Here is a 144,179-nt window from a genome sequence, read left to right as displayed (position 1 = left end):
GGGGCGTCAAACTTATCATCGCCCATCCAAGGGGCTCATTAGCCCTAAGGGGCGTCAGACACATAATCACCCATCCAAGGGGCTCATTATTCCTAAGGTGCATCAGACACTACATAGCCCATCAAAGGGGCTCATTAGCCCTATGGTGCATCAGACACATCATCGCCCATCCAATGGGGTCATTAGACCAAAGGGGCATGAGAGACATCATTACCCATCCAAGGGGCTCATTAGCCTTAAGGGGCGTCATACACATCATCGCCAATCCAAGGGGCCCATTAGCCCTAACGGGCATGAAACACATCATCGCCCATCCAAGGGGCTAATTAGCCTTAAGGGGCGTCAGTCAAATCATTGCCCATCCAAGGGGCTCATTAGCCCTGAGGGGTATCAGACAAATCATCGCCCATCCAAGGGGCTCATTAGCCATAAGGGGCGTCAAACACATCATCGCCCATCCAAAGGGCTCATTAGCCCTAAGGGGCGTCAGACACATAATCGCCCATCCAAGGGGCTCATTATTCCTAAGGTGCATCAGACACAACATCGCCCATCCAAGGGGCTCATTAGCCCTAAGGTGCATCAGACACATCATCGCCCATCCAATGGGCTCATTAGCCCAAAGGGGCATGAGACACATCATTACCCATCCAAGGGGCTCATTAGCCCTAAGGGGCGTCATACACATCATCGCCAATACAAGGGGCCCATTAGTCCTAACGGGCGTGAAACACATCATCGCCCATCCTAGGGGCTCATTAGCCCTAAGGGTCGTCAAACACATTGTCGCCCGTCTAAGGGGCACATTAGCCCTAAGGGGCATCAGACACATCATCACCCATCCAAGGGGCTCATTAGCCATAAGGGTCGTCATACACATCATCGCCCATCCAAGGGGCCCATTAGCCCTAAGGGGTGTCAGACACATTATCGCCCATCCAAGGGGCTCATTATTCCTAAGGTGCATCAGACACATCATAGCCCATCTAAGGGGCTCAATTGCCCTAGGGGGTATTAGACACATAATCGCCCATCCAAAGGGCTTATTAGCCTTAAAGGGAATCAGACACATCATCACCTATCCAAGGGGCTCATTATCCCTAAGAATCCTGAGACACATCATCGCCCATCCAAGGGACTAATAAGCCTTAAGGGGCGTGAGTCAAATCATTGCCCATCCAAGGGGCTCATTAGCCCTGAGGGGTGTTAGACAAATCATCGCCCATCAAAGGGGCTCATTAGCCCTAAGGGGCGTCAAACACATCATCGCCCATCCAAGGGGCTCATTAAACCTAAGGAGCGTCAGACACATAATCGCCCATCCAAGGGGCTCATTATTCCTAAGGTGCATCAGGCACATCAACGCCCATCTAATGTGCTCATTAGCCCAGAGGGGCATGAGACACATCATTACCCATCCAAGGGGCTCATTAGCCCTAAGGGGCGTCATACATATCATCGCCAATCCAAGGGGCCCATTGGCCCTAACGGGCGTGAAACACATCATCGCCCATCCAAGGGGCCAATTAGCCTTAAGGGGCGTGAGTCAAATCATTGCCCATCCAAGGGGCTCATTTGCCCTGAGGGGTGTCAGACAAATCATCGCCCATCCAACGGAGTTATTAGCCCTAAGAGGCGTCAAACACATCATCGCCCATCCAAGGGGCTCATTAGCCCTAAGGAGCGTCAGACACATAATCGCCCATCCAAGGGGCTCATTATTCCTAAGGTGCATTAGACACATCATCGTCCATCCAAGGGGCTCATTAGCCCTAAGGTGCATCAGACACATTATCGCCCATCCAAGGGGCTCAATTGCCCTAAGAAGCGTTAGACACATAATCGCCCATCGAAAGTGCTCATTAGCCTAAAAGGGAATCAGATACATCATCACCCATCCAAGGGGCTCATTAGCCCTAAGAATCGTGAGACACATAATCGCCAATCCAAGGGGCTCATTATTCCTAAGGTGCATCAGACACATCATCGCCCATCCAAGGGGCTCATTAGCCTTAAGGGGCGTTATAAACATCATCGCCAATCCAAGGGGCCCATTAGCCCTAAGGGGCGTGAGAAACATCATCGTCCTTCCAAGGGGGTCATAAGCCCTAAGGGGCATAAGACACATCATCGCCCATCAAAGGGGCTCATTAGAACTAAGGGGAGGAGACAGATCATCGCCTATCCAACGGGCTCAATTGATCTAAGAAGCGTCAGTTACATCATCGCCCATCCAAGTGGCTAATTAGCCTTAAGGGGCGTGAGTCAAATCATTTCCCATCCAAGGGGTTCATTAGCCCTGAGGGGTGTCAAACAAATCATCGCCCATCCAAGGGGCTCTTTAGCCCAAAGGGGCGTCAAACACATCATCGCCCATCCAAGGGACTCATTAGCCCTAAGAGGCGTCAGACACATAATCGCCCATCCAAGGGGCTCATTATTCCTAAGGTGAATCAGACACAACATCGCCCATCCTAGGGGCTCATTAGCCCTAAGGTGCATCAGACACATCATCGCCCATCCAATGGGTTCATTAGCCCAAAGGGGCATGAGACACATCATTACCCATCCAAGGGGCTCATTAGCCTTAAGGGGCGTCATACACATCATCGCCAATCCAAGGGGCCCATTAGCCCTAAGGGGCGTGAAACACATCATCGCCCATCCAAGGGGCTCATTAGCCCTAAGGGTCGTCAGACACATCATCGCCCGTTTAAGGGGCACATTAGCCCTAAGGGGCATCAGACACATCATCACCCATCCAAGGGGCTAAATAGCCTTAAGGGGCGTGAGTCAAATCATTGCCCATCCAAGGGGCTCATTAGCCCTGAGGGGTGTCAGACAAATCATCGCTCATCCAAGGGGCTCATTAGCCCTAAGGGGCGTCAAACTTATCATCGCCCATCCAAGGGGCTCATTAGCCCTAAGGGGCGTCAGACACATAATCACCCATCCAAGGGGCTCATTATTCCTAAGGTGCATCAGACACTACATAGCCCATCAAAGGGGCTCATTAGCCCTATGGTGCATCAGACACATCATCGCCCATCCAATGGGGTCATTAGACCAAAGGGGCATGAGAGACATCATTACCCATCCAAGGGGCTCATTAGCCTTAAGGGGCGTCATACACATCATCGCCAATCCAAGGGGCCCATTAGCCCTAACGGGCATGAAACACATCATCGCCCATCCAAGGGGCTAATTAGCCTTAAGGGGCGTCAGTCAAATCATTGCCCATCCAAGGGGCTCATTAGCCCTGAGGGGTATCAGACAAATCATCGCCCATCCAAGGGGCTCATTAGCCATAAGGGGCGTCAAACACATCATCGCCCATCCAAAGGGCTCATTAGCCCTAAGGGGCGTCAGACACATAATCGCCCATCCAAGGGGCTCATTATTCCTAAGGTGCATCAGACACAACATCGCCCATCCAAGGGGCTCATTAGCCCTAAGGTGCATCAGACACATCATCGCCCATCCAATGGGCTCATTAGCCCAAAGGGGCATGAGACACATCATTACCCATCCAAGGGGCTCATTAGCCCTAAGGGGCGTCATACACATCATCGCCAATACAAGGGGCCCATTAGTCCTAACGGGCGTGAAACACATCATCGCCCATCCTAGGGGCTCATTAGCCCTAAGGGTCGTCAAACACATTGTCGCCCGTCTAAGGGGCACATTAGCCCTAAGGGGCATCAGACACATCATCACCCATCCAAGGGGCTCATTAGCCATAAGGGTCGTCATACACATCATCGCCCATCCAAGGGGCCCATTAGCCCTAAGGGGTGTCAGACACATTATCGCCCATCCAAGGGGCTCATTATTCCTAAGGTGCATCAGACACATCATAGCCCATCTAAGGGGCTCAATTGCCCTAGGGGGTATTAGACACATAATCGCCCATCCAAAGGGCTTATTAGCCTTAAAGGGAATCAGACACATCATCACCTATCCAAGGGGCTCATTATCCCTAAGAATCTTGAGACACATCATCGCCCATCCAAGGGACTAATTAGCCTTAAGGGGCGTGAGTCAAATCATTGCCCATCCAAGGGGCTCATTAGCCCTGAGGGGTGTTAGACAAATCATCGCCCATCAAAGGGGCTCATTAGCCCTAAGGGGCGTCAAACACATCATCGCCCATCCAAGGGGCTCATTAAACCTAAGGAGCGTCAGACACATAATCGCCCATCCAAGGGGCTCATTATTCCTAAGGTGCATCAGGCACATCAACGCCCATCTAATGTGCTCATTAGCCCAGAGGGGCATGAGACACATCATTACCCATCCAAGGGGCTCATTAGCCCTAAGGGGCGTCATACATATCATCGCCAATCCAAGGGGCCCATTGGCCCTAACAGGCGTGAAACACATCATCGCCCATCCAAGGGGCCAATTAGCCTTAAGGGGCGTGAGTCAAATCATTGCCCATCCAAGGGGCTCATTTGCCCTGAGGGGTGTCAGACAAATCATCGCCCATCCAACGGAGTTATTAGCCCTAAGAGGCGTCAAACACATCATCGCCCATCCAAGGGGCTCATTAGCCCTAAGGAGCGTCAGACACATAATCGCCCATCCAAGGGGCTCATTATTCCTAAGGTGCATTAGACACATCATCGTCCATCCAAGGGGCTCATTAGCCCTAAGGTGCATCAGACACATTATCGCCCATCCAAGGGGCTCAATTGCCCTAAGAAGCGTTAGACACATAATCGCCCATCGAAAGTGCTCATTAGCCTAAAAGGGAATCAGATACATCATCACCCATCCAAGGGGCTCATTAGCCCTAAGAATCGTGAGACACATAATCGCCAATCCAAGGGGCTCATTATTCCTAAGCTGCATCAGACACATCATCGCCCATCCAAGGGGCTCATTAGCCTGAAGGGGCGTTATAAACATCATCGCCAATCCAAGGGGCCCATTAGCCCTAAGGGGCGTGAGAAACATCATCGTCCTTCCAAGGGGGTCAAAAGCCCTAAGGGGCATAAGACACATCATCGCCCATCAAAGGGGCTCATTAGAACTAAGGGGAGGAGACAGATCATCGCCTATCCAACGGGCTCAATTGATCTAAGAAGCGTCAGTTACATCATCGCCCATCCAAGTGGCTAATTAGCCTTAAGGGGCGTGAGTCAAATCATTTCCCATCCAAGGGGTTCATTAGCCCTGAGGGGTGTCAAACAAATCATCGCCCATCCAAGGGGCTCTTTAGCCCAAAGGGGCGTCAAACACATCATCGCCCATCCAAGGGACTCATTAGCCCTAAGAGGCGTCAGACACATAATCGCCCATCCAAGGGGCTCATTATTCCTAAGGTGAATCAGACACAACATCGCCCATCCTAGGGGCTCATTAGCCTTAAGGTGCATCAGACACATCATCGCCCATCCAATGGGTTCATTAGCCCAAAGGGGCATGAGACACATCATTACCCATCCAAGGGGCTCATTAGCCTTAAGGGGCGTCATACACATCATCGCCAATCCAAGGGGCCCATTAGCCCTAAGGGGCGTGAAACACATCATCGCCCATCCAAGGGGCTCATTAGCCCTAAGGGTCGTCAGACACATCATCGCCCGTTTAAGGGGCACATTAGCCCTAAGGGGCATCAGACACATCATCACCCATCCAAGGGGCTAAATAGCCTTAAGGGGCGTGAGTCAAATCATTGCCCATCCAAGGGGCTCATTAGCCCTGAGGGGTGTCAGACAAATCATCGCTCATCCAAGGGGCTCATTAGCCCTAAGGGGCGTCAAACTTATCATCGCCCATCCAAGGGGCTCATTAGCCCTAAGGGGCGTCAGACACATAATCACCCATCCAAGGGGCTCATTATTCCTAAGGTGCATCAGACACTACATAGCCCATTAAAGGGGCTCATTAGCCCTATGGTGCATCAGACACATCATCGCCCATCCAATGGGGTCATTAGACCAAAGGGGCATGAGAGACATCATTACCCATCCAAGGGGCTCATTAGCCTTAAGGGGCGTCATACACATCATCGCCAATCCAAGGGGCCCATTAGCCCTAACGGGCATGAAACACATCATCGCCCATCCAAGGGGCTCATTAGCCATAAGGGTCGTCAAACACATTATCGCCCGTCTAAGGGGCACATTAGCCCTAAGGGGCATCAGACACATCATCACCCATCCAAGGGGTTCATTAGCCCTAAGGGTCGTCAAACACATCATCACCCATCCAAGGGGCTCATTAGCCCTAAGGGGCGTTAGACACATAATCGCCCATCCAAGGGGCTCATTATTCCTAAGGTGCATCAGACACAACATCGCCCATCCAAGGGGCTCATTAGCCCTAAGGTGCATCGGACATATCATCGCCCATCCAATGGGCTCATTAGCCCAAAGGGGCATGAGACACATCATTACCCTTCAAAGGGGCTCATTAGCCCTAAGGGGCGTCATACACATCATCGCCAATCCAAGAAGCCCGTTAGCCCTAACGGGCGTGAAACACGTCATCACCCATCCAAGGGGCTCATTAGCCCTAAGGGTCGTCAGACACATCATCACCCGTCTAAGGGGCACATAACCCTTAAGGGGCATTAGACACATCATCATCCATCCAAGGGGCTCATTAGCCCTAAGGGTCGTCAAAGACATCATCGCCCATCCAAGGGGCTCATTAGCCCTAAGGGGCGTCAGACACATAATCGCCCATCCAACGGGCTCATTATTCCTAAGGGGCATTAAACACATCATAGCCCATCAAAGGGGCTTATAAGAACTAAGGGGAGGAGACACATCATCGCCTATCCAAGGGTTTCAATTGATTTAAGGAGCGTCAGACACCTCATTGCCCATCCAAGGGCTAATTAGCCTTAAGGGGCGTGAGTCAAATCATTGCCCATCCAAGGGGCTCATTAGCTCTAAGGGGCATCAGACACATCATCGCCTATCACAGAGGCTCATTAGCCCAAAGGGGCGTCAGACACATAATCGCCCATCCAAGGGGCTCATTAGCCCTAAGGGGCGTCAAACACATCATCGCCCATCGATGGGGCTCATTAGCCATAAGGGGCGTGAGACACATCATCGCCAATCTAAGGGGCTCATTATTCCTAGGGTGCATCAGACACATCATCGCCCTTCCAAGGGCATCATAAGCCCTAAGGGGCATCAGACACATCATCGCCTATCCAAGGGCATCATTAAAACTAAGGGGAGGAGACACATTATCTCCTATCCAAGGGGCTCAATTGCTCTAAGGAGCGTCACACACATCATCGCCCATCCAAGGGGTTAATTAGCCTTAAGGGGCGTGAGTCAAATCATTACCCATCCAAGGGGCTCATTAGCCCTGAAGGTTGTCAGACAAATCATCGCCCATCCAATAGGCTCATTAGCCCTAAAGGGCGTGAGACACATCATTGCCCATCAAAGGGGCTCATTAGCCCTAAAGGGCGTCAAACACATTATCGCCCATCCAAGGGGCTCATTAGCCTAAGGGGCGTGAGACACATCATCGCCCATTAAAGGGGCTCATTATTCCTAAGGTGCATCAGACACATCATCGCCCATCTAAGGGGCTCATAAGCCTAGAGGGGCGTTAGACACGTCATTACCCATCCAAAGGGCTTATTAGCCCTAAGGGGAGTCTTACACATCATCGCCAATCCAAGGAGCCCATTAGCCCTAAGGGGCATGAGACACATCATCGCCCTTCCAAGGGGCTCATAAGCCCTAAGGGGCATCAGACACATCATCGCCCATCCAAGGGGCTCATTAGCCTGGAGGGGCATGAGACATATTATTACCCATCCAAGGGGCTCATTAGCCCTAAGGGGCGTCATACACATCATCGCCAATCAAAGGGGCCCATTAGCCCTAAGGGGCGTGAGAAACATCATCGCCATTCCAAGGGGCTCATAAGCCCTAAGGGGCATAAGACACATCATCGCCCATCAAAAAGATTCATTAGAACTAAGGGGAGGAGACACATCATCGCCTATCCAAGGGGCTCAATTGATCTAAGGAGCGTCAGACACTTCATCGGCCATCCAAGGGGGTAATTAGCCTTAAGGGGCGTGAGTTAAATCATTGCCCATCCAAGGAGCTCATTAGCATTGAGGGGTGTTAGACAAATCATCGCCCATCCAAGGGGCTCATTAGCCCTAAGGGGCGTCAGACACATCATCGCCCATCCAACAGGCTCATTAGCCCTAAGGGGCGTCAAACACATCATCGCCCATCCAAGGGGCTCATTAGCCAGAAGGGGCGTGAGACATATCATCGCCAATCCAAGGGGCTCATTATTCCTAAGGTGCATCAGACACATCATCGCCCATCCAAGGTGTTTAGGGTATTTTTACCCTAGACACGTGGACCAATGAGAGGTCGACACGTGTCGAGCTTAGGATGGCCCATGTGGCTCAACATCCTCTTGACACTTGGCTCCCTCAGATATGTTTCCAAAATGGCGGCCTTCAAAGGCCCAGATTCCTAAGCACGCCGTAAAACGGCGCAGCCCACTAAAATCTAGGTCAAGTGACCTAGATAGGGGCGCATTTTCCAACGACCCTATAAATAGGGAGATATTTCCCCACTTTGGGGGACACATTGAATCATTAATTACACCCTTATTCTCTTACATCAGAGAAAGACCTGAGCTTGGAATCCGAGCAGATACCCACCTAAATTTCCGTTCTCTCTATTCCGTTTCAAGTTACTAACTTGTGCGTCGGAGGCGGAGCACCACCCAACTGGTGTCTTCGTTTGTTTTGCAGATACAACTCACTGCGGATCAGTCTTTGTGTTGTAACTCTCCCATGGGACAAAAACACCCAAAACATTTGGCGCTGCCTATGGGGAGAGTACCTCGAAGATGGTTCAAGAGTCTGTACCACCCCCTAACCGTCTGGGTGAAGACCCAGAATTTTTTACAGACCATGAGGATGAAGATCCTCAGGTCGAAACTTTTACAGCCGGAGACGGCTCTCTCAGAACTAAACGCATCCGGCCCAGAGACACTCTGGAGCGGGGTGCTTCCCAGGCGGGTCCAAGCAGACCCCCTGGGCAGCCGGAAGGGGCAACCCAAACGGCAGCTGGATCAGCCCCTGTCACCCGAGACGAACTCATGAGGTTCATGACGAGTTTCAAGGGTGAAATTACAGAGCTGATCACCAAAAGCAGGGCTGGCCCAAGTAAAGGTCAGTCGGCGAAGAAGACTCCTCCAGAGAAGGTGATGTGGATCAAGAGGGAAATTCTTTTGAAGAGCCAATCATATTGGTTTTAAGGCCAATAGGGTTCGAGCTTGGAGTAAAGAATCAAGAATGGTTAACATGCGCAGCCATTGAAGAAGAAGTCAAGGACCAGTTGGGTTCCGACGACGGCAGCGGCGGCGACGCGCCGATCTGGGTGCCACGCGCCGGCTCCCTAGCTCCGGCCTGAGTCCAGCTACACGGCGGCGGGGCGCGTGTCGATGATGGCGGCGCGTGAGAAGGTGGTTCGGCGGCAGTACGAAAAGAAAGATTTTCCTAACTTAGTTTTTTCTAGAGTTTTTGCTTGCAAGTTTTTACCTTTCACTTGAAAGGGTTTTTCTTGGTTTAAGCAATTAGGAATCTTTTTAATTTCTGTTATTTTAGTTTAAAATAATTTCTAAGTCAATTAGGAATTGTTTTAAGAAGTTTTAGGTTAATTAGAACTAGTCTTATTACTAGTTTCCTAGTTCCATTAGAATTGGTTTTCCTATTCTATCTAGGATACTTTAGGATCAAGGCTAGGGTTTTTTCTAGTTTGAATTGACTTAGGAATAGTTAGTTTTAGTCTATAAATAATGTAATTTTCGTGATTTTTCAAGAACATTCGAAAATCATTAAAATTCAAGTTAATTGTTTGTTTTGCTTAATTGCTTACAAATTCTTTTGCTAGTTTTCAATTCAAGGAGCTGTTTTGATAATTAGAACGTTCAATTCTTAGTTCTAGGAGTAGTCTAAGTTTTGTTCATCAAAGTACTTAGTTCCAGGAGTGGTCTAGGTAATTTGAGAGGCGTTGAATTCGTTCCAGGAGTGGTCGTTTTCAAAGTCATATCCGGTTCGTTATTCTTAAGTTGTTCGATTTTCTTAGGAAATTCGAAGGGCTTGTGTTACTTGTGTGATTTTAGATTCTTTATTAAGTTAAGGGGTTTAAATCCACATCAAATTGGTATCAGATTTCGGGGGTTTTTGATCGTTCAACAATTCGTTCATCAAATCGCACTTGTTCTCGGATAACCAGTTTTTCTGTCAACTTCAGAAGGCTCGTTCTCCTTCGTTACAAGGTCTTTTCAGTTGATTATTTGTTTGATTTTGGGTGAAATTTTGTCTAATTTCTGCCTGTGAAATTTCGGAATTTTTCGAATTCGTTTGCTATTAAACTGGACTGTTTTCCGCAACTGTGTCAGTTTTGGTCCGATCTAATACTTACTGCTCGTTGTGTGCGATTTTGTTCCAAGTTGTGTTGCGATTTTTGTGGGATATACCTGTGTGGATAAGGGTTCTTTTATTTCTGTTTTTTTCACATAATTATGGAGGAAGGGATCCGAAAATCTATGGATGAATTTGCAAAGTTACTTCAAGGTCATAAAAAGAAGAAAAAACATGAAGATGATAACGTAGATTTTTGCTTTGGTAACAAACATATGCTTATGGAGCAACTGAATTTACATGAAGAAATTATTTTTCAAGGTCAACAAGATAGTTTGTTTCATACTCGATGCAAAGTTGATGATAGAACTTGTAGGGTGATCATTGATAGTGGTTCGTGTACCAATGTAGCGTCTACAGAGATGGTTACTAAACTCCAACTTCCTACAAGAGATCATGAAAAACCATATAAGTTGGGTTGGCTAGATAATTCTATGGGTTTTCATGTAGAACAACAAGCTTTGGTGAATTTCTCCATTGGCAATTACAAGGAAGAATTATGGTGCGATGTGATTCCTATGAGTGCTTGTCACGTTCTTTTAGGAAGACCATGGCAATTTGATCGACATGTTAAACATGATGGTGTGGCCAACACATATTCGGTCAAGGTGGGAAACAAGAGGTTCAAACTTATTCCTTTAACTATTATTCCATGCCGCGTTAAAGTTAAAGAGATGGAGGAAGATTGTCAAAAGGATAAGGAAGAGGAACATGTAGGTGCTAAAGAGCTCGAAGAAAAGGTGAGTGAAACAATTGATGTTCCAATTGTGTGTGACGTTGTTCAAGATCAGATTATTCATAATGATCTACCAATGGTGGTGTCGGAAAAGGTTTTTGATACTATTGAGGAGCCATTCGTGAATCAAGATAATAATTTAATGGTTTCTTTAGAAGTGGTGGATTCATTAGGCATGCATAAAGAGAAGAAATTGTTAGTCATACATGAGAAAAATATCATGAAGCCTAAAGTGTTCTTATAGTCAACTTCGAAGACCAAGGAACCAAATTGAGAATTGGTTGTTTCTAAAATATTGCCTTGCTCGTGGTGATGTTGTTACATTGCTTAAAATTGCTAGCGTTGAGGTAATAGTTCTTTTGGCTTGTATTCGTCGAATTTGGATGGTTTCATGGAATTGTTCTCCTTACATGGATGATGCGAATTTGAGGACAAATTCTTTTGAAGAGGGGGAGAATGATGTGGATCAAGAGGGAAATTCTTTTGAAGAGCCAATCATATTGGTTATGATATATTGTTGGAAAGTGTATTTCAAGGCCTATCAAAAAAATAATAATTGGATCAAAATTATAAGTCCAAAAAATCAGTTTCTCTCGGTTTTGCAATGCGGACACGAAAAGTGGGAAACAAGTTATGGCGTAGGGAAATGAGCTAGGAAATGGATTGGTTTATGAAATGTATTGAATGGAAACATGGATTTAAGCACTCCAAAGATTAAATACTCAACCCGACCAATAATGGCGGTGAAAGGTTGTTTATCATAAGGTTTGGTTTTGGGGAGACATTTTTAGGTGTCTACACTTCCCGTGTAGCCTCCTCAGTTTTTTTATTTGACCATAACACTTTCACAATACTCACATCCTTGTTCCTTGTGATTTTGACTTTAGAGTCAAGAATCTTTACTGGTCTTTCCTCGTAATTCAAATTCTCTTCCATCTCAATAGCTTCTGGTTGCAACACATGTGTCACATCCGGAATATACTTTCGAATTTGGCTCATATGGAACACATTGTGAACCCTTTCTAGCTCGTTAGGCCGATCCAACATATAAGCCACTTTTCCCAATTTTTGGATGATCACATAAGGCCTTATGTACTCCATGCTCAGTTTCCCTTTTTTTCCGAACCTCATCACACCTTTCATGGATGAAATCTTCAACAAAACCTTCTCTCCTACTTCACAATCTTCTTCCCTCCTTTTCAAATCAGTATGGCTTTTCTTTTGATCTTGGGTTGCTTTTATCTTTTTCTGAATCAACTTAACCTGTTTTACCATATCTTCAATCATCTCTGGTCTAAGAACCGCAGTCTCACTTATATCATTCCAACCAACTGGGCTTCTACACTTTCGACCATAAAATGCTTCAAACGGTGTCATTCTAATGCTTGCATGGTAACTGTTGTTGTAAGAGAACTCTATCAAATCCAGGTGGTCTTCTCAAGACCCTTGATACTCCATCACACAGGCTCTCAACATGTCCTCCAATGTCTGAATCGTTCTTTCCGTCTGACCATCTGTCGCTGGGCGAAATGATGTGCTCATTAACAACTTCGTTCCCATTTCTTTTTGAAAACTTTTCCAAAAGTTAGGCAAACATCTTGAATCTCTATCCAAAATGATATCCGTGGGTACCCCATGGTACTTCACCACAAGCTTCACATAAGCTCTTCCCAACTGATCCATAGTCCAAGTACTTCTCATGGGTATGAACGCTGGTGACTTTGTCAACCTGTCCACTATTACCCAAATAGTGTCATTCCCTGCCTTGGTCTTTGGCAAAGCTCCCACAAAATACATAGAAATCGAATCCCATTTCCACTTGGGCACCTCCCAGGATTGAACATTTCCTTGGGGCCTGCAATGCTCAATCTTCACCTTCTGACATGTCAAATACTTAGCCATAAATTTAGCCACTTCTCTCTTCATATTGGGCACCAAAAATCTTTTTCATGTCCTTATACAAATTATCCCCTACAGGATGAATTGAATAAGGAGAATTATGGGCTTCTTCCATTAATCTTTGTTTTAGATCTCCACAATTCTGCGGTACACACCATCTTCCCTTAAAACGAATACTTCCCTCATCACCAATGGTGAAATCCAACACTTTTCCTTCATTAATCTTCTTCTTAATTGCTTTTAACTTCTCATCTTCCAATTGACTTTCCCTTATCTCATCATAAATGGATGGTTGAATCACCAAGGCATTCAACATCCTAGTCACTTCACCATGCTCCATTACTTCCAAGTTCAACTTCTGAAATTTCATACATATTTGGTCTGGTACTACCATCACATTCACCGTATGTTCTGACTTTCTGCTCAAAGCATCTGCCACCACATTAGCCTTTCCCTCATGATACTGAATATCCAATATATAATCACTCATATACTCCAACCATCATCTCTGCCTCCCATTTAAATGTGTCTGAGTGAAAAGGTACTTCAAACTCTTATGATCCGTGAAAATCCTACAAGTCACCCCATACTAGTAATGTCTCCAAATCTTCAACGCAAACACTATTGCAGCTAACTCCAAATCTATGGGTTAGGTAATTCCCTTCGTGAAACTTCAACTAACTCGAGGCATACGCAATCACTCTTCAATTTTGCATCAACACACATCCCAATCCAAACCTCGATACCTCATATAGATCACTGACATCCAGCAAAGCCAGCAGAGGTGTTGTGGTTAACCTTTCTTTCAAGATCTTAAATGCCTCCTCACACTATGGAGTCCATAAGTACTTATGCTCCTTTTTCATCAACTTGCCATGGGCTTTGAAATCCTTGAAAAATCTTTCACAAACCATCTGTAATAACCTACCAATCCCAAGAAACACCTTACATCTAACACTCTCTTTTGGGTTGGCCAATCACTCACAGCTCAAATCTCGCTTGAGTCCACTACAACTTTGTCCATGGAAATCACATGGCCCAAAAATGCTACTTTCTCCAATCAAAATTCACACTTAGACAACTTGGCATACAACTGGTGCTCCCTTAAACATGATAACACTTGTCTAAAATGCTCCTTATGTTCTTCTGCATCCTTTGAATAAATCAAAATATCATCAATAAACACCACTACAAACTTATCCAAGTATGGCCTAAAAATCATATGCATCAAATCCATGAACACTGCAGGTCCTAAAAGTACTCTTTGCAATGTCTTGCTCCGCAATTTTCAACTGGTGATAAATTGATCTCAAATCTATGATTGAGAATACCCTTTCTCCTTTCAGCTGATAAAAAAAATCATCGATCCTTAGTAATGGATACTTATTCTTCACTGTTACCTTGTTCAACTCCCGATAATCAATACACAACCTCATACTTCCATCCTTCTTCTTCACAAACAATACTAGGGCTCCCTAGGGTGATGAACTAGGTTTAATGTAACCTTTCTCCAATAAATCACCCAACTGAGTCTTCAACTCCCTCAACTCGGCTGGAGCCATCTTATATGGAGCCTTAGAAATAGGTTCAGTTCCAGGTACTAGTTTGATAGTGAACTCGACATCCCTTACTGGTGGCATACCTAGAATCTCATCTGGAAACACATATGGAAATTCTTCTACCGCAGGAATACTCTCCTCGCCTTTCTTTTCCTCACTTTCAATCTCTTGAACACCACACAGAAACAAAGCACAACCCTTCTTAACTAGCTTCTGTAGTTGCATTGCAGACACAATTCACAACCCTAAGCTTTTCCCTTCCTTTTTATATACCACTTTGGTCTTACTTGGACTAGTCAAAGTGACCTTTTCAGCCGAACAATCAATCTTTGCCTCATACTTTCCCAACCAATCCATACCCAAAATCACATCGAAGTCATTCAAATTGAACTCGATTAAATCTGCCCGAAATTCTACCCTAGAGATGAAATTAGGCACACTCAAAAACAATCTCGAACAACTCCTCACTTCTCCAGATGGAATTGACACATCTAGAGAAAATGACTCGGGACTTTCTAAATCGAGACTCCTAACTACTTTCTTATAAACAAAAGAATGAGACTCCCCTTAATCAAACAAGACTCTCATAGGAGAAGAACTTATAAACAAAACACCAATTACCATATCATTAGCAGATTCAGCCTGACGGCTATTCATCACGAACACACGACCCTTTGGGGCACCTCCCACGGCTACTGGTTCCAATTTTGGGTGTAGGTCCACTAGACTGAGGTGGTTTACTAGGTGCACTAGACTCTTTCATTTTCCCAGACTTAACATCAGCTTCCTTCTTGAAACACTCGTACTCACGGTGTCCCAACTTCTCACAGTAACTACAAGTTACCGGATTCCCCTCACAATCCTTCCCTGGGTGGTTTTTCTCACACCTCTTGTAAAAATACTTCCTCTTGTAAAAATACTTTCTCTTAGGTCTCTCACCCCTTTGATTCCCATTCCCTTTAAGGTTGAACGACTGGCCTCCATTCCCTTTCCCAAAGTTCCCTTTATTGTCCCTCTTATCTCCAGAATTCCCATGGTAGCTCCTATTGGGCTTATGCCTCTTTTCACCCCCGTGAGAAGAGTCTGAGTTCTTCCTTTCCTCTCCAGCATGCTCCATTTCCCTTCCCTTGATTCGGTACAGGTGGGCTTCACGGCCATACATTTCATCTAGGGTCTCAAAGGTTACCCCCCCTAGCTTCCCTTGGAGGGTCAAGGTTAGGCCTTGCTCAAATCTCTGAGCTTTGATGGTTTCATTAGGGAATACTTCTGGGGCAAACCTCATCAGCTCAATGAACTTGTTGTAGTATTCACTGATTGACATGTTCCCCATTCTTAGGTTGGTAAACTCCATGCACTTTTGCTTTCTCAAGCAGGAAGGGTAAAACTTTTCTCTCAAGGCTTCCTTAAAATCATCCCACCCAAAGTTTGGCTTTTTCAACAACTCATTTTTTCTTTGGGCCCACCATAAATCAGCTTCATCCCTCATGTAGTAAACCCCATTATTGATAGCATCAAACAACTTATCAAACTCCCTAATCCGGTTTTCAAACCTGGCAGGGTCCTCCTTTCCCAAGTAAACAGGTGATTTGGCTGTAGCAACTCTCTAAAAAACCTCACTATAAGATTCAAGGTCAAAGCTTCAGTTTCCTTTGTTCACCAATTTTGTGATGTTTTCATTAATATGGGTTAGCTTTCTAAGGACCTTCCCAACCTTGGAACTAGCGCGCTTACTTTTCACTTAATCTCTCATTCTTGCAGACATACTTCCTGGGTTTAATTATCATACTTTGAAAATTAAAACAAGATCTATCATATAAGCATTTAATTCACTTAACAACATAGAGAAATTTCAAATAATTCATTTTATTTCATTAATAATTAATGAAAATACAGCTTTGTCATTTAGGACAATTATTGAAACATTAAACAAAACCATAGTTCAAAAATCATTCAATCAAATAACGTTATGAGCATAACCATCTTCGATAGGATCATAATCTGGATCATCATTTCAATTACTTGGTTCGGCCATGAGACTTGGGTTGTAACCACTACAGCTTGGAATAAGGTTGGATGAGCTTGACCCAGATTTACTTATATTTTTGTGCGGGCCATGAGTGTAACTTGGGCTTTTTGTTAGGTTTACATCACCACGAGGTTGGCTTGAAGAAGCTTTGGGGTTTTGGGCTCTTTCTTTTGCAGTTTGAGAACGAGTCCTAGGCCTTTTTGCACCATGGAAATGGACTTTTGGGCTAGGTCATTTTGAAGATTCATAGCTTGGAGTTTAGGTAAGGGAACGGTAATGCTTGCCTCTACTAAGAGGTTGTATGGACTCATCACTAGATTCCATATATTCATAACGCTTCCTTGGGTAAGAGAAAGGTATTTGGGCATTTAGGTAGTACATTCGGTCATTTTCTCCATAGGTGTAATCCTTTGGAGGCTTGGGAATTTTCACAGCTTTTCTCCTGGGTTCATACTTACGCTCCACATAGTGCAAGTCCCTCTTAAGGCTAGACATTGTTGTAATTAATGAAGTGCCTTCCTATTTAAAAAAAAAAAAAAGGTTTTGGGGTATTTTCTATATACTAATCCTTTCTAAATGAAGTACTTCGTATAATATTGTTTTTATTTTATTTTATTATATATACTACTTTCTTTTTCTTTTTTTCTTTTTTTTTTTTTTTTTTTTTTATAAATGTAAGAATTTGATTTAGGAATAGTCTTCATCCAATTTTATTCTTTCGGCTGCAAACTTTGCTATTTACTTTATTCATTCTATGCTTTGCCTATTATTCTTGTTCATTGTTCGGATAACTGAGATTGTATAAATATAATAAATACAATATTAATTAAAGTTAATAAAAAAAAATATGTAGCCTTTATTAATTATTTTGCAGGGTTTATGCTTTTACCAAGTTTTGAACCCCCAACCTCTTATTTGTAAGTTGGGTACTCGGGCTACCACGGCTTGCATTCCATAGTGATATTTTCTAATCTTTAAAACCTTATATATGAAATACAAAAATATTTGACTTCCTTTTTACAAATCTCTAAAAAATTTCGTGTAATCAGAAATCGCTCAAATTGCAAACCGAGACTTTGAAAATTTAGACATTTTCAGAGGAAGAAACCTGGAATGGCGAGTGGACGTAAAAGCCTACCGAAGGGCACAAAGCCCAGAACACGCTATCTCTAGAGAGGGAAACCTTGGCCTACTCCTTTAGAACTAGCTAAAGATTTGGTGTATATCAAACACCACATTCATAATGAATTAAAAACTGAGTATATTCTCATTGAGGATCCCAGAGAACTTTCGGTTTGCCTCCAAGACAGATTCGAACACTTATAGAGAATAGTTGGGCCAAGAGCTCAGCATGAATGGTCTACCTTGAGACTTCAAGATTTCAGCTCAGTACGTGAATATAACTCTTATGTACTCCGCATAACTTCACAATTGAGATTATGTGGAGAACTAATCTATAAAAGAGCCATGATCGAGAAAACTCTCACTACAATGCATGCAAATAATATGGTACAACAAGAATCGCATCAGGAAAGGCGTTGTGAAAGATTTTGTGACTTAATTTCCATACTGGTAGTCGTAGAACAAAACAGTTCTAGGGAATATTTCAAGCATTATCCCTAGCTTGAACCCCACTGTGATCATACACTTAAGCATGGTGGCGTCCAAAGGGAAAGAAGATAGAGCAAAAGAGTCGCCAACAAGTTTTAGAAACTTGTAAGCCGTTGACGAGGTGAAGGTTACACCCTTAACGGATCCAAGAGATCGTCAACTCTAATAGGTCTGGAACCATGACTGGTAGTTTGGGGATGAAGGTACAAATTCAACCTAAAAGAGATTGAACCTGCCCTAATAATAAGCCTCTACTTTATTCTGATCGTATTCATGTGCACTTTCTGACTAACATGCAATCAATAGGTTTACCCTAAACCTGTTTATCTATGTTGGTTGAATATTAATGCACAAATAAAACTATTATTGGTAATCACTTTAATTATAATAAAATTAACCTTAAACAAGATTATTATATATCTTATTAAGCATGATTACAAGTATCAATTCCCTTTAAACATGCATAAAAGGTGTGATCAAGCAATAACAATAAATATATATAATCAAGCAACTTAATAATCATCATAACAATCATCATTATAAAAATAATAATCATAATTATAATTATAATAATCATGTTAAAGCATAATATTAATATTTTAGGCATGATACTAACAAGATTAATAACAAACCCTAGCATGTCACTAAACATCAAAGATCAAATATATAGCCCTAACATGATACTAGCATGCTATTAGGAAAGACAATAAAAGGCATCATAAAATCATAATTGACATTATATTATTTACCCTAAACATGATACTAGGAAGATCAAAACGCCCTAGCATGACACTAGGAATCATAATAACAACCTAGACAAGATTTCTATATCATAATATTAATAAATCAATTAAAGCACTTACTTGGATGCCTCGTACCTCTTTCTATAACAAAATACACGCGTTAGTAACTTCAAGGAAAATAATAAACAAAGAATTAAATTAAATAATAATTGAAATATAGATTTGGGACCAAACCCTTAGAAATTAAAACCTTTCACGTCTAGGGCGAAGGCAACTTCGAACTTGGCTAGGTGTGTCTAGTGCTAATGTATGAGGAATTTAGTATGAGAAAAGCTAGGCTAAAAAGAGAGAGAGAATCAAAAAATTCTTGATGAGAGTTGGTGATTGAAAAAGGGGAAATATGACCTCTATTTATAGAGAAAAAACAGAGGGTCTAAGAACAAGAAAAGAATTCGAATTCGAATCGAAATAAAACTCGATGGACAGCAGTTTTTGCGGATTTTGTTTTTATCATATCTTTTGATCTAGAAGTCTAAATAAGGCATATAATGTGTCGTTGGAAATCTCTTGAAGTCTACTTTATAACCCAATAAGAATCAGATTAAAATATTTTGTAGATAAAAAGATATGGCCGAAATAGTGGAAGTGTGTAAGTTTTGGATAGAGTTACATATCTCATTCATATTTTTTTAGTTATAGCTCGGATTTAATATTATAATATATCATTGGAAAGATAATTTCAAGATATATCCAACCATATAAAATTTGGATAAATATTATGAGGCAAGAAAATAATATCTAAATGTCTTTGAACATCTTTAAATTCGAATAGAATTAGGATTTAAGAAAGAGGAAAGTTTTACAAAAAGAAAGTTTTTATTTAACTCAAATTCTTTAATCTTATCTTTTCAAAAAGGATAATTAAGATCTTTTAAAAACTTATAGAAGCTTCTAATTAATCCTAATCAGTTTAGGAATAGGATTAGACCTTTGGACCCTCCACATGATCATTAGGTCGTAGGTAAGATCCGGTTCGAGCCCAGTTTAGTATTTTGGCCATAACTTTCTCATTATTTATCGGAATTGGGCTTATAATATATCGTTGGAAAGGTCTTTTCAATCCCCATCCAACTTCACATTAATGGACCCTTATCATGGACCAAACTAAACTGGAATGTACGTTTTTCATAAATAAAGTAAGAAAAGAAATATTTTAAAAAACAGAAAGAAAAGATATTTTAATAAAAACATCCTCATCACTAGACTTTTCACACTTTTGCTTTGTTCGATAATCAAATGACATGAAAGGTATTCATCACTGGGTTTGGTTTTGGGGAGACATAAATGAGACGTCTACAACAGTCAAATCCTATTGTCTAATCATAATCAGAGACCAGCAGGTACCAGTGCAATACCAGAAACAAATGCCACAAAAATAGGCAGGCGTTGGAATAACAATATTGTACAAGGAGATTTTCAGGGCAGAGGTCCGTACCACAATAGGGGTAGAGGTAGGGGGAGAGTACGTCAAAACTGGCGTCAAAATACTTCCAATACTCCCACCCAAAGAGGTAGAGGTAAAGGTGGAGGTGGTAGAAGAAGGAGAAATTTTCAAAACCAAGGAAGGTTACAAGAAAAGTGTTTTAAATGTGGAATACAAAGCCATTAGGCCAAGGATTTTCGTACGGAAAAACACCTCGTGGACCTATATGTTGCCTCAAGAGGGGGCCAAGGGAACCAAATGGAAACTAATTTTGTCACACAAAGTTCCCCTAACCCACAACTCGATGTAGCCGATTATCTTGTTGACGACATAGAAAATGTCTAGGCTACATTGATCATGTGTTTGTCCTGTGGTGTTTGCTTCATCAACATGTCATATATTTTTGAGTTGTTTGTCCATTGTAATTGCTTTTTTCTTAACATTTAGAGTCCTAAGTTTTTCCTAAGCATGTTTTTCCTAGTATCAAGTGTGTTTTATTTAAAATCTTGTAAAATATGCTATAATAAAAATGTGTTTTTCTTTCTCATACTTGTTTTTGTTGATGACAGTTTTTCTAATCCTTTCTCTATTCATTTGAATACAATGGAAAATAACAACACAAATGCTGAAAAATGCCTGATTGATAACGCAACTACACACAACATTTTGAGCAACAAGTCATACTTTACTCATATCAAAGCTAATAAAACCCAATCTCAACACAATTGCCGCCATCGTCAATATAGTTGAGGGCTCAGGAAAAGCTTGCGTAATATTACCAAAAGGCACAAGAGTAACAATTAAAAACGCATTATATTCTAGTAAAACACGGCATAATTTATTGAGTTTCAAATATTTACGTCTAAATGGTTATCACATGGAAACCGTCAAAGAAAATAAGAAGGAGTATATGTATCTCGTCAAAAGATAATCTGGAAATAACGAGACTCTTGAAAAATTAGAAATATACTCCTCAGGATTGTACTTTACTTATATCAGTCCAATTGAAACATATTTGGTGTATAACCACAAGGTAGACAACCAGGAAATGTTTAATGTATGGCATGAACGCTTAGGTCATCCCGGATTCTCGGAACAAGCATGATGATAAAAATCATTAAAAGTTCAAATGGACACCCGTTAAATAATATACGGATCCCACAATCAAATGAAATTTATTGTAAAGCTTGTTCACTTGGAAACCTAATCATTAGACCTTCAAAAGGTAAACTTGAAGGTGAAAATCTTGCATTCCTAGAAAGAATACAACAAGACATTTGCGGGCCAATACAACTAGGAAATGTTTAATGTATGGCATGAACGCTTAGGTCATCCCGGATTCTCGGAACAAGCATGATGATAAAAATCATTAAAAGTTCAAATGGACACCCGTTAAATAATATACGGATCCCACAATCAAATGAAATTTATTGTAAAGCTTGTTCACTTGGAAACCTAATCATTAGACCTTCAAAAGGTAAACTTGAAGGTGAAAATCTTGCATTCCTAGAAAGAATACAACAAGACATTTGCGGGCCAATACACCCAACATGTGGACCATTTAAATATTTCCTGGTGTTAATTGATGCCTCAATACGTTGGTCACATGTTAGTCTTCTCTCCACCAGGAATGTTGCATTTGCAAAACTTCTTGTGCAAATTAGGCATTCGGCTATCAATGCTGTGTGTTAATTCCTCAATTCTCGGATTATATTATCAAGAGGATTTGGCTAGATAATGCTGAAGATTTACATCCCAAACATTTAATTACTATTGTATGTCAATTGGGATAGACATAGAACACCCAGTAGCCCATGTTCATACACAAAATGGCCTGCGGAATCATTAATAAAGCGATTACAATTAATCGCTAAGCTATTACTCATGAAATCAAGACTCCCATCTTTTGCATGGGGACATGCAATAATACATGTCGCTGCTTTGCTAAGACTAAGACCGAGCGTGACACATAAGTTATCTCCAATGCAACTAATAATTGGAAAGGAACCTATCATGTCACAGCTAAAAACATTCAGATGTGCAGTCTCTGTTCCCATAGCACCACCCCAACGTACTAAAATAGGCCCACAAAGAAGGTTGGGAATCTATGTTGGCTATGAATCACCTTCCATCTGATTGGTGATATTTTCACAGCTCGGTTCACAGATTGTCACTTTAATGAGATAGTCTTCCCAACCTTAAGGGGAGATATAGAGGGCCCATGCTAGAAAGAAATATCATGGAATGCCCAAAATCTATCATACCTTGATCCAAGGACCAATGCGTACGAACAAGAAGTATAAAAAATAATAAATTTGCAAAACATCGCAAATCAATTTCCAGACGCAATCACTGATACAAAAGGAGTGACAAAGTCACATATACCTTCAGTGAATGCTCCTGTTAGGGTTGAAATCCCAGCAAAGAAAATGGATAATCCACTTTCAGACAAATTCGCAGCACGTAAAAGACGTGTCAGACGCCTCGGAGCTAAAGATCTAAAGTCGAGAAAATCTAAAAGAGTGGAAATGAGGAATAAAAAGAGTGAAAACTCCTCAAATAAAGTGGATCAAATCCAAAATGATGAAAATATCATCAACCCCCAAGATGAATCTAAAGAGTCGGATGGTACATTTGAGGGGGGGAGCATGAAAAATAATCGTCGACAATCATGAAATTTCAATAAATTACGTCCACACTAGAAAAAAATGGGATAGAGTAAAAACATATGTCAATGACGTATTCACATACTTAATTGCCACATAAATCATCACTGATTTTGAGGACACCGAGCCTTCATCTGTAGATGAATGTCGACGAAGGAGTGATTGGCCAAAATGGAAAGAAGCCATTCAGGTTGAATTAAAATCTCTCGCAAAACGCGAAGTTTCAGTCCTGCAGTCCAAACTCCAAAGGAGTGAAACCCGTCGAGTATAGATGGGTGTTCATATGAAAAAGAAATGAAAAGGACGAAATTGTAAGATACAAGGCTAGACTTGTAGCCCAAAATCTCTCTCAAAGACCGGGAATCGACTATGAGGAAACATATTCACCAGTGGTAGATGCCACGACACTAAGGGTCCTCATAACTGTATCAGCATGCAAAGGACTACAAATGCGTTTGATGGATGTTGTGGCTGCATACCTTTATAGGTCACTTGATACTGACATCTATATGAGAGTCCCCAAAGGACTTGAACTACCTGAACCTTTGAGGTCACAACCTCAAAAGCTACATTCCATAAAATTGAAAAAAAATCAATCTATGGTTTAAAGCAATCTAGGAGGATGTGGTTTAACCCGTTTAAGTGAGTACCTACACCAAGGAGGATATAAAAACGACCAAATTAGTCCATGTGAATTTATCAAAAGGTCCGAAAATGGTTTTGCCATAATAGCGGTGTATGTTGATGATGTAAACATCATTGGAACACACACTGGAATGGAGTGAATCACCTACTTCGCTATATACGTGGAAAAATCGATTTAGGGCTCTTCTATCCAAGAAATGGAAATCCTACTCTCGTGGGATATGCTGATGCAGGTTACCTATCAGATCCAGTAAAATCAAATTCACAAACTGGTTATCTTTTCAGCTATGGCAATACAACGATCTCTTGGAAGTCAACCAAGCAGACACTAACAACAACTTCATCAAATCAAGCTAAATTGATGGCCCTTTATGAAGTAGGTAGGGAATGTATATGGTTGCAATATATCACCCAACATATACTAAAAGAAAGTGGCATCAAAACAATCGTAGAAGACCCAACTACAATTTTTGAAGACATCACTGCTTACATCTCACAAATTAAAGGAGGCTACATCAAAAGCTATAGAACAAAACACATCGACCCCAAGTTCTTTTCTACTCATGACTTGGAAAAAGAAGGCAAGATCGATGTCAAGTAGATACAGTCATGCAACAACTTAGCCGATTTATTCACGAAGGCATTACCACCTAGCAAATTTCAAGAACTCGTGAAAATTAATAATACCTATCATATTCAAATTCGTGAAAGTTATTTACTACAACTACACATGTGATTCTCAACACCACCAGATTACTTACATTGTAGAAATAACACAAATATATATAATACATTGAAGCAAGTGATGAGAAACAAACTTAATCACAAGTATTAGATTCTCACAAGGTACTAACCACACTCTTGTACCACTCCCTAGGTAATAATCTCAAGTTAACTCATACTTGAACTTTTAACTCACACTTGAACTTCCAACTCACATTTCTTATCTTCAACATGGAGCTCCCCAATCAACTCAGGCTTAACAAACTTCAACCACTAGAGGTAAACTTATCATTAATGACTAAAGATCCGAAATAAATAATTCATCTAAGTAAGACCTACATTTTTCCATTAAGACAAGAAAGACAAAGTCACCTTCATTCACAAATTTATCCTTGATCACTCCCAACAACACCTAGTAAATTGACATTGAAAAAATTTACAAGAAATATTAGGAAACACACTCCATAAAAAGATAGGATAACTCTAAGCATGTTAAAAATTATCTAACTCATCCTCAATGGTTCCTTCCAAGGTAAACAATCACTCATGTTATCAATTCATTAAGTTAAGGATACAAACACTCTTCAAACATAGAGATGTCAAAACAACAAATCAAGGCAAACAAATAATAATTTTTAGTATAACTAGTCACTTTCATGCTTTGCATCAAATAGAAGAGAAACTAAAATTGATGCATCTTATTCTCTTATAGTAAAACTTGTTCACTCAATAAACAAAATAAATACATAAAAGGTAAAAATAGCATTCAAGAGACATGAGAATTACAATATGCATAGCCAATCACTTGTCACTTATCATGACATAATGCATAAAATTGCTAAAACCAAATTATTATAGTAAAGGAAGCCAAATATTGTGGTACATGGAGATAGTACAATAATTCGGCTAACAATCACATACAACAATTCAACATTAAGGTGCATGGAGATAAACCAACATTCACATACAAAGTCATGGACCATAAAAAACAAGTTAAGATATTCCACAAACCAAGACTTTGAGTCCCACACTAATTCATCATATTACTCTTTCCCACAAATTTGACGACAAAGGTCTTTCACTAAGTATTGAAATTAGACATGAAAAACTATACACATTTCACATGGGGCTCATAAGAACTAACTTCATACAAGAAAATTCTATAAACTCATAGAATCATAACCCCACATGCCAAAATTAAGTCTAAAATCAAAACATAGTTAATAAAGGAGAAGAGAATATGTGAACATACCTCCATGGTGCTTCTAATAATTTACCTTAGTGTAGGGAATATTTCAAGCCATCCCACACTTGAGCCCCATTGTGATCATACACTTAATCATGGTCGCGTCCAAAGGGAAGGAAGCTAGAGCAAAAGAGTCTCCAACAAGTTTTAGGAACTTGTAAACCGTTCACAGGGTGAAGGTTACACCCCTTAACGATCCATGAGATCTTCAACTCCAATAGGTCTGGAACCATGACTAGTGTTCGAGGATGAGGGTACGAATCCAATCTAAAAGAGAAAGAACTCACCCTATTGTAGGGAATAATTTCAAGCGTTAATCCCACTAGCTTGAACCCTAGTGTGATCATACACTAAAGTATTGTGGCGTCCAAATGGGAAGAAGATAGAGCAAAAGAGTCGCCAACAAGTTTTAGGAAATTGTAAACCGTTCATAAGATTAAGGTTACACCCCTTAACGATCTAAGAGATCGTCAACTCCATAAGGTCTAGAACAAAATAAGGGTTCAGGGATGAAGGTACAAATCCAACCTAAAAGAGATTGAACCTGCCCTAATAATAGGCCTCTACTTTATTCTGATCGTATTCATGTGCGCTTTCCAATTAACATGCAATCAATAGGATTAAGCCTAAACCTGTTTATCTATGTTGGTTGAATTTAATGCACAAATAAATCTATTATTGGCGATCACTTGAAATCATAATCACAATTAACCTTAAACAAGATTATTAAATATCTTATTAAGCGTGATTACAAGTACTAATTCCCTCTAAACATGCATAAAAGGTGTGATCAAGTAATAACAATATATAATCAAGCAACATGATAATCAATAAAAAATAATAATTATAATCATGACAATAAAATTATAATAATAATAATCATAAAAATAATAATCATAATCACAATAATCATGAAAATCATAAATCATAATTAAAATAATAATCATCATAATAACAATAATAATATTCATAATCATGTTAAAGCATAATAAAAATAAGAAGATCCTAGGCATGATACTAACAAGATGAATAAAAAACCCTAGCATGTCACTAAGCAATAAAAATCAAATCTTTAACCCTAACATGATACTAACAATCATAAATATTAGGAAGAACATAGGAAGCATCATACCTTTAATCATACTTAATATTAAAATTACCCTAGACATGATACTAGGAATATCATAATAACAATGTAAACATGATTTCTACATCATAACATCAATTAAAATCATTAAAGCACTTACTTTGATGCCTCGTACCTCTTTCTAATAACAAAATACACACGTTAGTAACTTCAAGGAAAATAATAAATCAAACAATTAAATTAAATAAATGAAATAGAGATTTGGGACCAAACCCTCAGAAATTAAACCTTTCACGTCTAGGGCGAAGGCAACTTCGAATATGGCTAGGTGTTTCTAGATCTTGTGAATGCGGAATTTTGTATGTGAAAACAAAGTTTAAAGAAGAGAATTGAAAGAGAATTAATGATTGTAGATGAATGATGGATGTAGATGAGAATTGGTGAATGAAAACGGAGTTTTTAATACGATATTTATAGAGAAAATCAGCCAAAAAGATAAATTAAACAAAACAAGGTCTGACGCACAGAAAACAGAGCTAGCGCCACCCTTGGCTAGCTGGCGCCAGGCACCAACACTAGCGCTAGGCGCCAGGCCTGGTTCCAGGCGCCAAGGCCTGGGGTTAGGCGCCAAGCCTGTTTTTAACGCGTTTTCGAAAATCAGATAAGTTTACCGTACTAGAGGATAAAATCATATAATTTCCTCGAAAATGCTATTTGATTTTGATTAAAACTCTGAAAAGTCAACAAAAGTCAATTTATCAATGCTAATTGAATTAGGAATGAAAAGAACCTTCTAGAAGATTCTAGAAGACTAAAACCATTCCTAATTGTATTAGGAACGATAAATCATATTAGGCCCTCCCCTAGATCATTGGGCCGTATATAAAGCTCAAACCAGGCCCAGTTTAGTAAATTGGCCATAACTTCCTCAATATTCATCGGAATTGGGCTTATAATATATCGTTGGAAAGGTCTTTGCAAGCCCCATCCAACTACACTACTATTGGACCCATATCATGGACCAACCAAAATGGATTGGCTGTTTTCTTAAAATAAGTTTTCGAAAACAGAGAGAAGAGAAAAGAAAATAAAACTATCCGCAACACTAGACTTTCCACACTTTCACTTCATTCGATTATCATTTGACGCGAAAGGTACTCATCACTGGGTTTGGTTTTGGGGAGACACAAATGGGTGTCTACAGAATCCCCCACTTTGACTGAGTTTGGAGAAACGCAAGTTTCGAAAAACGAAAGCCAAAGTATCGATAGGGACGGAGAATGATTCAGAACGTTCGACGATCCTAAATCATTCTTGCAACGCCGATACCTGCAAAACTAGCGTTAGTTAAACAGATAAAAGAGTTAAGAAACGCGTATCTTGCACCGTCGAGCACACGTCTCTGAAAGTAACCGATGGTTTTGATGACCTCCTGCAAGCTAGAGAATGCCATCCCGCTTGAAAACCGCCACGCCTGTAACTGCTTCCAAATTTGGAAGATTGCTTCGCCTGAAACGATCCTCCTCCGCATTGATAATATTCCACGTCCAAGGGAATATCATCGAAGATTGCTTCTCTTGAAACAAATCCTCATCCGCATTGATAATATTCCACGTCCAAGGGAATATCATCGAAGATTGCTTCTCTTGAAACAAATCCTCATCTGTATTGATAATATTCCACGTCCAAGGGAATACTATCGAAGATAACTTTGCCTGAAATTACCTCCAGTTGTTTTTGACAACTCTCCGCAAGCTAGGGAATGTTGTCGAAGATATCTTCTCTTGAAGTCATCCTCATTTGATGCGATAATTCTCTTAAGGGAATCACCGAAGATCCACGTCTGTCGATCTTTAAAAGTTCACCTGAACTTTGCTTCCGCTATGCCTGTACGTCGGCGCTTCTATTGCTTTGAACCTGTATGTCGGTGCTCTTTGCTCTTGAACTTATATGTCGACACTTTTTGCTCTTGAACCTATATGTCGGTGCTTTTTGCTAATGAGCCAATGCTTAGGCGCTTTAAGCTAAGTGAGACGATCTTTCATTAGGTCGATCACTTCATGTAATCAAGCCGATTACTAAATTATGTCAAATTGCTTAAAGGGGCTAACTGGCGTACCAAGGAACCCAAAAATATGTTGCAGAAGGCTAGCACAACCTCATCAGGTGGTTAGGTGCTTTGGCGCCGCTGAAAAACCATCAGCACCACCTTATTAGCATTAGCGCCAGGCGCTGATATTGGCGCCAGGCGCCAAGCCAAATTTGTGACGCCAATGCACAGGGCTTGGCGCCAGCACGGGGATTTCCTTAAATACCCCTTTCCCTTTCATTTTGCTGCTGCTCGTCGCGATTTTGCTCGAAAGAAAGTCCAAAAACTTTAATTGCTCGGTGCTTGCTCATTTCTCAACGGAATTCGCTCAAATTTGTTGCAAATCAAAGCTCCTTTCATCTATTTTCCCGATGTATGTAAGTTTTCTTCAAACTCACATCAGTTTTCATGGATTTTTGGCATGTTTATTCACGAATTTCATTCGAAACTTATAATGCTTAATTTGCTTTGTTTATCAAGTTTATGCCATGAAATTGCTTGATTATGTTTATATATTGCCTTGGGAGTAATTTGAGACTTGTTTGACTAAATGTGGTGAAGAAATGAGCAATTTGCCATTATTGGACCTCTTAAGGTCATGAAGAACAATGTGACTCGTTCTTGATGTTTTTGCTAGAAATTCTTGTCCAATTTGTCACAATAATCACTATAGTGTTGCAAGAAATTGTTTGATTGCTTGAAAAATGCCGTTGTGCTCAATTTGAATTTGTGCTCTTTTTAGTACTACATACTCTGTTTTTGCGAACATAGTATCATGCGGCTAGGCGAACCTTAGATACTAGGACCTAAATTTATGATAATTTTGCACAATGTAGCATGGCTAGACAGCGAGGCTCGGGTTCACAGTCCCGAAACACTAGACGGGAGCATGAGCCCGCAGAGGATGACATCAAGCCTTCCACTTTGCTTGGTCGGCTTCCGGAGTGGGATGAGCGAACCTTGTTCTTTACCCCTGTCCACCACATTTCTGAGAGCGTGAGACAGGGTATTGCGCCCGGGAGGACACGGCATCATGGCTCTGGCTGTGATGGTTTAGGCGATTTGTACAGGATGTACATCGCCAGGGATCTTGAAACGAGGCTCCTATGGGAGTCTTGCGGGCTAGCTACGCTGTTCGAGACCTCCGAGGCTATGATTGCCTCCAGCGGGGGTCACCATGTAGTGCGCGCTTTGGTGGAGTTCTTCTGGGACACCACCAACACCTTCCATTTCCCTTGGGCGAGATGATGGTCACCCGTACAGACTTCAGTCTCATCACAAGACTGGAGTTTACTTCTGTGCCACTGCCGTTTGACAGTGGAATCGACGTCTTCTCTTCGGAGGTCGAGGAGCTGTTGGGGCCGATCGTTATTCGGGCCCGAGCTGAAGTCGAGACGACTCAGTTTAGTGCTAGAGGAATTCGCCGCCCTACGCTGGCAGCGGCTCTTGATGACGATACGACCACCCGAGAGCAGCGGGTGCGCATCTTTGTGTTGATGTTGTTGTCAGGGACATTCTCCCCTGACAAGGGTAGTAGGGCATTGCTTTACTACCTCCCTGTTGTCCGTGATCTCCATCGGATCGGGACTTATGACTGGGCCAGCTTGGCCTATGCTGACTTTGTTCGTGCGCTGAGGGACTCGTGTCGACACCAGTCCTTTGGGACGAATGTTGCTTTGTCTGCCTTTTGGAAGGTCGTAGAGGTAAACATTTACTCCCTATAAGGTTTAGCTCTACATATTAGTTTAGCATTTACTCACACTTTTAGCTCTTTGTAGATCTGGTTCTACAAGTACTTTCCTTCTGCTACGCCAGCGAGACCATCGCCGAGGGGATTTCCAGTGAGCGCCTCTTGGGGCGGCCATCATGTGGATATGTCTACTGCACATGTTCGGAACTGAATCATCTCGGTAGGACTTTTATTGTTTATTTTGCTTTTCCGCGGTGCTTTAAGTATACCTTCGCCTGATTGATGTTCGTTGTAGGGACCTGAGGTGGTGTAGCGGCCGTGGGGCGGTTGGACAGTCCCTGGATTAGCCGCACAGTATTCTGCTGAGCGTCGCTATTTCTTAGGGACATATGGAGCGGTCGCGTACTTAGGAGAGAGGGTTGCTAGACAGCATTCCTCTGATGTCTTCGTCGTTCCTACTGCTCCACCACGTCATATGTTCGACGAGGCGCGGTTGTCGAGCATGTCTGAGGGAGCTGGTACCCCCTGGTGGTCCTATGTGATCCTCGAGCGGTGCTATACTGGGGAGCTATTACCTTTGTTAGCTCCAGCCCCCGTACCGGCTGAGGATGTGAGGGTAAGATTTTTAGTTTTTTTACTTTCCACAAAGTAGCCCCCAAGTAATGTTTTACTAATCTTTTTGTCTTATCAGGACGGTGCTGCTGAGTTCGTGCCACCCCGTATGTCTATCCACTATCAGGGGATGTACGGGCCGATTGAGGAGATGATTTCTCCAGCTCCCGAGGGTGAGCGCTTCGTAGAGAAGTCAATTCCTCGCCACCAGACTCGAGTAAGCCTAGTTATTCACAATTTTTGTTTTTGTCCATATATCACGCATGTTTACTGACTTATTTTTCTGATAGTTTTCACGTGAGGTGTTTCGGCGATGGCAAGATGCATAGATGCCTTCCGGAGTCAGCTCGTCCGGATGAGGAACGCGGCCACTTGCCGTCGGGATGACGTCACCCGAGAGGTAGTTTTTTTTATATATATTTCCTTGCATTACTATTTCAATTTTGCCCTGTTTCTGATTTAATTCTTTTAGTAGGGTCAGCCTATCGCTTCTCACACCCGCGCGAGACCTTAGGGGCGGAGGGATCCGGCGAGGTCCAGCTCGAGATGTCGTCGTACTTCGTCAGGGGGTAGAGGTGGTCGCTCCGAGGCTGCCCGTGCTGACGTTGCTAAGGGCTCGGGATCTTCTTCTGAGGGTGCTCATGCTGCACCGGTAGGAGAGGCTACCTCGGCTTTCAGAGGTGGTGGGATGTACGAGGTAGGCTCGTCATCGCAGCAGCCTCCGCAGCCTCAGCCTCAGGTTGATCCTTGGTGGAGTGGTCCTATATTGAGTCTTCCTCCTCCTACGGAGACTGGAGCTGGAACTGGAGCTGGTGGAGAGGTGACTCCTTGTACGGCGCAATTTTATGACATGATGGCCTACGTCCTCCAGCGCCGTAGTTTGTTCCAGAGTACATTTTATTTGACTTTTTTATAGAACTTTGCCTTAGACTCATTATTTATAGACACATTTTGTATATTTATGCTATTATGAACTTATTTGATTGTTATTATTATGTGTATGTTAGTGTGTGCAAGAAAAGTGTGACGAACAATTTTGCGCAAAAATTCCATCATTTTTATTATTGATGGAGGGTATCCGACTCTCTCCCCCAAAAAGAAAAAAAAAGGAAAAAATCGAATAAAATGTCGGGTGTTTGGAATTTAAAATAAAGTCCAAAAAGAATAATATAAATTAAAGATAATAGCTATTTTTAATTAATTAAGAAAAAGGATAAAAAAAGATGTTTAGGAAAAATAAACAGAGCCATAAAGTCGTTAACCGACTCGAGTGTAATATTAAAAACGCAAGTTGAGCACGAGCGGCAGATCTGGCAACTTGGCGCCAGCTGGCGCCACACTATGGCGCGTGGCGCCAGGCGCTACACTTAGCGTGTGGCGCCAAGCGTTGGCGGTTGGCGCCAATCACGGGGTTTTGACGCCAATTGACACTGATTCCGTATTTCATTCTGATTAAAATTCTTCGCAATTTGTGTATAAATATCCCCCTGCCCACCCGATTCTTCTCATAATTCCAGCGAATAAAATAATTCTCTTCTTTAGAAAAACAATAATCATGTCTTTAGTCACCAAAACCTTCACCTAATACACTCATGAATGGTGTCGATCTTTTAATGCTAGGGAGAGAAAAGAATTAGATTTATTTCACTTGGGGGGAATTTATGGCATCAAAGGGGTAGATCTTGACTTAGATTTCATACATACCGCTCTAGAATTTTGGAATATTGACACTCATTGCTTCAGAATAGGGTATGATGAGATTATCCCTTTGCCAGAGGAATTTGGTGCTATTTTAGGCTTCCCTGCGATAGACCTTGTGGCAATCCCTAGAGTAATTGCATATTATTATAAGGATTTTGAGCGCTTCTTTAATTTGAAAGAAAGGGATTTATCAAAAATAGTAGATGGAAACATAGTTAATTTGAAAGAATTTGCACGCCATTATTTTGATAAACCTCTTTCTGAATCTTTTCATATATATAGAAGAAGGGCGTTCCTGTTTTGCATGCTTAATCAATTTTTTCTTAGTATTGGTAAAAATAATGAGGGCCAATCAATTATAACCACTGTTTTAGAACAAATTGAATCAGGGAGAAATCCAATGCCATTGATAGTTGGAGAGACTATGATTAGTCTGGATGAATTGAAAAGGGACCCAAAAGCGCCTTTTCGCGGCTCTCCAATTTTATTACAGGTAGAAAAATAATATTTTTAATTACAAAAATCGAAAAAATATATTTTTGTATTGTAATAATAATTTATTTGCATTGCAATTTTTTCACAGATGTGGCTAATGGAGAGGCTAGGATTAATTAGCCCTCCAGACGATATTGAAAAGTATACTCCCAATTTCTTCGTGAGAAGGAAGAAGCGCATCCCTAAAATTGGGCGTCATGGGTGGAAAAAAGTCTTCGAATCACGTGATTTTGCTATCAAGTGGGTCGTCCCATGGTGGAAAATAGAAAGGATGGTTGGTGTTAACAAGCAACCTTTCTGCCGTCTTCCAAGCTTGTCTCGTGTAACTTATTATTATCCCTGCAGGGTAAAAAGACAATACGGCTTGCTTCAAAATATTCCTTCCGGGGATCTTTGTCCTCCCTATGAGTACCATGTATCACAAGAAGTAGATAGATTTGATGCTTACTGGAGCGCTAGACCTTTATGGGAAGTGATTACCCAAAAGGTTCCTCCTTCTTTGCCCAATGATGTAAAGAAGTGGTTGCTGAAGAAATCTTCGATTGATCAGGGTAGAATCGATGTGAAGAATCGTCTAGGTGACAGGGTGATTCCTACCAAGGAACACCTAGGTGCAAGAATTGAGTTTAAAACACCTACAATGCCTAGGAAGAAGGGTGCTACCAAAGATAAAGGGAAAAGGAAAGCTAACACCACAGATAAAAAGGCTTGGGTGGAAAAGAAGCATGGAGTGTTAGCTGAAGGGGAGACCATCTACTCCAAAATTGAATGTAGGTCCTCTAAAGGATGCCTACTAGCTAAGGTTATGGATGAAGAGGAGGAAGCAGACAAGAATTGGAAAAGAGCTAGAAAGGAAAAGAAAGATTAAGAGCATTGCTTAGCCTTCAATTTATTAGACTTAGTTTGTTATTTTTTATTTAAAGTTAATTTATTTCAGCTTTATTTAAATTTCATCAATAATGTAATTTTATTTTATTAATGAAATTTGAGCTTTCAATTAAATTGTTTACTTTAAATTTATTTTATTAAAGCAATGAAAACCGAAAAATTAATTTTCCAGAAATTCTTCGAGTACGGAAGTCGAAAATTTTCCGAAAAAGCACCGAAATTCGCCCAGAGTTTTTCCAAATTGGCGCTAGTTATTGGCATTTGGCGCCTGCCATTGAAGTCTAGCGCCAGCCGCCAATTCCATCGGCTGGCGCTGGTGACTTCTGGTTGGCGCCAAGCTCTTCTTTGCGACGCCGATGATTCGCCGATTTTCTGTTGAATTTTTAATTAATTCTGGAACGCAGAGATGTCGAATAATAAAGTGGCCGCACCCGTAAAGGGTTGCCTACGTATCCTTTCTTAAGGAATCAGGCCGAACGTAGCTCTCTTGAGTATCCTACTCAAGTAATTATGGGTAGTATTTCTTAAGTTGGTCAAGATTTGTCATGTTTGAGAATTCATTTCCATCCATATCAGTTAGTTTTGTTGCACCTCCTGACAGGATTGTTTTGACAATGTAGGGTCCAGACCAATTAGGTCTAAATTTACCCCTTGGGTCTTGTAGGGAATAATTTCAAGCCTTTAAATCCCACTAGCTTGAACCCCACTGTGATCATACACTAAAGTACGGTGGCGTCCAAAAGGGAAGAAGATAGAGCAAAAGAGTCGCCAACAAGTTTTTAAGGAACTTGTAAACCGTTCACGAGGTGAAGGTTACACCCCTTAACGATCCAAGAGATCGTCAACTCCATAAGGTCTAGAACCAAATAAGGGTTTAGGGATGAAGGTACAAATACAACCTAAAAGAGATTGAACCTGCCCTAATAATAGGCCTCTACTTTATTCTGATCGTATTCATGTGCGCTTTATAATTAACATGCAATCAATAGGATTAACCCTAAACCTGGTTATCTATGTTGGTTGAATATTAATGCACAAATAAATCTATTATTGGCGATCACTTGAATTATAATCACATTAACCCTAAACAAGATTATTAAATATCTTAATAAGCGTGATTACAAGCACCAATTCCCTTTAAACATGCAATAAAAGGTGTGATCAAGCAATAACAATAAAGCAACATGATAAATAAATTATGATCATGAATAAAAATAATCATCATCAAAATAATAATAATCATAAAAATTATAACCATCATAATCATAATCATGTTCATGTTAATATTAAATCATAATAAAAATAGCAAGATCCTAGGCATGATACTAACGAGATTAATAACAAACCCTAGCATGTCACTAAGCAATAAAAATCGAATCTTTAGCCCTAACATGATACTAACAATCATAACTATTAGGAAAAACGTAGGAAGCATCGTAACAATCATATTTAATATTAAAGTTACCCTAGACATGATACTAGGAATATCATAATAACAATATAAACATGATTTCTACATCATAACATCAATAAATCAATTAAAACACTTACTTAGATGCCTCGTATCTCTTTTTAATAACAAAATACACACGTTAGTAACTTCAAGGAAAATAATAATCAAACAATTAAATTAAATAATTGAAAGAGATATTTGGGACTAAACCCTCAGAAATTAAACCTTTCACGTCTAGGGCGAAGGCAACTTCGAATATGGCTAGGTGTTTCTAGGTCTTGCGAATGCGGAATTTTGTATGAAAAAACAAAGTAAGAAGAACGATGAATGAAGAATGATAATTAAAACTAATTGTAGAACTTATGAATGATGAGAATTGGTGAATGATTAGAGAGAATAGGTGATGAATGAATGAATGTAGATGAGTATTGATGATAAATGGTGAATGAAACGGAGTTTTTAATACGATATTTATAAAAAAAATCAGCCAAAAAGATAAATTAAACAAAACAGAGTCTGACGCTCAGAAAACAGAGCTGGCGCCAACCCTGGCTAGCTGGCGCCAGGCACCAACACTAGCGCCATGCGCCAGGCCTGGTTCCAGGCGCCAAGGCCTGGGGTTAGGCGCCAAGCTTAAATTTAACGCGTTTTCGAAAATCAGATAAATTTACCGTACTGGAGGATAAAATCATATAATTTCCTCAAAAATGCTATTTGATTTTGATTAAAACTCTGAAAAGTCAACAAAAGTCAATTTATCAATGCTAATTGAATTAGGAATGAAAAGAACCTTCTAGAAGATTCTAGAAGACTAAAACCATTCCTAATTGCATTAGGAATGATAAATCATATTAGTCCCTCCCCTAGATCATTGGGCCGTATATAAAGCTCAAACCGGACCCAGTTTGGTAAATTGACCATAACTTCCTCAATATTCATCGGAATTGGGCTTATAATATATCGTTGGAAAGGTCTTTACAAGCCCCATCCAACTACACTACTATTGGACCCATATCATGGAACAACCAAACTGGATTGGCTGTTTTCTTAAAAATAAGTTTTCAAAAACAGAAAGAAGAGAAAAGAAAATAAAAACTTTCCGCAACACTAGACTTTCCACACTTTCGTTTCATTCGATTATGATTCGACGCGAAAGGTACTCATCACTGGGTTTGTTTTTAGGGAGACACAAATGGGTGTCTACAGGTCTAAAACATTTTTCCTTAGTGCTTTTAATACCAAGTCTCCTACTTTGATATTTCTTGTCTTGACCTTCTTATTAAAATGCCTAGCCATACGAGTTTGGTAACACTGAGTGTGATGTAGTGCCTCTAGGCGTTTCTCATCGAGTAGAATCAACTTCATCGAGTTTACTCTCTAGCGCAATGCGTAGAGATGGTATTTCTAGTTCGACAGGTTGTACGACATCCATTCCATATACCAAGGAAAATGGCGTATTTCCTGTTGATGTACGGATTGACGTGCGATAAACCCACAATGCGAAGTGAAGCTTGTCAGGCCAATCCTTATAATTTTCCGTCATTTTCTCGATGATAGTCTTTAAATTTTTATTAGCTGCCTCGACTGCTCCGTTTGCTTGAGGTCTATAAGGGGAAGAATGATGATGTTGAATGCCATATTTTTGTAGCAATTCTTCACATTCGGCTTGAAAGTGAGTTCCATTGTCACTTATCATTTCATGTGGGACTCCATATCGACAAATAATGTTTCTTTCGATAAAGAGTGCTACATGTTTTGCAGTGAGTTTAGCGTACGATTGCGCTTCGACCCACTTTGTAAAGTAATCGATTTCTACTAGGATAAATTCGTGGCCTCCTATTCCTGGGGGAGTGATTTTTCCAATGATGTCAATTCCCCATGTAGAGAATGGCCATGGCGATGTGTAGGTGTAGAGCAAAGATGGAGGGACATGTTGTAAATTGGCATAAATTTGGCACTTAGAGCATCTTTTTACGTATTGATGGCAATCCCTATTCATTGTGGTCCAATAATATCCTTCTCGCATTATTTTCTAGACTAACATTTTGCCATTTATATGTGTCCCACAAATTCCTTCGTGGACTATTCGCATTGCTCTTTGTGCATCCTTCTTTCCTACGCATAGGAGAGTTCGACCTTTAGGTACCCTTTTATGTAGCTCATTGTCTATGAGTACATATTGAGAAGCCAAAAGTCTTAATAATTTCTTTGCTCTTTTGTCAGCATGAGGAGGGTATTCTCCATTGGTGACATAATTGAGTATGTCCGTGTACCATGGTTCTTCTTCTTCTTCTTCTTCTTCTTCTTCTTCTTGGACTACTTCGTCGTCTTCTATGGCCTGGATGTATGCTGGTTTGTGCCTTCTTTCGATAGTTAGAGGCATTTGCTCGATTTCCGTAGGAATCCTAACCATTGAGGCTAATCTTGCCAAGGCATCATCAAATTGGTTTTCTTCTCTAGGTAGATATGTGTATTCTACCTTCTCTAACTGATTAGTAAGAGTTTCCAGATAGGTTTGGTAAGGGGCTAGACTTTCGCTCCTTACTTTCCACCTCTTAGATATCTGATTGATGATTAAATAAGAGTCTCCGAATATCCTTAGCTTCTTTACTCCCAATGCCAAAGTTGTTTCAAGGCCTACCACGCATGCTTCATATTCAGCAGCATTGTTGGTAACGTCGAAATCAAGCTTTATTGAAATTGGAACGTGCTCTTCTTTAGGTGATACTAATAGTACTCCAATGCCACATCCCTTTTGGTTTGAGGCTCCGTCGAAATACAAGGTCCAAGTATCATCTTATGTAACCATTAGGTCTTCATCTGGAAATTCATTGTCTTGTATTGGCGTCGAGTCTTCTATTGGAAAATCTGCTAGAAAGTCTGACACCACGGATCCTTTAATAGCTTTTTGTGGCATAAACTTTACATCGAACTGGGCTAGATTGACTATCCATCTTGATATGCGTCCATTGAGTGTAGATTTCTCGAACAGATACTTGAGTGGATCTAATCGGGAGACTACGAAAACAGTATGCACCAATATGTAATGTCTTAACTTAGTTGTGGCCGACACCAAGGCGAGGCACAATTTCTCAGGCGGTGTATAGCGCGTTTTGTATTCGAGCATCTTTTTACTTAGGTAATAGATTGCGTTCTCTTTGCCTTCTACTTCTTATGCTAGCATAGCTCCCATTGTCTCTTTGGTAACCGTCAAATATAACCTAAGAGGTATTCCGGGAAGTGCTGGTGCTAATACGGGAGGATTTGCGAGATAGGCTTTCATCTTTTCAAAGGCTTTTTGACACTCGTCATCCCATATTACTGGTATATTCTTTTTGAGATTTTTGAATATTGGTTCACATATTGTCGTCAGTTTTGATATGAACCTACTTATGTATTGCAACCGGCCAATAAATCCTTGAATTTGCTTCTCAGTCTTGGGCGGTGGCATGGACATGATTGCTTTGATCTTGGTTGGGTCTACCTCTATTCCTCTAGAGCTTATGACGAAACCCAAGAGCTTGCCTGAGGTGACTCCAAAAGCACATTTTGATGGATTCAACCCCATGTTATATTTTCTTAGCCTTTCGAAAAATTTCCTTAAGGCTACTTGATGGCCTGGACGGTCTTTTGATTTTACAATCATGTCGTCGACATATACCTCGACTTCTTTGTGCATCATGTCATGGAGTAAGGCAGTTGCTGCACGTTGGTAAGTAGCACCCGCATTTTTTAACCCGAATGGCATTACCGTGTAGCAGTAAGTGCCCCATGGTGTTATAAAGGTTGTTTTCTCCATGTCTTCTTCTGCCATGAGAATCAGGTTGTAACCCGCGTACCCATCCATGAACGAGAGAAGCGCGTGATTTTCCGTGTTATCTACCAGAATATCGATGTGTGGCAAAGGGAAGTCGTCCTTTGGACTTGCCTTATTTAGGTCTCGATAGTTGACACACATCCTTACCCTTCCGTCTTTCTTCGGAACTGGGACGACGTTGGCGACCCATTCGGGGTATTTGGATACCTTGATGAAACCTGCAATTATTTGTTTTTGAACTTCTTCTTTTATTTTAAGTGCTACGTCGGGTTTCATTCGACGTAACTTTTGTTTTACAGGTTTCATTCCTGGAATTAGTTGTATAGTGTGTTGAGCTATTTCTCTATTAATGCCTGGCATATCTTCATATGACCAAGCAAATACATCGATAAATTCTTTAAGTAAGTTAATTAAATCGATTCTTTCTTGTTTATTCAATGTTAATCCGATTTTAACTTCTCTTTTATGAGTTGAATCATTCAAGATGTCAATTATTTCAGTTTCTTCAATTACCGGTGTTTTCTTTTCGAGTGTTTCCATTGCTTTAATAATTTCTTTGTCTTTTCCATCGTTATCTAAGCAATGCTCGTCATCTTGGGTTAGAGAAGAACACGAGAAGTAAGGAGAATGAGAAATATTATTATACTCTGAGATCATTACATCAAAGAGTGATATGTCCTCAAGGACTGGATCACTAACTATCCTAGGGGAAGAAATTAAGAGGGGGAGGTGTTACTACTAAAGACTTAGAAGACTCTAAAGGGAAAGACTCCGACTCAGACTCTGACTCAGACGACTCCTCAAACATCGGTCCCTGTCCTGTCGTGATTGATATCTTCCTTCCGCTTGGAGTAGTCACTTTGATAGTCTTGCGCCACCCTTGTAGTGATCCTTCAGCTGGAGTAATTAGTTTCGAGGGATCGAAACTTTCATTTTGTAGGACTATTTGAATGAGCGAGGAGTTATCCTCTTCATAAGTTGGCTCATTCTTTTCTCGCCTAAACAATAATCCCATGACGTTAAAGTCAAAGCATGCGGGTGCTTTCTCCTTATGGATGGGAGTTGGGATTTCGTCAGTGAAGTAGCAATACAAGAAAATCTCGAATCCCGGTTGTCTTATGTCGTTTACAACAAATGGCTTGAGAAATTCATGACATGGATAGTCCTCTCCTTCCTTTATGAACTGACCGTTAAGCGTAAGGGGGTACTGATCCATTGGAATTGCTTTCTTTTGAATGTGAGCGTCCCTACGTGCTTTCGACTTTTCCTGGGCTCGCTTGAGATCTTTCCAAGTCGGTTCGAAACCAAGTCCGAAAGTATCTAACTTAGGGAGGCCAGGTGACTCCAGCGGTTTTTCCATTCTTTCTTCTTTCCTAAAGTCATCCCAGGAAAGTGTCCTTGTTTCTTCAGCATGGCGTTGACAATCATGTTTGAATGGGGGTCATGGCAAAGAGGGGTCCTTTCATCCTCCTGGATTAAGGAGACTTCTTCGTTAAAGCCCCATAGGTCTTCATCATCCTCGTCGTGTTCCACATTAATAATTGGATTTTCTATAGATTTGATTCTCATTGGCGAAGCATCTATAGTGATTGGAATTCCCCCAACTATAGCTTTTACTTGTTGGTGGAGAGATGAAGGGACGGCCTTTAGATCATGAAGCCAAGGGCGTCCCAACAATAAGTTGAATGAAGCTTTGATGTCTACTACTTGGAAAGTAGTAGCATGTTCTATCGCTCCTGCCGTTACATTTAGGATAATCTTGCCAAGAGCTTGACGACGAGTATTATCGTAGGCTCTTATTCCTTGTGTGGACGGAGTTAAGTCTTCATCCCTTATGCCGAGCATCCTCGCAATTCTAAGTGGACAGACATTGATAGCCGATCCATTGTCTACAAGAGTCATAGGAACATTCATCCTTTTGCAGACTACCGTGAGGTTTAGTACCTTGTAATGTTTGTCACCTTCTAGGGGTAAATCTTTGTCAGAAAAGGTGATCAAATTAATCGGACTAGGAAGATCACTTGTGAGGAAGTTAGCTAGTCCCTCAGGAGTAGTGTCAGAATCTATCCCGATTTTATCCAAGGCATTCATTACAGCCAACCTGTGCTCTCGAGATGTTGCTAGAAGTTTCCACACATTCATCTCAACTTTTGTCTTCTTAAACTGTTTAACAATGTCATTGTCTTCGATGATAGGTATGGGAACATGGTGTATGGTTGGCATAGGTTGTGTTGAAACGGGAGGTTGCATTCTCCCAGATCTTGTGAGGACGTCTATTGATGAATCTTCTTCAGCCCAAATGTCATCTGTTGTGTATGACACAGAAGGTAAAGGTCCTACTATGTCCTTTAGGTAGACATCTTCTTCATCACTGTCCCAAACTCCATTAATGGTTGTATCCTCTTCTTGTTGAACTTGGACTAGTTTCTTTTCATCAATCACTTTTTGTACCAAATCCTTGAATTTGAAACAGTTTTCTATAGTGTGACCCCCTGATTGATGATACTAACAGTAGTATCTATCTGTCCTTTTCAATGATTCGAATGGTCTCGGTTCGAGAGGTTTTAACTCGCCACTCTCGGAGAGCATTTTGAACATTTGTGCATATGGGATCCCGATTGGAGTGTAGATTCTATTGCTCTTCTTGGGTTTCTCAGTGACTTGTAAGGGAAAATATTTTGCCTCATAAGTCGTTCTCACTGGTGTGGATTCTCTTTTAGGTTCATCTTTCGGAAGTGGAAGCTCATCATATTTCTTATGGAGTTCGTTCATAACCTTGAGAGCTTCACGTAGTAGTTGTGATACCTCCTTCATGGACAGTGTGAGAAATTGTATATCTTCCTTATTTGCCAGTTCTGGAAGGCTATCCTTGACATCGAAAAAGATCTCCTCTTCTTTTTCTATGGCACTGATCTCTTTGACAGGTTTAATGAGAGAGGAGGGATCAACCTCGTTTTCCTCATCGGAGATAGCTAGGGTATGAGCTAGAGGTGCATTGTCAATACTTGGCTTCTTACTGGCAGGGGGCAACGGCAGTTTGTTATTGTCGATTAGGTCTTGGATAGCTTCCTTAAGCTTCCAACAGTTTTCAGTAAGATGGCCCCTACCTTGGTGATAATTTCAGTGTGCATTGGGGTTCCAGTTAACCGACCTCTTCTCAACTAGTGGGTCCCCAAATGGTCCAATAGGAGTTATAAGACCTTTTGCATTTAATCGATCAAATGCGGTGTCATAACTCATGCCAATAGGAGTGAAGTTCCTCCTAAATGGTTTCTTCTGTCCTTGGTTGTTCATGGAAAGAACTTCTCCTAAATTAAAGGTGCTAACATTATTTGAGTGGGCGGTTTTGGAAGAAGAAGGATTGTCGTTCTTCTTTCCTTTCCAGCCACTGTTGGAGTTATTGTTGGCAGCTTTTGACTTAGCTAAGTCATCTTCAACATTGATCCCAATGTCATAAACGGCCTTGAAGGTATGGAGATTATTTTGATACTTGAGATGCTTGGAATATTTTTTTTGAAGATTTTTGATGAACTGTCTCACAGACTCTTTTTCACTTGGCACCTCAATCATTTTAGCCGAGGTTTCTCTCCATTTGTTAAAGAAAGAGGTGAAGCCTTCATTCTCTTTCTGCTTGAGGATTTCAAGTTCTCTATGGTCAGTCTCGACTTGAATGTTTCACTTGTACCTATCTACGAAAGCGTTTGCTATAGACTCCCATGTAGAGGTCTTTTCTTTCTCGAGAGAAAAGAACCATTATTGGCAAACGGTCTCGAGAGATAGTGAGAACAGAGAAGGGAAGACCTTGTTATCGATACCCTTGATACTCATTATTGTTTCAAATGCTCTTAAATGAAAGTAAGGGTTGTCAATTGCTCTGAATTTTGGGATGTCGTTGGCGTTGAACCTCTGCGGAAGAAGCTCTTTGTCCACCGAGACCCCTTGTGATGTAAGCTCTTGAAACTTGTAGTCTCTAGACAACTTTCTTAGACTCTCTTGCATGAGGTCCATCTGTTGTTGCTTCACGGGATCATCAATCCTGAGTGCGAGAAGCTTCAGTGTCTCAGTCACAGTAGCCAGTTGGTTCTTAAGATCATTGACTTCTTCTTGTGTTGCCATTATAGTCTTAGCTTTTCTCTTGCGAGCTATGGGTTTGTCGAAAAGTTGGACTTGTACGAAGAGGTTGTCTTTGGTTAATCGTCCTTCCTTTCTTGACCACGCGCTGTAAATAAACCATTTTGCATTTTAATTACTTGACTCGAATCATTTTGACTTTACGGTTTATTTTAAGGAAAAAAGAAAAAGAAAAGGGGGCATATTTTTGGCAAAAATAATGTACATATTTTTAGGGAATTAAGTATTATTATTTTTTATTGGAGGATTAATATCCGACTTACCCCCCTAAAAAAATGACGGAAAAACGCGCACACAAGACTCTCTTAGTCATGGTCAAAGTATGTGTATTGGTGTGTGCGTTGAGTGTAAGTGACATGCTTGGACTCTTGTGTAAGACTATGGGACTTAGTGCCTAAAATCGATCATTGATTCAATTAAATATTATAGACAGCAAAATTAACCGAATTAAACAGAAGACTGATTAATTAGACCCTAGGTGATGACTCGACCAATAATCTGAACTGTCGGCCAAGCAACAGAACTGGCGTCGCACTGTGGAGCTTGGCGCCAGGCGACAGAACTGTCGTCAGGCGCTACACTCCATAATGTGGCGCTACAGTTCAGACCTTGGCGCCAATATTGGAGCTCGGTCTGGGACTGTTTTCGGTGTTATTAATCAACTGGGGTATGCCTAAAGTCGTACTAGGTCAATTCCGATTAAAATATTAGACTTTATTGACTCAAATTAATTAATTAATTAATTAGGCAAAGTTCTTTAAGTCATTAATTTATTTAGTCTCAACACAAGTCAACAAACAGTTAAGAGAAACATAGAATATATATGCACAACCAATAATGCACACTTAGTCAAGTAGGCACAATATGATGCAATGAGTTTGCAACCTAACCATGGCTCTAGTTCTCTAAAGTTCGGGATATGGTTTAGTCAAAGAAAGTCCATGGTTAATTGCCAGATGCACCGCGCGGAAGCCTAACCGTGAAGGGTTGGCGCGAGTGGATGGGACACTGCGAGTTTTAGGAAAAACTCGCTTCCATGGTTTGGTGAATTCAACATCTCGGATGTACCCTTTGTTGCACGGAGCGTTCAATCAGGTAGATGGAGCATGAATTCCCAGAGGGTTATGTCCATATGTAGAACACATATGGGTTTCAGAAAAGTGAGAAAAAATTCAATCAGGAAGTAGGATCGAGCAAACAATATGAAAAACCGGTCGAAATTAGAACGCATATTTCTGGCTCGGTATTGGGGGAAATTGGCGCCAGCAATCAGAGACTGGCGCTATCTTTTAACTGTAGCGCCTGGCGCCAATACTGGCGTCTGGCGCTACGGTTAAAATGCTGGCGCCAATGCTCTAGCCCCTGACGCTACTTCCCACATGCCTCAGTAGCTTTCTGTGCTCGATAAAATTTTAAAGTTTCGCGCGGTGTTATTTCAGTCCTAGTTGTGAAAGATATTTCTCAAATTTCCTACGTGTAAAATCCTATGTTTTTAACTCATTACGGATGGTCTTTCCAATGAGATCTTTTTTATGCATATGACAATAATGTCAATCAAAATTATGCACATGAAATACTTAGAACTTTTCGAGTCTCATCCACTCATTCTAGATCATTGCCGAAACAAATTCAGGAATTAAAATAGGATTCCTACCCAGTGGAGTCGCCAAAAACTATAGGGAATAATTTCAAGCTTTTAAATCCCACTATCTTGAACCCCACTGTGATCATACACTAAAGTACGGTGGCGTCCAAAAGGGAAGAAGATAGAGCAAAAGAGTTGCCAACAAGTTTTAGGAACTTGTAAACCGTTCATAGGATTAAGGTTACACCCCTTAACGATCCAAGAGATCGTCAACTCCATAAGGTCTAGAACCAAATAAGGGTTCGGGGATGAAGGTACAAATCCAACCTAAAAGAGATTGAACCTGCCCTAATAATAGGCCTCTACTTTATTCTAATTGTATTCATGTGCGCTTTCCAATTAACATGCAATCAATAGGATTAAGCCTAAACCTGTTTATCTATGTTGGTTGAATTTAATGCACAAATAAATCTTTTATTGGCGATCACTTGAAATCATAATCACAATTAACCCTAAACAAGTTATTAAATATCTTATTAAGCGTGATTACAAGTACTAATTCCCTTTAAACATGCATAAAAGGTGTGATCAAGCAATAACAATATATAATCAAGCAACATGATAATCAATAAAAAATAATAATTATAATCATGACAATAAAATTATAATAATAATAATCATAAAAATAATTTTCATAATCACAATAATCATGACAATCATAAATCATAATTAAAATAATAATCATCATAATAACAATAATAATATTCATAATCATGTTAAAGCATAATAAAAATAGCAAGATCCTAGGCATGATACTAACAAGATTAATAACAAACCCTAGCATGTCACTAAGCAATAAAAATCAAATCTTTAACCCTAACATGATACTAACAATCATAAATATTAGGAAGAACATGGGAAGCATCATACTTTTAATCATACTTAATATTAAAATTATCCTAGACATGATACTAGGAATATCATAATAACAATGTAAACATGATTTCTACATCATAACATCAATTAAAACCATTAAAGCACTTACTTTGATGCCTCGTACCTCTTTCTAATAACAAAATACACACGTTAGTAACTTCAAGGAAAATAATAAATCAAACAATTAAATTAAATAATTGAAATAGAGATTTGGGACCAAACCCTCAGAAATTAAACCTTTCACGTCTAGGGCAAAGGCAACTTCGAATATGGCTAGGTGTTTCTAGATCTTGTGAATGCGGAATTTTGTATGTGAAAACAAAGTTTAAAGAAGAGAATTGAAAGAGAATTAATGATTGTAGATGAATGATGGATGTAGATGAGAATTGGTGAATGAAAACGGAGTTTTTAATACGATATTTATAGAGAAAATCAGCCAAAAAGATAAATTAAACAAAACACAGTCTGACGCATAGAAAACAGAGCTGGCGCCACCCTTGGCTAGTTGGCGCCAGGCACCAACACTAGCGCCAGGCGCCAAGGCCCGGGGTTAGGCGCCAAGCCTGTTTTTAACGCGTTTTCGAAAATCAGATTAGTTTACCGTACTGGAGGATAAAATCATATAATTTCTTCGAAAATGCTATTTGATTTTGATTAAAACTCTGAAAAGTCAACAAAAGTCAATTTATCAATGCTAATTGAATTAGGAATGAAAAGAACCTTCTAGAAGATTCTAGAAGACTAAAACCATTCCTAATTGCATTAGGAATGATAAATCATATTAGGCCCTCCCCTAGATTATTGGGCCATATATAAAGCTCAAACTAGGCCTAGTTTAGTAAATTGGCCATAACTTCCTCAATATTCATCGGAATTGGGCTTATAATATATCGTTGGAAAGGTCTTTACAAGCCCCATCCAACTACACTACTATTGGACCCATATCATGGACCAACCAAACTGGATCGGCTGTTTTCTTAAAATAAGTTTTCAAAAACAGAGAGAAGAGAAAAGAAAATAAAACTATCCGCAACACTAGACTTTCCACACTTTCACTTCATTCGATTATGATTCGACGCGAAAGGTACTCATCACTAGGTTTGGTTTTGGGGAGACACAAATGGGTGTCTACACCTATAAAATAGGCATCTACTTTATTTTACTCGTATTCTTGTGTGCTTTCTGACTAACATGCAATCATTAGATTAACCCTAAACCTGTTTATCTATGTTGGTTGAATATTAATGCACAAACAAAACTATTATTGGCGATCACTTGAATTATAATCATATTAACCTAAACAAGATTGTTAATTATCTTATTAAGCGTGATAACAAGTACAAATTCCCTTTAAACATGCATAAAAGGCGTGATCAAGCAATAATATAAATATACATCATCAAGAAACATAATAATAATCATCATAACAACTATAATCATAATAACAATCATAATTACAACAATCATGTTAAGGCATAATAATATTAGCAAGATCCTGGCATAATACTAACAAGATTAATAACAAACCCTAGCATGTCACTAAGCATTAAATATCAAAGCTTTAGCCCTAACATGATACTAACATGATATTAGGAAAGAAATAGGAAGCATCAAAGAAATCATAATTGATATTAGAAACTTAATTATTACCCTAAACATGATACTAGGAAGTAATAAAACATCCTAACATGATACTAGGAATCAAAATAATAATCTAAGCATGATTTCTATATCAAAAGATCAATGAACAATTAAAGTACTTACTTCAATGCCTCGTATCTCTTTCTAATAACAAAATACACATGTTAGTAACTTCAAGGAAAATAATAAATCAAAACAATTAAATTAAATAATTGAAAGAGAGAGTTAAAAAGTTTAGACTGGATTTGGGACCAGACCCTCAGAGGGTATCAACCTTTCACGTGTAGGGTGAAAGGCAACTTCGAACTTGGATAGGTGTTTCTAGTGCTAATGAGTGCGAAATTGTGTTTGTAAAAGGGTTAGGCTAGAAAGAGGGAGAGAGAATAAGCTTTAGATTAGAGAGAGAGAAGAATTAGAGAATTCTGGTTGAGAATTGGTTATTGAAAACGGAGGTCCAAAGACCCTATTTATAAGAAAATAGTCCGGAATCCGATAGTAAAGAGTTAGAGTTTCAAACGGAGTAAAACAGCATCTTGTCGCCAACGACAGGGCTCGTCGCCAGGCGACAAGCTTGGCGCCTAGCGCCAGGCGACGAAACTGTCGTTAGGCGATGCAAGGGATTTCAACACGTTTTTCACACGGAATCCGATTCTCAATATAGTTAAGTCGTAAAATCCGTGTCATGGGTAAAATCGTATTTTCATATAAAACACTTATTTTATTCCAAGTAAAACTCGTAAACGATATTATCAATCCTAATCCTACTAGGATAAAAAAAAAAAAAAAAAAAAAAAAAAGAACCTTCTACATGATTCTAGAAGACTATAATCGATCCTACTAGCTTTAGGAATAATATTTGGCCCTCCTCTAAATCATTGGGCCGCATATAAGAACCAAATCGGGCCCAGTTTAGTATTTTGGCCATAACTTCCTCATTATTCATCGGAATTGGGCTTATAATATATCGTTGGAAAGCTCTTTTCGAGCCCCATCCAACTACACCATTATTGGACCCTTGTTAAGGACCAAATTGAACTGCACTGGCTATTTTCATAAAATAGAGCAGGTTTTCGAAAACAAAAAGAAAGATATTTTATAAAAACTAACCGCAACACTAGACTTTTCACACTTTCACTTCATTCGATTATGATTCGACGCAAAAGGTATTCATCACTGGGTTTGGTTTTGGGAGACACAAATGGGTGTCTACACTTAGCGATTAATGACAAAAAAAAACCCAATGACCACCACTTGTAGAGATCGTGCATCCATTAAGCATTTTTTAGTTTCTTGAAGCACATTTGGATCCATGTTCTTACTTGAAGCATATTGGCATCATGTGGAGATTTACTAGGTATAACATCAAAAGAAATAAAATTCTTAAGAATCACTTTCCACACATAACGAAATCGATAATGATACTTTAAACAAATGTCAATACTAAACCAACTCAAACCAAGTAAGAACAAGAATAAACAAAACATGGAATAAGAATTAATAACTCTTGAAAACTCTCTCTTAAGGTGGACAATCTATAAATAAACTAAAGTAGCAACCGCTGACGTTATCGTTCCCCCAAACCTGTACACGTGTCAACTTATTATGAAAAATTTTCTCGCCCAATTGTATGGCTTATTTTAGAAAAAAATAATAATAAATTATCATTTAAAGCTATAGCAGTAAACTATTATTTACTAAAATAATTGGATTTAAATTAGTATAGTTGTTTTTGTATTTATCCCAAGTTACTATACATTTTACATAAATCAATAATTTAAATTACAAGTAATTAAATAAATGGAGTACTATTTTCCTAAAAGGTAGGGATATTAACGGATATTTGTTTTTCTAACTCCGAATTCATATTAATGATTGGTTTGCTTTTATATAATGATTAATCATATTGTTGGGGTTGCTTCTTAATACTAGAATTTTTTTATTTTTTTTTCAAATCAGAATATTTTCTTAATACAAAAATTTTGTGTATGTGTGTGTGTGTGTGTTTTTAGAAATCATACACCTTAATATTTTGACATACTATTGAACGTGTTGTTGATGATACTTTTTTTTTCTTTCAAAGATTGATAAATTGAACTTTGTAATATTTCTCTGTATTTGATAATTTGGGTGTTGTTTCATATAATTTTAAGTTAGCCACTACAGGTAAATTATATTGAAAGAGTTTTATTTTTTTTTATTATTGAAATAGTTGATTGTATTTATTATTATTATTATTATTATTATTATTGAAATAGTACGTTGATTGTATCATTAGTAATATATCACTTAACAACATAGGCTTATGATTTTATCTAAGGCAAAAATGTGGAGATATTAAAGTAAAATTAACATTAATTATCCGATTGATGTGTGATTTTGTCATGCATTACAAACTTAATACGGAGTACTATTTTAAGTGCAATAATATATTAATTAGTTATATAATGCCTCACTTGAGAAGATTATTTGTAGAGTATATGTGAGTTCAGCACTACGTAGTACAAATTTATTTGTTAAAACCGTGCATTGCACGGGGCTAATCTAGTTAAAGAATAAAATAATCTACCCATTGAATTAAATAATAATTCAAACAGTATCATACTTCAAAAATTCATCACAAGGCTAACACAACTTAGTTAACACACTATATATAAAATAGCCACCAAAAGAATTTCAAAAGCAAAATTAATAGAAGTCGTACAATCATATATATATTATTCAACAAAAACTATAAATATATGTCACAACTAAGAGTCACAAAAACAACAGTTGATCTATTCACAAAGGCATTACCACCTAGCAATCCAAAGTGTCATACATGGTTCATGATTGGAAAGATTTTTGCGATGATATGATGTTAGTAGTTCATGTCATCACTTGAGTAGAATATGTGTTGTATTAGCATGAATTATGTGTACTTTCAAGATATCTTAAAGTATGTCTTGAGTGGATTATGCTAATACGCTTAGCAATGTAATAAATAGTGACATGCATTGCAATCTATTTTAACATAGCTTATGTTTGTGAAATGATATTTTACAAATTCTATTAGTGAACACTAGTAGAAAAATATAAATGGGCAGCCTAAATGGGAAGCGGTTATTGAATACCGCTTCCACAAACCCATAGAAACCCGTTAAAAAAAAACAAAACTGAAACATATTTAATGGCAAGTGGTTCAACCTAAAACCGCTTGCCATTCCAAAAAAATAAAAAATTAAAAAATTAAAAAAAAAACCCTAAAACTAATAATACGAGTAGCCGCCCACCCTTAGCCGATCTCCCTTCATTTTCCCATTATTCTCTCTCCTCTTTCTTGACTCTCATTTTCGCTGCTCTCTCTCTCTCTCTCTCTCTCTCCTCTTCCATCTCTCCCGTTCTCCCTCTCTCTCCTCTTCTTTTCCCTTTTCATCTTCGATCTCCTTCTCTCTTTTCTGTTCTTTTCTCCTCTCTTCGTTCACTTTCTCTTTTTCTTTGTTCTTTCTCATCTCCACAGATAGCCTTCGATTTCCTTCGAGCTCCAATACTTTAGCAGTAAGGTGGAATTCAACATGTATTTTTAGGGTTTTAATTTCAAAAACAAACTACAGGTTTTTCATGTCAAATTTGACCATGAAAACTCTAGATCTAGAGTTTTCATGGTCGAATTTGACCTATAAAACACAAATTCAAGCTAATTTCGGGGTTTTGGTGGAATTCAAGGTATGTTCCTTTTGTTCTTTCTTTAATTTTGTTTTTTGAGATTTTTTTAAAAAAATTTTTGGTAATGTGCGGTTGTTTCAGGCGAATCGTGATGGGTGAGGTGGTTTTGGTGGGGGTCGAGATGGGTGAGATGGTTTTGGTGGGGGTCGTGATGGGTGAATTGATGTTTCTTTAATTCTGTGATTGTTGTCATGTATTATTACTCCGTATTTGATTTGAATTTTATAATTTATAATTGAAAATGTACCCTTTGATTAATTTTTTCTCATTTTTTTGGAGTTATTTGTTTTTTTGTTTGGTGTTGATGAATCTGGTGATACGTAAAAGGGGGATGTCCTGGTGTCTTGTTGGTGGTGCGCGTGGCTAAGGGTGGGTGTTTGTTGGTGCGCGTGGCTTAGGGTCGGTGGCGGCAGTGTGGCTGAAGTCTGGTGGTTGCACAAGAGCAGCAACAATTTAAATTAGAATGTATTTTTTTTTATGAAGGTGTAATATTAAAACAAGTGATTAATGAAAATATTTATGTTTATACATATTCTAAGTGTTTGTATATCAATTTAAGTGAAAAAAAAAATTATTTTTTATAGACATGCATAATGGGTAGCGGTTTGGCGCCAAAAGAACTGCTTGCCATTTAAAAGGCTAATGGCAAGCATCTTTTACTAAGTATCTTTTTAGGTACAAAGGTTGTGAAATACACTAGTTTTCGGAAAAAGTTATTCAAAAAGTTTCTAGAAGACAAGTGTTGGAGATTGATGGTTGATGAAGTATGTTCACTAATGCGACGGTTATGTTATTGTCAAGGATTGAACTTGATTGAATAAGTGTTTGAAATTTCAAGTTTTGGGTTTTTGTTACTTTTTTCATCTAAATGGGGAATGTGACATATTGTTCTAACCATTTGCGCAAATTAAGTTGATGTTGGTGACATGCTAGTTTTCCTTATTGGAAAAGTATTCTAGCAAAAATAATTTTGCACTATGGTAAGGAAATTTGGAAATGTATCAATCCTTGATAACTTGTGGAAATGTCGAGGGGGATAGGTCTTAAGCCCATATGGAAAGATTAAAATCTTTGCTTTCCTATTCCTATGGCATGTATTGTAATGCTTGGATGAGGTTGAGCTCTTTTGAGTTCTTAATGGATCAATAAACCATTTAGGTTGATGTTGTACGAGACGTACTTGATTGATCCACCGTTTGAGGTTGAGTTCATTAACTCTTAATGAATCCAATTGTTTGAGTGGACACACTAAAACTTTGGATCACCTTTGTTTATGATAATTGTGAGGTTGATCAATAAGCTCTTAATGAATTTGTGGTCTTGTGGGGGTTAATGGCTACAATGTAGCATTCGTTGAGTTCTTATGAACATGTTTTAACCCCGTTGGCTAAATACTTTTGAGAAGCGCTTGTGATTCACCTATGTGGTTGTGAAGACTAGCCATCTTCTATGGAAAATTTGGGCAAATTTCCTGGAGCTTCCACTAGATCTAAGGTGAATATGCTTGGCTATAAAAGAGCATATCTCTTCGCGAAATTCAAGTAAATTTTTAGATAAAGGTATGTGATGTGGGGGTCTTAAATTAAATCTTGGAGTTTCAAGGATTAGTCCACTCCTTGATCAAGAGTCTAAGGGTTTCAAGGCTTGTCCACCCTTATACTTGTAATTCATTGTCTTATCTCATTAAGCACTAGATTTCAAATTACTTATGTTTTTTTTTTGATGCATTTTAAATTACTTATGTAATATCTAAGTGTTATATATTGATCTCCTCTTATGCCCAATATGTTGCTTCTAATCTTTTTGGTCTTTTTCTTTAGTGGGGGATTATTGTGTTAAAGGAAGGAAAAAACAAGTTTAAAGGAGTATTTTTCATTTTCTTGCTTGCCCTGGTTGTCAGGGCAATTCCACCCTGGTAGGGTGGAAGAAGGTAGAAACTATTTTTCAAGAAAAATGAGAAATCTCATTTGCCCGGGCAAGCTCACCCGGTCCGGCGCGAGAAGCCACGTTTGGCAGGGCTTGCTCGCCCGGTCGGGAGTGGTCTTGCCTGGTCCGGGCAAATGGGATACCGAATTCTTAAGCGTCTTTTAGTCTTCTTCTTGGATTCCTTTCTTGTTCTCTTTTGACTCCTTGTAACACCCTCACTTAAGAAGATGATTATGGTGATTAAATCTTCATCTTTATTCTGATTTATTCACCCCTCATTGATGCTTGAGATTTTTCTATGATCTTCCATGTTCTTCCATCCTTCTATATAAATGGAAGACTTATTTTCTGATTTTCAATATACTTGATAATAATCATCAAACACTGTAGCTTAAACATATACTCTATATTGGGCATAAGTTACTTGGCTCCAACCTTCCACCCAAAAGTGCCTTTGTGTGGAAGTGGTGTGTTAACCTTAGGGAACGTGCCGGTGAATACAATTGTGCACTCTGGTTGTGCCGGAATTTCGTTTTCAATTCAGTGATTTGCATCACGACACACCATACTCTTTCATTGTCATAAGATCATCTTTTCGATTTTCTTATTTTAATTTCTATATAGCCTTGAAAATACTTCTTATATTACAACAGGTTTTAATGAGACAAGTTAACATATAGGTACAATAGCGGTAATATTTACTTTTGCATAAATGTAAGTTTTAGATAGGAGTCATCCTATAGAAATCTGCTCAAGGAGGAGTGTTGTAATACGCATCGTATGTGTAATATGAACGGCTTAAGGATACCGTCAAATATCACCGTTTAGCTTCTCGTGCAAGAGTAAATATCGCCGCTCAAAACCTCATGATGGATTAGACATTTCACTGAATGTTTAATATATCGAGTAAACACTGTTCATGCAAGGGTACTATAAATTCCCGTATAATCTGAAGGAAAAATACACAACAATTATTGGAGTATCTAAAATCTTTCTTTTGATCTCTTTGAAATCCTTTGTTGTAAAACAAAATATCAATTTTTGGAATTGTACGCATAAGGTCAATGAACCAAATCCCCTCATAATTGGTTAAATACTTTTTTTTTAACGAATAAAATTGGTCAAATACTTTTTTTTTAAAGCAAAATTGGTCAAATACTTAAGAGATGAAGTAGCACTCAAAAACTGATATCAAATCCCGTCTAAATTATTTCCCCTCGTATCTTGTGGCTGAAACACAAGCCATCCCCAATTCCCTATCCCTAATCTATTAAGTACTACTAAAACAAAACATTGCTGACATCATCAACCTTTAAACTATCCTATGTGTTATCCACGCATTAAAAACTTTCCCTCCAATTCTATGTGTGATATCATCAATCACTAATATTTTTTTTTTATTATTATTTTTTATTTTTATCTACACTTATAAGTGTATATAGAATTTAATAAATCAAGTTTCTCTCCTAAATTATACTCATATTGCACATACATAATTTGTTTGATATTTAAACGTGGTTTCAATTTTTATTTCCTTCAAAGTAAATTATTTTTATATCTAATTATAATCTTCATATACAATGTGCAGTAATGCAACTGAACATAAATTAAAAAAAAAAAGATTAATTTTAATCGGGGATAACCTAAATTATACTCATATTGCACATACATAATTTGTTTGATATTTAAACGTGGTTTCAATTTTTATTTCCTTCAAAGTAAATTATTTTTATATCTAATTATAATCTTCATATACAAAATGTGCAGTAATGCAACTGAACATAAATTAAAAAAAAAAGATTAATTTTAATTGGGGATAACCTAGTTAGGAAATATTAGAGGCTATTGCATTTGCTTAGCTCCCCAAAACAAAAAGAAACACAAGTTTGAAATTTCAGTTATAAATACCCCAAAAAATCAGTTAATCAGATAAAATAATCAAAATTAAAGCAACAATGTCACTCCTCCAAAGCAACTGCTGCTTCAACTCACCTCTTCCTTTGAAACCCAGAAAACACAATAACAATAATCTCCTCTCATTCTCATCCTTCTTTCTCTCTCCTCCAACTTCTAGAATTTTCAGGAACCTTCCATTTACAGCCTCTTCGTTAGAGAATCCTCTGCAACCGGTTTCACTTGATCAAATTACTCCGCCTTTATCATCACCGTTGATTTCAGCTACTGATGTTGTCAGAAATTTCTATGGAGGAATCAACCGCCATGATCTTGCTACAGTCGAGCCCTTGATTTCTGAAAGTTGTGTTTATGAGGATCTTATCTTTCCTCAACCCTTTGTTGGTCGCAAGGTAATTTTTATTTGATTTAATTAATCAATTATTATTCAAATTCATCATTATTTGTTGTTTAATTATGGTTAAATTGTGAGTAAATGTGATTTTGTTGAGTGATATTATGTTTTTTGCATTGATAAGGCTTAATTGTTCTCATAAAAGTTACTCATTTTTATGTGAAAAATAATAACTGTGGAAACAGGAAGAGATTGTAGAGACGGAAGGTTTTTTGAATTTATACAAACAGGAAATTGTCTATGATGATGGTTTTTTTTTTTTTTTTTTTTTTCAAGTGTAGGACAAATAATTATGCGGACAAATGGAATAATCACTTTTGGTTCATCTAGCCAACCCCACTAGCTTTGATTGATTGAAGGACAACTAACTATAATTAGAGAAGGAATGTGTTAAGGGTATTTGAGATTTGACCTATACTGAATTTACAGCATTTACCGCGATAGGTTGGAAATGCCTACACCTCAGTGCATATAAGAATTTGTACTTAGAATCAAGTTTGATAGACAAATATTCTTAAACGGATTTTTAGTCCCATTTCAAGTGTATGTAAGGTTAGTTATTGTTGTTCTTTGGAAAATTTAGTGACCATTTTGGTGAGATAAATGAATGACTCTTAAGAATGAAAGACTCTTGAATAAGGAGTGAAAGAAAGAGAGAAGGGAGACGAGGGGAGAGCTGGGAGAGATGGGAAGAAATTGGCTTGCATTTTTCTTCCAAATGTTTCCAGTATCAAAGAATTTGATTTAGTTAAAGGGGAAGGGAAATTAGCTATTTTTTCTTTTTTCTTTCCTGGATATGGGTAAGATTTTTTCAGATTTTAGGCGAACACCACACATTTAGCTGGTAAAATGCGCTACCAAAGTTGTGTGCCACCTAGTTGTTCTATTCAAATACACGTCTAGTCCTTGTCTGTGATCAGTAGTGATTTATGTTTGTTATTTAAAAGTTAGTCCCTGAGATGGCTTCATGAGTTAAAATGAGACGTGCTAGGCATAATGATCGATAGATACTTTTCTGGGGTAATACAAGCCATTTATGCCTTTTCTGATTTGCTCATAGGCCCTTGGAATTATACTGATTAATACATACATTTGTGGGGGTAATTCAAGTCATTTATGCCTTTTGCGTTGCTCATGGACCCTTGGAATCATACAGATTAATATATACTTTTGTGGGGTAATTCAAGTCATTATTCCTTTTCTGCATTGCTTATAGATCCTTGGAATCATACTGAATAATACATACTTTTGTGGGGTAATTAAAGTCCTGCTTTTTCTGCGTTGCTCATAGACCCTTGGAATCATACTGATTAATAATACATACTTTTGGGGGGTTATTCAAGTCATTTATGCTTTTAATGTGTTGCTCATAGACCCTTGAAATCATACTGATTAATGCGTGCTATTCTTGAAGCGCAAAAATTAAAATATTATCGTGATTCGTGACAACTATCTACTTATACCCTACAAATTAACAATCCCTGTCTTAGACACCTTGAAGAGACGTATCAAAATCACAATTCGCAAAATGAATCTGAACTCCTTTCAGGCTCCATTTCTTGCTAGTTGATCTCCTACCTTATAATTACATGTTTTACACCAATTTCTTCAGCATCCATCTAAATGCTGAAACCATCTAATATCCATCGATCTTTCCCTTTGTACTTTTTAGCTATCTTGGGACTTTCATGATTTTATCGAGCAATTTCAAAATTCAGTTGATTTTGAGGTATGACAAACTCCCGGTGTGTATGGATTATGAATTGGCTTTAGAAAATGTCATTTACAATGAAGTTACCCTTATCCTAGTCCATAAGATTAATATGAATAATGAAGAAGGACCTCTGATAATTGGTAATCTCTTCTTGTCTTGTTTACGAAACCTTGCTCACCTGCTGGACATGTTTTCCTGAGTGAAGTACAGCCTTAATTACATAACTAAATTCCCTAGTAAAAACTTTGGCGCTTGTTTAAAACTGGTAGAATCCTGGGAACTGTGACTCTGAGTCTCTTCTAAAATGTAAGGCAATAGAATATATTGTGGGCTAATCTCATGTCTTACTGATTCTACTTTGTAGTCAAGGTGCATCTAACAATTGACTGCTGACATAGCTATTTAGCTGTTACTGACTTTAGTCAATGTGTGCTTGTTCACCTTGTTGGATAACAATGATGGTTCAAGGATGCTACATGAGTATCTTCTGATAAATTTTACGATCTATGGGTTAAGATGGTTCTAGAATGCTACAAAACAGATTTGCATGTTTAAATGGTATAAAAGACATTGTCCTTTAATTTATACTTCACAACTTTTATCTATGATCTTATCAATATTGTCAATCCCATCTATTTATTCATTCTTTAAGAAACTTCACTTTTTACTTTTTGGTTTCCACAGTCTATCCTGGAGTTCTTTGGGAAATTCATAGATTATGTCAGCACAGATTTGCAGTTTGTGATTGATGCTATTTCTGAGGAAGATTCATCGACTGTTGGTGTGACATGGCATCTGGGTATTTTGGAAATTATTTGAATTGCTGTTCTTTCCTATGTTATTTGATACAATTGGATGCAACTCACTGAAGAAATAATGACAGAATGGAATGGAAGACCTTTTCCATTTAGCAAAGGTTGCAGCTTTTATCAATTGAAGGTAATCAATGGCGTTCGACAAATAATGTAAGTATCTTTTTACTCTTTTCTTTATAACTGGCTGAACATATATTTCTTATTGTCTGTGTCAATCTAATCTATGCTACTTGGATTTGGGTTCCATGTCTGGTATGCATCCAAGTGTCCTACTCGACTATTTTCTTTTAAAAAAAATCCATAAAAAAAATCCATAAATCTGGTCTGTAATCAAGTGTCCACATGTCCTACCCATGTCTTAGTGGTGAGTGTCTGAAACGAGTAGAGGCGAAATGAAGAGTTCAAGTAACATGGGATCTAGTATTGTTTTGTTTCCATCAAGTAGAGGTGAAATGAAGAGCTCAGGCAAACATAATGACGAACATATTGTTATTGTGATAGTCTAATTTGCTTTGTTTAAATACGAACATATTGTCCTAAGCTCTTCGATGGGCTCTAGTTTAGGATTACCATCGAATAACCGTATACTCTGACTCAACAACACTGGTTTACTGAGGAAGAATAAGAGTACAATAGTCACCTTTTTTTGGCCCTTAAAGAGGAAAATGGGAGTTCTCTTCCAAAGTTATATCGTATGGAAGGTAGACAGTTTCAACAGGGAATATCAATTGGCAAATGGTTGTAGACTTAATTTATGAATTTTACTAGTGCGTAGTTTGTATTTCTAGCTGTCAAAATATAAAAAGTAAAACAAATAATGTTAAGAAGTTAAAGCCTGCTAATGATTGTTTAAAGCTTTAGGGTGATGATATTTACAATTTCGAATAGAATTATGTTAGGGAATAGGGAGTGAGTGTGTGTTTGGGGTAAATATGAAACAATGTGTACTAGGTATCCATTGCTTTTTTTTTGTAGAGAAAGTGACTTTTTCGCATGTTTACCACTTTACTATGAATGTTTTCTGTTTATAAAACAGCTATGCTCGAGACAGTGTGGAACCTGCAATTAAACCTGGAGAATCAGCTTTGGTAAGTTATAAGTTGATGGATCTTTTCAACTGATGTATTATTCTTAAGTTTCTCTTACATCATACCTCACCATATTGACCAAATTATCATTTTAACCTAACCAATCTGCTTTATTGAACCTTAACTAAGGCAATTATACCTCATACCTTCGTCATACTGTCATACCTGTTACTAGTCCCTCGAGAGTGTAACTCTCCTTAAGTGATCTTCCAAAATCCATGACCTTGTGGATTTAGTAAAATTGTTTGGCAGCCTAAAAGTGGGTTGGATGAGACTTGCTATCAAGATATTGCTCTTCTCTGCTACTTAATGATTGTCTACATAGTATTACAATAAAATTTACTCTGATAGTGATATGGTTCTAAACAGACTGCAATCAGAGGTGTTACGTGGCTGCTGCAGCGATTTCCAAACCTTGCAGAACGGTTTTGATAAATGACCATGGAATCACCATATGACTTTGGAGTGATTTTCCTGTTGCTTTTGCAACGTTTTTACAGAAACAGACTGCATAGGCTGATGCATGTTCTGAAAACAATTCCTTGTATATTGCCAATATTGATGAACAAAAACCCAAAAGGTTGGGCCGTCTCCTGTCCCCGTGCCGGTGGGGAATCCGCTCCCGATTCGTCGCTCTGCTACGTCTAGCCCGAGCTAATTAATATATTTTCTCTTATAGTGTTAAGAAATAATGGTAGTACCTTAATTAACTAGCTTTTGGACTCGTTTTACACACATATTGTGTATAAGTTATTATTTATACTTAGAACTTACAAATTACTTGAATTACCTTTTTTTAATCAGCTTTTGACATATTAGAAACATCGACTTAAAAAATTGTTTAATCAACTTCTATTATTGTAGGGTAGTTAATCAATAATTCGTATAAAAAAATAAATTAATTATCAAACCTTGTCATAATTTTATATTTTTAAATCAAATAAAAATCTCTTTACCAAATCAATTTCTCTTAGAGTGCACTTAGGCTCTATTCTTTAAAGCTACTCTGCTCTACCCTGCTCTGTTTAAAAATAATACTTAATATTGAATTATTATAATAATAATAATTATTATTATTTAAATATAATAATAAATAATTCATAGTTAATAATAATAATAATTAATATTTAATAATAATAATAAATAATTAATATTATTAATAATATTATTAAAAAATTAATATTTAATAATAATAATTAATATTAAATAATTAATATTTAATAATTATAATATTAAGAATATAATTAATTAATATTTAATAAAATAATAATAATAATAATAATAATAATAATAATAATAGTGAAAATAATAATAATAATAATATTTTCTCAAAAATAAAAATAATGACAATAATAGTAATAATAATACTTATTATTAATAATATTATTAATACTAATAATAATAATTGATTTTTTATAATAAAAATTAATATTTAAAGATTATAACTAATATTTAAATATAGTACTAATTTTTAATTTTTAATAATAATAATAATAATACTAATAATTTATAATGTTTAATAATTATTTATAATAATAATTAATATTTAATAATAATATTTAATAAATATAATAATAATGCAATAATAGTAATAATAGTAGTAGTAGCAGTAATAATAGTAATAGTAATAGTAATAGAGGCAGCAGGGTAAAGGGGGGATAGTTGTCCCCCCAATTCAAAAAAAAAAAAAAAGTCATAAATAATTGTAATATTATATCTTACCAAATGAGATGGTGTAGTGGTAAGAGCCTTGAGTTATTATTTGAAGGATCTAGTGTTCGATCCTTGCTAGAGGCTTTTTTTTTTTTTTTTTTTTTTTTTTTTTTTTTTTTTTTTGTATAGCATAGTATTCTTTCATTTATTTTCTAAACAATTACTCCATATATTATTTAAGTAATTATTATTACTATAATTTTGCATAAACAAAACCTCAATATTATGGTTGTGATTAAAAAAAAAAAAAAAAAATTCTCTAGTGGAAGAATTGGTATACAATGTTGGATTATTTGAGTTGTAATACATTACCTAGTTAGCTATCCGTGAGTAAAAGTATAGGTTTTTGTCAAAATTTTGTGATATTTATTTGTCCCTTCGATTTGCTTCTAGACAAATGTAAAGGGGGAGGAGGACATGTGACATTTTTTATTTGTGTTTTTAATACTAAGTATAGACTAAGTATAGATAGATAAGGCTTGCTTCTTTTAATTAATAGGGAGAGTGAGGAATGGCTCAAGTGGTTAGAGTTTTCCTTTTGATTTTAAGAGATCATGAGATCGATTCTTACCTTGCCTTTTGTGGCTTTCTTAAAAAAACAAACACAAAGTTTCATATACGGCTAGCCGTACGGTGTGGCCAGCCATATATATATTTTTTTTAAATTTTTCTTCTCTCTCCTGTTTTCAACATTTTCTACAAATTTATTTATCTCCCCTCTGTTCTTCTTCCATCTTCTACAACATTTTCCTTTTTCCTCCAATTTTATTCCTCTCTTATCTTTTTTCTTTAAACTTCATTAATGGTGTCATCTTTTTAGCCCAAATTTCTTCAAACTTCATTAATGGTTTGCTTTTGGAAATTTATGTTCTACGAATTTTATGTTGAATTCAAGCTTATTTGCGAAGATTTTGATTATATATCTTGTAAGTTGTTAAATTTTATTACTTAATTTTTTGTTTAATTGAAGAACGAATATAGTGGTGGTTTCGTGGGTGGGTAGTGGTGGTTTTGTGGATGGGTGGTGGTGGTTTCGTGGTTCTGGTTCTAGATCTGGTTTCGTTGGTGGTTTAGGTTGGTAGTGGTTTGTTGGTGGTGGTTGTTGGTGGTAGTTTTTTGTTGGTGGTGGGTAAGGGGTTACTAGATCCAGTCAGGGGTTACTAGGTCCAGTCAGGGGTTACTAGGTCGGCGGTCAGGGGTTACTAGGTTGGGGGTTACTAGGTCGGTTAGGGGTTACTTGGGGTTATAACTAGGTCAGGGGTTACTAGGTCGGGGGTTACTTGGGGTTACTAGGGGTTACTAGGTCGGGGGTTACTAGGTCAGTCAGGGGTTACTTGGTCAAGGGTTACTAGGTCAGTCAGGGGTTATTTTTGTCTTAGGGTTACTTTATCTGTGAGTTACTTTGTCATTTTTCTGATTTGGTACCCTGCCGCATGGTGCGGCCACAGAAACACACTGAAAAACAAAACAAATTAGAAACAAAATAATATCACCGTTTAATACTAGGGTTGTGGAGTATCTTCAATCATGGAGGAATTTCCCTTCCTTCGGTTTATAAAAAAATGCTAAAAAATATTTTTATAGGGCCCAACTGCCCAACCGGTGATCGGGTGATTTGGCACCATTAAATGTATATATTATATAGGGGAGTACTAAATGCAGGCATAATTTTACCTAAATGCAGAATAAATTATTTTTTTAAAAAAAAATTATATTCCATATCTGCCCTTGTTTTAATTTAATCCCTTACACTTTTTTTAAGGATTAAAATTAAATCCTTAACACTCCTAACTATATAAACATCCCTACCGTTTAATTTACAACCATATTCTAACGTATTCAACCTTTTATCCTATTAAATATTCAATGCTATACAAATTCATGGATAATAATAAAGTGCATTACGACGATTTTTTTGAGATATGAAAATTATGTGCTGTAAATTTTTTTTCTTCGCAAAATCTAAGTTATAGATGAACAATCAAACAAAATAAAATTTCCATCTTAAACGGAACTTTTTATTCATGGGCATGTATCACGGTGCCGGTTGTGTTGCCGGGGCTCAACAGTACCCCCCGGCTATGATTTCCGGGGGTCAACAATACCCCCGACTACGATTTCCGGGGGTCTCCAGCACCCCCTGACTACAATTTCCGAGGGTCTCCAGCACCCCCCCGGCTATGATTTCCGGGGGTCTTTAGTACCCCTTGGAAATCATAGTCGGGGTAAAATGTACCCCTTGGAAATCATAGCCGACTGTGAACGACTTCTTCGTCTCTACGGCTTAGATTGAAAAATTTTGAGGGAAATGATGAAATGAAATGAATAGCAAAAAAAAAAAAATGGCGACTGAAATGGTGAATGAAATGGAAAAAAATAGGGAATGAAATGAATCACAAAAGGGAAAATGTAAAAAATAAAAGTCTGGTGAAATGACAAATCAATTTTTTCATTTTGGAAAAGGGTATTTCAGTCTTTTATTATTTTCTTATCATTAATTAATTTCTACATTTAGGTTATTTTGTTCTGCATTTAGTACTTGCGATTATATAAAAGCATCGTGACCTCATTCATTCGCGTAAAGTCGTAATCATCGTCATTTTCTAATCTAATTTACGTAGTATTAAGAAACAATGTATCTTTATGATCTGATTTATACTTCGTCCTAATTAGAGCCACCTTGTTAGTACAATTTTAAAATTTTGAAGGAGTCCTATACTCTTATGTATCTATTAACACGATATTAAACATCAGAATATCTGATTTTATAAACATTTCAACCAACACCTTATAAAATCTAATTATTATTAATTATAAATTCCACCCAAATCATCCAAGATCATAAAGTATTCGGTTATATTCCATATTTTTGTAAATTCTAAAATTTTAAGATTTTGAGTACTTTCACAGGTTGATTCATGTATTGTATGTTACAAACGTATCATAATAATATACACCATTGTCATCATATCTACATATATTTGATACTAGAATTACAAGCATATACTGGAATTTAACTATAAATACAGGTAACATATATTGAACATAAAATTCAAGTTACAACTTAAAAAGAAAACCAATCATCTTATATGAACTAGTTTTGTTCAATTGAAAATAAAAAATCATCAAACAAAAAAATATTTCAAGTTCTTCGATTGTGGAAAATTTAATGGAGATAGGGTGGTCAGTTTGGATGGTGTTGACTTTTATTTTGGGAGGTTTATTGGCATTTTTTGGGCTCCTAAAAAATGCAAATGAGTGGTTTTATGTGAGGAGTTTAGGCAAAATGAAAGGACAACTTCCTCCTGGTGATATGGGATGGCCTTTCATTGGCAGTCAAATGTCTTTCCTTAAGGCCTTTAAGTCTGATAACCCGGATTCCTTCATCTCCACCCTTGCCGAAAGGTTTCCCTTTGTCACTCTTACTCGATTTTTCTATTGTTTGGTCACTCTTGTTGTTCTGTGCGTATTCCTGTTTCGGATATCCCTTAGTTAACATTTATGTTGTACAGAGATAATTTGAGGGTTAGCTCAAGTGGTTAAAGCTTCCCTCCCGGTTTTAGGTGATTCTTGGATCGATTCTTATCACCCACCCTTGTGGCTCTCTAAACACACACACACAAAAAGAGAGGAAAAACAATATATGTGCTGTACATGTAACTTTTATTATAAGATAAGTGGACTTATTCTAATCTGTCATCGACTATATAATTAACATATTACTTGGATAAAAATTTACAGATTTGGGCATACAGGAATATACAGAGCTGTAATGCTTGGAAAACCCTGTGTCATAGTAACAACGCCTGAATCATGCAAAAAAGTTTTATCAGATGATGCAACTTTTGGGCCTGGTTTCCCTGAATCAATCACCAAACTCATGGGGAAAAAGGCATTTCATGGTATCACACCGGAAGAACACAAGCGACTTCGAAGGCTTACCACGGCTGCCCTTAGTGGCCAAGAGGCATTGTCCATTTACCTCAAGCACATTGAAGAAATCACAATCACTTCACTTGAGGAATGGGCTGGCATGTCAAGACCAATCGAGTTCTTGACTGAGATGAGGAAGATTGCCTTCCAGGTGATCATGTATGTTATGGTGGGTGAGACGAGTACTGATCATTCCATCACGGAGGCCTTGGAAAAGGAGTACACTACTTTGAATCATGGACTGAAGTCTATGGCTATTGACCTACCGGGCTTTGCTTATCACAACGCCCTTAAGGTTATTAAACTCTGGATTTTTCAGTATCCTTGTCGAACTTCACTCTTTTTCGAGTTTTTTTTTTTTAAATCTGTAATTTTTGAATCAGGCCAGGAAGAACTTGCAGAAAATATTTCTGGGGGTCGTAGATACAAGAAGGCCTCAATCCCTCTAGTCATTTCAGAAAGCCACAGCATGAATGCATGATGGGTGATCTATATTCCTCCACAATAGAAGATGCTACTATGCTAGCGATGTAAACACCACTTCATATCAAATATCGATTGTGTCTTGGTTTTTAGTATTCAACTACATGAGTAAGTATAGACCACTACCAGGTATGGATAGTTGGAGTCCATACCACAATAAAAAAATATGTAAAAAAAATTGTAAAATTTAAAAAGCTAAAACAAAATGGAAAAGGAAGAAGGATTAGAGGGTGAAAAAAACAGGAACTCAAAAAACTACCACTCACGAGAAAAAGCTCCGATGGTCGGAAAATCAGTCCCACAAAAACCCCATCAAAGTTGCAGGAATCTTCCCTTCAAGGAGCGGTGCTCGATGTACTGAAGGTGAGAATTTTGTGGCTGATTCAAATTAAAGGAGTTATTCGAAGGTTGGTTGATGAAAGATGATACTCGAAGGTTGACGAAGAATGTTCAAGGTCTATACTTACAATTGCAACCATGAAAAACGGTGGGTTCAATTCCCAGAGATCAAAAGATTTTGGATATGAGGGGGTAGAGGTTGGTTGTCGGTGCTCCATTATTATTGACTTGTATACTGTTATTATTGAATTGTATACTGTTATGGTTAATTTTAATACAGTTGTCATAGAGTTGAATACTGTTATTGTAGAATTGTAAGAGGAGAGAGAATTTTTTTTACACCATAGTACAATATGATGACTTGCCATGGAAATATTGCGCAAAATTACATATTTGCCCCTGGTATGGACCCAATGAGTCCATACCTGGTAGTGGTCTATCACTACTCTCAACTACATAATAAAAATCCTCTTGGAGTTGATGATTCAAGAATGATCTGGTCTCGACTTATACATCCAACTATCCAAATACCCAATTAACCAGACTCATTTGAAAGTGCATCGAAAAAAATGTTTGAAAATTTTACGGAGTAAATTTCAAGCAAATAACTCAAATTCAAGTTGCATGTCAAATAAGTATTAATATAATAACAATTATAAAATACATGATGTCAAAAAAAAAAAAACAATTATAAAATAAAAAATTATGATCATCCTTTTTTACGGTGAGTTATGAGCTAGTGATCGAACCTCTGCAATTATTAAGTGGAAGATACAAAATAAATTGAGCAATGAATTTCCTGATACATGCTATTAAAATTTCCTATACGGCTTTATGCACAAAAGAATGCCTACTATAAACTAACATTACAAGATGGAGAAAATCATCTCCTTTAGCAGTAGAGATCCTCTACTCCATTATGCGCCTCATCTTGAGTCCCTCTGCTTTTTTTTTTTTTTTCAATATTAATGCCCCAAATCATCTACAATAACCTATGCATTAAAATTTTCTGGTTTTAAGTTGGTCATGTGTCAAAACCCGAATGAGGACACAATGAGAAACTATTTGAGACATTCAAAGTTGTGTTGTGAATCCTTCAAACGAAGAAGAAAGTATTTTGAAGAGTCCATCTGGGTTATCAGTATGTACCTATCAAAGTAACAGAAGATTAGCCAACATGAGATTAGAACACAAACAATGAACACACATACTAAATCATAAACAGGATGGTATTATATCAAAGATTAAAAATCTCATAACAAAAGATCAGTGATGCTGGTACAAAACATCGAAAAAGACACTGCAGAGCAAATAAATTGAGAAGAGATCGATCTACAAAGTTAGTCTTGTAGTAATGCTCATGCTATAGATATTGCCTATCATTATAGCTCGAGTAAACTGTTTCACCAAAAAAAAAAAATACTATTCTACAAGCACTTCAGAAAGACTACTACTGCAAGCTCTTCTGAGTAAAATGTACCACAGCTAGCTTTTTCATAGATTCATATGTGCCCAAATAAGGTTATAGTTTTGCAAACAAGCCATGTGTTCATCAAAAACATCATTCATTTTCCAATGAAAATCTTTGTTAAGTAGAGAAACATATGAATTTGAATTCTAATAAAATAAAGGCAATAATTCAAATTTTTACTTTTGTCTAATAATTGTTCAACTTCCCATTGTTATAACCAAACTTTGTGAAATTCCTAGGAATTTCATGAGGAAATAACTTTCCATGAAATTCAACTTCCTACGGGAATTATTTTCTGTGTCAACCAAACGAAGCCTCAATAATAGGATTATCAGCCGTGTAGAAAAATTCATCAAGCAACTAAGGTGCTTCTTTGTTGGCATAAGGAAAAAAAAAAAAACTCTACACCCCTGATTGGAAAAGAAATGAAAATTTTGAACATGTTGAATAAGTTTAAAAATTATGTTCTCTTCAATCAGTAGAGAGTTTCCTCAAAACCCTCTATTTTGATGCCCACCTCACACCTGAGACTTAAAAACACTCCTCGACACTGATAAATTTTTACGAACCTTGGCCACCACCCTTTAAATCATTCTTATCCTAGAATCCCTATCAGCTCCCACCATCCCAACCAACAAGAAAACAACCCCCAACAACCTAATCCCACCACAGCCCTTCCCCACCAGCCCAACTAAAGCCAATAAAATAAAATGGAGCCTTGACAGAAAAGCAGGTAACAACCATTATTTGTGTGACATACAACCTGCTCAAGTGCTCATATTCTTTGCACGTAACCAAGATGGTCAATATTTACATTAAACACTCACCCAGTGTCCTGCATCTTCAAGAACATGCATTTGCACACCACCTCCCTCATCAACAGCTACCTCCTCAGCAGCATGAATTCGTCGAATATCCTCAAGGGCCCATCTATGCAAGCTCCTCTCTGCTTTTAAAAAATTTACATGCACACCTCGAGGAACATCTTCAACAATTTTCCTGTGCAAAGATCATATCAATGAACAAACTAAGTTAAAACAACTGGAATCAAAACTCTCTAGTGTTCATCGTCAGCTAAAATGCAAATGTTTACTGAATAAATTGTACAGGTAGAGCGGAAAAGTTAAACAAGAAAATGATTTTTTTTCAAAAAGTTTCCATTACCACAAGTTTGTTTCTTCAAAAGAGTGATACATGTCAGCAATTCCAAAGATCAAATACCCATGAGAATGATGATCCTGAGTTGGGTGAGCGCCGTAGATTAGTTGCTACCCACTGTACACAAACACAACAATAGCAAAATTGCTCAGTTAGTTGTTTCTACTGAAGCCTGCTGTCTGATAAAAGTGAGTAAACTAACAGATCCCGCTGAAAAAAAGTAAACATCTTCACATTATGGCTGCATAAGCAATGGTCAATGATGCATCTCGCCCCCCCCCCCTCCCTTTTTTTTCACCCACAACTAGAGCATAGAAACAGATTGCATTGCATTCCACTTTACAATTGGCTACTTCAACAAATTATGAATGGGTTATTAGGGAATTCAAAAGGCAGATCTAATACTGAGAGAATATGCATGTGAAAACACAAGAAAAAACAATGTTCACTAGATTAAGCTTCTATTTGTTGTACACACTTACATAGCACATAAGTTTGGAAAGAGAAAATAAAATAGGTGTGGTTCCATTCCTAAATTAGATGTATGATATAGGGACAAGTCAGAAGTCACATTCATTTTAACTTTGCTAAAACAGCCACTGTTCAATTCCTTATTACATTCGAGTTCTTGGTAACACTGGTCCCACAGACGTTGACTTCCCAAACTGACTATTCAATAAAACCTAATATCAACAGTCAACACTTCATCAAAGCCTTTGATCATGGGCTTATTCAAAATTTTAATGGCTTTCATTGATATGTGTCTCCCCCTTATTTAAATTTCTTACAAGTACATTCATTACAGTAAAATTTATAAGGAAATCCTATAAATTTTTACTCGGTTATCAAACTGCTGAAACTTCCCTTTGCAAATTACAATGGACTGAATGATATGTATAACCTTTGTGCCATCAATTCTCATTTTTGGTTGAGTGTAGCGTTTGGAACATGAAAACCTAATGCTAAATAAATCAAATCCTCTCCTAACTTTACGCCAGTATAATTGTTGCTGTGCAGTAAGGAGGTATGGCCTGATGAAACTATCAGATAGCTGTTTATATAGCAAAGCAATAACCATATCATGTCCCATACTATCAACAAAAAAGATCCACATTAGTAAGTAACATTGCAAACTAATGGGTCAAAGGAGGAAATTGAGAACAGGAGATAATAAAGGTTTAGGAAATATTGCCAACAACAAACATAATAAAGAGGCAGAACATACTAAAAGCAAATAACTGTATTATATTGATACAGATAAGAATTAATAATTAAAAAATACCTGTGCTACATCCTTAGAGAACCCTTCATGCACAAGAGCATCCAGAACATATTGCTTTGATGGAATCTTCTTCATCATAACAGTAAGAGTCACATAAGATTACTGCTTAACACAATATTAATATAAATATAAAAGACAATGAGTTTAACAAATATTTGAAGAATGAAGTACACCCATATAACTGATGCAAAAGCATAGAAGAAACTTCACAAGTCAATTGATTTCAAGCCTACTCTAAGCGATAAATTAAATGATAAGTTTGTTTGTGTCCCTTTAATGCATATTTTTGGCTCACTCATCATGGCAGCATATAGTACTTTGCACAGAGCATATGTAGAAGTATGGAATAATCTAAAACATAGATAGGAATAATGCCATGCATTTAATTTTGATTTTATCAAGCAGCAGCAATGTGTATATACTATGTTACTCGGACTCTTTCATTAACCTCACGTGTCCGTGTCGACACGACACATGTCGGACACCGACACCGACACTTGGACACTTCATTTTTAACTAAAAACAAAACTTTTTCCAAGAAAATGGACGAGTCCGTCCAGTCCGATGCTTGGACACCCGTGTCTAATTTGACACTTCATCCGAGTCCAAGTAACATAGTGTATATATAACATCAGTTCAATTCAGCTATATTTGTGCTGAAATAAATGCAGCATTATAATTTGTGTAGCAGCATCATTAAATTGCTTGAGCATGTGAAAATTTATTGCAAGGGTTTAAATCATTTACATGGAAGGATGATACAGCTTTTTCTTTTTCTTTATCTTTTTTTTTTTTTTTTTTTTTTTGGCGACTTAGATACAAAAGTCAGTACCTTAAGAAATACAGGAAATTTCAGCATAATGATGAAGCAGTGTTTTCATCGGGTGTGTGGGAATTGGAGCAGCAAAACAGTGGGAGTTACATAAATAATTAAGGAAGTTATTTCTTTAAGCCTTTACATGGACTAGTTGGCATTTTTATTGCAATATAGCCTATTCTATTTTACAGTTTTTGCAAGGTTAACCAACTTGGATTTATACTCCCGCAATTGCAATCTAATCTACACACTTTATAATTTTGCACTATCCACTTACTCCACTTTGAAAGGCATTGGCTCATTGCCCATAATGGTGATTAATAAAAAAAAATTCAAATTGAAATCTTTTTAGAATTTTCACAATGTATATTTTCAAAATATTAGCTTTAATGTAAATTTTCATTATTGCTAATTAAAGAATGCATCAACAAGCCTGAGTAGATCAAATAGTATTTACAAGGATGAAGGCCCAGTTCTTTTGGACTGGATGTAGCTAAATTGAACAAAAACTACAGTAGCAGAACTGAACCTAACTTAATGGAACTTAATGGAGCGATATTGAACTGAAAATAGTTAAGATAATGAATTAAATGGAGCAGAGCTGTGCAGAACTTAAATTCTAAAAAAGTAAGTCCAAAAGAACATGGCTAAGACTACTATATTATTTAGGATTGCCTTCAAGTCACGAGTAGAGGTAAAGATGGGCATCGTGTCGTGTCGTGCCTTCGCGGGCCGTGCTTTGCCGTGCCGGGGTGGGGCTCGTGCCGTGCCATGCCGTGCCGGCTTGGTGGCGGGCCGTGTCATGCCATGCCAAGTTTTGGCACACCCTAGCCCATGGCACGGCACGGCCCACGTGCTTGGCGGGCTGTGCCGTGCCGTGCCGCGGGCCACCACGGTTTTTTAATTTTTTTTTTATTTTTAAAAATATATATATTATACAAAATCGATATATATATTACAAACTTAACGTACCGGCGGGCCGACGATCGTGCCCGTGCCGTGCCGTGCCAAATTTCAAGATTTGTGTTCACGGCACGGCCCACGGCCCACAAGTGGGCCGCCGTGCCGGTGGCCGTGCCGGAATCGTGCCGGGCTCGTGCCGCCCGCGTGCCGGCACGGCCCATGCCCACCTTTAAGTAGAGGGCTATAAAATCCATACTAAGCTAAAACATAAAATTTATTCAAGGCTAGATTTGCATAAGCGCATATAAACCCTTGTTTTTAAAAACTGAAACTAAATTCAGGTCCCTTAAATCAAGTGAAAACATAAGTGAAGCCTACAAAAACATATGACCCTGGTGATTGAAGCTTCCTAATCAAACTTAATCCCATAGAGAGAGAACATGATTTTTCAGCCTCTCACCAGATCCCATTCTGCATAGAATGAGCAAAGCAAGGGTAAATATGATGTATCCTTTAGGTAGGTCTGAAAAGTTAGTTTATTCTGCAATAGAATATCCTGCATCGTATAATATGCCCACAAAATTTAATTTATTATTTTATTACTATTCATTATTTCATTATAATTAATTTTAACTGTTGCAAGTACCCCTTGAGGGAATGGGGAATCTCCACTTCTAAAGTGTCTCTAATGGAGTTTGATCCCACATACAAACTTTTATCACTAGACCAAGCCTACTTGGAAAGTGTATACAAATACATAATATACTGTCATACGAAGTATAACATACCAAGCTTGGCTTGGTCTAGTGGTAAGGCATGCATCTCATAGATCCTAGGATCAAGTCCCACTAGAGGCACTTTGGGGGTGGGAACCCTTGCCCTCTCCACCATCAAGGTGCCTAGGGCTATTGTGAATGCCCTAAGGCCCCAAACCCAAGGCCATACTTGTACCTGACCCAAAAAATGATATTGTAAATTTTTACACACTTGTCATATTAAAACACTAGAGCAACACTGCTATTAAGTTTTGATTGCCAATACAAAAACTAACAATTGAATTTGTATATGGCAATACAACCAAGTCTTTTTTTTTTTTTTTTTTTTTTTTTGGGGGGGGGGGGGGGTGTTGTTCCCCTCTACTGTTTTTTTTAAGAAATTCACTCCAAAACCACATAATGGCCATATCTCAATTATGGACCATAATGTATCTCAATTAAGGACTATGTATCCAGTCCCTATCTCTCCTACTCACCATACCCCCTATTAATAGTGTGATTCAATTCTGTCAATTTTGTTGACTTCAAAGAGATAATAGACATAACTCGTTAGTTTCATAAAGTATCATTTTTGTTCTGCCAAATGATGCATACAGTAGCCATCAGTGCAACCAGTGGTCACCTTTCTTTTGAATGCAGACCCCTTATAAAATCTCCTTATCAAGCAAACTATAACCTTGATTTTCAATTTTTCTAAAATAAAGTGAGTTTTAAGTTTCCCAAACTGACCCTTATTTTGAATGAGTGATGAGGAGAGTATGAAAATATTACAACTATAAACACAGTGTTTACAAGATACAAGTCATCTCATTAAGACAACAATATCTGGATACATGAGAGAAAATTAAAGAATCTCAAAGGTCATAGATTTGCAATGAAATTTTGTCAAAAACCACCTTATAAATCCTTGTTTTTGTGAAAACCCACCTTTACCAAAAAAAATGTTGTAAAAAACTACCCTATTAAAACTTTTTGTTGTAATTCACCACCTTCGGTAGGAAAATGAGCTTTGAATTCTAATGATTAAATCGTCATTTGTTTCGTTGTTGGTGGCAAATTACAACAAAATTTTTAAATAGGTGGTTTTTTACAACATTTTTTTTAAAGGTGGTTTTTCACAAAAACAAGGATTTAAAAGATGGGTTCTCACAAATGAAGATATTAATGAACAATTGAACATCAAATTTCATCTCAATGACTGTCTCTAAACACATAAACTTGACCATGAACTCCAAATAATTCCCAGTTTCTCCCAAAAAAGGTAATTAAAAAACAAAAAAGGACCAAGTTAGAGAACAGGAAGGAGAAAGAAAGGAAAAACGGCTTCTATTTTCTACTATCAATAAAATTTGGTAAACTTCCATTAACAAGACTAGGGAGTTTCAACCTTTCTTTCAATGGATCCAATTTACATTAGTTAAACTACCAAAGTAAACACATACTCCTTCCACCCAAATTCATCTAAATGCTTCTCATATTTGGGGTCCCTAAAATCCTCTTCGGACTTCTTTATTTACAGTTATCGGTAATTTTTTTTTTTTCACTCTTTTCAAACTCTCACTCGCCCTCTTCTTCCCCCATCCACTTTCAACTCATTATAGTACAAAGGTAATATTTTCCTTTCCATGCCAATCCCAATTGTAGAAAAGATAAGAACGGAGAAATTATCTGCCTCACTGCCAGCACACTGACACACATGGACTGTAGCACAGAATAAAAAAGGAGAAGCATTTCACATCAAGCAACATCAACAAACCTTTTCAGGCATTTTCCGGAGAAAAGAGATAAGTTCTGCTGGATGATCCTCCCCGTGGCCTCCAGGTTTTACTTTTCCTGGAGTAGCGTCCAGAACCCAAACCTATGAGAGTAAAAGGGAGGATGAACATATTATTAAGAAAGTTTAATATAGAGTAAAAAGTGTAAATATACATGTTCTCCTGAAGTTACAGAGTTGCTGACTACAGATTCGATACACTTGAATCCACATTGTCAAATACAAAAACCTTTAGCCTAATAATATCCACTGTCTACAGAAATTTAGAAAGACAAAAGGGAGAAGGTAGAATCAACAGCCAAGGGAGACATACATGACATTCTCTTAATAAAAAATTTAATCAACAAAAGCAGAAAGAATTGGAACACAGAACATCCAAATGTTACGTCCTTACCCTCACAGGTCGTGCAAGAGGTTTTGCAGCTTGCTCCACCATGCTCAAGACAACTGCAGTGTTTTCCCATAAATATTGATCAAGTAAACAAATGACAATTATTATGATATAAACATCAAGGATATTTAACGCAGTCCAATAAACTACACACCTTTTCCTCCGAAGCTATGACCAACTAAAACTCGAGGTATAATTTGAAGCTGAGCAACCTATAAAGGACAAAAAAGTAGGATTTTAATTAGAATGCTGATCATAACAAGGAAATGAAGAAAAGTTGAGAACAAAGAGGTAGCATGCATTCTTATTACAGTTGACATGACAACCCGATTGATAAGTGAGAAGGCAAGCAAAGCCATCAAACTATTATATTGCCAAAAAGCACTTCAACTGAATAAAAGAAAAGTGACATTTAATTGTAACTTCAATGGTCCATGAAGCATAAAATCACTATCCATCTAACTACCTTAGCCTGAGAAGTTTAACACAAAAAGACAATATGTATGCCCAAAAACAACAGAAAAAAATCTCATGTTAAATTCAAATTCCATGCTATCCAATTAGCAAGGAAAATGCAGATATAAATTTCAAAAGCATAGTCAAGTTGCTAATTCACTGATTTAGACACTGAATGGTAATTGCAAATACACAAACCCACCAAATTCAAGACATCACGACCAGCAGCAGCAACGGTATTGGGCAGTCCTTTCGTAATTGATGCCGAATCACCATGGCATCTCAAATCTACAAGTAGAAACTGTACCAAAAAAGAGAAGTGATCATTCTTCTAAGCTATGGACTAGAATCTAGAAATACAAACCAAAAGATATGACATGCAACCCTTTTAGTATTGTTTACTGCAAAAATAGTTTGGTCAACTTAACCAAAAGCACTAAGAAAATTTAAGCATCTCCAATATCAGAGATACAAATAGCCTTACCCTCCTCACTATACACAATAATTGTTAGATGGACTATGTCATGTAAGCTTTATTTAACACAAATCTCCCTATCAGAAAATCGCTTCCAGCTACAGCATAAAGCTTTATAAAGGAGAGGAGTGGCAAATATACATTGATACCTGTTTTTTTATCCTTTTCCAACCCCCACCCTCCTCACTATACAAAATAATCATGTTTTGAGACCACAAAGAGCTGGAATGCTACATATATGTTATAGTAAATTTAACATAGTAAACTAATGTGGAGGTTACCTGCCACATTGGAAAACTTTTAGCCAACCTGCGAGCAAAGGAACCTAACATAAAAAAGAACGTGAAAAATCAATGTTAAATTTTCACAAACTAGATCAACATATACACACCTCCCATCAAAAGTAATCCAAAATTTTCACTACTGCATTTCCCAATTTTTGCAAGCAATAACCAGTAAAGCTAAAGCAAGATATAGATAAGTTACTTGACTTCATTGAAAGTGCATATCCAAATTTCATAAAAGAAAATCAACAATAGCTTGTATCAGTTGTATGTATCTCCCACCTTCACTACAAAACTAGGATACATACCCCAATTCTTCCGACAGCCAAGAATGCCATGGATAAGAACTGCAGTTGGTGGTTCAGGTACTGACTTGTCCATAAGAGAGCTCCATTTGACCTGAGACATAGAAATGTCAACGTAATTCAGCAATAAGCTTGGAGCAAGAAAGAAAAAAAGAGAGTAGAGATTTTGTGTTAAAAAAGAATACAGCATGTACTTTATTAGCTCCAACGAGCCCTCTAACAGATGCATAAACAATGTAAATATTACAGGTGAAAAAAATACACATTATCACAGAGAATCATCATAGTTTCAAGCCCCAGACACATTCTGAAATTATGAATACAATAAATCAAAAATTGGCAAGCAACACCTTTGCTAATAGGTAAATCTCAACACAATAAGTTCAATGATTGATATGCCAATCTACTCCTGAAGATTCCACGAAACAAGTAAAGAGATGTGACAACAGATCTAACTTGATCCACAAAACTAGATATTATAGTTGTTACATTCAAAGCAGCCAAATTTATAGCAGTCTACCATTCTTACTTTTCTATATCTTATCTAGCTAAAGCACATTTTCTATCTCTACAATTTTGTATTAGAGGGACTGAGGGAGGCAATCCAAGGAAAAAGACACTACAATAATAAATATTGGCAAACCCTTTAACAGATTCAAGCATAATAAGCTCTAGTGGACAACCATTACCATAAATCACAATTTACAGTGGCTCTTTTGATAAAACCCTTGTGGTCAACTAGTCTAGAATGCCAACTAGTTCTACAATCACATGTATATCTAGATTCCAACATAGCAAAGAATTTAGGACCTCATGCTTAAAATTATAGTAAGGAAAAACCATATTCTAAACAACAAAAATAATTAAAGAAAATAGAGATAACTGGTCACTTACAAGAGCTCCCTGCACTAGATCATATGCCTGCAAATACAAGTCACTTATTTTGGTCAATAGAAGTAGCATATATGTATATGATAAAAAGTACTGGTAAATTTCACACATACAACAAAAATGTAGACGTAATACCAATGTTCCAAATTGCTTGCCCACATACACATTACGCGTGAGCCTCTCATCCACCAATGCCATATTAAGAGTCAAACCATTACTAACACTTGTCGAAGAGCATGACATGCGAAGTGCTGTACTCTACAACAAAAGAAAAAATAAAATAAATAAATAGATAAAGAGATCAAAACTAACTCTTATAACCTCACACCCTCCACAAAAAAAAAGGGGGGGGGGTGTTAATCGGTTAATCATACCTAACATGAAACAGGGGCTCATAGGATTGATCTGTAGCAATAAATTGTAGTACTTGTTCAATTATTGTGTTGAGTATATTCGAAATAGATCTTATATAGGTTATATTATTTATTAGTTTCTTATGACAAAACCATCAATGCTAATAATCTCAACTTTTACAAAACTAATGATTGCCCCCATCTTTGTTATTTGGCAAGTAAGGTGAATGGACCAACTAGTCCTGTACTCCCAATAAGACTTTAGGAGTCAAGCCTTCAAACCCCTTGGAAATTGAAGGAAAGAAAATAGTCTTAAATTTTAAGGATTTGTTTTCGGAGAGTACATTGAGTTTATGAGTTTTCATAAAAATCTGTGTGAACTTATGAGACGCATGTTCATGATGAGACTAAGAGAGAATTCTTATTCGCCTCAAATTGGTAATGCAAGCAATTGGTTTTCCTAATTATAAATGATCCCATGATAGGAGAGGCCAATTCATATCAAATTTCCACCCCACAAGTGTTGCTTCTAGTGGAGTTTCATCATATAAGTATATAACCCCAAATTTTGAGAGACCACCACTCGACTAAGTATTACTTGGTCATTTGTTTCAATCTTGTGTAAGGCTATGATTAAATTAAAAAAATTTCAAAAATAATACAAGTTTGGGTCATATAATTCAATAGATATGAACTAAAGTTACCTTAATTCAATAGATAATCCATAGATATACTTAAAGAAAACCCATATAATCATTAAAAAAACACAAACCAATGCTTTGTGCTTTTCAAAACTCCCTTATTAAGTTATGCAACCTAAAATCTTTAATCCGCGTCGCATCTCATTTTTTTGGACTAAACTTTACAGTACAACCAATGAGCCAAACAATCACTTTTAATCCATGTCGTATCCATCTTTTTTGTCTAAGCTCTAAACTACAACCAATGAGCCAAATAGTCCCTTTCATAGTCTGATCACATCACTCACAAATCAAGTTAAATTTCGATATAATTATATTTTATCAATGACAATCAAACTAATTCAGCAAAAAATGAAAAAAAATCATTATATTCAGCAGTATAAGCATTAAAAACATAGACGACAACCAATACTACAAACCGTATTCCACAAATTAAATACTCCGTACAAAAATACTTCCAAAATAAAGTATTAAATAAACATTAATAACACCGATCAACACGTGAACTCATCACGAACACCTCCAAAACTAGTGAGCATCACTCAATAAAATATACAATATAATTCAAATTAAATACACTCCAAATTGAAAAAGTGAAATTAAGCAAAACATAAAAACAGTCTAATTACTATTTAATTAACTAATAACACGATAAAATGAAAAAACTCGCACCTTAACAGATTTGAAAGGGAGATTAGTGCCGAACCAATCGGACCTAAGCGTTGATCGTCTCTCCTCGGAAATCGCCGGCGTCGAAGCGTATAGTAAAACAGCAGAAGAGGTTGAAATTGACGACATTCTTACGACGATGATGAAACTGGCGAGAGGAAATGGAGGAGAGAGAAAGAGGAAAGTAGAGAGAGAAATCGGCGGTAGGCGGAGATGCCGAAGCGCGCTCTTTTTTCTCTCTCGCTTTCTTTCTTTTTCAGTGTCTCACTGTTACTTTGTGTAGCGCTTCGTCGTATTTGACGCGGTTGATGATTTCTAGTTTTGTTGCTTTCGTGATTTGGACTAACTCATGAGTTATGACTTATGACACTTGTTCAAAAAAGTAGTTAAGAGTTAGGGCCTGTTCCGATTGACTGAACTGAACTGAGCTGAACTGAACTTATTAATTAGTGATTTTTAACTACGGATTAGTGATCTTTGATTATTTATTGATTATTTATTACTATACATATGTGTATATACAAATGTACATATTATTATTATTATTATTATTATTATTATTATTATTATTAATTATTGATGATTATTATTATTATTTATTGATTATTATTATTATTATTATTATTGTTATTATTATTATTATTATTATTATTATTATTATTATTATTTATTGACGATTATTAGATTATTATTATTAGTATTATTATTATTAGTATTATTATTTCAATTATTATTGTTATTATTATTATTATTATTATTATTTATTGATGATTATTATTATTATTATTATTATTTATTACTTATTGATTATTATTATTATTATTATTATTATTATTATTATTATTGTTATTATTATTATTATTATTATTGTTGTTGTTGTTGTTGTTGTTGTTGTTGTTGTTGTTGTTGTTGTTGTCGTTGTAATAAGAGCTTAAAAGAATGAAATTTGGCTTTATATCATTAGCAATATCATTAGACGTAAATTAAGAGCTGAACCGAAGTGAACTGAACTGAATAACGGAAGAGAACAGGCCCTTAGAGCCCACAATTTAGAATATAAACCCGGTTTCCAATTTGGGAGTTGAGGATTTGAGACTCCGTTTGTTTTTATGAAATTTAATTTTTTGAGAAAATGATTCTCTATTTCTACACTTAAACGAACGATTTCCCTAGAAATTGTTTAATTATAAACTTATTCCCTAATTGCGTCGGTTTTAAAACTAATTTCCATAGTTACTGTCCACGTAGGATCGGGTGCCTATTTAAAAAAAATAAAATAAACATTAAAACCGCTAATGATGTTTGCGGTTTTACAACTTAAACCGTTGTTAATGGTAGCGGTTCTATTTAAAATATACTTACCCAATCTTCTTTCCTACTTCAATATGTCGATTAAAATACTATTATAAACCCCCACCCAAAAAAAAAAACACAGAGCAACGATCATTCATAGAAAACGATCACCACGTACCTCTCCTCTACGGCGTTTGACGACCTCCGGCGACCACCGACTTCTCACCACCGATATTACACTCCGCCGCGGGAAGAATTCTTCACAATCGTGTTTTAACTTTAATTGCAAGAGGTTAGCCCTAATTTTTCTTTCATTTTTTAAAATTATTTATCACGATAATTGTGGTTTGATTCATAATTAAATTAAAATTAGGTGTATATATATGGGTATGTAATTCCTAAATTGTGTATTTAATTTTGAGGGTTTAATTGGATGCTTGCTTTATTGTAGTGGTGAATTGTTGTTTATCTCTGTTCTAATAATATGTCTTCTCCAAAGAATATCATTGCATGCAGTAATAATGTATCTGTTATTTAATTTTTTTGATGGTTTATATTTGATATTTTGGTGTTCTGTAACTTTTATGCTGGAATTCTTTATCTAGAATATGGAGCTGTCAAATTTCCCCCTTCTCTGTTATATGGACCGGGAACTTGTAGAAAAAGAAGGTGAGGTATCATATTTGGGCGGGCAGAATAGATTTTTATTTATCGGTATTTCTATGACTTTCTCAGAGGTTTTGAGTAAGATTTATGAAGTTACAGGGTGTGATTCTCGATATTTTGAGTTGAAGATGAGAATGAGGTATCTTATACATAATTCATATGTAACTGTTGAATTGAAAGATGATAGCTCATTAAGAAATATGTGGGTTGCTGTGAGGCAAAATTCAATGTCTAATATGCAAATGTATCTAGAAATGGTTCCCAAGCAAGCAAGTGTGTTGGACAACACGGGTTCTTTTCCTTCAATTCATTCTTTATCGGGTATGCACTCTAATGAAGGGAGGGGGTCTTTTACAAGAATGCTTACAGATGATCATTACATTGTTGATCATTTGTTGGATGTGACTTGTCCAACCCCCTCTCCTGATATAGGTAATGCCTTGTTTGGTGATTATAACTCATTTAACCCCGAGCTAGATATGTTAGGGCTTGGTTAGCCAAGCAGAAGGCAATCACTACCATTTTTGGGGATTGGGATAAATCATATGAAGAGTTGCCCAAATTTATGCAAGCCTTAAGAGAGTCAAATGAGGGAACTGTGGTTCATCGGTGTATGACACCGACATTAGATCCTTCTACTCATGTGTTCCAGAGAGTGTTTTGAGCTTTTAAACCATCTATTGATGGCTTCAACCATTGTCGGCCACTTATTACTATTGATGGCACCCATCTTTATGGAAAGTACAAGGGGACACTTCTCATTGCCATGGCCACAGATGCAAACTTCCAATTGTTTCCTCTTGCTTTTGTCGTTGTTGAAGGAGAGACAGGTGATGCATGGGAATGGTTCATGTTATGCATACGACAATCAGTAACTAACAGGAAGGGCATTTGTGTCATATCAGATAGCCATGCCTCGATATTGAAAAAAATGACCGCGGAGGGAAGTGGATGGGAAGAGACACATGCTCATCACAAGTTTTGTACTCGTCATCTAGCCTCAAATTTCAACACCAAGTTTAAGAATGCTCACTTGAAAAACCTATTTGTTCAAGCTGCAGATGCACGTCAAAAGAATAAGTTTATATACTACTTAATAGGATTGGTGAAATGAACTTGGAAGCTCGTGAATGGTTGGCAGAGAAACCATTGTATAAGTGGTCAATCTATCATGACGGTGGTTTTAGATACGGTATACGAACCACAAATATGTCAGAATGCTTCAATGGCGTGATGAAAGGGGCTCGCTTTTTACCTATTACTGCTAGTTAAAATGACGTTTTATAGAGTGAATTCCTACTTTGTGACTAGGCGTGGTTGGGGTAAAAGAAGACTGCAAGAAGGCTATGAGTACAGTGAAAAGGCATTAAATACTATCGAAAATAACCTTCAAAAATCAGCAGCCCATAAGGTTGATCCTTTTGATTATAAGAAGGGTTTGTTTGCAGTTGAAACTGGATGCGATAATAGATCTTCTGGAAAAGGTGGTCATGTGCATACTATAAATCTTTTGAAAAGAACTTGTACATGTCAAAAATTGACCATCTATAAGCTTCCATGTTCTCATGTTTTGGCTGTTTGTTGACATCGAAGCTTATCGTACGCTGATTTTGTTTACTCTTTCTTTAGAACAACAGAGTATAGGGATACTTATAAGAGTACTTTTATACCTGTTCCCGATGTGTCGAGATGGTCTCCATATGTTGGCCCTAAAATTATTGCTCCTCCTAGTCAAAAGCACGCCCCTGGACGCACCCCTTCTAGCAAGTTTCGAAACGAGATGGATGAAAAGACACGAGCAAAAAAACAATGTAGCATATGTCATTTTAGAGGGCATAATAAGAAGATTTGTAGATATAGGAATAGCGGTCAAAGTTCAGGGCAATTTTTATTTAATTTTTTTTATATATAGTTTATATTAGTGAGCATGCTTTTGTTTACATTCAATTGCAGTTATTATATTTGTAATCATTAGGTAACTTATTTGCATTTATTTTGAATTTCAGGTCAAATGGTCCACTCGGGCCCTCTTGATCATTCCGTTCTTATTTATCAGGAGGATCATAGGAGTGAGGATGTGTGGAAGGGGGTGGCACGAAGGGATAAGGTACTGTCTTGTAGGGAGCATTTGTTTTCTTTGACTCGAGATTGGGTAGTAGATGATCGAATGCTAAGTTATGTTAAGCAAGCAGGCTTCTATGGAGTGCACAGATTACGATGTTCTGTTGGAATTGATCGACCCCTCATTACTGCTTTGGTGGAGAGGTGGAGACAAGAGACGCATACATTCCATTTGACAGTTGGTGAGGCATTGACCCTTTAGCTTGCAGGTAGTACCTCACAGTCTAATTCTTGGTATTGTTTTTGTAATTTTTTTTTTTTTAAATTGAACTTTTTGGCCTATTTCAGTTGGTTACGTGTATACTTTACGCGTGTGGAATCAGCTAGTGGTGGCCTTTCATATTATAGGGATGCATTGGATCACCAAACTGATGAGCAGGTATCATTTTCATAGATGTATAGACACTTCAGTTAATAAAAAATTCTGAATATATACTATACTTGCAACTAGGTTGTAGTCCATTTGTCAGAAAAAGAATAGAATACAATAAGATCAAACAGAAAGTTTAAAAGAGAAACCAAACATACTTGTATTCATCTATTACGAATATGTGCCTGAAAGTAGCATAATAAGTCAATGCTCATGCAGGTAAGCTAAGTAAAGTGAAGGGTGGGTCTGATATAAGCATTATGCATTTTCACACATATTTTGCTGACAATATTAAATAATGACTATTCACTACTTTTAATAATATAAGTATTATGCAAATATGGATTTACACATATATTACGTTGGCAATTTGAATGTCATCTCTTTGACATATGCTCTTAACAGATGACATGGCAGCCGTATACGGAGGATATTCTTTCTTTACTTCCGGATATATGTCGAAGCGATAGACATGTGTGGCGTACTTGCTCACCACTAATATGCTTTGACATTGTTGAGTATCATCTACTCGATCGAGTGATGCGTCAGTTTGGATTTAACCTAACTATCCCTCTTCCGTGTAGCACAAGTGATTCACTTCATTGTATTGATCGTAGAGGTGCAAAAAACAAAAATTATGTCAAGATCCATGCCAAGTATTTAGAAGAATGGAATAAGCGGGAGGATAGAGTTGTTAGTGACACTTTTGCTAGGGGTCAAACAGCAACACTGGATGCCTATTTATCTTGGTATAGGACAATAACAAAGCTTATTATCACTCCGCCGGACCAAGAACGTCCTTCAATTAAATATCAGCCCGCTACTAATGAATTTGTGCTTGTAAGATATACACAATGTTGCTTATGTGAATTAGATCTGATCACATTTAACATTAACTGAGCTAACTATTTTTTATTTTATTTCTTTTTAGTCTGAAACAGTCGCTGAAGTGGTGAGCAAGTGCACTCATGTGGAAGAGACTACTTTCGATTTGCCTTACGACAAAGCTTTGGAGTTAGCAATGCACACCTTACGAAGCTTAGCAAGTTCCTGCACCGAGACCTTACATAAAGTTGGCAAAGCATACATGCTCCACGATCTAGGTGTCACTACTTCCACTGCCACTCCTACTTCTACTGCTGCCACTCCTACTGCCACTCCTGTTTCTACTACTTCTACTCCTATTACTACCACTCCTCCTCCTCCTCAATGTACTCCTCTTCTTCCTCCTACCTCACCACTTACTTCTATCATATCACCATATACTACACTCAGCCCATCTTCATTGTCTTTGATTTACGAGTCTCCTCCTCCTCAATCTAGTACTCCCCTACTGCCATTAACCTACAAGAGACGCTCACGCACCACGAGCTCTACTATTTCAGAGCTATCACCAATCACAGAGGTGGATGAATATTCATTTGGATCGTCGGAACATCTTTCAAAGAAGCATCGTGGATCCTAGGTGTTAGATAGCTAGTTAGACGCAATTTTTTGGTCTACATTTATATGTATGTAACATATGATTCATATTTAAAATTATGTTTAGTTGGAGAAATGCATATGGTCTTTTGATATGTATATATTCAACCGGATAATCTATGCAAATGAACTTTGTCTCTGAGGAATGAAATTTTTGTTGGTTTGTGACAGGTTGGTTCTTTATAGGCATTATGCCTTTATTATTTCTGTGGTTAATTTTTTTTTGTGCACATTTTATAGATTTATATAGCAAGTATAAATTGAATGGCAAGGTCACAGGTAAAGACCGCTAGTACCATTTGCGGTTTATGTAGCAAGATAAATGTATAAAACCGCTAATGGTGATAGCGGTTTTATAATTTTTATAAAACCTATAAAACCGCTATCACCATTAGCGGTTCTATACTGAACCAGAATTAAAAAAAAAAAAAAAAAAAAAAAAAAAGAACCTTCCCAGCCGATCCTACGTGGACAGTACCATGGGAATTAGTTTTAAAACCGACGCAATTAGGGAATAAGTTTATAATTGAACAATTTCTAGGGAAATCGTTCCACTTAAACTCGTGAAATGCACGGCCGTTCAATCTGTTGTAATTTTTTATTTTAAAAAAATAAACATTAATAAAATACTGGAAATTTTTCAAAAATAATATTACAATCTGTTAAATTTTAGTTGTAACTTTGGAATATTTTATATCTCACAAATAATATCTAATGTTGCAACTAAAAGTTAATGGAGGTAGTACAACCTTTGGCCGTTTTTTTTTTTAAAATAATACAACCTTTGGATTATTTTGTAATAATGCAACCTATAGGAGGTGTTAATTTTAAAGAAGACAAATTTGATTTTTTGGTGAATTTTGAGGCTAGGAAAGGGAAAGGGTTGAGTTTTTTGTGGTGGGGATGGAGAAGGGGGAAATTAGGGCTGGCCAAAAAATCCGATCCGTGATCCAGCTGATCCAATCCAAAAAATTGGATATCCGATCTGGTTTTTTTAACTTTTGGATCGGATTCATATCACGAATCCAGAAAATCGGATATCCGATTCGATCCGATTTTCTATATTAAAAAAAAACTTTAACAAAAACAAACTCACTCCAAACATTCCCCTGATTCAGCCATTCACCCAAAGCATAAAAGACCAATAATGTCCTAAATTCCCTCCCACAGTCACACATATTTCCACCCACCTCTTTCACTTATTCGTCCACTCGCAACGTCGCACCGCAGTCACGGATTACCACGCACAGTTCCAGCCAATCACCCACCACTTCCTCACAACCCTCACCACCTCATTGGAGCAGCTGCAGCGAAGCTGCAAACCTACAAATCAACATTCGGTCCTTCGTGTTCATTCCATAATAGATCGCTTTCACATAAATCTTGAATTAAGCAATCCACCGCTTGTATTCCTTGCAATTTACTTTATGGCCTGTTTGGATATGGGGATTTCATTTGAAATTCTTATTTGGGCCAAATGGCCTGTTTGGATGATACAAGCATTTGGCTTTGTATTTGGGTCAAATCCATGCAAACCCAAGCCTTTACAAAATTAAGTCTAGCTTAATTACTTTCAAATTCCATCTCACATATTGTCATTTCAAATTCTCCACTTGCCCTAATTTTCTCTCTCCTACTCTATTCCCTTTCTCGATGCTCCAATTTCTGTCTCCTCCATTGAAGCAGCTCGATTTTCTCTCTCCTCCATTGAAGCAGCTCGTGAGCTTGCCCGATTTTCTCTCTCCTCCATTAAAGCAACGCATGTGAGCATCCATTATTATTGAACCGACTTGTGAGGTATAACCTTCTGAACTAATCGAATATCAATTTTTTTGGGTGTTTTTGTCCCTCGGGAGAGTTACAACTCGAGAACTAATCCGACTGGGCCTGTACCTGCAAAATAACGGAGACTTCGGGTGTTTGGAGCTCCTTCTTCAACGGTCAAGTTAGTACTTGAATATGAGTAGGAGAAGGTGCGGAAAATGAAATGAGATCTTCTCATATTTTAAGATCAGGTGTTCTTTGTTGTGAGAAAATGTAGGGTAGGTGTAATAAATGATTGAATGTGTCCCAAAATTTGGGGAATATCTCCCTATTTATAGGATCATTGGAGAACGTGCCCCTTCTAGGTCATTTGACCTAGATTTGGTGGGCTGCGCCGTTTTGCGGCGTTCTTGGAAATTGGGCCTTGAATGCCGCAATTTCTGGAAAACATCTTAGGCTAACACGTGTTAGCTGGAAACTGGCCCAAATGGACCTGCCAAGGCTTGAAATGTGGCTCTCTCTGATTAGCCCACGTGGACAGGATAATTTTACCCAAAACATTTGCCCCCCACAAGTGGCACGTGGCTGGCCACGTGGCGCCTGTGACACACGGCATTCTGTAAACGGTGGATAGTAAAACTATTCACCTTCTAGGGTTTTACAGGGATGCCCCAGCTTTTACCCTTCTATAATAGAAGGTTTTACCCTCTCTCTCCCCCCATTTCACACCTGAGTATTTGACTTTTTAGAGAGAGAAAGAGGGCTTTTTGGAGAGAGAAACTCTTCATCCGTCTGCTTGGTGTAGCTGTTTTCAGATTTCCATAGCTAAGTTAAAGGTAACCGCCTATACTCCTTTCAAGTTTTTTATACTTTTCCGCTTGTGTAGTTAGGCTTCAAAAATAAAATGGACTCTCCATCGACCTACACGGCACTGCCTATGTCATTCAGCCGGTCTCTTGGTACAGCTGAATCTAGAACCGAGGGTGCCTTTTCTAGAAATTTGTACCTGCTTTTCTCATCCCCGAACACCTCCGTCTTTGTGTCTATGCAAGACACCATGGCCAGAGTCAAACAAACGGCTATCAAGCCGAGCAAGTGGCGCGCTAGAAGAGTGCCTACTGATAAGTTATTCCTGATGAGGAATATGAGGATTCGGAGGAAGAGCAAGAGCAGGCGGGCTCTACTCCGGGTGACACCCCTTCAACCCCTAGTGACACAATATTTGATGGGGCAGACGGCGAGGACGATGCCTCGTCCTTAGAGTCAGATGAAGAGGGGTCAGGCGGCGAGGAAGCCGCCGAGAGATCCGGCTCTAAGGCGTCGGTCTCTGACCAAGAAGATATAGCGGCTGAGTATCAGCAGCCGGCTAAAGGGCCGAATTAGCCAAATCCCTTAACAAATAAAATGCTTCCTAGGGACTTAGCTGTTATACAAAGGAGCTTTAGAGCTTTTGTAGATGCACATCCGATAAGGAAAAGGATGGAGAATAGAGGTTCCTCCACCTGTGGCAACGATTAATTGGGAGGATGATATTGAGAACACCAACAACTGTTTCGGTTGTTATGAGGCCGTGATTAAAGCCGGCCTCCGCTTCACCCTTCACAAAGGGATTAAAAGGATTTTGAAGGGGTATGACGTGGGCGTCTGGAAACTTACCCCAAACTCGTGGATTAACATCCTGGGCTATATTTCCACCTGCGAGTATCAAAACATCTAGCCTAGTTTGTTGCGTTTGCTCATATGCATGATATGAGCCGGGCACAGGCTGGTATGGTGCGTGGTACACTCTCACCACACACCCGCAATACGTAATGACTTGGACAAGCCGTCCAAATGGTCTGGCGGGAAGGACAATTAAATTCTATTTGATTTGCTCTTAAACTCTGGGGCACAACCAATTCCTTCGCCGGTACAATCAAGATCCGGAGCTACTCGGAAAGAAGTGTGCCCTGCCCCGGATGTCTTCTAGGGCTTACGAGCAGATCATGGAGCCGGGCTTTTTTAAGACAACAATTATGCCCTTAGAGGATGAGACTCAAATAATTGTTCCTAGGAACTGGATACCTCATCCGGACTTCTTTAAGATCGAGGCCTTCCTCTCCGCATGTGGGCTTAGCCCTATGTTCAAGCAGGGTAGACCTATAACACACCCGAAAATTTGTCGCCTGTATTAATGCCTTATTTGTTTTTTGTTCATCTTTTGACCAACTGTTTTCTTTGTCTTTACAGAAGAAGGGAAGAACATGGTACTTCCAGAGATGACGCCTTCCAAGTCGGCTGCTCTTCTGAGGAAGGAGCAGCTTCTGGAGAAGAAGGCAGCCTTGGATGCCAAGGAAGCTAAGAAGGGAGGGGTAAGCCGCCTGCTAAACTCAAAATTCCGGTTGTACCCCCTTGATAAGTGTCATTTATGTCGCTATTTTTAAGAGATTTCTAGTTAGTTTTTCATAGTTTTTATATCTTTTTACTTGGTTTTAATAACGTTTTACTACATTTGTCATGATTGCGTGTGAAATGTCGTTATTGCTCAATTTTGGCTTTTCTTGCATATTTTGGTTGCTTATGGCATTAGATTAAACTTTATTGGTTTATTCTTATGTTTAGGAACACAACTTTTCACATTTCACTTTGTTCAATTATCAAATGACGTGAAAGATATTCATCACTGGGTTTGGTTTTTGGGGAGACAAAATCAGGTGTCTACAATACGAATCCAACCTTAAGCTAAAAGAGATTGAACCCGCCCTAAATAGGCCTCTACTTTATTCTTCTCATATTTATGTGCGCTTTCTGATTAACATACAATTATTAAATTAATCCTAAGCATATTTAATCTATGTTGGTTGATTATTAACGTACAAATAAATCTATTATTGTCGATCACTTGAATTAAAGTCACATGAGCCTAAAATCAAATTATTAATTATCTTACTAAGCGTAGTTTCAAGTACAAATTCTCTTAAATCCTGCAAAAGAGAGCGTAGTCAAGTACTAACAATAATATCATGAATAATCAAACAATGTATTATCATTATAATAATTGACACAACAATCATCATCATAATATTCTCAACGCATAATAATATTAGCAAGATCTTAGGCATGATACTAACATGATTAATAAAAAATCCTAGCATGTCACTAAACAATAAAAATCAAAACTTTATCATAAACATGGTACTAGAAAGCAATAAAATATTAGAAATATTAATTTACTCCCTAAACATAATGCTAAGAATTAATAAAATAATCTAAGCGTGATTCCTAAGGAAATAGAGCAATTGAATTACTCACTTTGAAGCCTCGTACCTCTTTCTATTAAAAAGAATACATACGTTAAACAAATAACATTAATTGAAATATAAATTTTGGACCAAACCCTCACAAATATCAACCTTTTAAGTCGAGGTTTAGGGCAATTTCGAGCTTGGCTAGGTGTATTAGTGTCTCATGAAGGCCATATGGTTTATGTTTAAGAAAAGGTTTTGGAAATTAAGAGAAAGAGGAAAAAAAAAAGCTTTAGCTTAGAGTGAGAGAGAGAGAGAAAGAGAGAGAGAAGATGATTGTAGTGACGATTGTTGGTGTATAGAAGTGGAGAAAATTGTCCCTACTTTATAGAGAAAACGACCGAAAAGATCAAAATTTGAGTCAGAATCTGACTCGGAGTAAAACATGTTTCAGCGCGACACGATAGATTTATCGCAGTGCAATGGCTTTATCACGATGGTTTTATCGCGTCTCAATAAGTCCATTGTTGCGCGATAAATGTAACACCCCCAAATCTCCCTCTACGGTATTACTAGAAAAATACGTATATTTATACCGTAGAGATAGACTTAGGCGTATTACCACCACGTGATTACGCAAGGCTACCAAACTTACTAAATAAAACCAATACTTTGCAGCGGAAACTTCAATACTTTTTTTTTTTAATTAAACCATAATAATAATCATTTTCATGAGTACTCAAAATAAAACATAAAGACCAACATTTCCAAATCTAGATGAAACCATTCCCGGGACTCCATATGCTCAATTATTGACTCCACCTAAAATTAGTCAACACTGCTTACCATTAAGGTAAACAGGGCGAACCAAAACAAATAGGAAATACGGATTAGCAAAATATGCTAAGTACGATAAGTGCAAGATTATTAAACTCAATTTAGTAGCAAACATGTTTTTAAAACCAATTCCAATGCTTAAACCAATAATTCCAATCCATGATTTAAAACAATTCCAATATTTCAACCATTCCAATAATTCAATAAAAACCAATTCCCTTAAATGAATTCCATTAAATATCCAAATTCCTCTCCCAAGTGTGCACACCCCCCAAGCTAGTCTCCTTATATTACAAGGCTATTCTTGAGGAAAGATTCGGTCATACAAAAGTCCAAGGTGTTATCAAATAAACCAAACCCGCATAGTGGAATTACTAACATGCTTACAAAGCTTTAATAATAATCATTCAATAATTCAATAAATCCCTTTTAATAATTCCAACATAATTCAAAACTCCCTTTTAATAAATTCCACATAATTTCAAAATTAACCTTTAAAACATGGTTATTAATTTAATTAATCAAGACATGATATAAAATCAACTATTAATTTATTTACTAAAACAATCCTTAATCATACTTTTATTTTATAAACCCTAAAATCATATATCAAGTTCAATTTATTAAAACACACACTAAAATAATACTTTATTTCATAATTCATGACTCAAGTCAATTTAATTCAATCATCATAAAATCATTCAAAACATGTTATTCAAACCAATCACTTTCAAAGGTATCAAGCCATCTAAACGTACCTTGATCCTTGCTTAGCAAAACCACACAAAAGAACTCAAGAACCATGATCGAACACACCCTACAATTAAATATAACATTAATTAATATAAGGTTAACAAATAATCACAACAATTGAATTAAAACCCTCAAACTAAATGTACATGAACCTTTTAAATTATTTTCTCATAAACATCATTAAAAATATGGTTTTATTTAATTAAAACTAGTTATAATAATTTTTTATAATCCCTAATATTATAATTAATTAAATAAGAAAAGAGAAGAAGAAAATATAGAAAACCAAGAATAAAGAGGAGGAGGAGGTGGCGGTTGGGCGACGGTAGGGGTATCGAAGGTGGCTGGCAGCGGTAGGGGCTTGCCGGATAGGGCTGGCCATTTTGGATACCCGATCCGAAATATCGGGTATCCAAAAATTTCGGATCGGCAAAATCTTGATCCGAATCCGATCCGAAAAATCTGAATTTTTGAATTTTTCGGATATCCGAAATTATCGGATCAGATCATCGGATATCCGATCCGAAACACTGCAAATTTTCTACTTTTTATTCTTTAATGTATACGATCAAGTTACAAAGATAGCTGACATTCTAACATACTTCATACTTGTTCACCTGCATGCTGCATGGGCTACATCTTGGTACAATGGTACCTAAAATAACAACTATACTAATAATAACAATTTTGATATTAATAATAATAACTACAATCACATAATAAAGTTCTCTAAATAATAAAGTTCACTAAATAACAAAGCACAATAAATACTTAAAGTCTTTAACAACATAGGAAATTCTTCTACAAATGTTACATCATATATAACTAAAACATAACAAATGATTTATCATGCGTCAAAAAATTCCAACGATTCGTCCATTGTAATAGTAGGTTGCTCGATCACCAATTCTTTCATACCTATAATTGAATTATCAACAAAAAGAAAGGAAAAATATTAATACAAGGTTAATAAGAATACAATGTAGTATGTAAAAAAACAAAAAAAAAAAATCTTACCATCTTCCATATTCTCCAATTCAAGTAAATTTTCTTTAATAAAAAGAGGATCCTGAGAAGTCGGAAACCAATCTTGAGCACAAACAAGTGCCTCCACCATTTTGTAGAGAAAGAGGTACGAAATGAATCAAGAACACGACCACCGGTGCTAAAAGCGGACTCCGAAGTGACGGTAGAAACCGGTATAGCAAGTACATCTTGTGCCATGAGTTGAAGAATGAGATATGTCTTAGTTCTATCTTTCCACCATTGTAAGATATCAAAGTTTGGATCATCATTCTCACAACTTTCACTCAAATATTTCTCCAACTCATTTTTCCTCTCACTTTCATCACCACCCTTCTCTATTTGAAATTTTGATGTCAAATAATGTGCAAAGTTCATGACTTCCTCCATTTCTCCAATTTCATTTGAAGGAAAACTAGGTGAAGAGCTTGAAGAACTAGATTCACGAGGTGTCTTCTTTGATGAAGGTATAGAAGTTACATAGGACTCAAATAAATCCCCCATGGTAACTCTTATCTTTAGAGATAAAAGGTTACTTTCTTCTACTCCATATAGGAAGATTCCAAAATCTAATCAACATACTTAAACTTACGTCGTGGATCAAGCACCAATGAAACAAACATGAAAACATTAAGATTGTTCACATTTCCCCAATATTTATCATGTTTAGACTTCATTTGTCTAGCCATATTTCTCACCCCTTCATTCTCATTTTCACATAAATTAGAAATCACTTGTCTAAGACCATACACATCAAAAGCATATGAATTTGCAGTCACATAACGAGAACCAGACAATCTCAAAGTAGCATCCTAGAAAATTTGCAAAAAAGGCACAAACACTTTCACTTTGTTCCAATCTTCCTCTTCTGGTGGACCACCAGATTTTCTAAGCTCTTTCACACATGTGCTATCTATCTTGAGAATGCATGTTTGTAAACGCTTTTTTAAACCTCAAAGCAGATTCAAGCATAAGGTAAGTTGAATTCCATCTTGTTTCCACATCTAAACACACAAGACTCTTTGTATCCAAACCCTCTTCACGTGCACATGCTTTAAATTTTTGAAGTCTAGCAGAAGAAGACCTAACATACTTCACACTATTACGGATTTTCATTATAGACTCATCCATATCTTTCAAACCATCTTTCACTACTAAATTCAAAATATAGGCAGCACATCTCATATGTAAATAGTCCCCATTCAATACATTAGTTCCACGATGATTCATTCTTCTTTTCAAATATTTAATGGCTAAATCATTTGAACTAGCATTGTCCACTGTCACAGTTAGTATCCTTTGAATCCCCCATTTAATCAAGCATTTTTCAACAAATTGACCAATTACTTCTCCACTATGGCCAGAGACGGAACAAAAATTCAAGATTTTTTTATGCAACTTCCAGTTTTCATCAATAAAGTGTGTAGTGGGACACATATAACTCAAATTTTGACCAGACGTCCATGTGTCAGTGGTAAGACAAACTCTAGAAGACAAACTCTTAAAGAAATCAACCATTTTTTTTCTTTCTTCAATGTACGTGATTATTTGTTAACAATCCCTTGTAACAGTTTTACGTGAAGGAACAACAAAGGCGGGATTAAGAGTCTTACAAAAGTTCCTAAAACCCTCTCTCTCCACAAAAATGAAAGGCAACTCATCAACAATAATCATCTTAGCAAGTGCTTTTCTAGTGGACTCCTGATCAAAATCCCATAATTTTGGAACATGTTGAGTTTCAATGGATCCATCTTCTTTTACAATTGTTTTTTTTTTTTCAAAATCAATCATCTTTTGTTTTAGATCAATACTAGCAGGAGCCAATTTACATCTTTCAACATGATTTTTTAAAGGAGTAGTTCCTTTGCTAGAAGCACAACCAATGAAAGCACCACAATATTTACACTTAGCCACATTAACATCAGAAGTGTCATCACAATGAGCCCAATGTGGAGACTTTTTTTTTCCTTGGACGAGATTGAGAAGAAGTGCCACTTACATCATTTGGTAAAGGGGGTTTTTTTGGTTGGTTTGAGATCATTGTAGGAGCTCTTTTCTTTCTCTTTGATGGAGGAGCAAAATTACCTCCCCTTCCTTTCCCGCTTTCAATGGTTTCATCGTCATCATTGTCATCATAAGATATAAGGTATATGCATATCTCCTACATCATCATTACTTCCTCTAAATGTACTGCAATATAAACAAAAAAATTGATTGAGACAACAAGTTGGTCTAAATCTAAATTAATTTAATGTAATCTAAATTATAAGAATAAATAAATTCATGTTCTGCATGTTTTTAATTACACCAAAGTAGTATTAGCAAACTAAATAAACTTGCTGCCCATATAATCATACTATAATACTAAGCTAAAGTAATGGAAAAATGTCAACTATTTTGGGAATCAATTGCTGCCCATATAATCATTGCATAAAAAACAAATTGAAATATAATTGGCTTTGAGAATTACGTTAACGAACTCAGACAATATTTTTTGTGTCATGTTATTTGAATTTTAACGAAATCAAAACAAATCTAAAGCTAAGTCAACTTAACACCTTATTATAATTCAAATTCTAGTATTAATTTTGTGAACAATATAAAATTTCACAAGAAAAAAGAGAAGAAAGAACAGTACATTAGAACAAAGAAGATAAAACCAAATTACCTCATTGTGGATTTGTGGTTGAGTGAGGACTGACGAGTGTCGTCGAGTGATGAGTGACGGACTGACGGTGGCTCGATGAGGAGATGAAGACGGTGGCTCCGACGAGGAGTTTTTGTGTCTTTGCGGCTGCGTGAGGAAGTCTGTGAGTGAAGTTTTTAGGGTTTGAAGATTGAACAATGAGTTTTGGTCTTTTGGGCTTTTGTCTTTGTGAGTATTTTTACAGTATTTTTTTTTAATATTAAAATGTTAAAAACTGGATCGGATCGGATATCCGATTTTTCAAAAATTGTGATCCGAAATATCCGAAAGGTTAAAAATCGGATTTGATATCCGAATTTTCGGATTGGGTCAGTCGAATCTCGAATCGGATTTTTTGCCCAGCCCTATTGCCAGAGTGGTGGTGGTGTATGGTGGAGGTGGTGGTGTGCAAGGAGGAAAAGAAAAGAGAGAGAAATAAGAGAATAGAATAAAAGAGAATTATGAGAATTAATGTGAGTGTTTGATCATGAATTAAGGGGTATTTATAGTCTAGCATGAGCATGAATTATGGTAGAAAAATGTAGGAAGAATTATGGCAAGTAGGTTTATGGAATTTCTTAGAGAAGTGAATAAATGAATAAGGAAAGTTTTGATATTAAAGTGATTGTGTATAATAAAAATATGGAAGGTATGTTTTTCATGAAAAATAATATGGCAAGGGAAATTACTTAGGGAATAATCAAGAGAAATAAAAGGTAGGAAAATATGGTGATCAGATATTAAGAAGATTGGAAAATGAAATTAAGGAAAATAATATATTTTTGGGGATAATTAAAAATACAATTTACTAAATAATTTCCCCCAAAATAATACAAAGGGCCGAAAATCTTGAGCTTTCCATAGCTCAAATTTTCGGACCCCTTAATAATTGTGTAAATAGTACAAAATAATTAATTAAATACCAATTATTCACCAATAAATAACCAAGAAAATCAGATTTTTCTATACATAGAAAATCCAAAATTCCTAGCTAAATAATTGGGATTTTTGGACTTTGTTAATTAATTAATAAAATATACCTTTTGCTTTAATTAAAATATTCAAAATATATAAATAATTCAGTTTTTAAATAAAATAAATGGATAACAAATATTATCCATAAATCTAAAAACAATAATTAGGTTTCAAAATATTTTTGGCGCCAAAATTCAAATATCATTTTACCTCCAAAATTCAAATAGTAAGTTAATTTACTAAAATACCCTTTTTATGAATTAATAATTAATTAATTAATTAGGAATATACGTATGATAATACGGGGTAATACAATAAATTTCGTACGATAAGATTTGTACGGAATTCGACTTCTAATAAAATTAGGTTACTCGAATATCCGTACTTATCTTTATTAAATCTATTAAAACACTTGTTTTTTATCCTACATAAAATTCTTAAGGAAAAATGGAAACTAAAAATCCAACCTTTGCACGATCTTACAATAAAAATCCAACCTTTAATTAATCTCATAAAAATCCAACCTTTATACCCCACCTTCTCCAACAGATGCATTACCTGTTGATGACTGGTTTTTGTAAGTTACATGCCACGTGTTAGCTATTAATAGGGCTAATTGTTTTTCTAATTTTTAAAACAAAAAAGATTTTATAAATAAAAAAAAAAACCCCAAAAAACTCCCAGGACCCACCTTTCCCGACCACGACCCACCTTCCCCAGCCACTGCACGGTGGTCGGATTTTGTAAGGGAAAGGGAGGGGGTGGTCGAATTTTGCAAGGGGAGGGGGTTAGAGTGGTCGATTTGGGGATTAGGGTGGTAGGTTTTCATGGGAGAAGGGGTTAGGGTGGTCGGTTTTCATGGGAGAGGGGGTTTGGGTGGTGGGTTTTCATGGTGGAGGGGTTAGGGTGGCTCGAATTTTGGAGGGGAGGGGTTAGGGTGTGGGTTCTGGGTGGTTGTGGTTGGGTGGTCGTGATTTGAGTGGTCGTGGTTGAGTGGTTGTGGTCGTTGACTAGAAAATTTGGAGGAGAAGGAAAGAGAAAGGTGAAAGGAATGGTGTCCTTCGAACAAGTGTATTATTCTGATAGTGGGTTCGAATTATTAGAAAGCTAATATATTCAGTAAGGTCAAGTGATCGGAATTCCTAGGTGGAGGCCGCTTCTGATCAGTAATATTAATGCATAATTAATATTACAGCTTAATCTTGACTGAACCCTTCGGGTCACACCCTTAGCAGTAAACGAACCGAACTCGACGAATTAATTCGGAAGAAATTAATTCGTCACCCGAGTATTAAATATTTAGACATCGGTAATTCGATCTTAGAGCGTCGAAACCGAGCGTCATAAGTTAAGTCAAAAATAGTAAATGACGAGACACGCAAAATAATAATAAATCGACAATATTTCCAAAATACCCCTAGCATCAGAGTGCCCCGAGCATCCGAATGCTAGGGGAAAAATATGCTAGCATAGGTGGCTAGCATGCGCACCAAGCCGAGCCAAGCATGGCTGGCTGGTGCGTACTAGCGCACGATAGCTAGCAGCCGCAAGCAACGCATGCTAGCAACAGCTAGCAGCCGCAAGGATTTCATGCTAGCAGCAGCTAGCAGCCACGAGCACACGCAAGGCAGCAGCCCGGACTTGGAGTGTGTGGCTTGCTAGCCACAGCAGCAGCCCGCATCTCCAAGTGCGGGGCTGGGCTTCGGCTGGGCTACGGGGGGCCTTATGGGGCGGGTAGTAGGGCCGAAGCATGTGGGAGCATATGGGAAGCAAGTGGGGTGAGGGACATGTGGCACAAGGAGAGTATTGAGTGGGGAGCAAGTATGGTCCCCTACTCTCCAAGTGGTCCTCACCACCCTTTAAATGTAATAATGCCACTTGTAGATTTATTATTAGTTTGCATATTTATTTTAATTTAACTTTAAAATAAATTGAGGAATTTCATGATCCCACATTGATGGGATAGAAATTCCCACTCTCCCTCTTGCCTATAAATACCTATGCCATCTTGGGTTTTTGGGAAGAGTGCTTGAGTAGGAGTTCAATAGAGCATTGCATTAGCAAAACCTCTTAAACTCATATAATACTCGGGTTTTGGTCGGACCTCGCTAACCTTGAGGTAACAGACCTAAAAGTCGCTAGTAGTTTTTGCGGGTGGATTTCCGTAGGAGGCTCGCGTATTTTCGGAGCTCGAGCTTTCAAGTAAGAGCCCGACTTTGAGGGCGAAGCACGCTTCAAAGGTAAATTCCGATTTTACCCTTTTGTGATTATTTGTTATGCTTTATGGTTTTATTAATTGTGAGTGGTTCCATGGGTCAGGGTTGTTTCCGCGGTGAGTCGGACTCACCAAACCCCAATAGCGGTATCGGAGCCCCGCTCATTTATTTTTAATTATCATATTTTTTCAAGGTATTTTTTATGGCTTAATTTTTCTGGTTTGAGTTGCTAATTAGATTAGTAGCTCGTATTATCTATTTTAACCTCGTATTAAGTTGACTTCAGCTCCCAAACCCAGATTTCGACCCAAAAATAGTGAATTTTAGGTGGAAAAGGTGTTCAGGAAATGGTTTTACCCTTTAAGGACTCGGGTTTTCGCCAAAAAACGACCAGAAATGCATTTTTCGAGGGTTTTTTTCGTCTTTACAAAAAATTTTAAGTCTTTCTAACCTTGAAAATTATTTGCATATTTATGGTGGTTATGTAATTGGTTCAATACATATTTTATATGCAATTTTAAACCTCTTTAGGCATGATTACTTGGTGGTAATTTGTGTTTGAAAGTTTGGTTTTATTTTTCACATAATTGTAAATTAATCGCATTAAGTGTGAGAACTTTGTTTTTGAGGCTTCTTAATTGCTAAAGATTCAATCTTTAATTATGTTAAGTGATTGAAACTTTAAAAGCTACTAAATTCCATGAATTTTATGTTGAACTTTGTTGTTTTAATCATTTTTGGTTGATTGGAAACATAAAGTGTCAAACTTTGTGATAGAAATTTGTTTATCTTCATATTGAAAGATATAATTTTTCAAGGATTCACAAATGTAAGTAGTTGGATTTTTCATTTGAACATTAAAGTTCATATTTTTCCAACTCCCTCTTACTTTGTCAAAAATCTCAAGATTAATTTAAATTGATTAAATTAATAATGAGAAAATTCCTTATTTATTTTGTTGCACCAAGTTAAACCAATTTAATTAAAGAATGGATCTTGGGAATTATTTTGGTTAGATGTGATTAGGGGATTTTGCTCCCACCAATCGAAATGCGCCACGTGGGCCAATCAGGTCCTGCCAAGTGTCCCCCAGTTGGAACTGTCAGGGCTTGCCACGTGGCACATGCTTATTCGTCCACCCTGGACCTATTATGTCATGACACGTGTCATACTCCATGCCTAATGGAGAAACCGGCCACCCAGGCCCAACTTCCGAGGGGAGCCCAATCAGCCCAAGGTTAACCTAAACCTAGGATTGGCACGTTTCCCAAGGTTATAAATACCTCCCTTAATCCTCATTAAGGGAGATTACGCACATTAAACACTCTCACCTAGAGAGACCCAATCACTTTAATTTTCGCATTAATTACTCCTTAATCAAGTACTAACTTGACCGTCGGAGGCGGATCTCCAATCATCCGGAGCATCCGTTTGTTTTGCAGGTACAAGCGTCCGGTTCCAGTCTCGGAATTGTAACTCTCCCGCAGGACATCAGAAAACCCCGAAACATTTTGGCGCCGTCTGTGGGGAGAGTACTTCTGAGATGGCATCCACGTCTGTACCGACTCCTGAAGAGAGGCGTCTCCTAGACGACCCTCAAGTTCAGTCGGACCACGATACTGAGAATGAATTTGAAGTTGAAGCTCACACAGCTTCAGACGGGACCCTAAGGGCCCGACGCACCCGTCATACCGAAAGGAGGGAACGGGAACATCTTCAAACTGGACCTAGTGATCCAGCCGGCGCACCGCCTGTTCAGCAGCAGCCGGCTGATGGGTCTGCTCCCATTACAAGAAATGAACTCATGACCTTCATGAGGGGCTTCAAGGGAGAGATTCAAGAGTTGCTCAACAAGAAGTGTGCTCTGGCCAAGGAGTAGTCGGTTAAGAAACCTTCCACTTCAGGGAAGAGGAAGCCAGTTCAAGGACGAGAGGCGACCCCTCATCCTAACTCTAGGAAGTGGGAGCCGCCTGCCCTTGATTTCACAAAGTACCGCTTTCCTACTCCAGGAAAGAGGAAACCTGTTCGTCATATTCAGGCGGACGGGTCGAAGAAAACGTACACAGATGCTCGGTTATTGCTAGAACAGAAGAAGAATGACCGATTGTCAGAATCGGCCTCTATTTCAAACTTCCAAGACAGTCTGCGCAATACCTCGATGAGGCATACTTAGTCGCATCATGAGAGTCAGTCAGGCGGTACCTCCCGTCAGTCCGGCTTTCATAGTGACTAGGCGGTACCAAACTTACCATTTGTACCGCAACAACAATATTTTTTGCAGCCACCACTGTTTGGTGGGCATGCAGCAAAGAATTTCCAACCTATGGACTGGCAGCTACGATTGCTTAGTCTTGGGGAACAGCCGTCGGCCTTCTCCAAGGAAATTGCTGAAGCCGCTCAGCCGGCCAAAGTGAAAAATGTATTAGTAGGCGCCTATGACGGCACTACTAACCCAGAAGACCATTTGACGGCATTCACCAACCTGATGTACCTTCAAGGGTTGGATGATCCCACTTGGTGCAAGTGTTTCCCAGCGACTCTCAAAGGAATCGCACAACAATGGTTCGGCAACCTGCCGACTGGTTGTGTGAATAACTTCAGGACGCTTGCTTACTTATTCACCTCCAACTTTGCCATGAACATACTTGCGAAGAAGACGACCCTTGATTTAGGAACGATTCAGCAGGGCGAGAAGGAGGGGCTTTGTTCTTACATCAGGCGGTTTAACCTGATGAGAATACAGATTCAAGGGTTACCGGATGAGGTAGCCTATACTGACTTTTTCAGAGGCCTCAAAGACGGATCGACATTCAAATTTGATTTGGTCCAAAAGAGGGTGGCGACTCTTCAAGAGGCCTTGATTGAAGCGGAAGCCTATATACAGGCGACTGATCTTTGTAGTACAAAACAGTCGGACGAGAAAAGGTTCGACAAAAAAGAAGGGCGACAGAAACAGTTGTCGAACAAAGATGAGAAGAAAAGAAAAGAGGTCTGGGCGACTGATTCCTCTAAACAGTCGGCCCAGAAGAAGAAAAAAGAATTCAAACCATACTCCTCGAAGTATGCATTTAACAAGGATAGCCAAGCTATCCTAAAGGAAATTAAGGGACGGATCTCAATTGAGAAGCCGGTCCCCATGAAGGGTTCTGCAAGCAACCGGAACCAAGAAATTTTTTTTGCCTATCATGAAGATGTTGGTCATCACACCAACGAATGCATCAGTCTCATGCGGTATCTAGACCGCCTGGCTGAGCAAGGCGATCTTGACTCTTATGTCAAGGAATCCACGGGGAACACTTCCTCGAAAAAGCAGTCGGCCAAAAAGAGTCAACAGGCCGACAGCTCTGATACAGATGATGCAGTCGTCTACACCATTGCAGGCGGCTTCGCAGGAGGCGGTCCCACTATTAGGGGCAACAAAGACAATATCAGGCGGCTAGATGTAAATTCCGTTCACCAAGAACGGCCCTCCAAATATTCATTTCCTGAGATTGTCATCACTGAAGAAGATCTAGGAGGGGTAAGGGGGCCGCATGACGACCCTATCGTTATTGAGTGTAAAGTGGCCAACCAGAGAGTTGGCCGGATCCTTATAGATACTGGAAGCTCCTCAGATCTTATCAGTAGCAAATGTCTATCAAAATTAAAATATCAGACTGATTGCATACATCCGACATCTCACTCTTTAGTAAGGTTTGGAGGAGGAGTCGTCCACCCAGTAGGACGAGTGGATTTACCCATCCGCCTGGGTGAAAAAGGGGAAGGACGACACATGGTAGTCCGGTTCCTGGTAGTAGGAGAAATCTCGGCCTACAACGTGATTCTGGGACGACCAACCCTGAATAATTCCAAGGCTGTTATAATCCCATCTCTTATGTTGCTCAAGTTTGAGAGGGATAATGGAACAGTCGGGTCCCTAAGGGGAGATCAGAGGATGGCCCGAGAGTGCTATCTCTCGGATATCAAGCCCACTGTTATGACCGCTGGGTCAAGTGGTGGAAAAACAGACCTTGACAATGTCAAGGAGAGTGCGCCTGTTCAAGAGGCAGGCGGCAAGAAGAGAAAGGCAGCCCAGACGGGGGCCGCAAGAAAAGATAGAAAATAGCAATCATTGGCAGAAGAGCGGTCGGACGAATTCCGCCCTCAGCCGGCTGGTGAGCATACGGACTTGATCTTAAACGACTCACGTCCTGACCGAACAGTCAAAGTTGGGACGACTGCTCTGAAAGTCCTGGGTGACGATTTGCACAAACTATTGAAAGAATACAAGGACATCTTTGCATTTGAAGTCCACGAAATGTCAGGCATTAGTCCTGACCTGGCGGTACATAAACTGGCTGTTGATCCGAAAAAGAAGCCGGTAAGGCAGAAAAAGCGGAACCATGGCGAAGAAAGAAGTCAGGCGGCAGCCGCCGAAGTCAAAAAACTACTTGATGCAGGGTTCATTCGGCAATGTTACTTCCCAGACTGGGTTGCAAATGTGGTGCTTGTTAAAAAGCCGAATGGCACCTGGCGAATGTGTGTAGACTACACAGACTTAAACAAGGCATGCCCCAAAGACAGTTACCCTTTGCCTAAAATTGATAACCTGGTCGACTCAACGGCCGGCCATGCTTTGATGAGCTTTATGGACGCCTACTCTGGTTTCCATCACATTCCTTTATGGAAGAAAGATCAGGAGAAGACGGCCTTCGTCACTGATCAAGGGTTATACTGTTACACGGTTATGCCGTTCGGTCTTAAGAATGCCCCAGCCACCTTCCAGCGAATGATAAACACTGTGTTCTTTGATCAAATCGGGAGAAACGTCGAGGCATACATTGATGATATGATTGTCAAGTCTAAGCTTCAGACAGATCATCTGTCGGACCTCCGAGAAACTTTCGCCACACTCAGGCGGCACCATGTCATGCTCAATCCCAAGAAATGTGTATTTGGAGTTGAGTTTGGGAAATTTCTCGGATTCCTTATCAATCAGAGAGGAATAGAGGCGAACCCTGAGAAGGTTCAGGCGGTCATCGATATGCAGTCGCCTCGTACCGTCCGAGATGTTCAGAAGTTAACAGGTTGTCTAGCGGCCTTGGGAAGATTTCTAAGCCGATCAGGCGACAAATGTTTATACTCCTTCTAGGCCATTAAGAAGAAGGCAAGGTTTGAATGGGGGCCGGATGCTGAGGCGGCCTTCTAGAAATTGAAAGTTCACTTGCATTCCTTGCCAAGGCTGGTCAGCCCTTTGCCCAAAGAAGTACTCTACATGTACCTGGCCGTCTTTGATCATGCGTTAAGCGCTGTTCTTCTTGCTGAAAGAGACGACTGTCAGCTCCCGGTCTACTTTGTCAGTCATGTATTGAAAAATGCCGAGTTGAGATATCCCTCAGTGGAGAAATTTGGTCTTGCACTCTTCATGGCTGTTAAAAAATTGAAGCCCTACTTTTTGGCACATGCAGTCATCGTGTATACAGATCAACCTATCAAGCGGCCACTGACCACCATGGAGTCGTCAAGCCGGATGATCAAATGGGCCATAGAAATACGGAGCCTCGAAGTTACTTTCGAGCCTAGAAAAGCAGTGAAGGGGCAAGCCTTTGCTGACTTTATTGTTGAGATGACTCGTCCCCCTGATTCTCTAGGTCCAGACCAAGTCTGGAAGGTATATGTGGATGGAAGCTCTACTTCAAATGGTTGTGGAGCAGGCGTCATATGTCAGTCGCCAGAAGGCGACAGGTACGAATATGCTCTACGCTTCAGTTTTCAGGCTTCAAACAATGAGGCAGAATATGAAGCTTTACTAGCCGGAATACGCATGTGCAAGGCGGCAGGGTCACGAAAGATAAACGCTTTTTCCGATTCACAATTGATAGTGAGTCAGTATAATGGCGAATACGAAGTAACCCATCCGGCCATGATCAAGTATTTACAGGCGGTACGACAGGCAGTCGGTTCCCTTGAAGATTTCCATCTGACTCAAGTGCCGAGATCAGAAAACAACCAGGCGGATGCACTTTCAAAATTAGCATCGTCCGCCTCTTATGATACTCCTCGAACAGTTTTTTGGGAAGTAATGGAGAAGAGAAGCATCGAGGAAGACCCTATTGGAATCCTAGACAGAAGCTCAACCTGGATGGATCCAATCAGGGCATATCTGACAGACGGTACCCTGCCGGATGATCATCACCAGGCGGCAGCACTGAAAAAACGGGCAGCTAGTTTTGAAATGATAAAGGGAGAACTTCACAAAAGAGGGTACCTTCAACCCTACTTAAAATGTGTTACTCCAGAAAAGGGGCGAGAGATACTAGACGATCTTCACTCTGGTTACTGTGCTTCCCATATAGGCGGTAGGACGCTTTCTCAACGGGCAAGGCGGCAGGGCTACTTTTGGCCTACTTTAGAAGCAGATGCAATGCAGATGGTGAAAAAATGTGACAAGTGCCAAAGGTTTGGCAAACTAATTCACCGTCCGGCTACTGACCTCACTACCATTCATAGCCCACTACCGTTTGCTAAGTGGGGCATGGATATTCTGGGTCCCTGTACGCCTGCTACAGGCGGAAGGAGGTACATACTTGTTGCAGTCGACTACTTCACTAAATGGGTGGAGGCGGAGGCTGTAAAGGGAATCAAGAAGAAGGATGTAATTTCATTCATCTGGAAAAATGTCATCACTCGGTTCGGGGTTCCCATGTCTATGGTCTTTGATAGTGGTCCCCAATTTGAGACGCCTGTTCTCAAAATCTGGTTGGGTGACCAAGGAATTGCACACTACTTTGCATCAGTCGGCCGTCCACAAGCAAACGACCAGGTAGAAGGTTTTAAAAAAATCATCTCAGACAGTCTCAAGAAAAAGATTGAACGAGCAGGCGGCCTATGGGCGGATGAATTGCCACATGTCCTCTGGGCCGTTAGGACGACTGAAAAAGGGGCGACTGGAGAAACTCCATTCCTCCTAACTTATGGTGCGGAAGCTGTTCTTCCAATAGAACACTACGAGCCGACTCTTCGAGTAATGCTATATGATGAAGAAGCAAACTGGGAAGCCATGCGCCTGGCATTAGACTCACTCCCAGAAGGAGGGGCAATGCTGTCTTGCGCCATGAAATTTACCGCCTGAGAATGACTAGATCATACAACAAAAAAGTACACAGGCGTCCACTCAAAGTGGGGGACTTTGTACTTAGAAAAATGGAAGCAGTTGGTAGGGCTAATGAGTCTGGAAAACTAACTCCCAACTGGGAAGGACCCTACCGAATCTATGAAGAGGTCAGGGACGGTACCTACCGTCTGGAAACACCAGATGGCCAACCGTTGCCTCGAACCTGGAATGTAGATAATCTTAAGAAATATTTCTTTTGAATGATGTAAATAGTCGAGGGCAACTTAATAAAAGTTTGATGTTTCATTCAATTCTGTACTAAGAGGGGCATGCCTACTGACAAACAGTCGGCTACTCTCTATGTTTAATTTTCATTTTTACCTAAGAGGGGCATGCCTACTGACAAACAGTCGGCTACTCTCCATGTTTAATTTTTACTTAAGAGGGGCACGCCGCTTGTTCCACACAACCGGTTACTCTCCCAGACTACAGTTCACCAAGAACTATCAAAGGCTCATGGCTAAAATAATCCGACCAGGCGCCAAGCCAACTAATCCAAATATAAATTTAATTCGACCTGTCCCAACATTATAGCAGGCGTCCGACGGCATCCATCCCGATGAAATTCGTCGCAGAGAGCAGCTCCCTTTTGGGTGGAACATTGTTCTATAAAATCATTACACGGCACATATACGACTGTCTAACCAAGACAACCACGTAGCCGTTTCCCGGACAAGGATACCTCTTACTTAACTGACTAATCAGGTCAAACAAGTGTTCGCAGTAACCATCCGTGTCAACCGACCGACTGAACTACTTGGGATAAGAACAGTTGGTATCTTATGAGTTAATAGCCAACAAACATTGGCGAATAAAGGGGAACAACCGGTACCCACCGCTTGATACCTCTACTACTCAGTCACTTGGCGACTAGGTAACAATTATGTTTCCATGGTCACTCCTTAAAAAATTTAGTATGAAGCTAAAAAGGTGTTCATACAGCGCCTGTTCACACTAGATTAAAAGTGGCGGGGAACAGTCGGCCTGGACCGACTACAGTCTCTAGCTTAAAAAACAAAGAAACAAACAAGGCAGGTAGAAACCACCTTCCTACTTGGTTGAAGGAAATCCATTCTTTAAAGTGGACGACTGATCGCTTAGCCTGGAAACAGGCAACCAGTCGTCCAGGGGCATAGGTGGCATGACTAAACTATCTCGTACCTGTCCGCAACTATCGGCCATACAAAACAGTCAGTATAGTGTGCAATTGGATATCAGAATATTCGATACTTAAACAAATTTGAAACAAAACAAAAATGAAATATTTTGGCATAAAAAGAAGCCGGTCATTAAAGACCGGCCAAATATTCAGAACCCCGGCCCCCTGGCCGGGTAAATAGAAACAAACGGCACGCAGGCCGTGAAAAGAAGACATAAAGCTTAAGAAGGGGGCAGATCTTCAATATTAGCAGCTGCCGCTTGTTCAGCACTCTTTTTGCTGGACTCGGCTTCAGCTGCATCCTTCTTCGATGCATTACCCACAAGCGGCACAAGCGCCACTACCGGCTCCTCCTCCTCCAACGCCTCGTCCTCAGCAGCCGCCAGGATCTCTTGATTATATCTATCAGAACACTGGCGGTACGTTTTTTCCCAGGAGGAATAGTCGGCATTGGGGAAGAGGCGGCCCCAGGTCATGCGCTGGATTTGAGCAGAGTCTTCCATCATCTCCCGGACCAACTCTTTCTTTTCTTGCTCGGCCTTTTCCGAGAGCTCCTAAGTAAGACTCTTCTCCTGGGTCACCAGGCGTTCCTTAACGTGCGCCAAGGATTTCTCCAAGGTGTTGTATGAGGACATCTTTTGGCGAAGAGGTCTCAGCTCGGCCTTGAGATTGTTGATGGTCGCCTCCAGCTCGCTATTTCTCTTTTGGGCCGCCTCTAACTGAGCCCGGATGGCAGAAGTAGCCTGCGCCTGATAATAAAGAATGTCAATTGTCAGAACCTCATTTTAGGCAATTTGAAACATTGCCTTACCACAGTCAGAGGCGGCCATAGCTTTTGCAGCCTTTACCTCTTTGTTCTTCTTGTCAAGCGGCTTTCGGAGGCCGTTCACTCGGAGCAGGGCCTAAGTAAAAAGGGAACAGGCGTCAGTTTCCAAACAAAAAACAAGCGTCCTGGAATTCAAATAACCAAAAATATGCTAAGTATACCTCAGCAAGGACCCCTGCAATCCCGTCCAGGTCAAGGGTGCCGACACCCCTGACCGCCTCCCTTTCAGCTGGAGGAACGGCTTTGATCATAGACTTGGCCACCTCGACCAAGTCAGGCTCCTGAGGGCCGGCTGCATCAACCATAAACAAACGGGTTAGACCTAGTAAAGAAGGGAGCAAGTCTAAATTCACAAAGACAGCTTCATACTTCTAGGCGGCCCAATTGGAGTTTTAGAAGGATTGGCCGGCTGTTTCTCAGCCGCCGCATGTTTCCTGGCAGAACCAGGAGAGCTCGCAACAGTCGTCCTCCGGGTCTTGGAGTCCGGCTGTTGGGAAGAAGAAGCTCTTGGAGCGCCCGTCTAAAAAAAAAAACACTCGGTTAGTATATGCATAAACCCAACTCCAAAAAGAGAGTGAAAGGTTCGAAGCTCACCAAGGGTGCCCCCTTGTTGGGGGAGTCGGTTGAAGACTGTTGCATGATGAAGGCCCGCAACATGGCCGCCGCAGTCTTGGAGGCGGTAATTTTGCTCATGGCGTCCGCTGCAAAAACAAATAGCAAAGTCAATAAAAAGTCATAACAGTAATGCATGGAAAAACAGAGTATTCGACAGGCCGGCTACCTCTTGAGCACCGACTGCTGAGGCCACAGGCGGCCAAAAAGTACTCGTCGTAGAGCCATTTGAAGCTCGGGACGCAGTGCATGGGTACTTGCTCTCGTACCCCTGAAGTAGAGTCAACCCTCGACTCTACTTTAAAGAGTCCTTTATCCAGGATCTCTTTCTTAGCTTTGGAGGGAACAGGCGGCATGCTGTGGCCGCCTGCAAGAAGAGGCGGATTCCTATTCCACCTGTTGAAGCGCTTGTTCAGCTCTGTGTCTGAACTCTCAATGATAAGGAAGGTGCTTCGCCAGTCCTTCCACTTGTTTGCTTTACCTCTTATCATGAGGTAGCCTCTGTGGCTTGTCAATTGATACCAGCCGGTACCGCCTGCCTTAGGGGTCCGGATGAGGTAATTCATGTGGGCGAAAGCCTCGAAGTTTGGCTCCACCCCGTTCAGTTCGCACCCGACCACATAGCCGAGTACGTTGACCCAGGATTTCGGGGCTAAATGCCATAACCCCAACTCATACCCATCCAAGATCCGCTGAACAGCCGGATGTAGTGGGAAGCGCAGCCCAGCCTTGATTGCCGCCTTGTAGCAGCCAAAGCAGGCGCCATCATAGCTAGTACCAGCCGGCCAGACGACTGTGTCTTCTGGATCCGGCACGAACACTAAAAAGCCGGGGCCCATTGTGTGGTTTGCAATAAAGCTCCCCACTTTCTCTTGCATGGCCGTGATCCGGCCCCGAGGGGCAGTGCAGTAGTAGGGGGTATTTTGCTCTCGGTAAGAGGCGGATGGCTCCGCCCAATTGTCCCCCTTCTCAACTGCATGGGAAAGCCTCGCCTCTTGGAGGCGACTGTTTTTCTCTTCTGTGTCCAGAGAAGCATGGCCAGAAGAGCTAGACTCGGATTCGTCCTCTGACGAGTCCGAAGAGGACGACTCCTCCCCTCTCCCAGAGGGGCCCGCCTCCTCTCCTTTAAAAGGAACAGGAGAGAATGTAGACTTGTCAACTGTAAAATTGGAAGGGGTCACTTTGACTCCTCCCTCAGAACTGTCGGCTTTCAAGCCGCTCTGGTTCACTTCCACATCTGGCGCCTGGTCAGATGTTTCACTAATCGCCACCCTGTGGGAGGATCCGTCTGAGTTCGAAATCCTAGCAGTTCTTTTTGTTTTGGCGATCATGTTCTGCATAGACACAGAGACAATCGGACTTTGTATAAAGGGCAAAGATGGGTCCGGAAAAGGGCAGGCGACACTCCTAGTCCTAGATTCAGCCGTCCCCGGTGACCGGCTGATCACTAACCTAGGTCGTGTTGTGTGCTTCCGTGGTGCCATTTCAAAAAAGAATAAAATAAAGAGAAAATTAAGAGTAAGAGAACCGACGGTTACCTGAACGAGTGACGTTGATGGAGTTCTGAAAATCCTTTGCAGTCGGCTTGTCAGAGCAGGCGGTAGGCAGAAAGGGTCCAAAGTGTCAGAGCAAGTTCAGGGGTCCGAATGTTCTCTCAAAAAGTTCTCAAGTGTGAAAATGACTGAAGTCAACACTCCCTTATATAGGCGAAGTGAGAAGGCGAAGGGTCACTTCCAAAATTCAAAATTTGGGCGGGAGAATCTCTCGGCCTTTCGCCGAGTGACACTTGTAGCAGGTCGTCGCCTGTTACAGTGCGACACCTGTCACAGGTAACACGTGACCAGTCACGTGCCACCTGTGAGGGGCAAATGATTAGGGGATTTTGCTCCCACCAATCGAAATGCGCCACGTGGGCCAATCAGGTCCTGCCAAGTGTCCCCCAGTTGGAACTGTCAGGGCTTGCCACGTGGCACACGCTTATTCGTCCACCCTGGACCTATTATGTCATGACACGTGGCATACTCCATGCCTAATGGAGAAACCGGCCACCCAGGCCCAACTTCCGAGGGGAGCCCAATCAGCCCAAGGTTAACCTAAACCTAGGATTGGCACGTTTCCCAAGGTTATAAATACCTCCCTTAATCCTCATTAAGGGAGATTACGCACATTAAACACTCTCACCTAGAGAGATCCAATCACTTTAGTTTCCGCATTAATTACTCCTTAATCAAGTACTAACTTGACCGTTGGAGGCGGATCTCCAATCATCCAGAGCATCCGTTTGTTTTGCAGGTACAGGCGTCCGGTTCCAGTCTCAGAATTGTAACTCTCCCGCAGGACATCAGAAAACCCCGAAACAAGATGCACTTTGAAAATTTTATTTTAAGTTAGACTTGTTTAAATTTTCAATTTTTCTCATTGAATTAGTTCTAAAATTAATTTAGAATTAATTATAAAGTCACGCAAAATTTGGGATCAAATCCCGAGGCTATGGCATGCAAAACCAAGGCAGAAGCACCCTTGGCTAGCCGGGCTGCATAGCAGCCTGCATGTGGCTGCCATGGTGTTACGTGCAGCCACTGCTGTGGCTTGTGCGCACAACCGCAAGCAGCAGCGTCACAGCAGCAGCAACATGCTGCCATGGCTTGGTGCGTGCATGCGTGTTGTGGTGCAGGTGATGGTGCATGTGCATCGTGTTTTTGTACTTGGTGCATCCGTCATGTGCCGGGGCTATGCCGTGGTAAATGCGGCATGGTGCACATGTATTTTGGTAATTATTTTGCAATTTTGCCATTTTATCTATTATAATTAATTTTGTTTATTTTAATTAAATTTTTGGAGGCTAGGCCTCGGTTTTGAGCGGCATGGCATAATTTATTTTGACAAGTTTGGGTTCTACCAGCTTAATTAATTGGATTAATTAAGATGGATGCGGAATTTAGTGGGAGCTTCAATTATTAATTACGTCAATTACATAATCGGTTAAACAACTTTGACTAGTTTTAATTAGGCGAGTTAATCGGATTAACCACCTAGATTAGTTACTAGTGCGCGCGTTTGTTTAATGCATTATTACTTGTTTGTAGTTGTAAAATGCATGGGCCATTTACAAATAGTGAATGGATGAATGGTATATATACTCTCTCACTGGTTTTATGAAATGACAACTAGTGGGACCCGATTAGGATAAAAAATACGGACTACATGTCATGATGGTATTTTTGTAAATCTAAATGCGGTCTATGCACCGTTGAGTATTTTTGTACCTTAATATTTAGATTAGTCCTAATCGTAGATACTAGTATTTGCATAGTTTGGTTAAGTCTTGAAAACGGAGTTTCTTGGAAGACGAAGCCTTGAAATTGCAAGTAAATACCTTTTGAAGACTTGAAGATTTCAAGGGGTCATGCTAGTTGCCAATAAGCATCTTATACTTATGCTTTATATTTATGCTAGTGCTTATATATGAATGATATGTTAGATGCATGTTTAGGCTTTCTTTATGTTGCGATGATTAATTAAGTTCACTTGAATCAACTAACATAGAAAACCTAGGTCCCTAATAATATTGAGTTAAACTTGCCTTTCCAAAACAATACTTGCACTCCGAGTGTGTATGATGGTTTTGGTTGAACTCATCGGTATGAGTGAGGAGTTCTCACATGCCATGGTAAAAGAGATACATCGTCAAAATGCATTGGTAGCGACGATTATCTAACCAAGAATGGCTCAGAGCCATTAGCAAGGTAATGCTTACCTTGGGATAACAAGTGTTAGGACAAGGTAAAGCATGCCTAAAATACTTGTTGATCCCTTGGATCTTGGAATCGCCTTATTTTCACAATATGGGGACAATTTTTTGTGTAAATAAGACGTTAAATAAGTATTAGTATATGCATGAATTAAATTCTATCTTATTTAAGTTTTTTTTGAATGGTTTTTCATTTCAAATTCTTTCAATTGTAGAATCATGTCTTCGAACAACTCAAACAACCAGTTTTCATTGTGCTCAATTCTCGATAAGGAGAAGTTGAGTGGGACCAATTTTCTTGATTAGCAAAGGAATTTGCGCATCGTTCTTATGCAAGAGCAGAAAGAGTATATCCTTGATGAGGAAATGCCCGAGGCTCCCAATGAGGAGGTGACTCAGGCTGCCCTTAACCGATGGCAAGTGGTCGATCGGGATGTCAAGTGCGTTATGCTAGCTACTATGTCTCTTGAGCTTCAGAAAATCTTCTTCGAGAAGGAATCGGCCTATGAGATCATATCTGAGTTACATAATATGTTTCAAGAGAAGGCTCAAACTGAAAGGTTTGAAACCCACAGGCAGATCCTTGAGACTAAGCTCAAGAAAGGAGAGCTAGTCAGCCCACATGTGCTCAAAATGATCGAATTATTTGAGAACATGGGAAGGCTTGATGCGGGGTACTCAACTGAGATGGCTATTGACATCATTCTCCATTCCCTTCACAAAGGCTATGACCAATTCAAGATGAACTATAATATGCATAGCATGGAGAAAACCCTCACTGAGCTTCATGGGATGTGGAAGCAAGCTGAGCAGACGCTCAAAGATGAGGGAAAGAATGATATGCTTATGATCAAGAAGAGCAATCCATTCAAACGGGCATGCAAAAAGATGAACGACTATAAGGGGAAAGGTAAGAAGAACTTTCCGCCTAAGCCGAAAGCTACCAAAGACAACAAGGAGAAGAAGGTAGCATCTTCTAAGTCTGATTCCAAATGCTTCTATTGTAAGAAGAAGGGACATTGGAAGAGAGACTGCCTCAAGCTCAAGGAAGATAAGAAGAATGGAACCGTTGCTTCTGTATCAGGTATTTACGTTATAAACTTTCACTTCACTAGCTCAGCTTTATGGGTATTAGATACCCGATGTGGCTCACACCTTTGTTCCAATTCTCAGGCATTAAGGAACACTAGGAGGTTAGCGAAGGGAGAGATCGAGCTCCAGGTTGGAAATGGAGCAAGGATTGGTGCTATATCCGTAGGATCTCTTAGTTTGTCTTTGCCCATGGGGCTAGTTTTAAAACTTGACAATGTTTATTGTGTTCCCAACATTACCAAAAACATTATTTCAATTTCGGCATTGGACACCAAAGGTTTTGAATTTCGAGTAAAAGACCAATCATGTTCATTTTATCTTGATAATGTTTTATATGGTACGACACATTCTGAAAATAGTCTTTATGTGCTATGTTTAGACAAAGATATCTATAACGTCAATAATCCCACTAAGAAAGATAAGACTACACAGTCTAGTCAAACCTACTTGTGGCATTGTCGCCTTGGCCACATTAACATCAAACGCATCAAGAAACTTCTACAAGAAGGTATTGTAGACTCATTTGATTTAGAATCATTTGAAAATTGCGAAGGATGTTTACTAGGCAAGATAATAAAGAAACCATTCTCCAAGTTATGAGAAAGGGCAAGTGACTTATTAGGCCTAATACACACCGATGTGTGTGGGGCAATGAGTACACCCGCAAGGAATGGTTATCGGTATTTCATAACCTTCACGGATGACTATAATAGATATGTCTATGTCTATCTAATGTCACACAAATCTGAATCGTTTGATAAATTCAAAGAATTTCATAGTGAAGTTGAAAATCAACTTGGCAAGAAAACCAAAGCGCTTCAATCAGATCGAGGTGGTGAATATTTGAGCCAAGAATTCGATGACCATCTGAAAGAACATGGGATACTTTCAGAATTGACACCTCCGGGAACTCCTCAATGGAACGGAGTATCCGAAAGGAGAAATCGAACCTTGTTAGACATGGTATGATCGACTATGGGTCTTAGTGAACTTCCAATCTCTTTCTGGGGACATGCACTTTTAAGTGTGGCACTTACACTGAATTGTGCTTCGTCAAAAGCTGTGGAAAAGACTCCATATGAATTATGGACGAAGAAACCTCCTCGGTTGACTTTTCTAAAGATTTGGAGATGCGAAGCATATGTCAAGAGACTCATGTCTAACAAACTTCATCCAAAATCTGACAAATTTTTATTTGTAGGGTATCCAAAAGAAACCAAGGGGTATTACTTCTACAACAAATCCGAGAACAAAGTGTTTGTTGCTGGTGATGATGTCTTTTTGGAGATGGAACATCTTTCCAAAATGACAAGTGGGAAGAAAATCGAACAAGATGAAGTTCGAGAGGACGAGCAACAAGGACAAATTGACAATCAAAGTGCTCATGAAGCATCTGTTGGCATTGGTTAAAGTCAAAATATGCAAAGTCAAACCGACAATGCAAATGCTCAGTCCATTACCCTACGTAGGTGTCAGAGGACGAGATCTCAACCTGATAGATATCTTGGATCGTTTTTAATCGAGAATTAGGACATCCTAATCATGGATGGAGATGAGCCGACAACCTACAAGCAAGCTATGACGAGCCCCGACTCTGCAAAATGGCAAGAGGCCATGAAATCCGAAATGGACTCCATGTTTGAATATCAAGTATGGGACTTGGTTGATTTACCCGAAGGTTAAACACCTATCGGATGTAAATGGATTTTCAAGTTGAAAACCGACAAAGATGGAAATGTATTCATTTACAAAGCTAGACTGGTAGCAAAAGGTTATAGACAAGTTCATTGTATTGATTACGATGAAACCTTTTCTCCAGTTGCAATGCTTAAGTCCGTTCGGATTCTTCTAGCGATTGCTGCATATAACAATTATAAAATATGGCAGTTGGACGTCAAAACCGTCTTCCTCAATGGAATTTTGGAAGAAACTGTGTACATGACACAGCCTGAAGGTTTTGTCAACAAAAACAATGCTAGAAAGGTATGCAAGCTTAAGAAGTCCATTTATGGATTAAAGCAAGCAAGCAGAAGTTGGAATCTGCGATTCGATTAAGCCATTAGTAAATTTGATTTTATCAAAAATCCAGATGAGTCTTGTGTTTACAAGAAGGTCAGTGGGAGTGACATCGCCTTTATAGTTTTATATGTCGACGACATCTTGCTAATTGGAAACATCATTCCGTTATTAGAGTCTGTAAAGGCTTGGCTCGGAAAATGTTTTTCAATGAAAGACTTGGGAGAGGCTTAGTACATATTAGGCATCAAGATCTATAGGGATAGATCAAAGAGGATGATAAGATTAAGTCAAAGTACTTATATTAATAAGGTACTAGCTTGATTCCACATGGAAAGAGCCAAGAGAGGCCACCTACCCATGTCACATGGCATAACCTTAAGCAAGATTCAGTGTCCAAAGACACTTGATGAACGGGAAAGGATGAATGAAATTCCATATTCTTCGCCTATTGGATCAATCATGTATACCATGATATGTACTAGGCCAGATGTATCGTATGCCTTGAGCGCTACGAGCCGATACCAATCAGACCTAGGAGAGGCGCATTGGACTGCGGCCAAGAATATCCTAAAGTACCTGAAAAGGAACAAAGATAAATTCCTGGTCTATGGCGGTAGAGATGAATTGGTTGTTGAGGGATACACCGATGCAAGCTTCCAGACAGATAGAGACGACTTCAAGTCACAGTCTGGGTACATATTCTGTCTCAATGGAGGAGCGTTTAGTTGGAAGAGTGCTAAGCAAAGCACAACTGCTGATTCTACAACTGAAGCCGAATACTTGACAGCATATGAGGAAGCTAAGGAGGCAGTTTGGATTTGCAAGTTTATTGGGGAACTTGATGTTGTACCCTCCATCAAGGGTCCAATAGATCTCTATTGTGATAACAATGGGGCTATTGCGCAGGCCAGAGAGCCTCGAGAACATCAGAAGGTCAAACATGTCAAAAGGCGATTTCACATGATTAGAGAATGGAAATCAGAAGGTGAAATCAAAATTTGCAAAGTTGGAACGGATGATAATGTAGCCGATCCACTTACTAAACCTCTGTCTCAAGTAAAGCACAACAAACACATTGAGGCAATGGGAATCAAGCATATTGGAAACTAGCTTTGATTTCCTTATTTTAATGTTTTAATTAAATTTTGGACAATGTTGATGTAAAACACTATGATGAACCATTCAGTTTTGGAGTAAATAAATGCGATTTAAATCACTCCGTTTCTATTTAATTGTGGTTTAGAATTAAATAATGAGTCCATTTGATTTAATGAATATTCAAAATAGGGTATCAAGACAATGTCTTGGATAAAGAAACACCTATTAAGTGAACATTGAATATTTTAATCGAAAATTATCCCTAATCAAGGTCATTTATATGGTGGACGATTAATGACCAATAGAGATTAGTGTGTAGTATGATTTACAACACCGTTTCTTGTGCTATAAGGACGTAAATCATTTGCACAGGTATTGGTTTAGAACCATACTGGATCGACCTATGAGAATACTTTAAGAGATTCAAAATTGTCATAAGTATATTTCTCATTATTGCTATCGGAACTCGATCTTTTCCTTGACCATGAGTATTGTAAGGTCTCTTGTTTGAGTACTATTCCGTTTTTTGATGTCGGTCAAACGTCTACCGTAATTGGGGATTATAACGACGGCTATCAGGCAGCTAAGTCCTCTTAGTAAGAGAAGCTACATTACAAGACTAGGAATGTTCCCCTACTAACAATAGGGAACATGTCTTGTTGTTTACAAGGCCTCTCAAAGAGCGAGACTTTGAAAATGCATGGCCGTGCTCAGATGGATTTTAGAAATCATCTGCTTATTGATAATCAAACTCGAATTTCAAGAAACACTTCTGGACGTAATAGGGATGACGAATAATCTTACCCTATAGTTCATGAAGAGACATAGGAAAGGGGCTATACACTGAAAGCTCACTTGTCCGGAAGGACAAAAGGGAGATTGAAAGGAATGGTGTCCTTAGAACAAGTGTATCATTCTGATAGTGGGTTCAGAATTATTAGAAAGCTAATATATTCAGTAAGGTCAAGTGATCGGAATGCCTAGGTGGAGGCTGCTTCCGATCAGTAATATTATTGCATAATTAATATTACAACTTAATCTTGACTGAACCCTTCGGGTCACACCCTTAGCAGTAAACGAACCGACTCGACGAATTAATTCGGAAGAAATTAATTCGTCGCCCGAGTATTAAATATTTAGACGTCAGTAATTTGAGCTTAGAGCGTCAAAACCGAGCGTTGGAAGTTAAGTAAAAAATAGTAAATGACGAGATGCGCAAAATAATAATAAATCGACAATATTCCCAAAATACCCTAGCATCGGAGTGCCCCGAGCATCTGAATGCTAGGGGCAAAATATGCTAGCATAGGTGGCTAGCATGCGCACCAAGCCGAGCCTAGCATGGCTGGCTGGTGCGCGCTAGCGCACCATAGCTAGCAGCAGCTAGCAGCCGCAAGCATCTTGGGTTTTTTGGAAGAGTGCTTGAGTAGGAGTTCAATAGAGCATTGCATTAGCAAAAACTCTTAAACTCATATAATACTCGGGTTTTAGTCGGACATCGCTAACCTCGAGGTAACAGACCTAAAAGTCGCTAGTAGTTTTGCGGGTGGATTTCCGTAGGAGGCTCGCGTATTTTCGGAGCTCAAGCTTTCAAGTAAGAGCCCGACTTTGAGGGCGAAGCACGCTTCAAAGGTAAATTCCGATTTTTCCCTTTTGTGATTAATTGTTATGCTTTATGGTTTTATTAATTGCGAGTGGTTCCTTGGGTCAGGGTTTTTTTCGCGGTGAGTCGGAGTCACCAAACCCCAACAAAAGGAAGGATGAAGGAGGAAGGAGGAAGAAAAAAAGGGAAAAAAAATTAACTTGTTTAACAAGTTCAAGGTCAGATGGATCTGTTGGAGAAGGTGGGGTATAAAGGTTGGATTTTTATGAGATTAATTAAAGATTGGATTTTTATTGTCAGATCGAGCAAAGGTTGGATTTTTAGTTTCCATTTTTCCAATTCTTAATCATTATCTTTCAAAATAGGATAAATTAGAACCTTATAGAAGATAATAATCAATCCTAATGCCTTTAGAACTTAAAATAACCTTCTAGATAATTCTACAAAATTAAGATAAATCCTAATGGTTTTAGAAACATAATTAATATTAATGGACCCTCAACATGATCATTGGGTTCGCATATAAAGCTTGATTTGAACCCAGTTTAGTATTTTGGCCATAACTTCCTTTTATAACTCAAAATTGAGCTTATAATATATCGTTGGAAAGCTCTTTTCAAGCCCTATCCAACTACACAATTATTGGACCTAGATTATGGACGACGTTTTTCATATATAGGACACGAAATGAATGATTTTAAAAATATGAAATGAATTATTTTGAATTATAACATTTTAGAAAAGGGGAAATTCATGAGACTCTTCAACATTTCACCTTGCTCGATATTCAATGACGTGAAAAGTAATCATCACTTGGTTTAGTTTTTGGGGAGACACAATCAGGTGTTTACACCCACCCAAATAAAAAAAAATAGATGAAATGGATTCTAATTTCATTCCAACCCATTCCAAATGATTCAACCAAACGGCTCCTTAATTAATTTCATGCTAGTAAATATTATAAAAACTTGATGTTAAGACCATCTCCACCGATGAGACTCAACTTTGAGTATTGAAATACAAAATGAGTTGTTTTTTACCTCCAATGGTGAGACCATACCCACTTCTCAATTTAGCACCTATGTGAAATGTAATTTCCCAATAGTGAGACTCTCTATACTATACTAATGTCACTTTCAATTTATGGCCCACCAAATCCATTTCTTTTTTCTTTTGTAGGAGTTGTTTTAATTAGAAATCAATCCTAAACAAAATTAGCATCATCATGGCTTGAAAATTATATATCATTAAAAAAACATAAAAAAAAATGGTCATTTTACAAGGCATTGCATTTAAGATTAGAAATTGAAACACACATGTACAATACTATAATAAAATAACAAATCATTAATCGTCATAAAAGAAAACATTAATCCTCATATAATAAAACATTAAGTACTTCATAAATATATTTAAACATCAAATATCTAAGTCAATAGTTCCGCCTCGGATTTATTCCAAATATGCTCAACTAAGTCGGCTTGTAATGCTCGATGTGTGGCTTTATCCCGAACCCTGTCATTTCTTTCATAGTAGCTTTCATAATAAAGAGCAAGAGGTTCGGACATAGAGTATGTTACCGGAGGTGCTTCATCATTTAGTTCTTCATGGAAGCTATTGTAATTAATCGGATAAGTATCCCTCTCATCCTCAACTATCATGTTATGTAGTATGACACATGCTCTCATTATTTCCCAAATCTTGTTCCTATCTCAAATACACGCAGGATTACGCACAATTGCAAATCGAGCTTGAAGTACACCAAACCCCCGTTCTACATCTTTTCTAGCTCCTTCTTGTGCTTTTGCAAACAATTTTCTCTTTGGCCCTTGAGGACAAGGAATGGTTTTCACGAACACTTACCACTCGGGAAAAATACCATCAGCAAGGTAGTAACCCATATTGTATTCGGTACCATTGACACTATATTAAACCTTAGGATCTCTACCTGATAATAATTCATTTAGTACCAGTGATCGTTGAAGTACATTTACATCATTGCAAGACCCCGGTGTACCAAAGAAAGCATGCTAAAACCATAAATCTCGTGATACCACAGCCTCAAGCATAATAGTTGGCTTGCGATGATCACCTCTTTTAAATTAACCCTGTCATTCAGTGGGACTATTCGTCCACTCCCAATGCATACAATCTATGCTCCCTAGCATTCCCGAGAAACCTCTTGTTTCACCGATTTGTCGAAGGTAGCGAATATCATTGGAGTTGGGTTTCCTCAAGTATTCTTCCTCAAATAACTCATTCACTCCAGTGACGAACCTCATTAAGCACTCCATGGTTGTTGACTCTGCAATTTTGAAGTACTCATCTAACTCATCAGCAGCAACTCCATAAGCCAACATACGAATGGCTGATGTACATTTTTGAAGTGGTGATAACCCGACTCGACCAGTTGCATCACGTTTCAGCTGGAAGAAAGGATCATGATTTTCAAGAGAGATAACAATGCGTAAAAATACATGTTTTGTCATGCGAAATCTCCTACAAAAATGTTGTTCATTATACACCGGAGTCTCAGTAAAGTAGTCTTGGACAAGTAGCTTATATGCTTCTTCACGTTTTCTGAAAATGTAATCCCTTTTCTTTCTATGGCGTCACCTACTTGATGAGCTTGCATTTTGTTGTTCTGCAATATCCAACTCAACAATTTCTTGAAGCCTTTGAGTTGAATTATCATTAGCCATCAAGTCAATGATCATGTCATCGAGACTCTAGGCTAAATATGGATTTTAATTATCTTCTAAGTTTGGCTTTGTGTTAGGAATATCAGTTTCACTAGAATATGAGTGTGTATTGTTGTTCATTTTGAGAAGTTATGGGTTAATGAAGATGGAATGCAGCAAAGTATTGATTTTAAACGTGTGAATCTGAATACAAATATAAAGGTAGAGTGAGAGTAGGTGGAGAATTTAACGCATCACCATTACTATGCTTGAATTTACTACATTGCTCTGCTAATTTTATTACAATGAGGAATGAGGTCCAACCACTCACAATTACTACTTGATGTCAACTACTACCAATTACTATTTTATGTCAACTACTCACAAATTAATATAAAGCCAAAAGGCAATACAAATACTACATTAATTTAGTTCGAAAATAAGTCTTACAAATCCCAAAAGGCAATACAATAACTAAGCTACTAGGTACACTATTTTAATCCTAACAATATCTAGACATATACTACTTATTTGAGCAAACCTCTATATAAAAATTGGAAGCTCAGTGGAAATAAAAATAAAAATAAAGATCAAATATCTCATAGTTTAATTGATCATCATTTTGCATACAAGATCATAACTAGTTAAATTTGCTAAATCCCATATTTTCTCTTAATCATGTCACATAAATACCCATGGTGGAGCTTTTTCTCACTAGAAAACCCACTTGTATCCTTCAACAATACTTCATAATCAAGCTTCCTTTGCTCATTTTCAGCCTCCATCTTCTTTAAGTTTGCAATGGTCTCTAAAAGATCCAATTTTTTCATCTTCATTTGCTTCAAGTCATTAGCTAATTCTTTAACTATAGGGCTAGGTTGAAACACTTGTAACTTACCTTTCCCTTTTGTAGCCCTTCTTCCCGATGGACGAACTTCAGTTGGTACAACTTCATTTGGTGTACTTGGTGAGACTTCAACATTAGACGAGGATATCAACACCAGAATTGGACACCTTTAACCTTTTGTTTGAACCACCTTGTCTAGTTGGGCGAGCTTTATTTGCCATATCTTCACTATATTGAATCCACTTTTCTTGATTCTTCAATGCATTCCACCAATGTAAATATTGGAACTTCTTTTTTCCATTTTCGTTCTCATAAAGCTTAAGTGCCTCAGTGGTGAGATCGGCCTCGGTCATACCACTTAGGTTGAGTTGATTAGTGCGAGCATAGCAACCTACAAACTTGTTTACAAATGGCATAATCCTAAACCATCGTTGCTTCAACTGGGTCATATCTCTACGACATCTTCCTTTCATGCTTTCTTTATATTCAGCTGCTATTTGTGTCCAAAAACCATCCGACTTCTTATTTGCACCTTTCTCCTTGTCTTTTGATGAGAATAACCAAGCACTAATAAGCTTTTCATCTTCCTCAATTAGCCAACGACGATATCGTCCCCATCATCATTTTCCTATGTAAATTCTTCATCATCATTATCATATGATTGAGTAAATTGGGGGTTTTGATCCTCGAATGGAGTTTCAGGGTGTTCATTTGAGAATTGGGGGTTTTGATGCTCAATTGGAGTTTCAGGGTGTTGATTTTGTGAATCTACCATTTGAGGGCTTTGAGATTCAATTTGTGAATTAATTATTTCTGGGTTGTTAAACAAAATAATTATTTCTGGGTTGTTGGTACGTAACAGCTGTAAAAAAGATTGAACCAAATATTCATTATTAGACATTGGAACACATAAATGCTTGAGAGTTCATTGTTTGGAAGAAATTGGTTCACTCAATAGATTTAAAATGAAAAAAATAAAAAAAAAGTAGTCATTTGGTTGTATGTAGTAGACGTTGGAGATATCAAAAATTGTAATCAAACAAAAAAAAAACTAAAAAATAAATAAATTGCAAAATATATTAGAATATTAACATGGGGCCCACACTTTTTGTCAATCGAGACTCAAAGTTGAGTATCTAAACTTAGCAACTTTCTTTTTGAATTGCTAAGTTTAGATACCAACTTATTGGTATACATTGAAATATCTTTCTCCTAACAATATTCACTTGAGTCTCACCATTGGAGATGGTCTAACAATATATACAATGAAACGAATCCAACAAAATCCCACATGACCGCATTATCTCTTTTAGATCAATGATAATTAATGGTCAAATTTTTTGACTCAATGAGACAAAGTTTAGGAGTGCATGGAGTAATAGCTAAATGCCTAATCTTTTGAAATTACCTAACTGCCCCTAAGTTTAATACTGTAAGAAGAATTTGTTGATGTTGTTGCTGCTTCAAACCTATAAACAACTGAACACTCTCACACGGCCACACCCACACTACCTTCGACTTCTTCCCTCAATTTCTCCGCCCATTTTTTCTCTTCCTATAATAATTCATCTACAAATTCACTAATTACCCGATTTTTCTTTCTTGTTCCTATAAAAATTCGTCATTCAATCACCTAATTTTTCTTTCTATTCCATCTTTTCTACCATGATCAATTTCCAATGGCTCCTACCATTCAGTCTATAACGACTCCATCATCTTTCTCAACTCCCAATTCAATTCATTCCAACAAATTTAATGGTAAATTTCTGATTTCTTGTTGTTAGTAATTTAGATTTGAATTGGGTTTTCCGCGATCCATTCAATTTTGTTTGTTTTTGGATTTTTTTTTGTCAAGTTGTTTTTGGATTTACATTGCTTTGATTTATCTAATTCTAATACATTTTAGGATTGCAATAATTTCACAAGAAGAGATCTTGAGTATTATAACTATTATTATAAAATTTATCATCTTGTAATATCTTATGAGGTTTTTTTCCCCTTGAAGATTAATGGGGTTTTGATTAATTTGGTAATCAGTTTTAAAAACTGTGTTATTGATTTATGTTGTTTGTCTATTTTAAGAAGGAAAGTTGGGTTTGTGGTGGTAAGATCTGAGCTCAATGCAAAACGTGGTTCGATGCTAGGCCGTTGTCGGACTGGAAATTTGGTTCCTCAAGCTGTTGCTGTGAGTACTATTTATACAACCGTCTCATCATGTGTTGTATATCATAAAGAATTTTGATTATTATGCATTGTGCAAATCTGAAATTAGGGACTTAAATTTGATTGTAATGTTGTTTTATATTTGCAGACTCCACCAACTCCTACTGCACCTTCAAAAGCCGGGTATGCTTAATGAACGCCTTTTATGCCATTTTCCTGTATGATTAAGTTAAAACTTGGAGATTTTGGCAGTTCTTTATACATCCAAACATATTATATAGGTTTCTCTAATACATATGATTATTGGTTCCTTGAGATTTTGCTTACTAGCTCCTTATACATCCAAACACAGTACATAGAATTTTCTGATATGTTGGTATTATTGATTGTTGGATTTTTAGCTTACTTTACAGGTGATTTGTTCATTTCGTATTCTCTTTAACTTCAACTTGCCTATGATTAGCGACTGTAAAACATGAACATATCACCTAAATAAAATGTTGTATTTTCGTAATGATACATACATTGGAGATAATCGGGTTTGTTGTCCGCTATAAGCCGAAGGTGGTAATGTTTATATTTGAATGCTGAAATGGGTTTTAGAATGCTAAACATATCAAGGCTATGTAAACATATTTAGCTACCAAACTTCCTAGTATGTAAATAAACATCCTAGTAAGCACTCTTTGAAATAAGCTTAATAGTTGTAAAATTCTATGTTATTCGGACTCTTCATCCCACCTCAAGTACCTGTGTTAAACCCTCAACATTCGGACATGGGTAGAACACTTACACACTTCATTTTAGTTCAAAATCATAGTTAATTATCATTAAATAACCAAGTAGGGCACTTGGACACGCAATTGTGTGAGGTACCATAGTCCGAGTAAGATTCTAAAATTTACTGTAAGTAAATAATCTCTTTCAATGTTACATTTTTTTTAAGGATAATTAGAAGGCAAAGGATTTCTATGGTGTAACTCATTCTTACTTAGCATTTTTTCTTGTTCCACTTCTAGTTCTTTTTATATTGACTCTTTTTAAGCTCAAAAATTTCAAACTTCTAAAGAGTTAATGACAATGGTTGTGGCTCTGTTTTAAATAGATGAAGGGAGGTGCATGAAATCTGGAGATTGAAGGAAGAAATTTATTACCAGCTCTTCCATAAAGAAGCTTTGTAGTTGTATTAATATGGGCATGAAGGTTATCCACCTTCTATTCAAGTACTAGAAGTATGAATTGAGAAGTGATTATCAGTTACTCACTGGCCCAGAGCTCAGATATTTAGGTGGGGGGAACAATTTGTTAACATGTTATATATAATTAGGAATGAAAGATAAACTCATATTATGTTGTTTGTTGTTGTTTATGTACTTAGCTTCTGTGAGTAGAAACTTTTGCATTGGGCTTTCATTTTAATTGTTTGCATGTATGTATCGATCATTTTGGGGTTTGACTTGTTTCGTAATTCTCTTTGCTAAATTGGATGCAAACCATAGTGCAGCATGCACCTTGAAATCATTACCATATGTTTTCTAGTTCTTGTATATGTTATGCCGCTATGGTTCAGCTAATTTCACATGCCAAAAATATGTTACAACTGTCTTAGCAATTTAAAATGTCTGATTTTTCTTGGATTGTCCGGCATGAGGTCTTGCTCTTTGAAGCACTCCGTGAAGGTCTTGATGAGGAAATGGAAAGGGATGCTCGTGTATGTGTCATGGGTGAAGATGTAGGTCACTATGGTGGATCTTATAAGGTCACTAAAGGACTGGCCCCAAAATATGGCGATCTTAGAGTTCTTGACACCCCAATTGCTGAAAATTCCTTCACAGGGATGGGCATTGGAGCTGCTATGACTGGCCTAAGGCCTGTTATCGAGGGAATGAATATGGGATTTCTTTTATTGTCATTTAACCAAATCTGGAACAATTGTGGCATGCTGCATTACACTTCTGGTGGCCAATTCAAAATTCCTATGGTCATTCGTGGCCCTGGTGGTGTTGGACGACAGCTTGGGGCTGAGCATTCACAACGTCTTGAGTCTTACTTCCAATCAATTCTTTATATACAAATGGTTGCATGCTCCAACCCTTACAATGCTAAAGGACTGATGAAAGCCGCAATCAGGAGTGAGAATCCTGTTATTCTTTTTGAGCATGTTCTGCTTTATAACCTCAAAGAGAAGATTCCGGATGAAGAATATGTTCTTTCATTGGAAGAAGCGGAGATGGTAAGACCTGGAGAGCATATTACAATCTTGACCTATTCCCGTATGAGATATCATGTGATACAGGCAGCCAAGACACTGGTCAACAAAGGCTATGACTCTGAGCTGATCGATATCCACTCGTTAAAACCCTTTGATATGCACATAATCGGAAACTCCATCAAGAAGACACACACAGTGCTGATCGTCAAAAAGTGCATGAGAACAGGTGGTATTGGTGCCAATCTGACAGCTGCTATTAACGAAAACTTCAATGATTATTTGGATGCCCCAGTCGTATGTTTTTCATCTCAAGATGTACCTACCCCCTATGCCGGGACTTTGGAAGAATGGATTGTGGTTCAACCTGCTCAAATTGTTACTGCAGTTGAGCAGCTGTGCAGGTAGGGAACCATTTAGTGGAGCTTTCTATTCTTTTCTTCCCATCTCCTCGTCTCTATTTTTAATTTAAGCAATTGGAATTGGTATGTATTTTAGTAGTTAGCAAATTCATGTCTGAATATTGCTGATATAAGTTAGTTGAGCCGTGTTGCTCACGAAATCTGCTCACTCCCTGATTTTGTGAGCAACTTTGTTACTTGCCAATGAAGAACTTATTTTTACAGCGTTTGCTGTTAGAATTCTTGGAGATTTTGTTATACACTTATACTTGAAATTCTTCTTGAAGATTAAATTTTTAGGAATTACCGCAAGGGGACAAAATTGGCTTGGTATATAATGTTTCAGTTAATTCAAAGCTACTCCTTTCCAAAGTATATTTCGAAATTTGCTTAAAAATTCTTAAGTGTTGACATCATCCATACTCATTGACGGATACAATGATAGTTCAGACATCATTTTATTTCTCCTTTTGCTCTTTTGATAGCCTATGATCAATGAAGAAAGATCTTAAATGTGCAAAATTGAGTTGATGCAGATGCTTTGTTTCTTTTGTTCATTAGGGAGCCATGTATAATTGAACTATAACTCAAATTGTCACCAAATTTCACTACAAAGAAGTTAAATTTATTGCCAAAATTCTAAAAACCCAGAGTTTAAGAAAAAGCGATAATGGGTGTAAGACTGTATCGTACTACTTGAGGATTTTCTTGTTCCATTTTATTGTATATTTATATCTTATTAATTTATTAAGAATTTCAAAGAACGCAATACTTTCTCTTTTCGTTTTTAGTTGACACTTTCTAAAATTTTAGGGGAATAGAAGCTAAATGTGCTGGGAATTAAGGACCCATGAATGAATGAAGGCGATTTTTTCAAAATGACAAGCGAGCTCGGATAGCCAACCAATGAGCTGGAGCAATTCGGAGACGAGGAACCTTACGAATCCTGATGGAATCAAATTGTAACAAAATATCTGTGATAGCCCCCAACAACCAAACACAATATATATCATCCAAAAACGAACGACATATCATGGAAACCAGAACCATGTTGTCCGGATAGAGTAGAGGACTCGAAAAACCTTTTCGTCTAGCAGCTTGAAGAGCCCATAAGCATGTCTATAATTCCGACTATAAAGTAGATGAAGTCCGACAAACTCGGGCACACCCACCCAAGACAGTAGGGGAAAATTCCTCTCTATAAATCCAACCCGCCCCTATAATCTGATCACGACTGTTCCAAGCACCATCAAAGACTATACAACAATCGACAATACTTAAATACGAGCCATGTTAACACCCAGATGTAACATTGTAACAGGACGTGGACACGGAAACTAATGTCGCTGGAAGGACGAAACGGAGCTAGAAAGCATAGCAGCCTTCGAACTACGCGATACCCATTCTGCAGAAACATGAAGAACCGAAGCAAGAGACCAAACCGCCTGTCTAAAAATAATTTAATAACGAGTAAGCCAAATAGCCCACAAAAGAAAGACCAAAGTGGCTAGACTATTCCAATTCCGAGACTTCCCATGACCAGAAATCAGCTCTATGAACTAGTGAGTAAATGAGTGTACAGTGAGATAAGTACGTTGGAGTCCCAATGGACCATTGGTTAACAGATGAGAGACAAACGAACAATCCTGAAATAAATGCAAAGTCGTTTCCAAGTGATCATGACAAAGAACATAGATGGGATTGACAGGAAGTCCCCGGGAATGCAAAGTAGCAGAAAGAGGTAAAGCATCATAGAGCATTTTCCCGCAAAACATTTGGAATTTAGACATAATTGTCGTTCCCCAGCGTTTCCACCTCGAAGTCAAAACCTGATCACTAGCCATTGACACTATGCACTGGCGAATCAGTATTGCATAAGCCGATTTAGTGGAAAACTTACCATCACGTGTAAATTTCCAATAAACAAAGTCATCCATCAGTTTTTGAGGGTGGTTAGTAGACAAACTATGCGAAGCAGTAATATTGTCGAAAAAACCGATGGACCATAGAAGTATCCCACGTGTAAGAATACGGATCAAACATGATTCGGAACATCCTACCCACCTAATCCAGATTTGAAGAAAACAGGCCCACCAGGGCCCAAACATCCTCGAGAAGATGAACCTGAGTCCTCTAACCTACTCTTCACACAATCCCTTGAAGAAAAGTGGACATACCAGCCAGAAGACCTCAAAAACCCCACAAAGACCATGAAACCCGACTAGGATGGAAAGACCAAAGGGAGGAATAATACTTTGCCGATAACATATGCAAAACCAGGAGTTGAGGATGCTGATATATACGCCAACTCTGCTTGACAAGCAGGGTAAAATTAAATCTCTTTAAACTATAAAGCCTTAGTCTGCCCAAGACCTTAGGTTGATGAAGTAGAGACGAAGAGCGAAGGGCCATCTCTTAAGACGAAGATTAGGAACCGCCATCAGAAACGAGGAAGCATTCAATCAACATGTTGACAAAGCGAGGAGGGGATATGAAACATAAACAAAATATGGTTGAACAAAACAATGAGAACTGAATTGATAATCACCAACTTAGCTGCAAAGGAAAGCCAAAGAGAAGCGAAATGAGAAAGACGCTTTGATACTTTATCCACCAGAAAACAAAACTCTGAACCTTACTGTAGACACCCAAATGTGTCTCCCCAAAACAAAACCCAATGATGAATACTTTCATGTCATTTGATTATCAAACAAAACAAAAGTGTGAAAATTCTAGTGATGAGGATGTTTTTATTAAAATATCTCTTCTTTCTGTTTTTGAAAATGTTTCTTTTCTTACCCTATTTTTGAAAAACGTGCATTCCAGTTTAGTTTGGTCCATGATATGGGTCCAATAATGGTGTAGTTGGATGGGGCTTAAAAAGACCTTTCCAACGATATATTATAAGCCCAATTCCGATGAATGATGAAGAAGTTATGGCCAAAATACTAAACTAGTCCCAAACCGGATTTTACCTACGACCCAATGATCATGTGGAGGGTCCAAAGGTCTAATCCTATTCCTAAAATAATTAGGATTAATAGGAAGATTCTGTAAGTTTTTAAAAGATCTTAATTATCCTTTTTGAAAAGATAAGATTAAAGAATTTGAGTTAAATAAAAACTTTCCTTTTTTAAAACTTTCCTTTTTCTTAAATCCTAATTCTATTCGAATTTAAAGATGTTCAAAGACAGTTAGATTTTATTTTCGTGGCTCATAATCTTTATCCAAATTTTATATGGTTGGATATATATTGAAATTATCTTTCCAATGATATATTATAATATTAAATCCGAGTTATAACGAAAAAGATATGAATGAGATATGAAACTCTATCTAAAACTGACACCCTTCCACTATTTCGGCCATAACTTTTTATCTATAAAATATTTTAATCTGATTCTAATTGGGTTGAAAATTAAACTTAAAGAGCTTTCCAATGACATATTAAATGTCTTATTTGGACATTTGGAACAAAAGATATGATAAAAACAAAATCCGCAAAAACTGCTGTCCATCGAGTTCTATTTCGATTCGAATTCGGATTCTCTTCTTATTCTTCGACCTTCTTTTTTCTCTATAAATAGAGGTCATATCTCCCCTTTTTCAATCATCAACTCTCATTAAGAAATTATTGATTCTCTCTCTCTTTCTAAGCCTAGATTTTTACAAACAAAATTCCTCATACATTAGCACTAGACACACCTAGCCAAGTTCAAAGTTGCCTTCGCCCTAGACGTGAAAGGTTATGATTTCTGAGGGTTTGGTCCCAAATATTTATTTCAATTATTTAATTTAATTGTTTTGATTTATTATTTTCCTTGAAATTATTAACGCGTGTATTTTGTTATTAGCAAGAGATACGAGGCATCCAAGTAAGTGCTTTAATTGATATTATGATGTAGAAATAATGCTTAGGTTGTTATTATGATTCCTAGCGTCATGTTAGTGTGTTTTGATCTTCCTAGTATCATGTTTAGGGTAACAAATAAAAAATGCTAATATCAAGTATGATGCCTTTTGTAGGGAATAATTTCAAGCTTTTAAATCCCACTAGTTCGAACCCCACTGTGATCATACACTTAAGTACGGTGGCGTCCAAAAGGGAAGAAGATAGAGCAAAAGATTCGCTAACAAGTTTTTTAGGAACTTGTAAACCGTTCACGAGGTGAAGGTTACACCCCTTAAAGATCCAAGAGATCGTCAACTCCATAAGGTCTTGAACCAAATAAGGGTTCGGGGATGAAGGTATAAATCCAACCTAAAAAAGATTGAACCTGCCCTAATAATAGGCCTCTACTTTATTCTGATCGTATTCATGTGCGATTTTTAATTAACATGCAATCAATAGGTTTAGCCTAAACCTGTTTATCTATGTTGGTTGAATTTAATGCACAAATAAATCTATTATTGGCGATTTGAATTACAATCATATTAACCCTAACAAGATTATTAATTATCTTATTAAGCGTGATTACAAGTACCAATTCGCTTTAAACATGCATAAAGGGTGTGATCAAACAATAACAATAAATATCTAGCAACATAACATTAATAAATATCATGACAATAAAATTATAATCATAATCAAGATAATAATAATCATAATAATAAATAAAATAATCATCATCAAAATAACAATAATAATTATATTCACAATCATCATAAATTATAATAATTATAATCATAATCATGTTCATGTTAATATTAAAGCATAATAATAATAGCAAGATCCTAGGCATGATACTAACAAGATTAATAACAAACCCTAGCATGCCACTAAGCAATAAAAATCAAAACTTTAGCCCTAATATGATACTAACAATCATAAATATTAGGAAGAACATAGGAAGCATCACAACAATCATATTTAATATTAAAATTACCCTAGACATGATACTAGGAATATCATAATAACAATTTAAACATGATCTCTACATCATTATATCAATAAATCAATTAAAGTACTTACTTTGATGCCTCGTACCTCTTTCTAATAACAAAATACATACGTTAGTAACTTCAAGGAAAATAATAATCAAAACAATTAAATTAAATAATTGAAAGAGAAATTTGGGACCAAACCCTCAGAAATTAAAACCTTTCACGTCTAGGGCGAAGGCAACTTCGAATATGGCTAGGTGTTTCTAGATCTTGTGAATGCGGAATTTTGTATGAGAAAACAAAATTTGAAAAAGAGAAAGAAGATGAATGAATTAAAGAATGCTAAAGAATTAATGATTGTAGATGAAAACTTGTGAATGAGGAGAATTGGTGTAAATTGGTGAATGAAAACGGAGTTTTTAATACGATATTTATAGAGAAAATTAACCAAAAAGATAAATTAAACAAAATAGAGTCTGACGCATAAAAAACAGAGATGGCGCCACCCTTGGCTAACTGGCGCTAGGCACCAACAGTAGCGCTAGGCGCCAGGCCTGGTTCCAGGCGCCAAGGCCTGGGGTTAGGCGCCAATCTTATTTCCAACGCGTTTTCGAAAATCAGATAAGTTTACCGTACTGGAGGATAAAATCATATAATTTCCTCGAAAATGTTATTTGATTTTGATTAAAACTCTGAAAAGTCAACAAAAGTCAATTTATCAATGCTAATTGAATTAGGAATGAAAAGAACCTTCTAGAAGAATCTAGAAGACTAAAACCATTCCTAATTGCATTAGGAATGATAAATCATATTAGTCCCTCCCCTAGATCATTGGGCCGTATATAAGGCTTAAACCGGGCCCATTTTAGTAAATTGGCCATAATTTCCTCAATATTCATCGGAATTGGGCTTATAATATATCGTTGGGAAGGTCTTTGCAAGCCCCATCCAACTACACTACTATTGGACCCATATCATGGACCAACCAAACTAGATTGGCTGTATTTTTAAAAATAAGTTTTCAAAAAAAGATAGAAGAGAAAAGAATTAAAACTATCCGCAACACTAGACTTTCCACACTTTTACTTCATTCGATTATTATTCAACGTGAAAGGTACTCATCACTGGGTTTGGTTTTGGGGAGACACAAATGGGTGTCTACACCTTTTATATTCTTCCTAATACTTATGATTGTTAGTATCATGTTAGGGCTAAAGCTTTGATTTTTATTGTTTAGTGACATGCTAGGGTTTGTTATTAATCTTGTTAGTATCATGCCTAGGATCTTGTTATTATTATGCTTTAACATGATTATTTTTATAATTGTTATAATAATTGTTATTGTTATTATTATTATGTTGCTTGATGATATATTATTGTTATTGCTTGATCACGTCTGTTATGTTTAAAGGGAATTCGTACTTGTAATCACGCTCAATAAGATAATTAATAATCTTGTTTAGGGTTAATTTGATTATAATTCAAGTGATCGCCAATAATAACTTCGTTTGTGCATTAAATTCAACCAACATAGATAAATAGGTTTAGGGTAAACTTATTAATTGCATGTTAGTTAGAAAGCACACATGAATACGATCAGAATAAAGTAGAAGCTTATTGTTAGGGAAGCTTCAATCTCTTTTAGGTTGAATTTGTACCTTCATCCCCGAACTACCAGTCATGGTTCCAGACCTATTGGAGTTGACGATCTCCTGGATCGTTAAGGGGTGTAACCTTCACCTCGTGAACGGTTTACAAGTTCCTAAAATTTGTTGGCGAATCTTTTACTCTAGCTTCTTTCCTTTTGGACGCCACCGTACTTTAGTGTATGATCACAATGGGGTTCAAGCTAGGGATAACGCTTGAAATATTCCCTACAATTTTTTGGCGACTCCACTGGGGAGGATTTCTATTTTAATTCCTTAAATTTATTTTTGCAATTATTTTGAATGAGTGGATGAGACTCGAAAAGTTCTAAGTATTTCATGTGCGTAATTTTGATTAACATTATTGTCATATGCATAAAAAGGATCTCATTGGAAAGACCATCCGTAATGAGTTAAAACATAGTATTTTTACACGTAGGAAATTTGAGGAATATCTTTCACAACTAGGACCGAAATAATGCTGCGCGAAACTGAAAAATTTTATCAAGCACAGAAAGCTGCTGAGGCATGTAGGAACTAGCATCAGGAAACAAAGTCTAATGCCACTTATTTGACTTTAGCGCCAAGCGACAGCTTCTGTCGCCAGGCGCTAAAGCCAAATTGTGGCGCTGGCCTCTGTTTGCTGGCGCCAAGTTCTTCCAATACCGAGCCAGAAATATGCGTTCTAATTTTGACCAGTTTTTAGCACTGTTTGTTTGATCCTACTTCCTGAATGAGTTTTTCTCACTTTTCTGAAACCCATATGTGTTCTACATATGGACATAACCCTCTGAGAATTCATGCTCCATCTACTTGATTGAACGCTCTGTGCAACAAAGGGTGCATCCGAGAATGTTGAATTCACCAAACCATGGAAGTAAGTTTTTCTAAATTCGCGGTGTCCCATCCACTCACGCCAACCCTTCACGGTTAGGCTTCCGCGCGGTGCATCTGGACAATTAACCATGGACCTTATTTGACTAACCATATCCCGAAATTTAGAGAACTAGAGCCATGGTTAGGTTGCAAACTCATTGCATCATATTGTGACTACTTGACTACTTGTGCATTCTTTGCTTGTGCATACTCTATGTGTTTTTTCCTAACCGTTTGTTTGACTTTTGATTAAGCCTAAATAAACTAATTAACGACTAAAGTGCTTTTCTTAATTAATTAACTTGAGCTAATAAATATGTCTAAATTCGAGTCATAGTCCCTTTAAGTCAACCCGGATTTTTATACCCGTATACTGCACCAGCGTCAACTTGTTTTGGTCACATACGGATTTCTAAGAAGAAATACGAGTCGTTAAACCTATGGATCTGTAGCCCCGAGTTTTATCTTTAATTTGGAGTTGGTTTCATCCCAATCAGAGTCACAGATTAAAATTTATGACTAAAATACCACAGCCTGTCCAGTTTAATGCATATACGTGAAGTCTTAACTTAGTTTTTGCTTGAGTCTAGCTAGTCACATAGTCTAGCCACATGGTCATGAAAAGAGTCTTAACATGTCACCTACACTCACTAGTATTAGCACACACTTTGTATATGTCACCATGACCATGTCTTAGGTTCATGCATGAGTCGTTTTCCGTCATTTGAGTTAGGGGTACATTCTATTTCTAATTTTTTCATATCTCTCCATCTACATCATATTTCCATATATATCATCTTTCTCCATATCACAACCTTCATTCTTCCTAACTTCTTCCTAACTTCTTCCATCCATGCATGTTGAATCGAGTTTGAGTCATGTGATTGACAAACAAAAAAAACTGAGGGTAATGATGAAACAAATGCACAAGGCAAGCTTCTCACCAAGATTTCATGTTTTTTTTCTTCTTTTTTTCAAACCCTTTCCCCAATAAGTCTAGCATAGACAACTTTTCTCTTAGATTAATTTTGTAGATTCTTTCTTTTTCTCTTTTAATAAATGAGTATTTATTTCCTTGCATATGATCATTGCATTGCGTTAAAGCAAAAAAGAAAAAAATAATAAAAAAAAACAAAAAAAAATCATTGTCGAACTAAGCACAAGATATACCAATGATTTGAGACACCCCTTGTAGCCACATCATATTGTATTTCACCTTTCTAATTTACAATCTTTTCTTCATAAACCACTTTGAGCCTCGTCTAACGACATACCTTTCTTTTTTTCAACCCACATCTACCTAACTTTGGGATGGGATGGTGTGTAACTTACCCTATTTTCAATTTCATAAAAAGCTTGAGTAATTTCAAAAGATCAAAGGGCAAGTGTTCTAATGTCTTTGACATGAACATGTATTTGATATGAACACGTCTTAGATTGCGTCTCTTATCGAGTGCTCGGTACCGTGCTTGAGAAACATGAATGCCTAGTGAGTGATAGACCGCATGATTGGGATTGCCCACACTTATAAAAAAGAGAGCAAAAATAAAAAGAAAAGAGAGCTAAAAAAGAGTAGAACTTCAAGCATAAAATATACAAAGATTCAAAATCAAGGTTGCACACCTTGGGGGCTTATCGAGGGTCTTGAGCCTTTATCCTTTTCTTCTTCAACCTTTAGCCTAACCACGTTACAACCCTTAAAAAGATCTTTTTGAGGTATACACACTTGTGCGAGGTTCGGCTAGAGCTACGTTCGGCTTGATTCCTAACGGATACGTAGGCAACCTCACATCGAGGTGCGGCCGTAATAAAAATGCATTCATATTCACATTCACACACTTACACCATGATCATATCAAGGGATCGATCTCCTATGCTCATCCCTATCTACATAGAGCTAGACTTGGGGGCTTGATCCTTACATCATTAGCTTACCCAGCCTAAGAGTCACCACAATTTGACTCTTTTCAATATATTTTCCACACACTTAGCCCTTGCGGCCTAGCTTTAGTGTCACTATCACACACACCACAAATACATGACCAAATATACTTTCCCTTAGGAACCTTTTGTCATGAAATCTTAACATAACGCTGAAGCATGCCTTGTTATGTCAAAATCTCTCATCAATCATCATTGCATCACAAAGTATGAAGTACTTAGCCTCCGCGCCTAAGTTACCTAAATACTTTCATTATCGAGTCAGCTAGGATAGTCTAAGATGTTATAATCCTTGTACTGTGAGAGACAACGTTAACGGATTAAGCTCATTCAACATGCATCTTCAAAAAACTTCACTTCGATTCTTTTTTGTGTCTTTCTTTTTTGAGAGAAAGTCGGTACCCTCCACAAAAATGACGGAAAATTTTTGCTTTTTTGCATTTTCGAGTCGCACGATCACAACACCATGCACACACGGGTCATGAGTCACACGTGTCATTTCACTTTCGAGTCGAGTCAACCTCGAGTCAATCACAACTAGTCAAGTTTATACCTTGAGTCGTGTCAAGTCAATAAGTCAAGAAACACTAAGCCTTAGGTCAACCATAATATAATTAAAGAGATTAGCAAAGTCCTATAGTCAAAGATAAATACAGGTGCATCCCAGCGGCAGCAAGAGAAGGATAGGGAAGACCCTACTCCAGCGCCAGACGACAACATCTAGCGTCTGGCAACATATTTCAGCGCCTGGCGCTAGATCCCAGCGTCTGGCGACAGAGCCAAATCGCAGCACCACAGGCAATTGCAGCGGCGACAGAACGCTCAACCACTCAGAGCAGTTATTTCAACCTCTTTCAGCAATTTCGGGTTCTTTGGTACGCCAATTAGCCCCTATAAGAAATTTGACATGATTAAGTAGTCAGCTTGATTACAATCGCAATAAGTGATCGACCTGACGAAATATCGTCTCACTTAGCTTAAAGCGCCTAAACATTGGCTCGTCGCAAGACACCGACATACTGGTTCATAAACAGCAGAGACACTGACATACTGGTTTACAAGCATCAAAAGAGACGACGTACTGGCATAGCGGAAGCAAAGTTTAAGCGAGCTTTAAAGATCGACAAGCGTTGGTCTTCGAAAGTTTTTCTTTGGAATATTTTTGCAACAAACATTCAAGCTCTTTTGTTCAGAGACGCGTGGACATTTCTTTCAAGCTCTTTTGTTCAGAGACGCGGGGACATATCAAAAAGCTCTTTTGCTCAGAGACGCATGGGCACATTATTCAAGCTCTATTGTTTAGAGTTGCGTGGACATATTAACAAAGCTCTTTTGCTCAGAGACGCGTGTGCATCCTATTATCAAGCTCTTTTGCTTAGAGACGCGTGGGCATCCTATTATCAAGATCTTTTGCTTAGAGACGTGTGGGCATCCTATTATCAAGCGCTTTGTTCAGAGACGCGTGGACACATTATTCAGAAGTTCATATTAAAAAGAAGCTCTTTGTTCAGAGACGCGTGAACATATCCAAAAATCTCTATTGTTCATAGACGAGTGAAAAACAAAAAAGCAAGATGGCGTTCCATAGATTGTGGAAGGTTGTCATAACCACAAATGCAGCAACAAATCGGTTACCTTCAGAGACGTGTGCTCGACGGTGCAAGATACGCGTTTCTTAACTCTTTTATCTGTTTTAACTAACTCTAGTTTTGCAGATATCGGCGTTACAAGAATGATTTCGGATCGCAGAATGTTCTAAATCATTCTCCGTCCCTATCTCTACTTTGACTTTTGTTTTCGAAACTTGCATTTCTCCAAACTCAGTCAAAGTGGGGGCTTCTGTAGACACCCAAATGTGTCTCCCCAAAACCAAACCCAGTGATGAATACCTTTCATGTAATTTGATTATCAAAAAAGTGAAAGTGTGAAAAGCTAGTGATGAGGATGTTTTTATTAAAATATCTCTTCTTTCTGTTTTTGAAAATGTTTCTTTTCTTACCCTATTTTTAAAAAACGTGCATTGTAATTTAGTTTGGTCCATGATATGGGTCCAATAATGGTGCAGTTGGATGGGGCTTAAAAAGACTTTTTCAACGATATATTATAAGCCCAATTCTGATGAATAATGAGGAAGTTATGACCAAAATACTAAATTGTGCCCAAACCGGATTTTACCTACGACCCAATGATCATGTGGAGGGTCCAAAGGTCTAATCCTATTCCCAAACTAATTAGTATTAATTGGAAACTTATATAAGTTTTTAAAAGATCTTAATTATCCTTTTTGAAAATATAAGATTAAAGAATTTGAGTTAAATAAAAACTTTCCTTTTTTAAAACTTTCCTTTTTCTTAAATTCTAATTCTATTCGAATTTAAAGATGTTCAAAGATAGATCTTGAAATTATCTTTCCAATTATATATTATAATATTAAATCCGAGTTATAACGGAAAAAATATGAATGAGATATGAAACTCTATCTAAAACTGACACCCTTCCACTATTTCGGCCATATCGTTTTATCTATAAAATATTTTTATCTGATTTTAATTGGTTTGGAAAGTAATCTTCAAGAGCTTTCTAACAACATATTATATTCCTTATTTGGACATCTGGAACAAAAGATATGATAAAAACAAAATCCGCAAAAACTTCTGTCCATCGAGTTCTATTTCGATTCGAATTCAGATTCTCTTCTTATTCTTCGACCTTCTTTTTTCTCTATAAATAGAGGTCATATCTCCCCTTTTTCAATCATCAACTCTCATCAAGAAATTCTTGATTCTCTCTCCCTTTCTAAGCCTAGATTTTTACAAGCACAATTCCTCATACATTAGCACTAGACACACCTACCCAAGTTCGAAGTTGCCTTCGCCCTAGACGTGAAAGGTTTTGATTTCTGAGGGTTTGGTCCCAAATCTTTATTTCAATTATTTAATTTAATTGTTTTGATTTATTATTTTCCTTGAAGTTACTAACGCGTGTATTTTGTTATTAGAAAGAGATACGAGGCATCCAAGTAAGTGCTTTAATTGATATTATGATGTAGAAATCATGCTTAGGTTGTTATTATGATTCCTAGCGTCATGTTAGGGTGTTTTGATCTTCCTAGTATCATGTTTAAGGTAACAACTAAAAAATGCTAATATCAAGTATGATTAAAAGTATGATGCCTTTTATATTTTTCCTAATATTTACGATTGTTAGTGTCATGTTAGGGCTAAAGCTTTGATTTTTATTGATTAGTGACTGTAGACACCCAAATGTGTCTCCCCAAAACCAAACCCGGTGATGAATACCTTTCACGTCATTTGATTATCGAACAAAGCGAAAGTGTGAAAATTCTAGTGATGAGGATGTTTTTATTAAAATATCTCTTCTTTCTGTTTTTTTTAAAATACTTCTTTTCTTACCTTATTTATAAAAAATGTGCATTCCTGTTTAGTTTGGTCTAATATAAGGGTAAAATAATGGTGTAGTTGGATGGGGTTTGAAAAGACCTTTCCAACGATATATTATAAGCCCAATTCCGATGAATAATGAGGAAGTTATGGCCAAAATACTAAACTAGGCCCAATTTGGTTTTTATATGCGGCCCAATGATCTAGGGGAGGGCCTATTATTAATTATCATTCCTAAAGCTATTAGGATTGATTATAGTCTTCTAGAATACTCTAGAATTTTCTTTTAAATCCTAATGGAGTTAGGATTGATGATTATGTTTCAAAGAGTTTGAAATTGAATAAAACTACTTCTTTTAAGAATCCTTGTTTTGTACGAAGTGGAATATATTCAGATTTAATTTTTGTGACTCATAATCTTTATCTAAATTTTATATGGTTGGATAGATCTTGAAATTATATTTCCAATGATATATTATAATATTAAATCTGAGCAATAACGAAAGAGATATGAATGAGACATGAAACTCTATCCAAAACTGACACCCTTCCACTATTTTGGTCATATATTTTTATATAAAAAATATTTTAATCTGATTGCAATTGGGTTGGAAGTTAGACTTCAATAGCTTTCCAACGACATATTATATTCCTTATTTGGACTTCCGGATCAAAAGATATGATAAAAACAAAACGCGTGAAACTGATTATTAGCGCCTGGCGCTAAGGCTTGGCGCGTGGCGCTAACCTTCAGCGCCTGACGCTAATGTTAGCGTCTGGTGCCAATTGCCAGCGTCGGCGCTAATCAAGTTTTATTTGCATCAGAACTCTATTTCAATTTTTTATCTTTTTTGACTGATTTTCTCTATAAATAGCCTTCTAAAAACTCTGTTTTAAATCATCAATTTTCATCAATTCTTATTCTTTCTAATTCTCATCAACTCTCATCAAGAATTTCTTGATTCTCTATCTCTTTCTAAACCAACCCTTTTTACAAACACAATTCCTCATACATTAGCACTAGACATACCTAGCATTGTTCGAAGTTGCCTTCGCCCTAGACGTGAAAGGTTTTAATTTCTGAGGGTTTGGTCCCAAATCTTTATTTCAATTATTTAATTTAATTCTTTGATTTTATATTTTCCTTGAAGTTACTAACGCGTGTATTTTGTTATTAGAAAGAGGTACGAGGCATCCAAGTAAGTACTTTAATGGTTTAATTGTTATTATATAAAAATCATGCTTAGATTGTTATTTTGATTCCTAGTATCATGTTAGGATGTTTTCCTTCATTTGATGTTTAGGTTGACAACAATAAATTCCTAGTATCATGTCTAGGGTAACTTTAATACCAAGTATGATTAAAAGTATGATGCCTTTTATTTTCTTCCAAATATTTATGATCGTTAGTATCATGTTAGGACTGAAGATTTGATTTTTATTGCTTAGTGGCATGCTAGGGTTTGTTATTAATCTTGTTAGTATCATGCCTAGGATCTTGCTATTAATATTATGCTTTAACATGATTATTTTAATTATGATTATCATGATTGTTATTATAATTATGATTATTGTTTTGATTATTATTATGTTGCTTGATATTTATGTTTATTGCTTGATCACCCCTTTTATGCATGTTTAAAGGGAATTTGTACTTCTAATCACGCTTATTAAGATAATTAATAATCTTATTTAGGGTTAATTTGATTATAATTCAAGTGATCGCCAATAATAGTTTATTTGTGCATTAATATTATACCAACATAGATAAACAGGTTTAGGGTTAATCCTATTGATTGTATGTTAGTCAAAAAGCGCACATGAATACGATCTGGATAAAGTAGAGGCCTATTATTAGGGCAGGTTCAATCTCTTTTAGGTTAGATTTGTACCTTCATCCCCGAACCCTATTTGGTTCAAGACCTTATGGAGTTGACGATCTCTTGGATCGTTAAGGGGTGTAACCTTCACCTCGTGAACGGTTTACAAGTTCCTAAAAAAACTTGTTGGCGACTCTTTTGCTCTATCTTCCTTCCCTTTGGACGCCACCGTACTTTAGTGTATGATCACAGTGGGGTTCAAGCTAGGGGTTAAAGCTTGAAATATTCCCTACAGTTTTTGGCGACTCCACTGGGAGGATTTCTATTTTAGTTCCTGATATTTATTTCGGCAATGATTTAGAATGAGTGGATGAGACTCGAAACGTTCTAAGTATTTCATGTGCGTAATTTTGATTAACATTATTGTCATATGCATAAAAAGGATCTCATTGGAAAGACCATCCATAATGAGTTAAAACATAGGATTTTACACGTAGGAAATTTGAGGAATATCTTTCACAACTAGGACCGAAATAACACTGCGCGAAAACTGGAAAATTTTATCGAGCACAGAAAGCTGCTGAGGCATGTAGGAATTAGCGTCAACGAGCAGAATATTAGCGCCAGAAATTTGGCTGTAGCGCCAGACGACAGTTTTGTCGCCGGGCGCTACAGCCAAAATCCGGCGCCAATCTATGTTTGCTGGTGCCAAATTCTTCCTATACCGAGCCAGAAATATGCGTTCTAATTTCAACCAGTTTTTCGCATTATTTGCTCGATCCTACTTCCTGATTGAGTTTTTCTCACTTTTCTGAAACCCATATGTATTCTACATATGGACATAACCCTCTGGGAATTCATGCTCCATCTACCTGATTGAACGCTCTGAGCAACAAAAGGTAATCCGAGATTGTTGAATTCACCAAACCATGAAAGCAAGTTTTCTCTAAAATTCGCAGTGTCCCATCCACTCACGCCAACCCTTCATGGTTAGGCTTCCGCGCGATGCATCTGGATAATTAACCATGGACCCTCTTTGACTAACCCATATCCCGAACTTTAGCGAGCTAGAGCCATGGTTAGGTTGCAAACTCATTGCATCATGTTGTGACTACTTGACTACTTGTGCATCTCTTACTTGTGCATACTTATTATGTGACTAAACTAACCGTTTGGTTTGACTTGTATTTGTAAATAAGTCTTAATAAACTAATTAATGACTAAAATACTTTGCTTAATTAATTAATGAATTAATTTGAGCTGATAAATATGTCTAAAATCGAGTCATAGTTCTTTTAATTCAACCCGGATTTATATTCCCGTATACTGCACAAATGTCAAATTGTTTTGATCATAGCCGGAGTTCTAGGAAGAACTACGAGTCTTATAACCTATGGATCTGTAGCCCCGAGTTTTATCTTTAATTTGGAGTTGGTTTCATCCAAATCAGAGTCACAGATCAAAAGTTATGACTAAAATACCACAGTCTGTCAAGTTTAATGCATATACGTGAAGTCTTAACTTAGTCTTTGCTTGGGTCTAGTCACATAGTCTAGCCACATGGTCATGACACAAGTCTTAACATGTCACCTACACTCACTAGTCCTAGAACACACTTTATATATATGTACACCATGACCATGTCTTAGGTTCATGCATGAGTCAGTTTTTCCGTCATTTGAGTTGGGGGTACATTCCATTCCTAATTCTTCATATCCCTCCATCTACATCATCTTTCTTCACTTCTTCCATCTATGCATGTTGAATAGCGTTGATTCAAATAATTAATAATGAATATCCCCAAATTCCTTTTCCACAGTACTTGATCGAGGAGAGAAGGGCGATTAATCAAGGACAACCTCTTTATTCAAATCTTACTTTTTGATAAACCGATTCGTCAAAAGAGGAAAGCTAAAAAGATACTGGCAAGTCAAGAAGAGGTTAATGAACTTAGGAGTCAATTGACTGACGTGACTGAGATGTAAAGGCTTTAACCCTCAAAATTGATGACCCTGTGAAGCAACAACAAATGAACCTCATGCAAGAAAGCTTGAGCAAGCTATCTAGTGACTATAAATTTCAGGGCATTAGTTCACAAGGGGTCTCGCTGGACAAGGAACTTCTTCCGCATAAGTTCAATGCCAACGACATCACAAAATTCAAGGCAACAGATAACCCTTACTTTCATCTAAGAGCTTTTGAAACTATAATGAACATTAAGGGGATTGATAAGAAAGACTTTCATTCTTTGTTTTCTTTATCTCTTGAGACCGTTTGTCAACAATGACTCTTTTCCCTTGACAAAGAGAAAACCTCTTCTTGGGAATCGATAACAAACGCTTTCATAGATAAATATAAGTGCAACATTCAAGACGAAACAGACCATAGACAACTTGAGATGTTAAAACAAAAGGAAAACGAAGGGTTCACGTCTTTCTTCAATAAATGGAGGGAAACTTCTGGTAATATGGTCAAGGCTCCTACCGAAAAAGAATCTGTGAGGATATTTATCTAGAATCTCCAAGGGAAGTATTCAAAGCACTTAAAATACCAACACAAATTGAATACTTTCAAGGCTGTGTATAATATAGGCATTGACATTGAAGATGACCTTATGAAAGATAATAGTGCGAGAGGAAAGAAGAACGACCATCCTTCTTCTTCCTCTCCCATTAATGAAGTACATGCTACGAACGCCTCTAAACAACGAATCCAAAGATCAAGAAAAGTGTTCACCCCACTTAGTATGAGTTATGAAACAGCTTTCGAGAAGCTACACCACAAAGGACTAGTCATGCCCATAGGGCCCATTAAAGATCCAGTTCTAGAAGCTAGGCCACCCAAGTGGGACCCTAATAAGCACTGCAAGTATCACCAAGGAAAGGGTCATGAAACTGAGGAGTGTTGGAAACTCAAAGAAGCTATTCAAGATCTGATCGATGACAATAAAACTTCCGAGTTCTAGCCATTGAATAAGATCAAACATCCTTCAATCCATCACCTCTTATCACACTTGTAGGTGAGCCCATGATCGAGACAACTTATATAACCTCTCTTGATGAAGTGGCCATAATTGAAGAGGATGAAAGTCTTTTCTTAGATAATACCAGGGAAGACTCGTCAAGTCTAAAAGAGGACGTTCGAAAACTGCAAGATGTCGTTTCCATGCTCTTGAATGTGGTAGAAGGATTAGCAAATCGGGTGATGGTCATCGAACAAAATTCTTGCCAAGGGTTTAATGAAGAATTCAATGCTCCTAAGCCACGGGAAAAACGGACCATTGAAGAATACACACCAATAGGAATGACTTACAATGAAGCTTTTGACTATCTTCACGATCAAGGTCTCATTCACCCCATTGGTCCCAATCAAGACCCTCCGCCCGAAAAACGGTTTCCCAATTGGGATCCAAATTCTTATTGTCGATACCATATAGGTCGTGGTCACACCACTGAAGTATGTCTCGCTCTCAAAGATCGTGTTCAAGATCTCATTGATTCAAATCTCCTTCATGTTCCTCTGCGCGACAAGAAGGCCAAGATTAGTAACAATAAAAACAGTGGCTGTAAAGGAAAGAAGAACGACTATCCTTCTTCTTCCGAAAACACCTACTCTAGTAACAGTGTTGGTACTTTCGACCATAATGGTGTCTTAGCCATGGACAATCAAGGATTTAAAAGGAAACCCAGGAGAAAGTTCACACCCATTGGAATGAACTACGATGCTGCTTTCAATCGTCTCCATGATCGAGGATTGATCAAGCCTATTGGCCCTGAGGATCCAACGCCAGAAAATCGATCTTCGAGATGGAATCCCAACTCTTATTGCAAGTACCATCGAGGACGCGGTCATACTACTGATGAATGCTACAGGTTTCAAAATCTCATTCAAGATCTCATAGAAGCAAATAAAATCCAATTGCCTCTAGCTAACGAGAAGACTGGGTGATGATGAAGCAAA

The 144,179-nt window shown here is 38.1% G+C and overlaps 6 protein-coding genes and 1 long non-coding RNA gene across 8 annotated transcripts; 5 read left to right on the top strand and 2 right to left on the bottom strand.

Moving 5' to 3' along the window:
* Nucleotides 1-51,321: 51,321 nt before the first annotated feature.
* Nucleotides 51,322-52,132, top strand: LOC110709084. Its single transcript, XR_002508840.1, has 2 exons — nucleotides 51,322-51,602; nucleotides 51,684-52,132. It is a non-coding gene; the product is annotated as an uncharacterized LOC110709084 (long non-coding RNA).
* A 3,162-nt stretch (nucleotides 52,133-55,294) lies between these two features.
* LOC110709059 lies at nucleotides 55,295-60,239 on the top strand. The gene is made up of 5 exons (XM_021887269.1): nucleotides 55,295-55,834; nucleotides 58,235-58,349; nucleotides 58,434-58,515; nucleotides 59,402-59,453; nucleotides 59,823-60,239. The coding sequence occupies exons 1-5, from the start codon at nucleotides 55,484-55,486 to the stop codon at nucleotides 59,883-59,885; spliced, it is 663 nt and encodes a 220-aa protein (XP_021742961.1). The 5' UTR covers nucleotides 55,295-55,483; the 3' UTR covers nucleotides 59,886-60,239.
* Nucleotides 60,240-64,452: 4,213 nt separating this feature from the next.
* LOC110709044 (ent-kaurenoic acid oxidase 2-like) lies at nucleotides 64,453-65,580 on the top strand. Its single transcript, XM_021887255.1, has 3 exons — nucleotides 64,453-64,571; nucleotides 64,908-65,394; nucleotides 65,488-65,580. Exons 1-3 carry the CDS (start codon nucleotides 64,453-64,455, stop codon nucleotides 65,578-65,580), a joined length of 699 nt encoding a protein of 232 aa, XP_021742947.1.
* A 946-nt stretch (nucleotides 65,581-66,526) lies between these two features.
* Nucleotides 66,527-78,952, bottom strand: LOC110709058 (protein ABHD11-like). The gene is given in 14 exon segments (XM_021887268.1): nucleotides 66,527-67,070; nucleotides 68,220-68,391; nucleotides 68,557-68,601; nucleotides 68,603-68,667; nucleotides 69,833-69,898; nucleotides 74,085-74,186; nucleotides 74,497-74,549; nucleotides 74,648-74,705; nucleotides 75,152-75,250; nucleotides 75,706-75,749; nucleotides 76,017-76,107; nucleotides 76,908-76,934; nucleotides 77,040-77,162; nucleotides 78,631-78,952. Coding segments are annotated over 14 exon segments (1,146 nt in total). The 5' UTR covers nucleotides 78,757-78,952; the 3' UTR covers nucleotides 66,527-66,995.
* A 694-nt stretch (nucleotides 78,953-79,646) lies between these two features.
* On the top strand, nucleotides 79,647-84,729 carry LOC110709056 (serine/threonine-protein phosphatase 7 long form homolog). 2 transcript variants are annotated; one of them, XM_021887267.1, is made up of 5 exons: nucleotides 79,647-80,212; nucleotides 82,593-82,693; nucleotides 82,779-83,086; nucleotides 83,483-83,917; nucleotides 84,009-84,729. In XM_021887267.1, the coding sequence occupies exons 4-5, from the start codon at nucleotides 83,483-83,485 to the stop codon at nucleotides 84,540-84,542; spliced, it is 969 nt and encodes a 322-aa protein (XP_021742959.1). In that variant the 5' UTR covers nucleotides 79,647-80,212; nucleotides 82,593-82,693; nucleotides 82,779-83,086; the 3' UTR covers nucleotides 84,543-84,729. The 2 variants fall into 2 exon arrangements, with proteins under 2 accessions (XP_021742959.1, XP_021742958.1); XM_021887266.1 differs by having other exon boundaries at nucleotides 82,593-82,916; nucleotides 82,996-83,086.
* Nucleotides 84,730-119,461: 34,732 nt separating this feature from the next.
* Nucleotides 119,462-121,351, bottom strand: LOC110709043 (glutathione S-transferase T2-like). The gene is made up of 3 exons (XM_021887254.1): nucleotides 121,069-121,351; nucleotides 120,725-121,004; nucleotides 119,462-119,849 (listed from the first exon to the last, which is right to left on the bottom strand). Exons 1-3 carry the CDS (start codon nucleotides 121,349-121,351, stop codon nucleotides 119,462-119,464), a joined length of 951 nt encoding a protein of 316 aa, XP_021742946.1.
* A 986-nt stretch (nucleotides 121,352-122,337) lies between these two features.
* On the top strand, nucleotides 122,338-125,982 carry LOC110709042 (pyruvate dehydrogenase E1 component subunit beta-like). The gene is made up of 5 exons (XM_021887252.1): nucleotides 122,338-122,636; nucleotides 122,785-122,788; nucleotides 122,961-123,063; nucleotides 123,190-123,223; nucleotides 124,685-125,982. The coding sequence occupies exons 1-5, from the start codon at nucleotides 122,558-122,560 to the stop codon at nucleotides 125,656-125,658; spliced, it is 1,194 nt and encodes a 397-aa protein (XP_021742944.1). The 5' UTR covers nucleotides 122,338-122,557; the 3' UTR covers nucleotides 125,659-125,982.
* The last annotated feature ends 18,197 nt before the right edge of the window (nucleotides 125,983-144,179 follow it).

Source organism: Chenopodium quinoa, unplaced genomic scaffold, assembly GCF_001683475.1.
Source record: "Chenopodium quinoa cultivar QQ74 unplaced genomic scaffold, ASM168347v1, whole genome shotgun sequence".
Taxonomy (NCBI): Eukaryota; Viridiplantae; Streptophyta; class Magnoliopsida; order Caryophyllales; family Amaranthaceae; genus Chenopodium; species Chenopodium quinoa.
This window is presented reverse-complemented; position numbering and strand designations above follow the sequence as displayed.

Bases quoted from the DNA above. Each gene is read 5' to 3' on its own strand.
- LOC110709059 (XM_021887269.1), top strand. From the start codon at position 55,484: ATGTCACTCCTCCAAAGCAACTGCTGCTTCAACTCACCTCTTCCTTTG. The intron at 55,835-58,234 runs GTAATTTTTATT...TGGTTTCCACAG, and splicing joins AACCCTTTGTTGGTCGCAAG to TCTATCCTGGAGTTCTTTGG. The intron at 58,516-59,401 runs GTAAGTATCTTT...TTTATAAAACAG, and splicing joins AATGGCGTTCGACAAATAAT to CTATGCTCGAGACAGTGTGG.
- LOC110709044 (XM_021887255.1), top strand. From the start codon at position 64,453: ATGAAAGGACAACTTCCTCCTGGTGATATGGGATGGCCTTTCATTGGC. The intron at 64,572-64,907 runs GTTTCCCTTTGT...AAAAATTTACAG, and splicing joins ATCTCCACCCTTGCCGAAAG to ATTTGGGCATACAGGAATAT. The intron at 65,395-65,487 runs GTTATTAAACTC...GAATCAGGCCAG, and splicing joins CTTATCACAACGCCCTTAAG to GAAGAACTTGCAGAAAATAT.
- LOC110709056 (XM_021887267.1), top strand. From the start codon at position 83,483: ATGACATGGCAGCCGTATACGGAGGATATTCTTTCTTTACTTCCGGAT. The intron at 83,918-84,008 runs GTAAGATATACA...ATTTCTTTTTAG, and splicing joins CTACTAATGAATTTGTGCTT to TCTGAAACAGTCGCTGAAGT.
- LOC110709043 (XM_021887254.1), bottom strand. From the start codon at position 121,351: ATGAAAGGAAGATGTCGTAGAGATATGACCCAGTTGAAGCAACGATGG. The intron at 121,005-121,068 runs GTGGTTCAAACA...CTAATGTTGAAG, and splicing joins AGCTCGCCCAACTAGACAAG to TCTCACCAAGTACACCAAAT. The intron at 119,850-120,724 runs GTATTTATGTGA...ACATTTTTGTAG, and splicing joins GAGAAAAAGCTCCACCATGG to GAGATTTCGCATGACAAAAC.
- LOC110709042 (XM_021887252.1), top strand. From the start codon at position 122,558: ATGGCTCCTACCATTCAGTCTATAACGACTCCATCATCTTTCTCAACT. The intron at 123,064-123,189 runs GTGAGTACTATT...TTATATTTGCAG, and splicing joins TGGTTCCTCAAGCTGTTGCT to ACTCCACCAACTCCTACTGC. The intron at 123,224-124,684 runs GGTATGCTTAAT...CTTGGATTGTCC, and splicing joins TACTGCACCTTCAAAAGCCG to GGCATGAGGTCTTGCTCTTT.